This window comes from Glycine soja, chromosome 16 (assembly GCF_004193775.1).
Source record: "Glycine soja cultivar W05 chromosome 16, ASM419377v2, whole genome shotgun sequence".
Taxonomy (NCBI): Eukaryota; Viridiplantae; Streptophyta; class Magnoliopsida; order Fabales; family Fabaceae; genus Glycine; species Glycine soja.
The window spans coordinates 8171899-8316077 of record NC_041017.1 but is presented as its reverse complement, the minus strand read 5'-3'; the positions used below and the strand labels follow the sequence as shown (position 1 = coordinate 8316077).

General features: G+C 32.2%; 5 protein-coding genes, 2 long non-coding RNA genes and 2 pseudogenes across 7 annotated transcripts in view; 4 read left to right on the top strand and 5 right to left on the bottom strand.

The window, feature by feature from the left end:
• The window catches only part of LOC114390513, a 16042-nt gene extending 8787 nt beyond the window's left edge, over positions 1 to 7255 (top strand). The window contains exon 6 of the long non-coding RNA XR_003661934.1: positions 6880 to 7255. This is a non-coding gene — a long non-coding RNA (uncharacterized LOC114390513). The remainder of the gene's footprint in view (positions 1 to 6879) is intronic.
• Positions 7256 to 19633: 12378 nt separating this feature from the next.
• On the top strand, positions 19634 to 20923 carry LOC114389741 (annotated as a pseudogene).
• Positions 20924 to 28507: 7584 nt separating this feature from the next.
• Positions 28508 to 29553, top strand: LOC114389062 (pathogenesis-related genes transcriptional activator PTI6-like). Its single transcript, XM_028349655.1, has one exon. The coding sequence runs from the start codon at positions 28538 to 28540 to the stop codon at positions 29360 to 29362; it is 825 nt and encodes a 274-aa protein (XP_028205456.1). The 5' UTR covers positions 28508 to 28537; the 3' UTR covers positions 29363 to 29553.
• Positions 29554 to 67271: 37718 nt separating this feature from the next.
• Positions 67272 to 68255, bottom strand: LOC114391148. The gene is made up of 6 exons (XM_028352151.1): positions 68172 to 68255; positions 67891 to 68103; positions 67704 to 67796; positions 67531 to 67632; positions 67377 to 67446; positions 67272 to 67300 (listed from the first exon to the last, which is right to left on the bottom strand). Exons 1-6 carry the CDS (start codon positions 68247 to 68249, stop codon positions 67272 to 67274), a joined length of 585 nt encoding a protein of 194 aa, XP_028207952.1. The 5' UTR covers positions 68250 to 68255.
• Positions 68256 to 74672: 6417 nt separating this feature from the next.
• Positions 74673 to 75521, bottom strand: LOC114391147. The gene has a single exon (XM_028352150.1). The coding sequence runs from the start codon at positions 75519 to 75521 to the stop codon at positions 74673 to 74675; it is 849 nt and encodes a 282-aa protein (XP_028207951.1).
• Positions 75522 to 77166: 1645 nt separating this feature from the next.
• Positions 77167 to 77685, bottom strand: LOC114391146 (F-box only protein 13-like). Its single transcript, XM_028352149.1, has one exon. The coding sequence runs from the start codon at positions 77683 to 77685 to the stop codon at positions 77167 to 77169; it is 519 nt and encodes a 172-aa protein (XP_028207950.1).
• A 24962-nt stretch (positions 77686 to 102647) lies between these two features.
• On the top strand, positions 102648 to 106438 carry LOC114389335 (annotated as a pseudogene).
• A 9671-nt stretch (positions 106439 to 116109) lies between these two features.
• Positions 116110 to 119667, bottom strand: LOC114389732 (probably inactive leucine-rich repeat receptor-like protein kinase At5g48380). Its single transcript, XM_028350480.1, has 4 exons — positions 119520 to 119667; positions 119377 to 119434; positions 117790 to 118750; positions 116110 to 117337 (listed from the first exon to the last, which is right to left on the bottom strand). The coding sequence occupies exons 3-4, from the start codon at positions 118624 to 118626 to the stop codon at positions 116330 to 116332; spliced, it is 1845 nt and encodes a 614-aa protein (XP_028206281.1). The 5' UTR covers positions 118627 to 118750; positions 119377 to 119434; positions 119520 to 119667; the 3' UTR covers positions 116110 to 116329.
• A 9443-nt stretch (positions 119668 to 129110) lies between these two features.
• On the bottom strand, positions 129111 to 130215 carry LOC114389735. The gene is made up of 2 exons (XR_003661802.1): positions 129970 to 130215; positions 129111 to 129615 (listed from the first exon to the last, which is right to left on the bottom strand). It is a non-coding gene; the product is annotated as an uncharacterized LOC114389735 (long non-coding RNA).
• Between the last annotated feature and the right edge of the window lie 13964 nt (positions 130216 to 144179).

Here is a 144179-nt window from a genome sequence, read left to right as displayed (position 1 = left end):
TTCAGCTAAAGTTGTGATAAAACAAGACATGAAGGGAAGAGAGCATAAATATGGGTTTAACAACAATGAACGTGAGAAGCCAGAGAAGAAAAGGGTGGTGGATGATGAAACTGGCGACAAACATGAGCTGGATGAAGTCCTAAGGAGGCAAATTGAAACAAAAAACCGATGCCTCAATAAGAGAAAAATGTAGTTGTCACTTACTAGGTTTGGTGACCTCTGTCTCTGCAGAAAATTACATTAGCCGATGTTAATCAATTCTCCTTCATCATGATCATTTCGATTTGCATGAACGTCGTCAGCTTCTTCTTCTCCGACAATGTTACCAGTGATTTGAGCGGTCAAAGGACTAACATAGGTGTCCATGTATGAATCATCATCTTCTACATTAACACCAACTGTTTTGCCCTACAGAACCACGCACCACCTTTCATCACAAGGGTCTTGACGTAAAATACTTGTCTAGCTTGTTCTGCCATGATGAAAGGGTCATTGTGGTAACCAAGTTTCTTTAGATCTACCAGGGTAAATCCTATATCATCGGTGCGCACACCGGTGTTGCTGTCAACCCATTTACATTTGAAAACACATACTGTAAATTTCACATAATTAAGCTCCCAAATTTCATCAATGAACCCAAATTAAGGGATGGAAGCTACACAGGGATTGGCGTCATTGACACTTGCCAAGTGTTGAGATTCAGCCCTTAGGGTGACCCCGCTGTTTTGCATTGTACTTTTGTCATCTTGTGCTTTTGTGTAAAATGAATACCTGTTTATGTCATATCCTTGCCAGGTTATAACATTTCTTTTAGGCCCATCTGCTAGTTTTCTTAATGTTTCTGAAGCATTCTCATCTGCAAAGATTGTATCTTTAAACCAATCACAGAAAGTTTTGTTATGCTTTTTCAACGCCCAATTCTTTGACATTTTCGTATTATTCTGTTTGACTAAAGCTTCATGCTTAACTATGTATGGCAAAACTTCATTACTGTTGTTCAAGACATACAAGTGAGTTGTAACAAATCTTCTACACTTGGAGTAATCACCTGCAGTCCTCTTGAACCCTTACCACCCACTCTGTCATCATGCCGACACTCAGGAAGCCCAACAGCTTTAGCCTTCTCTAAGTATTCTGAACAAAATTCAATGGCTTCTTCTGCAATGTACCTCTCAACAATAGATGCTTCCGGACGATATAGATTCTTTGTATACCCTTTTAAGATCTTCATGTATCGCTCAACCGGGTACATCCACCGTAGATAAACAGGACCACAGCATTTGATTTCTCTGACCAGATGCACAATCAAGTGAATCATGATGTCAAAGAAATCAGGGGGAAAATACATCTCCAACTGGCAGAGTATAATTGCGGCCTCATTTTCCAACTCATCAAACATTACTGGATCAATCACTTTGCTACATATAGCATGGAAGAAAAAGCACAGGCGAGTTATCGTGAACCTGACTTTGTTTGGCAAGATGTCTCGTATAGCCACGGCTAACAATTGTTGCATGAGCACGTGACAATCGTGAGACTTTAACCCTACAAGCTTAAGCTCCTTCAACTGCACAAGGCTCTTAATATTTGAAGAGTATCCTTGTGGAACCTTCACCCGACGAAGACACTGACAAAAACTTATCTTCTCCTTCTTGGACAAAGTATGGCAGGCTGGGGGCAACTAAATTTTCTTCCCATCAGACCTTGGATGCAACTGTGCTCTTATACCCATATCAGCTAGATCTTGACGGGTATTCAAGCCATCCTTCGTCTTGCCTTGAATGTTAAGGAGCGTCCCAATCACACTGTCACAAACATTTTCTCCACATGCATAACATCAGTACAATGTCTAACGTCAAGATCACACCAGTACGGAAGATCAAAGAAAATGGACCTCTTCTTCCATATGCAACTCTGACTTTTATCCTTCTTTTGGGTCTTCCCAAATACAGTGTTCAGGTGTTGAACCCGCTGATATACCTGCTCACCAGTGAACGGTATCGGCGCAATATCATGCTCTTGACTTCCATTAAAAGCTTTTCTCAGTCGTCTATAAGGATGATTGGGTGTTAGAAAGTGGCGATGCCTACTGTAGACTGTTTTTCTCCCATGTTTCAGTTGTGTGTAACTTGTATTTTCTTCACAGATGGGGCATGCATGATGACCCTTAACACTGTAACCGCTGAGATTCCCATATGCTGGGAAGTCATTAATGGTACAAAAAAGCATTGCACACATTTCAAACGTCTCCTTGCGAAACGCATCAAACACTACAACCCCCTCGTCCCACAACTTTCTCGGATCTTCAACCAACGGACTTAGATAAACATCAATGTCATTTGCTGGCTGTCTTGGGCCCGATATCATCATAGACAACATCATGTATTTTCGCTTCATGCACAACCAAGGAGGCAAATTGTAAATTACTAGCAAAACTGGCCATGAACTGTGTTGAGTGCTTAAGGTGCCATATGGATTCATTCCATCACTGGCTAGTCAAAGTCTAAGATTTCTTGGCTCCTTCCCGAAATCCGGATACAAACCATCAATCTTCTTCCACTGGGAGCAATCAGCCGGATGACGGACCATTCCATCAGAAATCCTTCCATTTGCATGCCATGTAAGGTCTTTTGCGTCGTCCTCGTTAGCAAACAGACGCTTAAACCTTGGAATGATTGGAAGATACCACAAAACCTTCGCTGGGGGGCCCTTGTTGGAGTTTTCATCAGAATTGCTTTCCTCTTCATCCTTCACTTTGTACCGTGAAGTCCCACAGATATGGCATTTGGACATTTCTTGGAATTCATGCCTGTAGAGTATGCAATCATTGGGGCAAGCATGAATCTTCTGATACTCCATACCCATGGGACACAATATCTTCTTCGCCTTATAGTAACTTTTAGGCAGCGTGTTGTCCTCTGGAAGCAGATTGTGCACTACCTCAAGCAGTGAGGTGAAACTTTTGTCACTCCACCCATACTTGGCCTTCACATTAACCAGACTTAACACCGCAGACAACAGGGTTAAGGAATTCTTGCACCCTGTATACAAAGGCTTCTTTGAATCACTCTGCAATCCTTCATACACAGGAGCGTGTGCTTGTTGAAAACACTCTTGTCCAAGGTCACGAATCATGTCTTCCAAGCGATCTCCCATTTCTACATCAAACGGTTCAGATTGGGACCCAGTATGCATGTCAGTCACTTCACCATGCCATATCCACGTCGTGTAATTCTTCTTCATCCCATCACACAATAAATGGTCCCGTATGTCGTCAAGTAGTTGTCGTCTTCCATTCAAACAGTTGATGCAAGGACAATAATATTTTCCTTCTTCATTCGGTCGACCTCTTTCTAAAGCAAATTGCAAAAACTGCTCGACGTCATCCTCATATTCTGGGCTCATGCGACTTTGATTGATCCAACTTCGATCCATCTAAGCAAATTCATGCATGCAAATCTCACTTTTTTATTTATAGGTGTGGCCCTATCCCATTTAGGAAGACTGTCTTTTATGTTAGCCTCAAACGTCATGGTTAGCATTATTTTGAACAATTTGAGTAAATTTCGGCAGCATTTTGCATTGGTCTCCAAGTACACGACATGACATCGGTGAAACGAATTTCACGATAATCAAGTATGCACTCAGAGAACAACTTGAAATGCATTCAACCAAAATTTCATCAAATTAATCAAAATAATAATAACCTGACCGAATGAGTCTAACATAAAAATACAAGTCTCCCCAAACTGTCCAAACGGACAATTCAAGACTAAATACAATGACTAATGCAAACTATCCGCAAGAATCATTGCATTCAGTCTCAAACGGGAATCTACGGTTCACTCAGCATGAACAACAGTTATTTATATAGCAAATTACATTCAGCACGTATAACAACATTCATGACATACAAGAACATTCATGACGTACAAGAACATACAAGGACATCAACAGTTCTGTGTGTGTGTGTGTGTGTGTGTGTGTGTGTGTGTGTGTTTTGTGTTTGTCTCTTTATGTGTGTGTGTGTGTGTGTGTGTCTATCTATGTGTGTGAGTGTGTTTGTGTATGTGTGTGTCTGTGACTCAGTGTGTGTGTCTGTGGCTCAGTGTGTTTGTGTGTTTGTCTGTCTCTTTATGTGTGTGTGACTGTGTGTGTGTGTGTGTTTGTCTCTTTATCTGTGTGTGTGTGGGTGTGTGTGTTTGTGGTTGTCTCTTTATCTGTGTGTGTGTGTGTGTGTGTTTGTTTGTCTCTTTATGTGTGTGTGTGTCTGTCCATGTGTGTGAGTGTGTTTGTGTATGTGTGTGTTTATGACTCAGTGTGTGGGTCTCTGTGTGTGTCTGTGGCTCAGTGTGTTTGTGTCTTTGTCTGTGTCTTTATGTGTGCGTGACTCTGTGTGTGTGTGTGTGTGTGTGTGTGTGTGTGTGTGTGTATGTATCTTTATGTGTGTGTGTGTGTGTGTGTTTGTGTTTGTGTCTGCGTGTGTTTGTCTCTATGTGTGTGTGTTTGTGTATCTGTGTGTGTCTCATTGCAGGGTAGCAAAGGATCATTAAATTGTAAACATCATGAGCCACATGATGAGGGAAGCAGTATCAAATTAATGCTTTACAAGCTTTTGGTCAATCTAAGGAGTGGTGTCTTCATGCTGCAAATTGATGGTTTCTGAGTGGAAAATCCTAATTTGGTTAAGCCTGAAATTCTGCAGCATTTGCAAAGCAGATTCAAATTAATTGAAGTTATGTACGAGCACTGTAGCTTTTACAAAAATAAGCATTGCAGCTTATTTAAGGCACAAATTCTGCAGCATATGCAGTATGTGGGTGTGTTTCAGTGTGTGTGTGTGTGTGTGTGGGTGTGTATGTGTGTGTGTGTGTGTGTTTCTGTGTGTGTGTGTGTGTGTGTTTCTCTGTGTGTGTGTGTGTGGTTATGTGTGTGTGTGGCTGTGTATGTGTGTGTGTGTGTGGTTGTGTGGTTGTGTATGTGTGTGTGTGTGTGTGTGTGTGTGTGTGTGTGTGTGTGTGGCTGTGTGGGTGTGTGGCTGTGTATGTGTGTGTGTGTGTGTGTGTGTGTGTGTGTGTGTGTTTGTGTGTGTGTGTGGCTGTGTGTGTTGAAGATGCAGCAAGATCTCAGCTGCAGCAAGGACTTAAAATAAATTATGGGAAGAGCAGCTTTGGGGTGTTGGGCCAATCTGAACAATGGAAATTGCAGGCTGCCAGTTATCTGAATTGCAGAATCATGCCTCTGCCTTTCTCTTATTTGGGAATACCAATCGGGGCTAATCCAGAGGAGGTTCCTATGGGGTGGTGGCCTTGATCAAAAGAAAATTGCATGGGTTAAATGGGACTACTGGCTCATGGAACAGGAACCTTTAAGGGAGAAATATCCCAGATTGTATAACATATCCTGTCAACAGCAGAAGCTTATTCAAGATATGGGATGTCAGTCTGCAAATGTTTGGGAATGGAAGCTTGAATGGAGAAGACACCTTTTTGAATGGAGAAGCCAGTTTCTGTGTGTGTGTGTGTGTGCGGAAGCTTGAATCAAGAATCTGTCTAAGTTTAATGCAGCATCCCTAGGCTGCATTAAATCTCATTACAGGAGCATCACTACATCCAACAGATGGGAAGTCACAAAGACAATGGGTGGGAGTGGAGCTTTATTTGGAGAAGGCCATTGTTTTGACAATGAAATTGATACGGCTGGTGTTTTTCTCAATGAGGTTCAGGATATGGCCATTCAACAACATGGACCTGATGTGTGGGAATGGACTGCTGACCCTACAGGTCAGTATACAGCAAACAATGCATATAAGGTAATAATGGGAGGAGCAATAGCAATAACCCAGGAGGAATGTTTTGTCAAATTATGGAGCATAAAGGTTCCAAGAAAAATAGCAATCTTTGCACGGAGACTAATTAGAAATAGACTTCCGACAAGACAGAGTTTGCAGCGGAGGCAAGTGCAGGTTGCTGACACGTCATGCCAATTTTGCAGGGACAGTGAGGATGATGCAATTTTCATTCTTTGGACCTGGCTTAGGAACTTTGAGAAAGGCTTCACAGAACATTTTAATCACTGGTGCAGTAGTATTAGACAAGCTTTTCTGTACTAGTAGAGGATACAATTTTGGCTACTAGTTTTGTACTTTTCTTAGGTTTCTATAGAGTGGTCCTCTAATCTGGCAGATGCCTTTATGTAATTAGAAAGGGAATGTAGTGGCTGAGACCTCTTCCAAGAGGTGCAACTCACATGTACTTAAGTCAGGGGTTGTAGCTGGTACTTAATTCATCTTGTGTACCAGCTATGTTCAAAATATATTTGTACTCACAGTACCTTTGGTATTCTTTCATCTATCTAATACATATCTATTTTTGCTGAGCAAAAAAAAAATTATCTTTGCTGATAAAAAAAAACAAAAATAAGTACACTGCCCCTAAAATACCAACATTATACTCACTATTGTTTAGCTTGCCATAATTTATATAAAAAAAACAATATAATCCTCATAGAAATACAATCATGCAAGCATATTTCAAAACTTAAAATAGGAATAAACAACTCTGAACAAATTAACTTATGTAGACTTGGCAAATTTGTTTTCACTAATATTAGTAGGTCATCACCACTGCAGTAGAATTTAAGTTAAATTTAGATAAGTACCTTATGAAGAGGCCAGCTACCTTGTCACACCTAATAAGTTACAATTGAAGAAATTTCTGCATGTATAATTGAACAAATTTGTTATCAAACTTCTGTGTGTGTGTGTGTGTGTGTGTGTGTGTTTGTATGATGAGTGTGTGTGTGTGTGTGTCATGAGTGTGTGTGTCTCTGTGTGTTATGTTTCTAATTTAAAGTTCTAAGCTGTTTATTTTGTCTCAGGATGATGATGATAACATTGTTCTCCATATAGCAGCAGAAACAGCAAAAATGATACGTGAAAATCTTGATTAGCTCATTGTATGCTTGGGAATCCTAATGCTGATGTATTAGTCAAAAACTACTGCCAAGTTGCAGCTCTGTGCACTCATTGTCATTAGATTTTGATAATTTATATCACTTGCAAAGCATGACAGCAAGTTTTCTTTTGGATTGAATTTCCTTTAATTTCTATATTAGTAACACTGGAGGTGAAGTAAAAAAAAGTAATCAATTACCAGGACAGAAGAATTTATCAGCCAATTTCTCAAAGGGGGTCCTGTCGTTGTAAATATACCTGCATCATTATCAACACAAGCATAAGATTGTTGTGTGTGTTTTTTTTATCAGCCAAAAATATAATATATTCATTGATAAGTACCAGAGGTACTAAATTGATACATATTTGTATAAGTACGAATCATAGCTGATTCTCTAACAAGCCTTGATATTATACAAGCTGAAAGAAAACTATGGAGCTGGGTAGCAGGAAATTTTTAAAATGAATATTCTGTCTTATAACATTAGAGGGCTTGGTAGAGGTATAAAGTGGGCCTCTATTAGGAGATTGGTTGGGAAACACAAGATAGACCTCCTCTGTTTGCAAGAAACAAAGAGGGACTCTTTGGATAAGGCACTGTGCCAGACTTTGTGGGGTCAATCAGACTTTGAATGAGAATGGGTCCCTGCTGTGAATACTGTTGGGGGTTTATTATGTATCTGGAACAATAATAATTTCCAGGTTGAGGTCAAAACTGCTGAAAGGGGATTCATTATGTTGGAGGGGGTTTGGATGGCAGAAATGCAGAGAGTCGTGGTGGCCAACATTTATGCTCCTTATGAGATAGAAAGCAAAAGACAATTGTGGGAAAAGCTGTACTCAAGGAAGAGCCAGTCCCAGATTCAGTCTTGGTGCCTGGTGGGAGACTTTAATTGCATTAGACACCCAGCAGAAAGATTGGGAAGTAGACACTCCAATTCAGAAGCTAACCTTATAGCTAAATTTAATGATTGGTTGGATGAAATGGAGATAGATGATATCCCCTGTGTGGGGAAGCCTTTCACTTGGGTTAGGCCTAATGGCTCTTGCAAGAGTAAGCTAGATAGAGTGTTAGTTTCTGATGACTGGCTATCTAAGTGGCCTGATAGCTCCCAATTCAATCATGAAAGGAACTATTCAGATCACTGCCCCATCCTAATGAATTCTAAATGCATTGATTGGGGCCCTAAGCCTTTTAGGGTCTTTGATGCTTGGCTGTCTAACAAGGACTACACTAAGGTGGTTAGGGATTGCTGGTCTGCAAATCATAGGCTAAAAATGCAAACTTCAGAACCTCAAACATAAGCTAAAAACCTGGAGCAGAGATAATTGTGGAGACCTAGGCAACAAGGTGAAGCAAACTCAGAAAAAGCTGAATGATCTGGAGGATTCTCTCACATCTCACCCCTCTGAACAGCAAATTCAACAACTTAAAAAAACACAGTCTGACCTTTGGGAGCAATCTTTTCTTCATGAATCAATAGTGAGACAGAAATCTAGAAGTAAGTGGATCAAACAGGGTGATGGCAACACCTCTTACTTCCACAGAATTATTAACTTTAGCAGAAGAAGGAATGCCTTTAGGGGGCTGCATATTGATGGCAATTGGGTAGATAAACCTGTTGTGGTCAAGGCTGCAATTCTCCAGCACTTCCAAGCCAGATTTACTGAACCTTCCTTGAACAGACCCAACCTAGATGGGGTTTCCTTTAATGTTCTGTCCAATAATCAGAGAGAAATGATGGTGGAACCTTTTAAAGAGGAGGAGATTTCTAGTGCTGTGTGGGCTTGTGGGAGTGACAAAAGCCCAGGGCCCGATGGCTTCAATTTCAGGTTCTTAAAGCATTTCTGGAATGAATTGAAGCCTGAATTCCTAAGGTTTTTCTCGGAATTTTATGTGAATGCAGTTTTCCCTAAGGGTCTCAACTCATCATTCATTGCCCTTATCCCTAAGATTAAGGATCCCCAACTTATTAGTGATTTCAGACCTATATCCCTTATTGGCTGTGTTTACAAAATTATTGCGAAAGTCTTATCAAATAGGCTAAGCAAGGTCATGAATCACTTAATAGATGAAAGGCAACTAGCCTTTGTTAAGGGCAGACAATTGCTTCATGGGGTTTTGATTGCAAATGAGGTTGTAGAGGAAAGTCCAGAAGCTATATACGGGTGGTTTAAGTAATCAATTGCTTTATCGGGTGACACCGTACCTCCTGCAGCTAATGAAAGTCCAGAAGCTAATGGAAATTCGAAGAAACCAGATGAAATAGACATCCAAGAGGCAGAGTCTCAATGGGAATTAGCAAAAAGCATAAGAGTTCATAGTGAGTTACAACAGCCAGCAGTCATCAGCAAGATAACGGAGATGGAAATCAGAGATAAGCAGGAGGTTGCAGAGATGGGAAATAGACAAAGTGGAAAAAATATATTGATTCTATGGGATGCACTTAAGCATATAAAACAACAAGACCCAGACTGTATATGGTGCTTTATGGGTGACTTCAACAATATAAGGCATCATTCTGAAAGAGAGGGTATATCACCTAGGGGAGCAGAAGCTAGTATTATCAATGATTTCAACGAATGGATTGCCTTTTCTACTGGGTTAGCTTGGGATTTCTTTTGGAGGGCAACACCAGAGGTGCTTGTATTTCTTTTAATTCAGTACCACTTGTACTGCTTTGATTATCTTAATAATATAATATATTTTATGCCTTCCAAGAAAAAAAGGAAATACCTAATAGGAGAAAGGGAAAAGTCATCTGAGCACATCATATATATTACTACTGATTTCTGCTGTGCAAAAAAAAAAAAACCATACAAGAACAAAAAATGCTATTCAAGAAATTGAGGCAGCTACCAGATTTTTAGAACATACAACAAAGATTCATATTCATCCACATTCAGTACATTGCTGGAAACGGAGAGCAAAACCTAATAGATACACAACAAGGAGTGCAAACCTTTTGATGCAAGGAGAAGCAACTGAGGAAAATAGTGACCAGAACCTAATGGATACACAGCTTTCCAAGCAACACTACCTGCATTTGAAACCCTAGCTAGTAGTAGTAACTATTTAAGAAACTAACTAACAATCTATAAGAAGAAAGACCACAAACACCACGTACGCGAAAGCACAAACTTACAATGAAGACAAGAAGCTTACCTCGAACACAACAGCGACAATGCCGGCGAGATTGTACCTCAGGTGAAATGTACCTCAGCAGACCACAAACACCACGTACTACCAGTCAAAAGTACCTCAGGTGACCACCAATTCGCCAATCCTTGCACCAGAAACCAAAAAAGCTCCTTAGCTTAACCAAGGGTTCATGAAACAGACCTAGCACGAAAGGGAGAACAACAGCCTTCGATAGAACAACACAGGTAGATGAAGCGTACCTGTCACGGTCTTCAGTGCAATGGAGAACAACAGCCTTCGATGTTTACATTGCAATGGAGAAGAGAGCGCGAAAGGGTTCACAGAAAAGAAGAAAGAGAGAGAGGCTAGGGTAAACGGAGAAGAAAGGAGCGCCAGGGAAATAGGTCGTTTCAAATACAATTTAAAATGTAAGTTTAACATCGGTTTTCAATAAAACACCGATGTTAACAAATTGATGTCAATGTTAACATCGGTTTTCTTCAAAAAACCGATGTTAACTGATTATATGTTAACATCGGTTTTCTGAAAACTGATGTTAACGAATCGCCTATAACATCGGTTTTTTTCAAAACCGATGTTAACAAATTGACTCTAACATCGATTTTATGAAAACCGATGTTAACGTCGCTTCGTTAACATCGGTTTTCTTGAAAACTGATGTTAGAGTTACTTCATTAACATCGGTTTTCATAAAACCGATGTTAAGAAATACACATTATTTACAATTATGCCACCGCGTTTACGTTAACATCGGTTTTGTCATCCGCCGATGTTAAATCAGCTTTTTCTAGTAGTGTCTCCCTGCTCAAAAGTGAAAAGATTATTAGCACCATTTTCTATGAAATCTATACAATTAGGACAACACAATTGATGAATATCCATGGAAAATAAGTTAGTTGATTGCATGTTTGGTTCATCTTATTTCAAAGAAATAATCATTTTTTTTGCAATTATTAAGATAATCTTTTTCTTCTTCTTTTAAATGATTATTTTCCTAAAACCAGTAGTACCCAAACATGCACATATAGAATGTGTTGGTTAAATGAATTACAGAATTAGGACTTGTCATACCCTAATTTCGTCCGGGGATTATTACTTGATGATATGCAACCTTTGATTGGCCGCTTCGAAATACTTGGCACCCTTTGTTGCACAATCTGTGAAGTCCCGAGACGTGCTGGAAATCAAAAAGAAGCAGGCTTACGCGATCCGTGAAATTCTGTAATATGACGGAAATCGTAAGGAGGTGTTTTTGCGCAATCCGTGAGTTTCCGTAACTTCTTCGAAAGCTAAAAAAGAGTAAATACATAATCCGTAAGGATTCGTAACCTTGCGGAAGGAAAATAAGTATCGTTACGAAATTCGTAAAGTTTCGTAACGTTACGGAAAAAGAATTACCAAAAAAAGTAAAGGGGGTGCATTTAGTAAAAAGGGGGGGTACAAATAGTAATCAGACCCACTTGGGCCTTCCAGTTTCTTCCTCCAGAAGCAACCTTGCTCGCCTGGGCGAGCTGGGTGGCAAGCTCCTCCCCTATTTTGCTATAAATAGGGGGAGGAATGAAGGGGGAAAGGGTTCAGCCTTCTTGGCACTTCTTATTCTCTCGAAATTGCTGAGGAAAATTATTTCCGTGAAGAAAATCCAAGCCGAGGCGATTCCGTAACGTTTCCGTGAGTAATTACGCGAAGATTTTCAACCGTTCTTCGACATTCATCGTTCGTTCTTCGTTTTCTTCAGTCCTCAACTGGTAAGTACCTCAAACCGAGCTTTTCAATTCATTCTATGTACCCGTGGTGGTCCACATTTTGTTTCATGTATTTTTATTCTCGTTTTCATTTACTTTTCGTACCCCCTTTTGACGTGCTTCAGTCATTTATTTAAGTCATTTATCGCCTAATCAAAAAATAAAATAAATTTCCACCGATCATTTGATTTGTGATATCCGTTAATTTCTATTAATATGAATTCTGACCGTTCGGTCGTACCGTAACCACGTTGGAAATCAAAAAAGAGGTAAAATAATAATATAATAATCAAAAATACCCTTTAGTAAAATGAAGCGAAAAAATCAATCGGATGTTTTCTCTTTGGGATTTCTCATTCTTAATTGAATTGACTAATAACTAAAGTGAAACTAAGGCTAAAACCAACTCGCCTAGTCAAGCTCGTCCACAAAAAGGTCACTAAAAAAGAGTTTGAAAGTTTATCATTTCAGATTTTCCTTACCAAGTAAATGGATCATTTTTAAGGTCCAACGCCTTAAAATGATTACCTTTCAAGTCAAAAGAATCGCTTGATTCACTCTTAAGAAAGAACTACGTAGGTCTGATTTCCTCTTCGATGGAGGGTACGTAGGAGCAAAAGCCCCGCTTTTGTCGACCTCAAAAAATAAAAAGAAATAAAAGTTAAGGTAATACAATTTCCACAATTCTAAAAAATAGGTTGTTGTCCTTCGAGACAAACGTAAGAGGTGCTAATACCTTCCTCAAACGTAAATACAACTCCCGAACTTAGAATTTTCATTTTGACCGGTTTCCTTCGGTTTTTCTGACGTTTTCCACAAATAAACGTTGGTGGTGACTCCGCGCATCTTTCCTCCTTTGGAAAGCGCACCCGTGAGCCTCGCCTTCGCTCGCCCGCAAAAGGGCATGTTGCAACAGGACTTAGAAGAGACAACTGAAGTGAAAGAAGGAACTTAAACTTACTTTGAATATTGGCAAGGCTTTGATCAAAAGTTGAGAATTCATCAGTGGTGGCATAAACTGGGTTTCTGGTAGGGCCATTATGAAAATTGTTATAGAAGTTACATTGGCCCAAGAACAGTCTTCATTGAGGCTAAAACAAAAGGTGAACGAATGGAGACTAAAGCGGGTGTAAATATGAGAACAGGTACAAAGGTACTATAATAGACCTTCTAGGAATGAAGGATAACTTAAAGGGATATTGCGAAGATTTGAGAGTTTTAGAGAAAGAAATGCAGGAAAACATTAGAAAAAGGAAATGTATGGACCTAATGATGTGATACGAACAAACAATACCAGATACTAGTGCTAGAGAAAGAAGGGGGGAATGCCAAGGGGTTTAGCTTATCAAAGTAGAGAAGGTCGAAGGGGTTCAACTTTCTCTGGCACAGCATAGCGGGACTGACTATAACAAGGTCACTGACTATAATTTTCAAATCAAATGACATCAAGCAAACAGGAAATAAAAAAATTAACCTTATAAATGTCAAACCAGTATGTCCGTTTCACAGGGTACATGACTCTCAGCCCTGATAGTATAGGACTGTGGAGAACAACATCCCTTAGACGGGGTAAACGAGGGGCAAGATCCAAAGTACGACTACTTCCAACAGATTGACCATAAAGGATGATGTCTTCCTGCTTAGCACCATAGTTCTCTTCCATATACTTATATACAACTTCAATGTCAGCATATGTATTATGCTCACTTGGCTATGAAAAATATCCATATTAGTTTTCTCATGAGGCTAGCTCACTTAGCTTACATGCAACAGGCTCCAGTACTTTTCCAGGGGAGTGGGCATTCACTAAATCCTACCAATAGCCTGGTAATATTTTCTTCATTGTATTTCACATGTTGTCATTAGGCTTATTGCATTTATAAGTTATCGTTAGCTTGGTTTCACTTTTTCTTTTGTGTGTTTCATTTCAGGTGTTGAAAGTTCTCTCTGCATCTCCTACAACCTTTTTTGCTAACCCAAAATCTAAAGTGACAACTCCTCCATCACTCAATGGAACTTCAATTATACAGGCATGACATTATTTTACCAACCAATTGTGTGTGTGTGTTGTTGTACGTGCCCTAGTTCTTATGCTTTTCAAATATGCAAGCAAGGCTTGATTCTTAATGATTTGGAATAGTATAATTTACAGCAATTATACACAAATGTATTTGTTTTAGAGTATCTGGTGTTACTTTTAAGTCATTAAATATGTATATTCAAATTATAATATGCATATTGTTATTGTCATTCATGAACAAAAAAAAAATATTTAAAAAAAGTTATTGATTCTACATCGGTTATTAGAACAACCGATGTAGAATTACTTTATATTCAACGTCTGTTATACGTAAAACCGATGTAGAATGCTTGTAGAAATATCGCATTCTAAGACGGGTTAGAGACACAACCGATGTTGAATGAGCCTAATTCTACATCGGTTTGAGGGCACAACCGATGTTGAATGGTCAGGATTCTAAGACGGTTGTGCTTCGAGACCCGTCTTCGAACCCAAGCCATTCTAAGGCGGTTCATCAACCGATGTAAAAAGACAACGAAATTTCAACATCGCTGACTACAATGACGCGTGGCAACCGATGTAGAAAGGTGATTTTAACCGATGTAGAATGCGTAATTTGTAGTAGTGATTATAGAGAACAACAATGGTTGGCAATGCAATCAATCATCCAGTATCAATACATCACTATTACCTGCAACTCATGATGGGGAAAATGTTTTCCCTCTATTACAAACTTAACAGTGTAATTTCCAACCACTAACTAACATTTTTCTCGTGTGCGAGTATTATATGATTTGTAGTGACCGCATTTTAGGCCTCTTAATTAGTCATTACATACTATCCAAACCTGCAGTGGAGGCTTCTTAATTAATCTTTTGGTAGGAGGATGCTTAATTATATTGATATGTAATTTGAAGCTTTTCATTGAATGAAAACAAAAAGATCAGAAAGAAATCCTAACTCAATTAAAGCATAATATTTATGTAAGCAATATTCTTCACTAGCTAATTGCATGATACAAAATCTATAAATCAATTGAAGGAAAGCATTTATGTGCTTTAATTTAAGCAGGCTACCTCTTCATCAATTCTCTTCCATGTGTCTCATACATGTCAATTGCTAGATTTTAGCTTAAAACCAATAACACTAATTGAAATTGTCCAACATATATATAAGTTGTATCTGGGGAACTAAGGCAAGTGATCTGAGACTTCCGAACACTCCCCTCTACAGATGTCTGAAAACAAACAAAGCTACTAGATTTTAGCTTAAAACCAATTGACATTAGTAGTGAAGTTGTCAAATAGATATATAAGTTGCACCCTAAAAATTGAGACAAGCAATGTGGAACTTCCTAACACCCCTCCACAGATTCCTCTTAGAACAGGTGAGCTTACTAGAATAGGCGAAAATCAAGATGTCCTATAAGCTTTGATACCATGAAAGATTTCAACTTAAAATCAATTGACATTAAGTGAAGTTGACCAACAAATATATAAGTTGTATCCTGAGAATTAAGACCGACCATGTAGAACTTTCTAACATCAATCAAGCATATGGGACAACGATAATTGAGCCAATGAGATTACTTGTTAAGCATATGTCATGTTTTGAGATCAAAGAATTCTCAAAGATTTAAGATACTCACCTGCCATTTTCTATCATCTCTAAGTAACATTCATTGTGCATTGAGTGACCACATTTCATAAAAGTGTGTCTTTCAATGAATAAAAAATGTACTACACAAACATATTAAAGTCCCATCACTAGCATGTTAATCTATGGTTTATGAATAAATCTTTCTAATATAATCACCAGGTCATATGATGTAAAATATTACTTAATTAATGATAGGAACTTAAAACAAAAATTTCGATATATCAAAAATCCAATGTAACAAAACATTTATGAGAGACTTAAAATAAAAATTAATCATTTATGATGAGCCTAAAATATATTTAAGAAAAAATAAAATAGTTCCATTCATAGAGGACTAGGTTAGGTTTGGAAATCATCCTGGTTGACTAGAACTGAAAATATGATGACCTGTCATGTAGTCATGTAATAGTCAAATCCGAATTGCCAATTCTATTTTTTCAGGAGCTAATAAGTGAATGACTATGTATTATCTTAAAAATAAATTCACCATTTTCAAAGATTTTACCTCCTAACTAATAATTCATTTTTATAATAAACTCATTTATTTTATTGTGATTTTGCTTTACTTTTTTGCATGAAAATACTTGTTAAATAAAAAATTAATAAAAAAATTGTTGAAGTTGAAATTCAATATAAAAAAATCAGGTCATAAATAATTTATTTATATATAAAAAAAGGTTATTGAGGTAAAAAAAAATCCTAACTTTGAAATTTTATCTAATTAATTCAAATTCAAATTTTAAATTTGAGTCATCTGAAAAAGTAAGTCAAATTTAAACAACCTTTTTTGTCTTATGACTTAAATTTCAAGTCATTGGTTGGATTCTCCATATTAATTGGAGATCTTTGAAACGTGATCAAATATTGATCTTCTTTCTTTGGCCTTGAAACTTCCAAGCCATGCATTAAGAAGAATCATCACAATCGATGCAAGCTGGTGAATTATGTTTCATTGTAAAGTTGCTCTGATTGATTTCAGGCACCAACCACAGCGCCACAGACTTGTCCAGCGACCAAGAGAGAGAAGGCACACTTCTTCAGCTCCTTAAAGAAATAAGAATTGTGTGTCTGTGTCTGTGTCTGTGTATGTTCTTGCTCTTGATCTTGAAGCACATAGTTCTTGTCACTTTCACCACTTTCTTTTCTTTAAGGGGCTGAAAGGAGATCCTCTTCTTGTTCTTCTTTTTTGTATGAAGGGTATGTGACTTTGTGATCGGTTACTGAAATAAAAAAGATATATTTGGAAAAAGCTAGTCAACCATTTTTGTAAAAACAGAGTCATCAACAAGTTCAGGAGCCTATGTTTTGCAGGCACCAATTTCTTTTTTTTTCCATTTAATCTTATGAATGTAATTATATTATAGCATAGAAATGTTTCGTACGAGTTTGGGAGCCTACGTTTTTCCGGTACCGATTTTCTTGGCCTTCTCGTTTGAAACCATCACCGGCGAGCTCGTGAATTTTGAGTTCTTTTGTAAAGATGTTCATTCCAGGCACCAACCACAACGCCACACACTCGTCCAACAACCAAGAGGGAGAAGATGCACTTCTTCCGCTACTTAGTCAAGAAAATGGTTAAAGATTGAAATATAAGAATTGTGTTTCTGTTACGTTCTTGTTCTTGATGCACGTAATTCTTTATCGAATTCATCACTTTGTTCACTAGCTGAAAGTAACTCCTTTTCTTCATTTTCTTGGTAGTTAGAAGGATATGTGGCTTTGTGATTGGTTACTGAAATAAAAAGATATGATAAAAGCTAGTCAAATTGTGAAAAGAGAGTCGTCAACTAGTTCCACAGCCTATATTTTTGCAGGTATACCATTTTTTAGATATTTGACTTTTGGAATCATATTATTATGATATCTAGTTGCTGTAAAAATATTTACAGAGTATAAGAAAAATTAAACTTTATTGTTATATTCGTTAGTGTTTATCACATCACATAACACTCTCAACATTCCTTGAGACTCATGTTTCTTCTCTTCCCTTTTTTATATATAATTCATTGTATCAAGTCTCTTGTATCTTCCCTTTCTTTTTATACTTGCTTTGTGTAATCTTTGTTCTGATATTTTATAATCTATATTTACTCTGAAAATTGAAACCATGTTGATGTTGCATTTTGAAAAAATGATATTCTGATCACTTTGTAGGTTGATTCTTTACAAAGTATGTTCGTAGCTTTTGGTGTAGAAATATTGAACTGTTTTTTATAGGTTAAATTACTCATTTAATCTCTATTGTTTTATGATTCTTACCTTTTTAGTCTCTATAGTTTGAAAGTGGCATTTTTAGTCATATAGTTTACATTTTAATTCTCTTTTAGTCCCTCTAAGTTAAAAGTGTTCTTTTTAGTCCTTATAGTTTGTATTTTAATTCTTTTTAGTCCCTATAGTTTGGAAGTGATATTTTTAGTCCCTAAAAAAATATAAAAAAATTAGCTACAAATTAGTTATAATTTATCAATTATTTTTTTATTATAAATTATCTTACGATAAATTAGTTACAAATTACTTACTAATATTTTTGTAGTTAATTGTAATTAATAATATTACTCATATTTTGATGATAAGGAATAAAATGAAATTAAAATATAAAGTATATGAACTAAAAAGACTACTTTCAAACTATAGGAACTAAAAGAGAATTAAAATACAAATTATATGGACAAAAAAACCACTTTCAAAACTATAGGGACTAAAAGAGAATTAAAATATAAACTATGGGAACTAAAAAATCACTTTTAAACTATAGGGACCAAAAGGTAAGAATCGTGAAACTATAGGAAGAAAATCAATAATTTAACCATTTTTATATTATACCTAGTATGTGTAATCTTTGTTCTGATATTTTATAATCTATATTTACTCTGAAAATTGAAACCATTTTCATTTACTGATTGTAGCTTTCTTTGGACTCGTATGAATAGAAATTTATATTAATTTTGTTCCTAAATTCACAAAAGGGTACAACCAGGTGCTTTTTTTATTTCATGTTCTAAATGTAAATGCTATATTTTTTTATATCAAAATTCGTTAGATCTCATGGTTTACATTTGCCATGCCATCTAATGAGATAGTTTTGTTCTAACATTCTCATATCTAGCTCTATCTATGATTCTTCTACTCCTGCTATTCCTTATCGTTCCTTTAATTGTGTGTGTGTGTGTGTGTGTATGTGTGTTTTATTTTTTCTTTCTGCTTTAAGCCTTCAACATTTGAGATGGAGCTTGCAGATGTGAGGTGTGAATTATAAGGATATTTGTATTCTTTTTTTGGTTAATATGTTAGAGGAGCAACATACAAACTTGCATTGGTAAACAATGGTTTTGTCTCCCATTTCTTTAGTTTCAGTTTTCTCCAATGATTGGTGTCAACATATACTTAAGAAACTCTAAATAAAAAGACAAAAAATGTCTTCAAGAAACATATATTTGAATAGATAAATTTTTGTTAGCACAACCATAAGTAGTTTCTTTGTAACGAAACACCTTTGTTACAAGTTTATAGTACTCATGCATCTATAATAATACTATATTTGAACTATGCTCTTCCTGACAGGTCATCGGTATTAGCAGCCAGCACTCTGAATGTTGAACCTTCTTGGTATCTCACTATAGTAGTGCCTAGATGATAATAACAACTTTAAATTATCTAATTGTATATTTAAACCAAGGTACATGACAGATCAACGATTTTATCATACATTCAGCTTAGTATAAGTATTAACTATCAGAAATTTGTTATATAGTAACTAACTTGTAAAGATATACGGTCTATCATTACTCTCCATTATTGGTGATGGTTGAAGCTTGCATTAACAACACAAACTTTTTAATTAGCTCTGAATTTTGTTACTTTTCGATTTGTGGGGTTATTTTTAACAGTTTTGTTATTTTTTTTATTTTTTTGTACTAAATTTAACTCTCTTTTTAATTGGCTCTGGTTGTTCACCGACTCTTGTGATTCATCTTTAGTTTTATTAGACGAAGGTTTTCTTGGAAAGTCATTAGTTTGTATTTTTAAGTGATTTGTTCTGCTTTTGCCTTGTTCACGTGACTTCTATTAGTGTTGAAGTGTTCACAGATTTTGTCATGGAGAATAGTGGAGGTGGTGCCCTTTTGAGGAATAGAAGGTTTGAGAGCTTCTTGAATACAAGCTCTGGCCTAAGTATGGAAGAAACGCCAAAATTTAGTCAAAGATGAATAGGGAGAAAGGCTAAGGAATGATGTCTATACAAAAGATGATGGGTGGGTTTCAATAATCATACTTTGGATTAGAATTGTTACATGTTTTGTGTCTATGATGGTCACAACATTCATATGGGCATTGATCATGGTTGTACTCATACCATGGCCCTACGAGAGGATTAAACAAGGAAACAATTTATGGGCATGTGACAGGTAGAACACTGGTAAGCTACCTTTAGTATATAGTTCAACACTTTTGGAGTGAGTAGTTGTTAGAACTTTTTTTCTTTTAAGACTGATTGTATTTGGGATGATGAGATGAAAAGGATGATTATGCTCAGTATTTTTTTATTTTTTTTTAGTAGCCTAATTACATGTGTTGAAAGTTGAAACTTTTGGGGCAGCTTTACAAGTGGTGATGACTGATATCTCAAACATTGGATGTAGATGTGGATTCTTGGTAATCCTAAAAAGATTGAAGGTGCTGAGTACTCTAATGAGAGGGCCATTTACATTAGTAATCATGCATCTCCAATAGATATATTTCTTATAATGTGGTTGACTCCTATAGACACTATTGGCATTGCTAAGGAGGAGGTGTGTTCTAATGCTCTAATATTAAAAATTATTTTCTTCTTAACTTGAGTGCATCATTATAAAAAATGGTCAAGATAACTAATATAAATCTTACATTGTATTTTGGAAATTTTGTTACCTTATTGGGACTCTTCTTGTCTCTATAGAATAATTGTTATGTGGCCGTGCTCAATTGGGATTGTATTTGTTCTTGACAAAGCTTTGGAAATAGATATTTATGTGCATCTAATATCCATGAATATTGTATTTGCATGCTTGAAATATTTAATGTGTCATTAACTCATTATTATTATATGAATTGATGTAATTAATACACTACGCAACATTGAAAAACCATAATTATTTACATTAAATTTTCTTGGAAAAAAGTGCATTCAAAGCTTCAGAAACTATGCAATAATATGGTATCCTTTGTTTTGGAAACTTTATGTTTTGGCCAACCACCTTCATATAGACCAATCCAACCCAACTGCAGCTATCGAGTTCATGAAAGAGCCAAAGAGGTATATAACCTTTTTCCCTGCATTATCTGCTACCTCAATTTTGTATATGATTGGTTTTGAATTGGTTTAACAATGCAGGGTGGGACTCCTTTAAGCATAGAGACACCACCCAAATCATCTAGAAATACTAATCAAGATTTAATGAAGAAATTGAAAGAGTTTGATGGACTTGCAATGTCAATAGGCAATGACCATGCTGAAAGTGCAGAGCGTGGAGGTGAAAACAGGCTCTCATAGAGGTTTGTTGATCTGTTATGTTTTTTAATGAATACTTTTAATGACATACTTTTTGAGTTTCTAGATATCTCCCTTTCTTGTGTTGGGGGTGGTGGAGAGGGGAAAAAATTTCATTTGAAACTCTTTAGTGAGTTAAACCTACTTTTTCACGTGCTCTGTACATTTTAGCTTTCGAACTTTGATAGCAGTAGCAAGACAACTTGAAACTCAGTGAGTAACCTAGCTTTACAGCTTTATAGTTCTATTTTGCATTGATAGATATAAATCAGTATTCATTGCATGGTTTAGTTAGTAATTTATACTAATTTTCTTACCATTCTCAATTTATCTATCAATTGAAGAGGAGATTGAAAATCTGGTGTTAATATTGCTTATAATAACAAGACTGATACATCATTAGTGTTTCTTTCAAAATGCCTGAAGAACGAAGAATTTGATGCTAAAAAGAAGAATAGAATAATGATTGTGGGCAGGAATAGAATCCCTCAAAGGGTCATATTTATGCCATTTTTTCTATATAAACAATTTTCGGATTGTTGAAGAAGAAATTCCTTTTTGAGTTTGACTTTCCAATTTCTCAAGGGTAAAGCATGTAGATTAGATGTGTCAGTTCTCTAACAAGCTAAAACATCATAGCCAAGTCTGTTTACATATTAACTTTATTATAGTCTCTTGAGCAGGATTTTATGGTGCGTTTGAGTGAGCTTTTGAACATTTTTTTAATGTTTGCAGATGAATTCCTCGCACTTTTCAAGTTAATATCGAGTTATTAGAGGGGATGATGAAGAAAAAGATATGTAAATCCTCTAAGAACAACCCTGGTGAAACTGAAAGGTTAGGGTCTGCATTGTCTCATTCTGAGAAGCAACCAGATGAACAGGTAAGCACTCCATTGTCATAATAGCACATTTGTTGTTTTTGAAATCATTCTATCAAGCTAATGTGACACTAAGACTTGTTCAGACTTGATACCTTCTTAAAAAATCCAGAATCTTGTTGATATGATATCTATTAGGGATGATATTATCTAACAAATACAGGTTTTAAATTCTAATTTGGCTACTGTCCTGTGTGCTAAAGACAAAAGTCCTTACTTAATGGATGAATATAATTAATCATTTAATTACTAGTATGTTAAGATGGTCTTTGCTAGTTTTGCTTCTTTTTTTCTCTCTTTTTTCTGTAATTAAATGTTAAAATATGAGATAAATATGCACAAATATTAGATAAATGTCCAGGTATCAATAATACTACTATTATAATATATATTATAAAATTTCAATTTGTTTGTGCAATGGATGATTGCAGGTAGGGAAATAGCTTACTTTGAAATGCTCGTAGACACTACTACAAAAAAAAAACCCTTCAACATTGATTCAAGAAGACTTTTAACATCACTTTAGAATTGATATTGAATCGACCATCATTAAAGGTCGACAACAACTTTCGATGACGGTTTAAAAATCGATATTGAAAATATCTTTTTACATCGATTGTAGATACAACCGATGTAGAAAGTGTCTTTACCGATGTTGTAAATATACTTTTTACATCGATTGCAGCCATAACCGATGTAGAAATCAAGTGCATTTTTTTAATTTTTTTAATCAAATAGTGAGTGGAACAAAATGAAAAGGAATTGAATGAAGTTACCATTTCATATGGTTGATATTAAAAAGAAGAAAATAGTTGGTTCCTTACCATATCTTTCAACGATGAAGAGGAAGAGAAAGAGAGTATCAGATGAAATGGAATGGAATGCATTCCATCAAGTTCCATTCCATTTCATCCTATTCTATTTCATCTATTTAAAATTATTAATTATCTACGAAAAGAAATTACTATCAGGATAAACCATCTCATTTGGCATGCTAGATAGCGAATTTTATATCAACACTTCAACTATTAAATATTAGAATTTTGGTTTTTAATACCTAGCCTTATTCATATATTTCACTAGTAGATAGTAGCAATGTAGAGCAATTTCTATTATCAAATGATCATACACTACAACAACATCAGAGAAGGCTAGGGAACCATTCATGCCAAAAACTAGTTTTCCATGTATAGATTAACATGATAACTTCGAGGGGTTTGGGTGAAGGAAAGCTTTTGAGATAAGAGAAGGGAACTAATGGATGTCTCAAAAGAGTTAGAACTGGTTATTAGAAATATAAGATTGAAAACCAATGTTAAAGAATCAATCACAACATCAGTTTTTTATAAAACCGATGTTAACCGAGCACTAATAACATCAGTTTTATGATAACCAATGTTAAACTAGTGCTAACAACATCGGTTATGTTTACATAACCAATGTTGAGGACAACATTTCATTTACAAAAATGTCATCGCACATTTTTTTAAAGTCGGTTTCCTTAATGTTAAATGGGCGGATTTAAAAGCATATTTTCTAGTAATGAGAAGCAAAGAACAAGGGATTGCAATTATGGATCAATTTATCATCTAGGGACAAAATGTAACATATGAAGATTTGCTGGGAACTATCATAGAAATCGATTTTCTAAAAAACTCGTCACAAAGCTACATGTAAAAAGGATTTTATTGTAAGAATGCAACATATTCTATGACGATTTTAAAATTGTCTTGGAAAGTAGTCCATATTCTACAACGGTAAATTTCATGACGATTTTTAACTATCATGGAAGGCCTTAAAGAGTCATCATCGAAGACCTTATTTGTAGTAGTGGAGCAAACATTCGGGTTGCAAAAAATGAGTTTAAGGCTCTAAAAAGCATACTCACTTATCCCAATCACATGTGAAGAGCTTCCCATGTTCATAAAATTCACAAACACCGAAACATCCTCATTTCAAACATAATACATACAATCAAAGCATTCAAAACAAAATAAAGCTTCCCTTACTGAAAACAATCCCTAGGGTTCCAAGCTTCTTGTAGAGGGAAAATGCAAGAATGAACCTTGGAGAATCTCTGGGGTCTTTCTCAGCTTGTGATTCAAGATTAGCTAATAAAACCTAGATCAACATCAAAATAGTTTCAAGCTAGATTCTAACAAAAGACCAATTTGAGACCTCATGCAAGGGAGAAATTGAGCTCAAGGAAACCAAAAAGGAGAAAAGGATTGTTACTAAACAAATGAAAATCAACCAATGAAACTAGCTGAATAATTATTTGAAACATTACTTGAATACTATGTTTGACAAAACTAGCTGAAAAACTATCTGGAAGCTAAAAAGTTAGTTGATAGTTGGAAGTTGAAAAACTAACTTATTATATTATTAGCGTTTAGTAAAACTAACTATCGAAGTAGCTAATAAAATCATGATTTATTTAAATTAGATAAATATATTGAGGATAAAAATGAAAGAAAATATAAAAAGCTATAAGCTAGAAATTAGGATTTTCAAAAGCCCTACTTCAAGTAGTGTTTCAAAAAACGCTAAAGACTACTAAAAAAAGCTTGTTTACTAAATAGTTAAATAAGTTTTAGCTAGTAAAAAAGTTAGAAGTTAGCTTAAATGACTTCTCTACATAGCCGAAGTAGAGTTTTTTAAAATGCTAGCTTTTAGCTTTTTATATTTTCTTCCATTTTTATCCTTAATTTATTTATCCAATTTCCTAGTTTTCTTTTTTAAATAAATCACGATTGTATTATTTTTCTATCATTTTACATTTTTTAGCTACTTCAACATTTAGTTTTATCAAATATTATAATTTAATAAGCTAGCTTTTCAGCTTCGAGCTTTCAACCACCAGTTAGTTTTTCTGGCTTTCAGCTTTAAGGTATCAAGTAGTTTTTTGGCTTCCAACTAACTTTTTAGCTACTAATTAGTTTTTCGGCTTCCAGCTTTCAGCTTTGAATTAGCTTTTCGACTTTCAACTAGTTTTTCAGTTAGTTTTGTCTAACATAGTCTATATCTTGAATTTAATAACTATTATATCATTCTATAACTTTCAATTGGATAGTGTTTTCTTAAAATTCATCATTGGATTGAAAGTTCTTTTCGCATAGATCATACATCTAAAATTTGATATTAATCCAAAATTATTTTATACCTCGTTCTTATAAATTAAAATAAATGTAATATAAATATTTCAAAATATACTAATGGATCATTTGATTACCTTCTTATTCTTGTTTAATTTTAACAAAATTTGACACATACAATCTAGGTAATATGTAACTATAATTCATCTGTTGGATCAATAAAAACCACTTTTTATATCAAGTTATAAAATAATGTAATAGTACTCAAAATTACACCAGTATAAATTAATCCCTCCTCTTAAAAAATACTTATTTGACATTAATTGTTAGAAAACTATTTTATATATTTTTTCTTCTCATAATGTTGATAAATGTCGAAACATTCCTTGAATCTTTTGCAATAACAACAACAACAATCATAATATAACTATTAAATTATTATTATTATTATTATTATTATTATTATTATTATTATTATTATTATTTTGACTTAGTTATACAACTAGTCTCTTAATTATAATTAAATATTTAATTTGATCTCTTAATAATAAAAAGTTTAATGAAATCCTCCAATCATTTAAAACTACTAAAGTCGTATCCTTTCTATCAACTTTGATAGTTTAAATGATTATAACATTTTTTAGGCAAAATTATAATTTTGATCCCTTATAATCTCAAATATATGATTTTGGTCTCACTATTTTTAAATTAAGACATTTAGTCTTTTTTCATTTTCAAGAGTAAATAACTTTGATCATTTCATTAATTGACCATTTAAAATCAAATGTTGACTTTGATGTGATGACGATTATGTAAGATTTTGACATAATGCTTATGTCACAAGAACTTAAATAAAATGAAAATAAAAAAATATTGATAAAAGTTAAACTCATGACATTTTATTTAAAGATAACGTAATAAACTACAAAGATACTTATTTTATTTTGTTAACTTTATAAACACGATTTTATACATATTATTAATCAAGAGTTATTATTTTTTTGAATTATAAAATTTTATAAATTAAAAAATATTTTTAATTTTATTTTGTAGTATTTATTTTGAATAGTTTAAATATTTTTATTTTAATAATTTATAATTAAATTTCATAAATTAATATACAAATTATTTCCAGAAATTATTTCATAAATTGATTTTAATGTACATATTATTTTTACTCCAATTATTTAAATCAATATAATTACACCAATTAATATGTAAAATATATAAATTACTTAAATTTATTTTTATTCTAATTATGTAAATTCATGAATTTTAATATTTAATATTTTAGAAAGCGTATATTTTAATAATTTCATTTTAACTATAAAAAATTATTTATTAAATAATTTTTTTAATAAAAGCTATATAGATCACAAAAACTGCATAAATTAATATGTAAATTATTCATATATTAGTTTATAAATATTATGTAAAGTTATTTTTATATATAAATAATACAAATTTTTATTTTAGTTTTTAAAAGTTAAATTTTTTTAATTATTTGAATATGATTTTAAATTTACTTAATTTGGTTAAATTACAAAAGATAATTTTTTAAATAATCTATATATTAGTTTATGTAATTGTTTTAAAATATAATTAAATAAGAGCAATTTTTTAATATAATAATTTACTAATTTATATAAAATTAAATTTTATAATAAAAATGAATGCATTTAATATTAAATTTTAATTAATTTATTTTAATTTATAAATTTTTATAATTTGGAAAAAATTAATAACTCTTGCTTATTGGTACATGTAAAATAGTGTTTGTGAAACTAATTTAACAAAACAATTATTTTAGTGATGTCTTTAAATAAAATATGATGAGTTTAACTTTCATTAAGATTATTTTTATTTTTCATTTTTTAACTCCTTTATCACTTAAATATTACGTTAACTGTCCACATATGTGTCACGTCAATCCTAAGACACATCAAAGTCAACGTTTGATTTTGGATCATCAACGTATCAAAATTACTTATTTAAAAAAATAAAGAAACATGTCTTGATTTAAAAATAGGAGGAATATAATTATAATTTAACCTATTTTTTAAATGATTTGGAGGATTTGATTAAATTTTTTAATAATTGAAAGATTTAATTGTAGTGTTTTTAAACTGTTAAAGAAGTTAATTAAAATTTTTAATAAGTCACAGACTCAATTGAAATATTTTTAAATAATTGAAGGACTTGTTAATTTTTTTAATAATTAAAAAATCTAACTCATTTTTGAATTATAATTAAGACATCGGTTATATAATTAAGCATTTTTTTTATAAAGTAATGGAAGGTTTTATGTCTTGCTTGATCCCCAAGCCAAGCGATCAAGTGTGCAGAATAGTGTGCTCATCTTTGTTCTGGTCCCCAAATTATAAAGCCAAAATAACTTTTTCAGATAGTATTTATTTATTACGACGTTGACCTGTTCAGTCTTCACCGCTTTACGTTATTTAAGGGCAACGTGTTTATTCGAAAACAAAACACATTCGATAGATCAAAACATGAAACATTAATTCATAATAATTGTATAAAGGAATTTTAAATAATTAGGCTTTTTTTACGTAGTTGGGGTAATTCAATTTTAAAATATTTTTACTATTAAACTAAATGTAATATTTAATGAAACGCGTTATGTTTTGTATATAATAAGTATAAATATGTTATATTAATATTTAATTATCAGATTGAATATGTATTATAAAATCTTAGTTATTATATATTTAAACAGTAAATTGAAAGTTAATTAGCCTGATAAACGGCTAAATACCTTTTAAAAACTTAAATCTTAGCCTATTTAATTCAATTATTTTAAAATCCGAATTTAAATTTTTCGTTAAACAAATAAGCCAAAATTAGATTATAAACTCCTAACATTTTTCTTACGTATCTTTATCCATATTGACTATACATAAAAATTTATTTTGTATTGTTTATTTCATGACAACAGCTAGCAGTGAGGATTAGGACTAAATGAGTATTGACTTCAAAACCATTAGTTTTTTTTTGGTAAAAAATCATTAGGCTTAAAAGCAAATAAAAATAATTAATGATGATACGAAAAACCGAGATTTCCTTGGTGGCCAAGCTTAAAATTAAAAATCATAGAATCAATTAAATCGACAACTTTCAATATTAAATGGTATCTCTAATAAATCAAGTTTGGCGTTTTAATTTAGTACACACAAAAAGAACAACACAAAAATTGTTGGGGTAGTCTTAACAGCTTACTAAATAACGGATTCAAGTTTTTTTTTTTTTAAGTCATTAACAAATTTGGCCAAAAGTTTCCTCCAATTTTTTAGGAAATTAAGGTAATGATATTTATGAATATTTAATTCACTGATTTTTTTAAATAAAAAAAAAAAACAAAATCAGAGACAAAACTGGACCTAAAAACAGAACATGCTATAAAACAGAGATTCTGTTCTTTCAAAATTTCTCATCATCTCATGTTCTGTATTTCTTGGCCTTGGTTTTTTTTTTTGCTGCCATGGAGTGTGCGAGAAAAACCATCACCACCAAATTTATGAAATCATCCAAATTCTTCTCCAAAGTGGTTCGCATTTCGGTGACGGATCAAGATGCCACAGACTCCTCCAGTGATGAAGAGGCAGAACGTGTCAAAGTGAAGAAGATAGTGGTTAATGAAATTGTTTGTGTCAACAACAACAAAAAAAGACACAACAATGACAACAGTGGTTGTTGCTATTCAACCAAAGATAATGAAAGTCTCAAACAACAACCACAGCAAAGCCTTGTTCCATTAGGTGAGGAGGGCTACATGGACAGCAAACAAAGTCTCAAACAACACAAGTTTCGCGGTGTGCGGCAGCGGCCTTGGGGCCGGTGGGCCGCCGAGATAAGAGACCCTTTGAGGCGAACGCGGGTTTGGCTTGGCACCTTCGACACTGCTGAGGAGGCTGCTATGGTTTACGACAAAGCCGCTATTAAATTCAGAGGCGCTGAAGCTGTCACCAATTTCATCAAACCGCCACTGAAAGATGATGCCGTGTCTCTTGAAATATGTGAGAGTGTTGTTAGCGGAACGAGTTGTGCATGTGATTCACCCACTTCAGTTCTCGTCTTTCAGCCTTGGATGGAACCACCATTGTTGGAAGAAACCTTCAAAGAAGTTTTTAGTGGGTTAACTGATGGTTATGATGATGGTTTCTTGTTTTCCAATGATGCACTTTGTGATCAACCTCTTCCTACGACGTTTTCTAACGCTGATTGCATTATTCCATTGGATGAAGATTTTGAGTCATGTAAATGGGTTGTGGATAATTATTTCAGTGATGATACTTCATCGCAATGATGAGAAGTGAATTTCTAACAAACTGGGTTGGAAGAGAGTGAGAATTTTGGTGTCTGAGTAAGTGATAATTATTATGATGACTTTAGTTTCTGTGGAAAAATCTTTGTATTTAGTCTATGAAAAAAGATCTCTTTATCTTTGTTTTATGAAGAAATTTGTAAATAAGCAGACAACAGTGTTCTTAACTGTCATCTCCCAAGTTTTGATTTTTATTTTTGTTGTGAGATATTTTTCTTGAGGCATGGTGATACATTTTGCAAGGTTTTGCACCAACCATATTGCACTAAACTTTTAAACTGAATCCCCGTGTCAACTTCAATGGTTGGCCCCCTTAGGCACTTCATGACCACACATACTGCATCTTGGACTCTTGGCTTTTTTGTGTGTTGGATTGGATTGGATGATGGTCAACAAATAGCATTTTCTTTGGCAATTAAAAAAGTCCAATGTTGTGGTGTTATTATTGTTAGCCTAGTTATGCTAATATCACTTTCTAAAGTACCTTGCCATATTTGAAGGACCGCACAGAAGCCTCAATTAGAGGCATGCATTGTCACTTTGATTTTGGTACTTTCGAACATCGCATCTTCAAACAGAGGCATGCTAGTAAGTAGGTTTGATTCAAATGGGTCGAAATCCTTAAAAGTGTAATGACCAACTTAGTTAAAAGCTTCATAAAATTATAAAACTTGTGGAGTAGTTTAATCTTTGTAGTAAACATTTAGAAGCTTAACTGGTTTTAATTGACGAAAATTTTGATTTTCTTTAACTGAAGTTTGTATTCAAGCTCTTAAAATTTCCTCACATGAACAAAGTATTTGGGGTTTCACCCAATAGACATTACTGATAAACGTTCTAATTCTGTGGCTATACTGAAAAGGTGTTTACAAAAAAGGCCAATTACATGCTTCTATCATTAATTTGGTTTTGATATTTTTTATTTGTTTTAGAACACATACCCAGGCATGCAAATTGGTCTGATTTGGATATCATTCAGTTCACATATATGACAGTCATATATATACATGCATCTGACAAAGAAAAAGTTCCCTCTCTGCAATTCTTGCACACCAATCCCTTTTTTTTGCAGAACGTTGACCAAGCTTTGAAACACCACTCTCCCTTTGTCCATAACAAGCAAGTTGTTGCAATTTCATGAAGAAAGCAACATTGCACAATCTTTCAATTTAAAAACAAATAAAGACAACAGCTACCTCTAGACTCTTAGCTCACCCTCTCCAATGTGTTTTTATCTGAAGAAATTAAGATTTTGTGGTTTCTAGAGTCTTGGACAGAACGCACGGATATGTATATTAAAGCAGGTGCAGTAACTATTTAAGGGTCAAGGCACAATTAGTATAATTCTCTCTCTAATGTTTTTCAAATGAAGGACTTTTGCCAAAGGTGATATATAGAGAATCATAGTGTGTTGATACAAATGATTCATTAATATTTCACAAAATTGTTTTGACAAATGTTAATCAGTATCTTGAGAATATTGGTTAAAAAACTTAAAACAAAATTTTTTATTAAAAAAAATTATATCATCCATATTTTTTTACATTCTCCTGTAATTTTTATAATAAATATATTTTTTTAGTTTCTTAACACTAGTTAACAAGACCCAATTCCTTTTTCCTGGCTGGTATGGTTTTCATTCACATAATACACCTTTTGTATCTTCAGTGACTACATTCCATACTTTGTCTTTTGTAAAGACGTACATGCACATGGAATTCTTCAAAAGATAACACGCATAATAGCAAAGCTGATACCTTTATCTTTTTGAAGATCACTCGAAATACGTACATTCTACCATGCGTAGAGGGCTTAGCTCCAAAAGAATTGCTAATGCACACAAGCCACTCAAATACGTTAAGAACCTTGAGAAAAGTGACTTTAACATATCCTCTTCAATAATAACCCATAATTAGAAAATTTGACTATCTGTGGAATTCTAAAGTATCTCAAGAAGTTTTGATGTTTTGGACAGTTTACGAGCTTAACTTTTGATTTGAGATTTAGTTACATTTTAAATTCTACTGCATTTTAACATACTTAAGCTAACAGTAACAGCAAAACATTTTACTTATTTAATTGCCAATGAAAATGCTATTTGTACCATTGCACACTACAAACATTGTACCCGAAAAAGCTAAAAGTCCAACATGCAGTGTATATGTGTGGCTGTGAAGTGCCTAAAGTGGCCAACCTTTGAACTTGAAACGTGGACTCAACTTTAAGCTTAGTACTTGGTTGGTCCAAAATTGCACAACGTATGTCAATGCCTGGTGAAAAATATCCCACAAAAATATCAAAACATGGGAGTTAAAAACACCATAATTTGCTTAGTTACAAATACATTGTGAAGAAGGATATAGAAGCAATTTTTTGAATAAACTATAAATACAATTTTTGTTTTTTCCATATATATAAAGCCATAAATTAACCCACAGTCCTCTCAAGGAGACTGAAATACTCACTCAGAAACATAATATGAATCATTTGATAAACTAGGCAAAAGAATTTCACCCTAGTTAGAACTCAACAGTCCAGCGAGCTCCAATTCCACGTCCCCTGTCAAAAGCCCATCGACGCAAGCGAAGTTGCAAGGCCCATCGACGCCACCATTGGTGGCGGCCTAAGGTCTGATGTCGCGGTCGCTAGTGGATGACCAGCGTCGGGAATCGACGTCGAGGCAACAGAGGGCGGTGGAGGTGAAGGGACGTGAAAGGAGAAATGTGAGAGTGTAAAAACAAAAACGACAATTAATAAACCATTTTTTATTGCTTCTCAAATGGGGTAAAATCAGTTTTGAAAAGATGTAAAAAACCAACTCAAACTCATTTTTGCTGAGCATGTTTCCATTTTGAAATTGTATTTTAAAACAGAAAAAATAGTAACCAACAATCACCCCAAATGAAGCTAAGACGTTGTTTGGGGCTGGTTTTTAATTTCTTTTTCATATTATTTATTTATTTTATATGTATAAGATTATAATTTTATAATTTTTAATTACAAGTTAATAATTAAAATTATACTAAAATATCTAAATATATGTAATAAAATTATAAAATCATAATAAATAGTATTTTTTAATTAATTATAAAAATGTATATTCTTTATTCACTTTACTAAATAGTTATCATAAAAAAATTAGGAAAATAGTTTTCATTTATTTTAATTTTAGAAAAATGAATTTTAATTTTTTGAATTTATTGAAATATATAAAACATAACTTTAGGTATATAGTTATTATTTAACATTTGACTTTACAATCCGATTGTTGTTATTGTCTATATGTAAAATGAGAGCTATTTACCACAGGTTAGTTTTTAAATATTTTAATCAATTGAAAAAAATTAAAATTAAATTTTCTAATGTTCAAATAAATTTAAACTATTTACCTAAAGTGATAAAGATTATAGATTTTATCAATCAATCAATAAATGATACAAAATACAGTTGTTGTGTCTAAAGCATACGTGTCAAGATCTAATAAAAGGATGTCCCGTTTTTTCCTCAAGAGTTTTAAAAAGGAAGCATAATTTTTTTATTTGTCTTCTATTTTGCTTGTCGCTATTACCATGCCAGAATCGCTTCTCCTTTCCCTTTCTCTAGCTACTGAGATGTTTCCGGTTAACTAGGTGTCTCTTGCCTATTATATTCATATATCATTTATATAACTAAAAATGGAAATAAAAATTAAATGTATATTTATGATAATTATATACAAAAAATAAGTCACGAAATTTTAAATTACATTTCAGAGTGAATAGGCAATTTAGTCTCTGTACCCATTTTGCATATTAGTCTCTAACTTAATGTTAAATTCAAAATAGTCTCTATCTTTGCATAAATTTTATAAAATAATCATTCTGTTAAATTTTAAAGTAACATCGTTGGTGAGGTCAATTTTAGTATCACGTGAACTATCCAAACGTGACACTAAAGGATGACGTGACATGACACATGGACGTGCATCCTAAAAGATGCTACGATGATAACAAAACGAGTAAATAAAGGATGACGTCATTTGATGATAACAAAACAATAAATAGGATGCACGTCCACGTGTCATGCCTCATCATCCTTTAGTGTCACGTTGGATAGTCCACGTGACACTAAAATTGATCTCACTAACGACGTTACTTTAAAATTTAACGGAAGGACTATTTTGTAAAACTTATGCAAAGATAGAGATTATTTTGAATTTAACATTAAGTTAGAGACTAATATGCAAAATGGGTACAATCTCAAGGACTAAATTGCCTATTCACTCCTTAAAAAAGTAAAATATGAACAAATTTTTAGTCACTTGCTTGCCGTCTGTCACAATCTGTCTTCTTTTTAATTGTACTTTTGCAACCTTTGATTGGTGACTTAGGTCGTTGCATTTGGTTTGGCTTTGACACAACAAGTATACTCTTTAGTAAAAGTAAGCAACAAGTCTGTAATCTTGTTTACTTAGATTTTTATTTCTTATATTGATCTTGGTTATTGAATTCGTGGTTAGCTGAATCATTGTTATTTCTTTCTCTGAACTGATAGTACACTATGTTCTCTTCTATCTGATGCTTGATGTTGGTCATTTGGAAGTTGGAACTGATAAGATGGTTTTTAGTGCTTTCCAAATAAAGCAAATTGCTTTTTGCGCCCCTTTTAACTTACATTGCATAAATAAATATTAAACTGTAGAGTTTTGTGATCTATAGATCAAAATGAAAAAGGGTATAGAGTCTAGTTCCTTTGATGCAATATTAAAGATCAAACTATTTTGATATGATCCGGTGCTATAAAGTTTTAGTTTGTTTTCGTACTTTGTCTAAGCAAACAAGTTGAGATCAACTTACTTGAGTTTCATATCCACTTGGCAACTTGGCAATGAAATCATGTGCATAGTTGTCACACCATCCTTTGAACCCCCTTCTTTTCAAAACAAGATATCCCTTTTATAGAAGTGGCAAAGAGAATATCAAAACCTCAAACTCCCGTACATCCCAACACCAACCCCTTTGCAAAGCCCATAAACATATGAATAAACAGTTCTTATTGAAGAGATTGCATGTTCTGTTTCTGCTATCCAACCAACAACCCCATAAGACTCAATCATTTTCTCAGCAGGATCCATGACTTATTATAGCTCAAAAAGCGTTTTTGATAGGAAGATTAAAAGAAGTGTCACTAATGCACTTATTATGTACTAGTTGATGACCAGAATACCCATATCTACTTTTGGAGATACATGGCCAAGATTAAAAGAAGTGTGTCACTAATGCACTTATTATGTCACTACTGCATTTCTACCAAAACTTACTATAATTCTTTTGTCTTTAAGCAACTTGGAGTTGATCAAGGAACTGCTACAGGCAAAGCTTGCAAAAGGAATTGTACAACAAAAGACACAGGAGAAAATGTGGATACTTTATTGCCTAATCTGATTTTTATGTAAGCTTTAATAATTTATGAACTAGTTCTAGTATTAGTGTTTTTATTTGCTAATCTTCTTATTAAATCCTAAAAGGATAGAAAAATAAAAATATATAATGTAAATGAGTTAAAGTTGATCAAAATAAGTATTTAAAATCATGGCTTTATTTATTTACATGAATTAAGTTTAAAGTTTCAATTTGACCTTTCTTTAAATGTAAAATTTGAATTTAACTCATTTAACTTATTTATGATTTGATTAACTTTTTTATATATAAAACACAAATATTCTTTATCGGAAGCAATTTTGCTTTATGGACATGATAATTGTGGGTGATAAAGTCCTCTCAAAGAGTATTTATTGTAACCGTATAATGAAAGTTTGTTTGACTGTTTCGTAAATAAATTTTTTTAGTATTTTTAAATATTTTTAAAAATGTTACACTAAGCAGCATTTTTTAAAATGTTAACTTTTAACTTTTAATTTTTTATATTTTATTTCATTTATATCCTTAGAATATTTTTTAAATAAAATTTTTTTATTACTTTTTTTTAAATAAAACAAGGTTGTATTATTTATTTGTTTTTTTTTTTTTGTTATTCGTACATTCGATGTATCACCTTGCTCATCACTCTTTTTTTTTTCTCCAACTTGCTCACTCTCCTTATTTTTTTTCCAAGTAATGTTATTTTTAATTTTTAACCAATTAATTTTTTATTCTTTATTGTATTATTTTTCGTAATTGGTAATGAAACTACCTTATTCTATTATTTTTTGAATAATTTTATATTAGAAGATTTATTTTAGCTATTATGTTAATTAACATAATAAAAGTATAATGTTTATTTATGTGTAGGTCTTTTTACTTTATTTTAAATTTGATTAAAAATATTTTTAAAAAACTAGTATAAGATTAATAGTAGAATACTTAATATAAAAAAAATATAATAATTGAAATTAAAATATGCAATCAAAATAATTTATCTATAAATAAAAAAATTATAAGAATTTAAAATTAAATAAAAAAATTAAACTTATAACTCCTTAAAATATATTTTTATTCATAAAAAATTGAAATTTGTATAAAATTATCATATAAAAATGTCCATTTTTGTCATTTTAAAAATTTTAGCTATTTTAACAAGTAGATTTACCAAACACTGATCATTTAATAAGTTAATTTGATAGTTTTCACCTTCCGACTATCAACTAATTTTGTTGAGCATGGTCTTATTAGCAATTCACTCATATACCTCAACCAACATATCAATAATATATCGATCAATAATAACTTAAATCGGGGTAAATTAAGAAAAAATAAATTATTGGATAAATGACTATTTTGGTCCTTGAATATATAAACTGATGATAATTTAGTCTCTAAAAGAAAAAAAAATTGATTTAGTCTATAAATATGTAAAAAGTGCAACAACAACATCTTGCTATTAATTTTGTGGGACTATTGTATCTTAATATTCAAAAACCAATATGACAATAAGTTGTATTTTTAGGACCAATTTGACATCAAATTGTAAAGTTCAACAACCAACTTGTTATAAAGTTGTACACAAGACATAATTGTCACACCTTTACACATTCAGAAGCTAAATCAAAATTTTTATTCTTTCAAAGACTAAATCATTATCAACTTATACATTGCTAATGACTTGTGTTTCTTAATCAAGTGGTTTAGGGTTGAATGTTGACCTTGGGTATGAAATAAACTATGTTGGAAGGAGAACACGCGACTTGTGTATGCTTATGGTTACTAATGGAGATTACTCGCGACTTTCGATGCTGAATACTTTGTACCAATACCTTGGTAAAAAAAACTTGAGTATTGGTCTAATAAAGTATAGATGGAGTTCATATTTAGAAAATAACATTGATCTAATAAAGACAAGTTAATTGATGAAAGTATTTTTTAATTTAGAAAATAAAATTAAAACCAAAAAATAAAATAATTAAAAGACTAAAGATATTTTAATCTTATCCAAATTTGTAATTATTTTAAACTAAAAAATATATAAATAATGATTGTGAATAAGCATGACAATCAGCCAAGAAAGGAACATGTATATCATTTTCCATTTCCATCCACGGTCAATAAAGTTAAAAGTAAAAAAATAAAATAATTAAAATACTACAAGATATTTTAATCTTATCCAAGTCTTTAGTTATTTAATAAAAAATGTTTAAATAATTATTATGAATAGGCATGACAACAAGACATGGTAGGGATGAACATGTCATTGCCCATCCTCACCCTCATCCTTGTTCTTGATCTTTGTTGGGAATAAAATTTTGTTTCCACCCTCTTTTCCATTGGGGTTTGGTTATCTCTACTACTAATTTAAAATAATATATTTGTAGATATATTTTACCTAATTTTAAATTTAAAACTAATTTTAGATCTGATTTAATTGAAAAGGTCATAAAAATGCAATGATGCATAAAATAAACTCAACCAATTATACTAAAAAAATGTCAAGTCTTAAAAAGATTAAATATATTTTTGAGAAAACATAATTAATTGTTTAAACTTTTCAAAAAATGCAATAAAGGTAGAGTACCCAAACAGAGAAAATATATTTGATTATGGTTGCACCAATATGTTTTGTTATTTCATTTTAAAATTTATAAAATGGCATTGAAAATTGATATTTAAAAATTTAAAAAGGATTGAACGTATGTTTTTTTTGTAATTGTACCTTAAAAAAAGATATAAATTTTATAGTTTATAAACTATAATTAAAATTAATTTAATTTAATTGCTGATATTATTCAGAAAATAATTGAAAACTATTTTTTTTATCAAAAATATATTTGATAAATTATTTTAATATATTTAATATATTTACGAAAAATAATTAACATTATTATATAAATATTAATCGATATTTTGTTAGGTTTAAATATATATTTTTTCTTATAATTTAGTATTTTTTTCATTTTCTCCCTTGCAAATTTATTTTTATTTTAGTCTTTACTAAATGTGCGTTTTGTTTTTGTTCTTAAAGGACTTTAGTTAGCACTTTTTTTTTTTTTACTTTTCAAAACACTTTTTTACCCTTCAAAATGTTATATAAAGTATTTTGAAGATGAAAAACAAAACAGACATGCCATGACTAAAATGAATGCTTTTTTTTTATGCAGGAACAGAAATAAAAAAGCCTTAAACTGTAGAAATAGAAAATGTATTTAAGCATTTTTTTAAATAAAGTTATTAAATTTAGAGTTAAATATTATTTTGTAATAATTATATTAACAAATTATATTTAAATAATTTTTTAGTATAAAAATTTGAGTCTCGTAATATGAATAGTATTCAAGAAAAATATTAATTATTGAAATTATTTTATACAATTTATAAGTAAAAATAATTTTATTAGATTTTAAAGTTCATAAAAAAATATTGTTGAAACTTTGAGAGTTTTGTAGTCTATAATTATCTTGAGTAGGATTATATCCCGTGAATGATATTTGTGGTCTCAATAGTAAAATATATATATATTTTACTATTGAGACCACAAATATATATTTTACTATTGAGACCACAAATATCATTCACGGGATATAATCCTACTCAAGATAATTATAGACTACAAAACTCTCAAAGTTTCAACAATATTTTTTTATGAAACAAAGAAAGGAATGAGAATAGAAGAGACAGGGAGGAGGAAAGAAAAAGAAAGAAATGGAGGTAAAACGTGGGAGCGGTAAAACGAGGGGGTGCGAGAGTGATACTTTGGGTAGAGAGTTATAAATATGGATTATCATCAATTATTAGTATTTGAACTTATGAATTATTTGTTTTAATATTTATTATTATAAAAAAAGACTAAATTTTAATAACATTAGTAAGATTAAACAAGATGTTGTTTAGTTTCACGTTAATATTGGAGTAATATTTATATTTTTAGTATATATGTATATATAAATTGATAGCACACATAATAATTCTTAAATATAAATGTTTATAAAAATATTAATGATTTTTACAAATATGATTTAATACTCTCTATGATTAGGGATACTAGTAACATGAGGAGGTCTTCTATAGTAGTTTTCATCAACATAATCATTATTATCATGGTAGATGAAAATACATTCCTTGTGTGTCTAATGTTTTACCAATATTTTATTTGATGAGTATCAATGCATGTATTTCATAAATATTTGTAAGTATATGAATGATATTGGAGAATATTTCTTCAAATAAAACTTTAAAACAAAATTAAATTAAGAATTTTTATGTTGCAGTGATATTAAGAAAAAATATTCACTTAAATATTATAGTGAGCACTAAGCTTGCAATTTTTTTTTATAGAAAATTATAAGTAAGAACTACATGAATTAATTAATAAATATTTTAATACCATATTAAACAATTTTAATTATTGAAAAAATAATTATTTTTTAATATAATAAATATTTCTATTTGAATTTTTTTCTTTTTATTTATCTAAATAATAATAATAATAATAATAATAATAATAATAATAATAATAATAATAATAATAATAGTAATTTTGATTATAAGTGATATTTTTTTTCAAGTGATATATTTATTTATATAAATTTTATAATTCAAGTGATATTTTTTTGTACAAATTAATATGAGTAAAATTTAATTTATATTAACATAGTTTGAAGGATTTACAGACCCTTGTGTTTTTTCATCTAATATATTTGCATAATTTTAGGAAACTCTTGGTTCAAACTTTAATTTCATCTTATAGATACTTCAAGTTATAATTTCCTCTTGATAGGGAATACATACATGTTGGACATTCTTTCTTCTCAAATTACATACTCCTGATAATCAACTCATAACTGGAAAAAAAAAAGTCAATAAATAATTTTTTTTTTTGCTGAATATAAAGATTTTAACATTAAATTTCATATTAACAGAACGGAAACATTTTTATCAGAAAAGTAATTATTTTTAATTTATACATGAAAAATATATCAAAATTTTTCTGTTTTTAAATTTATTTATAACAAAATTATTCTTTAAAAATATACTAAAATCTTTTTTTTATTTATAAACATATTTTTAATGACCAATAAATGTTTTATAAAAAAACAAAATTAAATGATAAATATATTTTTAAATACAATTTGAATTATAAGGTTCAATGAAATAATTTTTTAATGATAAAAAATATTTTAATCTCAATCAATTTATATTATTTATGAATTAATTATATATTTAATTTTTTTCCATTTATATTAATGATTCTTAAATACTAATACTAATTTGAATTTGAATTTAATTAATTTATAACTGAATCAAATGACATCCAAACTTATTTGTAGATAGATAGATAAATTCAAAACTAAAATTTACCGCTACACATTAAGTCATTGGCTAGATTCTACACATTAATTGGAGATGGAGATCTTTGAACCATGATCTTGCTCTTCTTTCTTTGGCATTCTCTATGTAACAAAAGTGAAGAATCATCACCGGAAAAGAAAAGCAAGCTCGTGAATTATTATTCTGAGTTGTTTCGTAGTAAAGTTGTTGATTGATTTCAGGCACCAACCACAACGGCACACACTCGTCCAGCGACCAAGAGGGAGAAGGCGCACTTCTTCAGCTCCTTAAAGAAACATGAACTGCGTGTCTGTCTGTTCTTGTCGCATTCACCACTTTCTTTTCTTCAAGGGGCTGAAAGGAGATCTTCTTCTTGTTCTTCTTCGTTGTTAGAAGGGTATGTGCCTTAGTGATCCGTTGCTAAAATAAAAAACATAGTCAAATTCAACCATTGTCGTGAAAACAGCTGAATCATCAACAACTAGTTCGGGAACCTATGTTTTGTCGGTACCAATTTTCTTTTCATTTAATTTAACTTTGGTGAATTTAATTATATCATAGGGTAGAAAATCTTCATACTGTTATTTAATCAAAGGTTATCATGTCTGATAAGATATTTGACTTTTAGAATATTTACTTTAAAAATCATATTAGCATGATTTCTATTTGCTGTAAAATTCTTTACATTGAGAGTATATGATAAATTAAATTATATTTTTATATACCTTAGTGTTTATATAATCTGTTTTACAAAATAAATATCTAAATCTATATCCTTAATAGTCTCACAAGAACTTCTTGTTCAACCTTTCTTTAAGCTATTAGCAATCCATTTTTGATGGTTTGGTCGGTGTTTTAATAGTACAATCTTTTATGCGTAGAAAAGTCTAACATGAAAATAAGAAGCTAATAGTTATAGTTTACACATTCCAAAGTAATTATTTACTTTCAACGGAAAAATAAGGCTACAGCCTCATATCTCCTAAAAAATTCTTGATTTTCTAGATAAAATGGAAGATATGAAAACCTTGAGAGTTTTTCTAGGTCTGCTTACTTATGCAAGAAACTTTATTAAAGACCTAGAAAAATATACAGCTCCTCTTCACAATAAAACATCTCTGGACAAAGAAAATTCAATACGGAGGATATAAAATTAGTTTAGAAGATTAAAGAAATGGTTAATAATTTATCATATCTATCTTTACCATTAGATTCTGACTATCTAGTTATAAAATGTGATGGTTGTGAACAAGGATGGGAGTCATCCTAAAGAAAAAGAAAAATAAATATGAAAAAATTTGTAGATATGCTTCAGGAAAATACCATATAAAACCACAAGTATACTTAACATCTACAGACTATGAAGTAAATGCTGTAATAAATGCTCTAGAAGGATTTAAACTCTTCTTAATTAATAAAATCGAAACTACCATAAGAATAGATTGTGAAGCAATATCCTTAATAGTCTCACAAGAACTTCTTGTTCAACCTTTCTCCCAAGCTATTAGCAATCCACTTTTGATGGCTCGGTCGGTGTTTTAATAGTACAATGTTTTATGTGTAGAAAAGCCTAACATGAAAATAAGAAGCTAATAGCTATAGTTTCCACATTCAAAGTAATTATTTACTTTCAACGGATTTTCAAACATGTTAGTAGTTGTTGGTCCAGGTTGAACTAGACTTTTTAAGGCTTGATCCTAACTTGCTTTCCAAGTCAAAGAGCCAAACCTGGCTCATTTACATGATACAGGGCTTGTTTTAAGGACTGACCTAACCTTTTTAAAAACATGGACTGTTTGGAAAACTTGTTGAGTATCAGATGCAGATAATAATAAGCAATAAAAGGTTTCCTGTAAGTGAAAAATAATTAGATGTAGGTAATCTTGTGAATCTTATTGAAAGGATAAAACTCTCTCTCCTTTGTTCCTGTTTAACATTTTAACAACTGTCTACAAAATAGGCAGCAGGGCACAATTAACTTACAGCTTAAAGGCTCTTTTGGCACCCCCCCCCCCCCCCAATTCCTTTCTACCACATTGAATTTTTCTCTACCTTTTCTCTGTCACAATCTGTATTTTAAGTCTTAAGACACAAAAAAGTACAAATTTGAACAAATTTTTAGCCACTTGCTGTTAGAGCACCTCAATAAGTGTTTTTACACATTGATCTTACATGCAAAAACGAATCTTGTTAGGATCTCCTCTTGGAGGGAGGAATTTGATCTTCAGCATGACAAGGTTGCTCTTCTAGAAGAATACTTTAAGATCAACACACTAATTGAAAAAAAGTTGTACAGTGCACAATAAAGAATTGTTTTGTTCTTTATATTGCATCGAACATGATAGACAACACCTTTTTTTTACAAAAAAAAATTGTTACCTTGATTCGGATAATCCAAGTTTAGTTCTGGACAAAAATATAACACATTTAAAGTTTGTAAGAACGAAAAAACGTACCAAAAATTTTACAGGACAAATTTTGAATTTTTTTATATTTATAGGAACTGAAAACATATTTTAGTCATATTTTAATCATTAAAAAAAATTTATTTTTGAATTAATTTTTTCATCATAAAAAATTATATAATTAATTGTTTTAAATTTATTTTAAAATAAATTATAAATAAATATTAAAAAAAGAATTCCTTGTAGGATCTAAAAAAGTGATTTAAGATAAAAAAAAAACTTGATCTTCTATTGAAACGAAAAATTAGAGAGATCTTTAGAATGATACGGGATTAACCAAAAAGTTAATTAAGATCATAAATTTTGATCTTCTATTCAAGATGATCTTAGTCTTTCACTCTTTCCATAGGTTGTCGTCTTCTTTTCAATTGTACTCTTTGCAGCCTTTGTTGGGTGGAAGTAAGCAACAAGTCTATAATCTTCTGTACTTGGATTTTTTATTTATTTTTTAATTGATCTTTGGTTACTGAATTGGTGGTTTGCGGAATCGTTGTAGTTTGTTTCACTGAACTGATAGTAAACTATGATTTCTGCTATCGGATGTTTGATGTTAGTCATTTGAAACTATTGAGATGCTTTTAGTTCTTTCCAAATGAAGGAAATTTCTCTTTTTTACATTACATAAATAAATATTAAACTGTGGGGTTTTCTGACGTAGAGACCAAAATGAGAAAGAGTATTAAGTTATGTCCCTTTGATGCAATATTAAAGATCAAACTGTTTTGATATGATCAGGTGCTATAAAGTTTTAGTTGTTTTCATACTTTGAGCAAACAAGTTTAGATCAACTCACTTGAGTTTCATATCCACTTTTCAACTTGACAATGAAATCAAAACCCCAAACTGCCATACTTCCCAACATCAACCCCTTTGCAAAACCTTGCTTTATTCCAAATTTCATAGTTTTCTTGAAGTGCACTACAAAATTTGTTTAATGTTTGATTCTCCCAACATATGAATAAACAGTTCTTATTGAAGATATTGCATGTTCTGTTTCTGCTATTCAATCAACAACCCCTTAAGACTCAATCATTTTCTTTGCAAGATCCAACATAATCTTCCCAAATAGTGCTGGAACAATGAACATGATTGAGAGTGGTATGGCTGCCAATGCAAGTCTCCATGAAAGTGATGCAAAGATATGGAAGAATAGGAATGTTGATATTTCAAATTCATGTAAAGGTCAGATTCATCGGTTTCCAAAAGGCACTTGTTAAAGAATTAAAAAAGAGAAATTAATAGGGAAGTGCTACAAATGTTAATGCACTCTCACAAGATTTTCATCTAAAGCTTTCTATCTTTTTTATTCTTTGGTGAATCTAAAGCTTTCTATCTATTAATTATTTATCCCAAGGGTTCTTATACGAAGATCCATCACTTATTATAGATCAACAAGCTTTTTTGATAGGAAGATTAAAAGAAATGTTAATGCACTTTTTTTTTGTGAAAACTAATTCACTTGTTATGTACAAGTTTATGACCAAGAGAATTTTTCAAGTAATGCTTTTTAGATACACGGCCTGATGGCCAAGAGATTTTTTCAAGCAGTGATCGCTTTTTACTGTTGCATTTTTTACCAACACTTATTATAATTCTTTTTTCTTTGAACAATTCCATCTCAATTTATTTTCTTTGCTCAAACAGTTTGAATTGATAGTTGGTACTTTTCGATTACAAATTTTATGTGTGATTGCTATTTTGAAGGAACTTATATATTTGTGATGAAAATCTCTTTCAATCAAGAATTTGTTTTATGGAATCAGTTTCAATAAGACTGTACTATATGATGCCTTTATTAAATCATCTTAAAAGCACAGCAGCATTGAGTTTTTTTACTAAACCTTTAAAATTACAATGAGTAAAATCGTGGTCCCTTCTCGCAGTGCCTAATATTAAACCTGATTTGAAACTTCAGTTTGTTTCTTTTCCTAAACAAACAAGCTTGACTGAGCATCTAGAGTAGAGTGTCACTTTAGTTCTTAAAATGGGAATTTAAAGAGTGAAAATTATATGTCTCGACAAGATCAATCTTGAAGACCATCGCATAACAACGTTATTTTGTATGGTGTCACATGCTGAAAACTATATTGAGATTATCCCTATTTACAGCTTCCTAACGTTTCACAAACACAGAAAATCTTAGCCTTTAATTAAAAGTAAGAGAGAGAAAATTTAAATAATAAAAAAGGAAGTCATGGTACAGATTTTCAATGAGAGAATTCAAGTGAAAATCTCACATGACAGTATCCATTCCTAGAAAAAACAGAGGGGTTATGGTCCTTATGAAGTACTTCCAAATTACGATGAAGATGATAAAAAGTACTGTTTTGAATAATTTCGTTTATACCATCTTAAAATAATAAAAAGGAATAACAGTGAGGATTAATTTGAAGAAGAGAAAAAACAAATTAAGCCAGAAGTCAGATCATGTTCTGGATCCTTGGATGCATTATTGCATCATGTACACGAAAAGCAAAAAAAAAGGTTTTGTACGATTTGATATATATCAACAAAAAGAAAAGAAAAAATGTCGAGTCTATAAAACAGCAAAGCAAATAGCTTCCAATAATATAAAATTAATAAGGCCAACTTTGAAGTAATCCTAAATCTGTGACAAAAAGCTTTAGCCAAATCTCATATTTGAGATTGTACGGACAATGCATTTAACTAACTAATACTTGTCCGCGAGAGAATGATATAATAAAGTCTTAATGTGTTAGATATCTATTTTAGGATTAACAACACTAACAAATATTATTCAATATACACAAACTTAAGAATCAAACGCTTAACTTAACCATGGAGAGTGGTGGATCTTATTTTTAAAAAATAATATTTTTTAAGATACATATGAAAAAAATATGTTTTATTCCTGTAAAATTTTTGAAATTTGATTTTAGTCTCTTCTATAAAATTGTCTATTTTTCCCTTAATTTTGAAATGCATCATTTTTTATCCTCAAAGCACTATTTAAACCTTTTCTTATGCCTCTATAAAGCATTATTTTAATTATTTTGAGGGGCAAAAGTGACATTTCAAAATTAGGAGATGAAGAGTGAATCAAGAAAATGACTAAAACTGAATTACAAAATTTGTAGAATAACAAAAACTTATTTTACCTTCTAAAAGAGAGTGAAATGCCCGACCGAATCAATATAAAAGGAAAACTAATCAATAAAAGATAAAAATTGATGAGAACTAAAAAAGTTAAAGACACTGAGTTAAATTATGAAATTAGGGGTACTAAAAACAATAACACTAAATACATCTTCATATTTTTCACAAAGTTAGGGGTGCATATGCACCCCTTGAGTCCTAAGTAGGTCCGTGACTGAGAAGGAAAATGGTTATTTATTAATTATATCACACCCAAAATATCCCCAAGAGTAAAATATTATAATTTCTTAAGATGTTAAAATCTATTTAGGGACTAACATTTTTCAACAAATATTATTTTATATATATAGACTTAGAAGCAAACCCATAATAATATGTTTAAGGGATATAATTATGTGTTAATTATACCACAACATACTAGTATTAACTAACTAATACTAATCATTATTAAAAACTCCCACACTTATATCAAATATAACAAGTGCAAAATTCCAAGAGGGTCATGGCAAGAACATGCCTAAGAACATTGGAAGCTCACTTGATCCATAGGAAGGCACCCATGGCAAACTTTCTCTTGCTCTCAACATCCCCAAAGATTGGTAAACCATACTCTTTGAGCAAGCAGTCAAGCCTCCACTCTGGCATTGCCTCATAGTCAGCTTGGGTGTACCTTGGATAGTGCAGTGGCATCTGAAAGTGCCCACACCACTCCACGCCATGTTTGGAATTTGCAACTCCAACTACGTTTGGGGAAGGCCGAGTAGTCACTGATTCCATTCCTCCACCACTCCGATTTGATTCTCTTTTAGCCTTGCTTTATTTGCTTGGACAAATGGGCGCATAATTTATAGGTGTGGTGGTGTGATGTGTGTTATTGATTTTTACTTCTGAAATTGTTATCTTCCTTTCATTACGGTGCTGGTATGAAGAAGTGGTGGGTCCCATTTCTTTTTTCAGGTCCTCCCATTATTATAATGACAACTGGATTTCTTTTTTAATTTTAAGTAAGATGTACTGTCAAAAGATTTTCACATTTGATTTAATCACATTTTGGTGAAATGTGTTATGTTTTAGGTAACTTTTATATTAACTAGTCACTTAATGGTGTATACGCAAGTGTTGTTTCGTTTCGTTATGTTATTTTTTTTTAGCATTAAATTGTGCTTAGATTAAAAAGTAAAATATTTCAAAAAGTATAAAAATTATTAAGAAAAAATATAAAAAAATTATTTGTATTTTTTTTCCAAACTACTTTTGGTGAATAAAAAGAGTTGGTTCATCTTCATTGCTTTAAAAAAATGGACAGCTCCATTTCAACTTTCCTTCACATAACTTGTGGCACTATAAATCAGAGGCTAAGATCCTTCTCTCACCTAGTGGCTGCTAGCTTATGCGGTATGTCCCCTCTCATATATTTTCTCCTTTTGTTCTCTTTCTCTTTCTCTTTCTCTTTCAAGATTTTACATTCAATTGTAATTGTAATTTTATTTTAAATTTCCCATTTTATCCCTATTTAAGAAATGTGTCAACAATATAGGATCCAATATTGGATCTTTTCCATTACTTTTTAAAAACTGGACATCTCCGTTTTAACTTTTTTTTTTTGGAAAAAAAATATAAATTATATTAAACCCAAAATGATACAATAATAAACGGGGCATACCCCGCAGTTAAAGAAAATCAAAAGTCTCCCTAATACAAGAAGACATATATCAAGATGCTAAAACAAATGCAACAAGTGCGCTTGTCTATACATAAGAAACTTAATCTTGCTAATAACCTCTATGACAGAAAATTGATAATCTTCAAAAATCAGCTTGTTCCTAGACAGCCAAATGCAGTAGATTGTAATTGCTATAGCCAGACAACGTAATTTTCCTTGAACACCTGATGTGGATCTGCCCCTAATTAAAGAGTCAGTAATGCGCTGTAAAGAAGTGAAACGCTTGCGGAAAGGAGCCAAATCACGAATTTGAGCCCAAACTTGGAGAGATTTCCTGCAAGAAAAGAACAAATGAGCATTTGACGCAGGCTCATTTGAACATAAAGGGCAGAGGGAACCCTTGTTCAAAAAAAGCAACTTTGTCAAGAGTAAGCAGCCGATTCCTTTTAGCAAGCCACAAAATGAAAGACATCTTAGGGGGGATTGTTGGGTTCCATATAACAGAACACCAACTAACAGTAGGCTTGACACCTCTAATGTATTCATAGACTTTGTCAACAAGCAATTGTTCATTGGTGGTGCTCCAAGATTGAATCCTCTTTTTGGCCTCTTCCGTACTTAGCTCTTTAGAGATAATAAAGTCCCTTATTTGAATGATTTTCTTTATCAAAACTGAATCTGATGAAGAAGAATTGTAATTCCACACATCGCTCCCTCTGAAATAGTAATGGTGAACCCACCGAACCCATAGAGAATCTTTCTTACAATGAAAGTCCCACAGGATACGGGAAAGAAGCGCAAGGTTCCAGTCCTTGAGATTAAAAAGGCCTAAACCCCCTTCTTTTTTCGGAGAACAAACTACTGACCAAGCAACCAAGGGCTTGTGTTTGCCAATATCCGCTTTGCCCCACAGAAAATTACGGCACGAAGCGTTGATCCGGTCCAGAACAGATTGCGGCAAAGGAAAAATCCTCATCCAGAAATTCACAATTCCTTGAATAACTGCTCTGATCAACTCTAACTTACCTGCATAAGATAAAGACTTTTTGCTCCATCCCTGAATCAAGCCAGTAATCTTGGAAAGCAAGGGAGCATAATGACATACATTTAATCTAGATGATAAAAGGGAAACACCTATGTATCTGAAAGGGAAGTCACCCAAGTTAAATCCAATAAGCTGCTGAATATGAGAAAGCTCATTAACTTTTTCTTCACATAACATGTGACACTACAAATTAAAGACTAAGATTCTTCCCTCACCTACTCGCTACTACACGTACGCAATATGTCCCGTCCCATTTATTTTTTCATGTTGTTCTCTTTCTCTTTTCAATTTTTACATTCACTAGTAATTTTATTTTAAAATTCTCATATGGTCCCTGTTTGAGCGACGTGTTAATAATATAGGATGTTAATAATATAGGATGTTCATTTTTTACTTTTCACCTGCCTATTTTTTTAATAGATGTATATAGATATATGGATTACCCGTACATATGTACGGATCGCTCCGCTTTGATCGGCTATTTTTTTTTTGGTTTAGTACTGAAATTGTGTTACACCCGCCTATCCTTTTAATAGATGTATATAGATTACCTGTGCATACCCTTACCCACTCTGCCTTTTTTTTTTTGTTTTAGTACTAAAATTGTGCTACGCATATATACATGGTACGACCCATCCCATATATTTTCTCTTGTTGTTCTATTTCTCTTTTTAGTGTTTATATTTAATAGTAATTTTAAAAAGAAAATCATTTTACTCCTATTTAAGTGGTGTGTCATAGGATACCCATTTTAAACTTTTCACCCGCCTATTCTTTTAGATGTATATAGATATAGATGAACAATCATTAATAAAATAATTTAGAAATTTCAAATAAAATTTAATCAGCAATTTAGAATGTATTTAACAAATTTAATCAGTAATAATATATATAAACTATAACCAGGTACTTAAGAAACTTAAATTCCCCTTGTTGGATCTAGAACATTAATCTAGCACACATCAAGCAATGGAAACTTGAATCACACACACAAACTCACCAAGAAGCTCACCAAGAAGAATGGAGAAGATGAACAAGAAAGAGATGGAGGAAAAACATAATAACGGAATTGCACACACGTATATTTTCTGAAACGGAAAAGTATTTATCTCATAACAAAAATGCTTCCCCTTATTGTGAAATTACACTTATTCCCCTACTTATATCAGTAAAAGACAGAATTACCCCTTTCTCTAATACTCTCCTTTAATTCTGTATCTATCCTTTAAACTCAACATTACAATAACAGTAGAAGAAAACAACAAATCACAGATACAACACCCTCACAGCACTTAACAGAGATCTTCACTGCACTTCAATCACTCCCAATCTGCTCCTTAACTCTTTGAACTGATCAATCTTCAATGGTTTAGTGAATATGTCTGCTACTTGCATAGTAGTTGGACAATACTTAACACTTAGCTTGCCTTTTGTCACTTGCTCTCTAAGGAAATGAAATCGTGTTTCAATGTGTTTGCTCCTCCCATGAGCAACTGGGTGTTTAGCTAGATTGATGGCAGATTTGTTGTCCACCATCAGTGTAATAGCACCCTCTTCCTTCATCTTCAGTTCACCAAAAATATTATCAAGCCATTGAGCTTGACATGCTGCCATAGCAGCTGCAATGTATTCTGCCTCACATGAGGAGAGAGCCACCACTTGTTCCTTCTTTGAACTCCACGAGATTGGGGCATCACCATAGAAGAACTCATAACCTACTGTGCTCTTCCTATCACTCTTATCTCCACACCAATCAGAATCACTATATCCCAGAACATTACATTTTTTGGCAGCACTGGGAAACAGAATACCATAATCGAGAGTACCTTTCACATACCTCATTATTCTCTTGGCAGCACGGAAGTGAGAAAGTTTAGGATTCTCCATATATCTACTAATTAAGCCAACAACATACAATAAGTCAGGTCTAGTACAGCAAAGATACCTTAGTGAGCCCACCATTTGTCTATACAAAGTTACATCTACTTCTTCTTCATTAGGATCTTTCACCAAGTTCACACCAGTGGTAGTGGGTGTGTCTGCAGAATTGCAGTCAACCATTCTGAACTTCTTCAGTACATCTCTTGCATACCTCCCTTGATGCATGATCACTCCCTCATCAATTCTCTTGAATTCAATTCCAAGAAAATAAGAAATAAGGTCCAAATCAGTCATTTCGAATTCTCTCATCATCTCTCCTTTAAAGTTGGCAATTTCAGTCTCATTATTTCCTGTCACAAGCAAGTCATCTACATATAGGCACACTACAATCAAGTTAGTAGTATTGCTGCCCTTTATATAAACACCATGCTCAGTTGTACATTTGAGGAATCCAAGCTTCATTAGAAAGTCATCAATGCGCCTGTTCCAGGCTCTAGGCGCCTGCTTTAAGCCATACAAAGCCTTGTTCAATCTGTACACCTTCTCTTCACTTCCTTTTATTTCAAACCCAGGTGGTTGACTCACATAAACCTCCTCCTCTAGAGGACCATTCAAGAAGGCTGATTTCACATCCATATGGTGCATATGCCACCCTTTTTGACTTGCTATAGCAGTAATAATTCTCACTGTCTCCATTCTTGCAACATGTGCAAACACCTCCTTAAAATCAATGCCAACCTTTTGCAAGAATCCCTTTGCCACTAGCCTGGCCTTATACTTGGAAATCTCTCCTTTCGGATTCTTTTTTACCTTATAAACCCATTTTACTGCAATAGGTTTTTTCTTAGCAGGCAAAGGCACAAGTTGCCATGTATTATTCTTTTCAATAGCTTTCAGCTCTTCTTTCATAGCATCAGTCCACTTTGTGTCATTCATTGCTTCCTCCAAGCTCACTGATTCAGATTCAGCAAATAGAGCTAAGTGTACTAGCTCACCTTCCTCCCCTATTGCTGAATCATGTATCAATTCATAATCCTGTAACCTGCTAGAGGGTTGTCTAGCTCTTTGTGATTTCCTTACTCCTCCTTGGTCACTGTCATCAATTACTGCAGCAGAAGAATCACTTGGCTCATCAATAGAAGCTTCAATCACAACTTTTGTAGGCTCCTCTACCATCTCTTTATCCCAATTCCAGTCCTTGGATTCATCAACTACCACATCTCTACTCACGAGCACTTCTTTGGTTACTGGATTAAACAATTTGTAACCACCAGTGGCATGATAACCCAGCAGTATCATTATCTCACTTTTGCTATCTAACTTCTTTCTCAACTGATCAGGCACATGTTTATAACAAATAGAGCCAAAAATTTTAAAATGACTAACCACTGGTTTGTGTCCAGACCATGCTTCTTCAGGTGTGATTTTATTGAGCCTTTTTGTTGGGCTTCGATTTAGCACATACACTGCAGTGGAGACAGCCTCTGCCCAAATAAATTTTGGTAGCTTCTTTCCATTAAGCATGCATCTGACCATATTCATCACTGTTCGATTTCTTCTTTTTGCTGCACCGTTATGTTGGGGAGTGTAGGGAGGTGTCACATCATGCACAATACCTTCCAGTTCACAGAATTCATCAAATTCATTGCTAGTATACTCTCCTCCTCCATCAGTGACTATAGTTTTTATCAAGAAATCAGTTTGTCTCTCCACCATTTTCTTGAACTTCTTGAATACTCCTAGCACTTCACTCTTTCTCTTCAAGATATACACCCACATCTTCCTAGTGAAATCATCTAGGAATGATACAAAGTATCTACTCTCACCAAGAGATTCACACTGCATTGGGCCACACACATCAGAGTATATCACTTCAAGCTTTTCTCTTGCCTTAGTTTCAACAAATTTCTTAAAAGACTCTCTGTGCTGTTTAGACTCAACACAATTTTTACATAATTCTTTTGGTACATTTATCAATGGCAGCCCCCTAACCATGTTGTGAGTATTCAAGTCATGCAAGTCTCTAAAATTCAAGTGACCATATATGTGATGCCACACCCAATCATCTTCACTCACTACTGCAACTAGGCATTTATGGCAAAGTGCTTCCAGATTGGCTCTAAATGTCCTGTTTCTAGACATAGAAACATCAAATATCAAACTGTTTTTACCACCTGAATCAAACAATTTAAGTTTTTTATCTTCCATAATCACCTTATGGCCTTTCTCCACTAATTGTCCTAGACTGAGCAAATTGCTCTCTAGTCCAGGTACATAGAATACACCTGATATGCAGTACTGTGTACCATTCGGCATCTTAATCATCACATTTCCAACTCCTTCTGCTAGCATAGCTCTACCATCAGCAAACTTGATTCTATTTTTCTTGCTTGCATCAAAGTTGACAAGCCATTCTTTATGACCAGTCATATGTGTAGAACATCCTGTGTCAAGGTACCATTCATCAATGGTGCACATTTCATTTGCAGTAGTCACCATGAGCATCACTAGCTCATTTTCTTCATCATCACCTTTGGCAAGATTTGCCTCATCACCTTGGGAATCCTTCTTTGCATAACACTCATCTGCAAAGTGTCCCCACCTATCACAATTATAACATTGGATGTTCTGTTTATCAAACCTTTTCCTACCACCTCTTCCTCTACCATTGCTACCACCTCGATAGTAGCCTTTGCCCCTGCCTCTCTGCGACTGATCAGGTTTATTTTCAACATTATTATGGCCTCTTCCACTACTAGAAACATAGCCATTTCTTCCTTTATTGTTCCTACCACGACCTCTTCCTCTAAAACCACTTCTTCCTTTGTTACTGTCGCCAGAATTCTTGTTACTAGATTGAGCCAATAAGGCTTGTTCAGCAATTTTCTTCTTATTTCTCTCTAGCAATCTAAGTTCTCTAGATTCTAGTGAACTTTGCAATTCTTCTAAACTCATTTCACTTACTTCCTTGGATTCCTCAATTGCACATACTATATAATCATATTTTTCCAACAGAGATCAAGTAATTTTCTCACAAATTTTTCCATCAGTTAGAGTCTCACCTTGTGTGGCCATCTGATTGGTGACTACCTTTACTCGTGCAAAGAAGTCAGCGATCTTCTCATTCTCTTCCATCGTCATTGAGTCAAACTGTCGCTGCAACACTTGAAGTTTCACCTTCTTGATTCGATCTCCACCAGCATAACATTTCTCAAGTTTATCCCAGGCCTGCTTCGCTGAGGTCGCCTTCAAGATCAGATTGAAATTCGCATCATCTACACTCTGATGCAGAAAGAATATTGCCTTCGCATCCTTCTTCTTGCTATCCTTGTATGCATTCCTCACTGCCTCAGTAGCGGGTTCTGAAGGTTCCGCCGCTATGCCATTCTTCACTACCTCCATCACGTCTTGAAATTCAAACAACGCCTTCATTTGAATATGCCACCGCTCCCAATTTTTTCCGTCAAGAACCAGCAATTGCGCAGGGACGTTTCCTCCATTTGTGCTCAACTTCATTTTCACTCAATTCATGTTCAATTCACTGAATCGATGAAGAACACTCACTCACACTCGTGTTTCCCAAATTGCAAATTGAAACCTCACTGATTTCACTCGTGTTTCCCGATCCCAGGCTCGATTAGGCTCTGGATACCAAAATGTTGGATCTAGAACATTAATCTAGCACACATCAAGCAATGGAAACTTGAATCACACACACAAACTCACCAAGAAGAATGGAGAAGATGAACAAGAAAGAGATGGAGGAAAAACAGAATAACGGAATTGCACACACGTATATTTTCTGAAACGGAAAAGTATTTATCTCATAACAAAAATGCTTCCCCTTATTGTGAAATTACACTTATTCTCCTACTTATATCAGTAAAAGACAGAATTACCCCTTTCTCTAATACCCCTTATACTCAAACTTATATAGATTTGTAATGTATTTAACAATATTTTTTTATGATCATTTTAGACATAAAATCATAAATAAAGTTAACATTTTATTTTAAAATGAATCGACATGATAAGAAATTTAAATATCTCTTGATTATACCAGAATGTATTTTACAAATTTATTATATATGTTAAGTAATAAGTTTTTAAAAAGAATTTCAATGTAATATTGTGTTGAATTTTATAAATGTAAAACTGCTAGTTAAGACTTTTTTGGGTAGGAATTAGCAATATGAAATTGGGAATGTTCAAATTTCCTCCCTTAAAAAATTTTAGTACATTTTTCATTCTCACAAAATTGAATTGTGTCAAATTTTGGTCTAGAACTAGGTTCGGGTAAATCTAAACCAACATGAGAATTTTTGGAGGTTAAAAATAGTTGCAAATTACAAAATATGTTTGTGATACCTAATAAATACTTGACTTTGTATTTATTCCATGGTAAATGTTAAATTTATTGGATTTTTATATATATTTTGTGACGTTTATTTGACATTGTAGTTAACTTTAAGTATTATTTTGAATCAAGTTAGTTTTAAATTCAGTTTTTACTTTGTCTTAGGTAAAATTTTATATTTTAGTTATTTTCATTGATTTTTTTTTATAGTTTTTCAGCAAAAATAGGTCATTTTGGTCAGAGCTCCAGAGACCCAAAGTTAACAGAAAGTTCTAGAAGAAGAAATTGCGAAAATTGAAGATAAAAGTTAAGAAAATCAAGAGTAAGATTTTTTTCAAGGATAAATTAGACGAAGAAGATAATTGAATTAATTAGAGATATTATTTGTTTGTAATTTCTTGTAATTATCTCCTTAATTAAATCTAGCTACAATTCTATAAATAGGAGACTAGGTATTCATTGTAACGATGTAGAAGTCTCGAACAGTTCTTAGAATTATATTTTAGACTTCCACCTACTAGACGTCTCCATTATTTCATTAGACACTCTAGGTTTCATTGTATTATTTTTTAGTGCAATTCCTTCCACCTAGGAGAGGAAAAGATGAACCTTGTTTTGTTTTAATTCTATCAATTCAATACTTCATCTTGAGTTCTTTATTTGCTTCCATACTTAATGTTTTTATTTGATTGACCATCTAATAAATGAATTTAAGAATTGATTTGCGCTTTAGTGAGCCTTAATTGACATTATCTCTAGGGATAAAATAATTTTGGTTAAGCCTCTCTAATTCCCGACTATTAATGTTGATCGGTATGTTCAAGGGATTGGGTATCAGACAAGTAGTTTAGAATCTATGACCATACAGGAACTGGGATAGAATACATTAATGAATTGAGGATGAGCAAGAGAGATGAGTAGGGAATTGTGAAGTTATAGTCGATCAAGAAAATTTTAAGTCCAAACTCCAAACCTAAACATTCATTCATCCAGATGGATGTCACCATCCAAGTCTAATATTTTTATCTCTGCTTAATTATTTTATCATCATTTAATTTTTATTGCAATTTATTTTATGTTATTTATTTCATGACAATCACAAAAAATAAAAAACTTAGTTAAATAATTATGTGAAATTTCTCTATTATTCCTTTGGGAGATGACCTCGATGATAGTTTAATTATTACATCATGATTGTGTTACACTTGACCTATAAGTTGAATCTAACGTAAAATAAAATCATATCACTTCTTAATAATTTTTCTGCTCCCTGGTAAAACAAAAATTTTATTTTTTGTCCTTGACACTTTTTTTAGTCCCTGATAAATTAGAAAATTTTGTATTTGCTCCCTAATAAAAAATTTCATTTGTTATTTGTCCCTTTGAAAAGGACCACTCACAAATGAAAAAAAAATTATCAAGGAGCAAAAACAAAATTCATTAATTTATCAAGAACTAAAAAATGTGTCAATGAGAAAAAAAAACTTGTTGTTTTAATAGGGACCCAATGCAAAAAAAAAATTTATTAGGGAACAAACACAAAATTTGGATATTTATTAGAAATAAAAAATATATTTTAACCAATAAAAAAAGGTAATTTGTGGCATAGTTTTTCGCAATTTGTGTCGATTTTTCTTCAATTTGTAACAATTTTTTTAATTTGTGATAATTTTAAATCCCAAAAAATTTAACCGCATATTGCACACAAAAAATCACAAATTACTAAATGTAGATTTAGATGTATGAACCTTGCCCTGGGCGAAATTTATTACATGAATTATTGTGAGGATGAAAGATGTACTAAAAATTTTGCTAGAATTAAACTCAAATATTTCTAATTTTATGAGTATAAATAACATATTTTAGTCTAAAAAAATATGAAGAATGAATAATACATGTATTAACAATATAAAATATATTCATATTATTTTTTAATCATAAATTGTTATGTATATAACAAGTTTGTTAATTTTATAATAATTATCTTAAATTCTATATAATAATAATATCTAATTACAATTATTTGATATGATAAAAACTTATATATTTATAGTATATTAAACTCTAATTATAATTACTTGACATGATAACATTTTTTACTTTGTAACAAATATTTTTTAAATTATATATAAAATAATTAATTTGTAATTTGATGACGATAGTGTAAAAATATTTACACAAACAGTAAATTAAATTAAATTTTAAATAAACCGCATAAAAATATCAAATATAATATTTTGTTTGAATAAGGTTATGTTTGAATTTCACCTGATAAATGTTTAATAATATAGTTATTCTAGAACTCAGTGGAGCCAAATAATGTTATATATTTAAGCTTTTAAAAAAAATTGTCACAAATTGTCACAACTCATGAACATAGCTTCAACATTTTCTTCTATAGATTATCTCTAATACTATTTTAATTTTACAAATACAATATTTTTTATAAAAAAATGTTGGACCATGAGAGTTTTTGCAATTTTATAAATCTACTACTTAAATTTGGATTTTCAAAAAGAGTGTAGAGTAAGCATATGAGAGATCAGAGGCACAAATGATTTAAAAATTAAGGATAAAAAATGTTTTGAGTTTATGGTAAATTAAGAAATTTTATCTCTAGTCTCTAATAAAGATTTTCTTTGTGTTGAATTCCTAATAAATTAAAATATTTATTTATAGTCTTTGATATTTTGTTTTAATTTATGATAAATTAATAAATTTTATTTTAGGTTTCTATTATTTGTCCTCTTGAAAAATATTTTAAAGAAAATAATATCAAATTATCTACATAGGGGCAAAAAGGAAAAAATAAATATATTAAAGGACTAAAAAAACAAAAATCATTTTTTTGTTTTATATTATAAACTTAATGCTAAAGGAAAATTTATTAAGAATTTAAAATAAAATTCATTAATTTATGAGGAATCTAAAATATATTTAATCCTAAAATTAAAGTAGTAGATTGTCGAAATTTCTCATAACTGTAATATTATCTAGGAATTTGCACTCTACAAAAATTTTGTGTTGTTATTTTTATTCATTCAATTTGTTTTTTTATGGTTTTCTTTTTTTTTTTAAACTATTGTACCCTAAACTAATTGAAATTAAACTTTAATTTTTTTAATTGGTCATTGAATTTCTGTATTTTTTTAAATAAGTGCTTTGATCTAACTGTCAGATGAAAAAAATTAACCAAAGGAACTTAATAAGTCCTAAATTCAACATTGTCACTTTTGTCAATTTACATTGAGGATTATCATAAATCATTCTGATTCAAAATGTAGTATTCTCGATCAAATTCTTCAACTAATATATTTCTTCTTTATAGATCCACTCATTCTGTTATAAACCTCTTCAAGTTTCACCCTACAATAGACTCAAACAAGTTATTTAAGTAGTTAATTTTTCATAACAACAGTTACACAAAAAGATCCAATTAAAAAATAAATACAAATTTAAGGACCTAATTAAATATTATCAAATAATTCAAACAAATTAGTTCTTTATATTTATACATTAACAACGTTGGCCAAAATCTCACTTCGTATCCAATGTTTGTTATTAACGTGTGTACGTGTTCGTTAACTCCCTATTTTTGCCCTTGAGGGTTATGGGTTATGTTTACCCATCTTAAAATGGTAATATAGGGTTCATGGTGAAAATGGAGCCACATTCTCTGTAAAGGTTTCTTCTCAAATGAGACGTTCTTCAACGAGGATGGGTTGTATAGACTAGAGATATTTTTTACTACAGAAAATCATACTTGATCTAGATATATAGGATTATTACTCACTCTATGAGTATTTAACATATGTATGTTAAAGATTCAGACTTCTAATTGATTTATGCACTTCATTCTTTAACATCGAAGATGACACAAACTTTCTAATGTAATCTTTATTAATTATCATCATTAACTTTCTTATTAATTATGTAAAATATTTAAGATTTAAGTAGACATAAATGCATACTTAAAATTATGATGATTAATATTCTGTTAAATTAACTTTTAAATGATAGATAAACAAAAACAATTTTTTTCTTATAAAAGCAAATATATATTAAAAACAAAACAGAAAAATAGTATAACGTTGTCTTTTTTTCTTTTTAAGAGAGAACAGTGACCCGGTTCCGACTGACTGTCTTTAGAAAACGTCTACTTGCAATGGCAGTAGATAATTTCTAATAGTCTAGAGAGAAAAAAAACAGATTAATTTTGTTTTATTATGTGTGTAAAATGATATGTGACCCACGTTACTATCATTATGCCAAATATTTAGTTGGCATAATAATTCTCGATTGAAAGATATTGTATCTATTTTTTTTCATATGTCGATTTTAGCTGATGATAGTTCTTTCCGGCGACCACGATAATAATAATAATAATAATAATAATAATAATAATAATAATAATAATAATAAAATTATTTATATGAAATTATATTTAATTTTGTAGTACAACCTTCAATATTAGTTTATGAATAATTAATATATGTACTAACAGATTTATTTAATTCTATAATCTATTTATAAATTAACATTTAAGTAACATCGTAAAAGTTATAACTAAGATGATTTTTAATTGATTAATAATATAAAAAAATTATACTAATAGATTCCTATTAAAAAAAATTTATTATAAATATAAACATATTTGAAATTAAATAGAAATGAAAACATAATTAAAAAGATAATACCTAATGTTGTCTTAAATTTTAAAATAAATAGATAATTAAATTGTTAGGACTTAAACACGTGAGAAGAGCTCAATATAAATGACTAATTCATTAGGTAAGTGAATTTATAATTTAAGTACCATTCAAATAGTTTGTTCAATGTAAAACGTCTAACGTTGTTACTTCCTTTAAGAACCGATGTCAATAACTTTTAATGAAAACACCAATTTTTAGGATTAAAACACGAGAAGATAAAATATTAGTTCATTAGATTGGAGGTCTTATGACTTAAGTATTATTGCAAACCAAATTTTCTTAAAAAACGAACGGATCAAATATAAAAAAATAAGGCAATCTAAAACTCATACACCAACTGATAATAGATCCATATTAAATATTAAATTTTAAAAGAAAACAAATAATAATTTTCAGGTTTTGGTTGTGAAATTAGTATTTTTCTCCGTCTGATTGTAATTATTACCTTAAGTTATTTTACATTAACTAAGAAAAAATTAATAAATGAATAGAAGAGAATAACAAATTTACATAATTAATCTTATCATCATTAATTCATTTATAATTTTTGTAGCCCATATCATTAATATTATAAGGAATATAAGTGAAAAAAGTAATTAATGTTACAAACTAAAATGACAATTATTTTGGAACAAATTATTTCTTCTTACATGATGATTATTATGAGACGAAGAGAGTACTATATATGATTTTTTTTTATCACCTGGTGTGAACTATCTATAGACTTTGTTGATAACTAATCTCTCTTGGGAAACCTAACTAACCCCTTTTAGTAAAATTTCCTCTTTTAATCAAGTGAATAGGTAATTTAGTCTTTGAGATTGTACCAATTTTGCATATTAGTCCCTAACTTAATATTAAATTCAAAATAGTCTCTATCTTTGCATAAGTGTTGCAAAATAGTCCTTCCGTTAAATTTTAAAGTAATGCTGTTAGTGAAGTCAATTTTAGTGCCACGTAGACTATCCAACGTGGCACTAAAGGATGACGTGGCATGGCACATGGACGTGTCTCCTAAAAGATGTCACGTCATTTGATGATAACAAAATGAGTAAATAGACAATTTAGTCCCTGACTTTGTACCCCTGTTGCATATTAGTTCCTAACTTAATGAAAAATTCAAAATAGTCCATATCTTTTGCATAAGTGTTGCAAAATAGTCCCTAACTTAAAATATGCCAGAAATCGTGCTTAAAGTGTCCATGCATTGCGAAGGTTGTGCCTTGCACGATTTCTGGCGGCGCAAATTCCTCCTTGGATTTCTTGTCATGTTTTGATTCCTTTGGTTTTTTGTCTTCTTCTTTCTTTTCTTCTTCCTTTGCTTTTTTCTCCTCCACTTTGTTTTCCTCTGATTTTTTCTCTTCTTATTCAGAACACAAAAAAAAAAAAAATCAGAACCTGGAATGATACATTGATGGTAATTGAAGAAAAAAAAAAGAGGAAAAGAGAATGGTTATGCAGACCTCGCCCATTAGTGTTGACGGCTACAAAAATAAAGTTGTTACTGTGGATTTTTGGTTCTTTTTATTTGTGCAAGTGTGTGTAGGTTCTTTTTCGTATATATGCCTCAATTGGTTCAGAACCATCAGATTTGAAGAAGTCACTCATTCTATCATCATCAAATGATGTGATACTAAAATTGACCTCATTAACAGCGTTACTTTAAAATTTAACGGAAGGACTATTTTGCAACACTTATGCAAAAGATAAGGACTATTTTGAATTTTTCATTAAGTTAAAGACCAATATGCAACAAGGATACAAAGTCAGGGACTAAATTGCCTATGTACTCGTTTTGTTATCATCAAATGACGTGACATCTTTTAAGAGGCACGTCCACGTGCTATGCCACGCCATCCTTTAGTGCCACGTTGGATAGTCCATGTGGCACTAAAATTGACCTTACTAACAGTGTTACTTTAAAATTTAACGAAATGACTAATTTGCAACACTTATGTAAAGATAGAGACTATTTTGAATTTAATTAACATTAAGTTAGGGACCAATATGCAAAATGGGTACAATCTCAGGGACTAAATTGCCTATTCACTCTCTTTTAATCACATTTTATCTATTCACGAAACTGAAATTCAAAATCTTATTTAAGGAAATATGAGCCTAATACTACTTAGTCAATGATATGTTAATTGGTATATATAAGTTTATTTATTTTTATAATGTTTTTTATAAGTTATATCTTTTATAATTTTTTATTGGTTGACATTGTAAAATTTATAATTCAATGTTTTATAGAAAAGTGTAACATATGACACTAATACATCTCTACACTACTACATATGTAATCTTTAATAATATTTTTTGTCTAACATTTAGTAAAAATGTATCTAAAAACTTTTGACAATATTTAGAAACTATCTCTAAATACAAATAAGTTACTAATATATTTTTAAAATATTTTATCAAATATTGTGTATAATTCATGTCGCTAAAACCTTTAACGACATGAATTATACACAATATTTGATAAATTATCATGAAAATATATTAATAATATTTATTGTTATTTGATGATATTTTTTAAATGTTATCCAAAGTTTTTAATTATATTTTTATTAAGTGTTAGAAAAAATATTATTAAATGTCACATGTGTGCCATTATGATTTTAAATTAAAAAATCTTTATGACCGTATCTAACAAAACCTTTTTACTGTCTATAGCGAATCCTTACCTTGAAGCATCCAAATCTGAAAAATAGAATGTATATTTTAAGTTCATGTCTCTTACTATTCACCAACGTCGTGTTGGGTAACCAGCAGACCAAGATGCCAATACATTAAACTGAGAAAGAAATAATTCCGACCCTCTAGTTCAATTATTCAGACAAAGGTCAGGTTGACGGTTTTATCTCAAGTCCACTAGATTTTGTCTATTTAATGCAGCTACATTTGTGAACACACAAATTTAGTTCCTCACCACTATTTTACTCCTTGGAAAGAACATGGATGCTTGAAAGCAATTTATCTTTCAAATAAGAGAGCATCAATTATGTACATCAAACTGTTCATGCTGGCCCGCATCCACTGTAAAAACACAATTCAAATTAACTAGTGATGAAGAATTGTGTAGCTAGTACAGCAACCACCTACAAAGTAATCTAGACCACATATGATGGCTTGACATCGTGTGCCCATTGGACCAATGGGTGGAGGCCCCTCTAGAAAGAGAGGTTCACTGACTTAGCTGAAGTTAAGGGTGTCAAAATGTGTGTATCTACCAATGAAAATTAAGTCAAAGCAGAAAGGACTAATTTCATATAATATGGTGAACTAAGAATTTGAGTGCACGCTAAAAGGGGTGGTTATTTAGTGTTTGAGTGTCTTAAACAAGATTACTTTCAAAGAAGAGAATACTTATGAAAAAATATATACATGTATCTTAGACCGACTCAATTAACTTAATATAAAATGTATACTATTATTAATATTATTGATTTTTTTTTCCTGGATTAGAGCAGTGGCAGAATTTGGCCATACTTTTTTTGGGGCCAATATAGTAAGAAATATGTATATACTCAAATTTCAAAATAACATAATTATATATTCCTTCTATCTTAAAATTAACGTATTTTTAAGTTATTTTACACAAATCACGTAAAGCTAATAAATTAATGAAAGAGCATAATAATTTTATAAAACTAATTTTATTATCAATATTACATTAAAAAGGTAAAGTGGTATTTATTAGGGTTATTAGTGAAAATAAAAAGCAATTCATTTTACATTAAAAAAGTAACATGAAACTTATTTTAATACAAATAATTTTTTTTTAAAAAATATGACACTTGTTTTGAAACGAAAATAATAATTATTTTGTTTTGGGTGAAATCATAGTTATAGGAAAAAAATATGATTTTATTTCCTATATATATTTTTTGTTAAACTTGATTTTAGTCTTTGTAATTTTAAATGAACTAATTTAGTCCTTCAACTTTTAAAAATATATGAATTTAATCCATTTTCATGTTTAAACTTAAATGACGATTTTTTTACCCCAACAAGATTGGATGAGAGACTAAATTTACATTTTTTTTAATTTGAAAACTAAATTTATCAATTTAAAAATATAAAGACCAAAACTAAATTTGGTGACCCAAAATACAAGGACTATAAACACATTTTCCCTCATAATTATATAACTCAAAATACAAAACAATAATAAAGTAATGAAAAAGATCAACACATTTTAAATTGATCTAACAAATAAAAGATATTTCAACTAATTAGTATAGAATTTAATTATTTATTTAGTCTTTATAGTGGTATGAATTTTACTTTTTAGTTCTTATGTTTAAAAATCATTTCTTTAATTAGTTTTTATACATAATATTTTTTTTATCTCTTTTGGTCCCTGAATTTAAACGACAGAGACTAGAAATTAAGAATAAAAATGATATGTATAGGAACTAAAAAAATCAAAGATTAAAAATAGTATGTGTGGATGGACTAAAATAGATTATTCTTAAGTATACAAATTAAAAGATACAATTTATGTAACTCTAAAATTTAAACGACTAATTAAACATTAATATAATATCAAGATAAAAAAAAAACTTATTATAATATAATATAAAAAATTCTGTTACCTTTGCATAAATATGACATGTTATTTTTTTGTGTAAAGGAAATTAAATAATTTTTACACTATTGACATATCAATCTGTAACAAGCCTAAAATCCCTACAGGAGGATTATTCCTACATCCTTACACTGTTACTCTCACTTTTGAATCTGCCGCATGCATCCTATAAAAAGTTTTGTTTATTTTTGTTTCTTTCAACCATTCGTTAATGTTAAAAACAAATACAGTATATCTTATTGATGGGACTGCCAATATCTAATATATGTTCCAAAAAATTTTGGGAGCCATGGCTCACCCCTCTCCTGTATAGCTGCCTTGTTAGGTTACATATTATGAGTCACTATAACAAATCTGTTAAATAATGAAAGTTATTTTTTCGTTTAGTGGAGGTTTTTACCCTCCACAAAATAAATTACGGAGGTTTTCAAAAACCTCCGCAGTTATATTCGCCACAAGCAATTAGCGGCGGTTTTTGAAAACCTCTGGTATCGAAAATATTTTGCAGAAGTTTTTTTGTAGAGGTTTGAAACCTACGCTAACTGTGGAGGTTTTTTAAAGGAGGTTTTAAACCTATGCTAACTATGGAGATTTATTGAAAGAGGTTTTTATACCTACACTAAATATGGAGGTTTTTTGTAGGAGGTTTTAAACCTATGCTAAATGCGGAGGTTTATTAAAAGAGGTTTTAAAACTATACTATGGAGGAGTTTTTTTTTTAAATCATGCTAGCAATAGATGTTTTACAATTGATTTTCTAATTCTCCTTATATTCTTGTATATAATGATTTTGTATACTCATTTTAGTTTCATAATCTACATGTATTATAATTTTTCATTTTCTTATGATATCGATAAAAAAAAATATAATAAAAAACTCATAATGAGAACGTAGAAATTATATTTCAATAACCAAAATAATAGCATATAGTTTAAAGATTTATAATTCAAATTTCTATTGTAAATCAAAGTATGACATAAAATCCATAACAAAGTAATATTAGTTTTGTACTAAACTTTAAATCCAAAATACATTATAAGCAAACTAAGGGTTGCTAGCACCAGAAGATCCTCTTGCATCCAAAGGTGTATTAGGAACACTTGAAGCATCATTTGGCTGAAATAAGAAAAGAAAAAACACTTAGTCACATATACTATATACAAGGGTGTATCACACATACTAAATCATAATGACCATCAATAAAAATAATCAATTCTAAACAATTGTTTTAATATTCTAAACTTATGCATGATTATTACCTTGGTCATGTATGTTTACTTAAAGACCTTGTTGGATCGAGTGGCCTCAGAATAATTAAGAAGAGGGGGTTGAATTAATTATTTCTAAATCTTTACCAATTAAAAAATTACTCTTCTAAGGCTTTTACTAAATTGTTAAGAGAATGAGGAGTATAAGAGACACTTAACAGAAAGTAAAAGCGGAAATTAAATGCACAACGGAAAGTAAAAGAGTAGGGAAGAAGAAAACAAACACACAAGAGTTTTCATACTGGTTCGGCAACAACCCGTGCCTACATCCAGTCCCCAAGCGACCTGCGGTCCTTGAGATTTCTTTCAATCTTGTAAAAATCCTTTTACAAGCAAAGATCCACAAGGGATGTACCCTCCCTTGTTCTCTTTGAACCTAGTGGATGTACCCTCCACTAGAATTGATCCACAAGAGATGTACCCTCTCTTGTTCTCAGTCAAACCCAAGTAGATGTACCCTCTACTTGTACCACAAAGGATGTACCCTCCAATGTGTTAAGACAAAGATCTCAGGCTGCTAAACCTTTGATACTTTGTGAATGGGGATACAAAAGAATTCTCAGGCGGTTAGTCCTTTGAACACTTTTGTATTAGGGAAAGGGAATAATCAAAAGAATTCTCAGACTGTGTCATTTTGAATTCTTTGACAAGGGAGAAAGGAGACACAAAAGAATTCAGGCGGTTAGTCCTTTGTTCTTTTGGAAAAGGGATAAGAGAGACACAAAAAGAATTCAAGCGGTTAGTTCTTGGCGAATTCTTTTTGGCAAAGGGAGAAGGGAATGAAAAAGATGAATAACACAAGTTTTTGAACAAAGAACTTTTCTTGGAAGAGAAAGTTTTGAACAAAAACTTTTAGAAAGATGAAGAGAAGATGAAACAGAACAACTGTTGAAAGAGATGAAAGAAAATATTGAAAGATGATTGAAAGAAATGATTGAGATGAATTGATAGAAAGATTTCTTAGAAAGATTGATTGAAAATACAAAACAAAGCCTTTCTTTTATAGACTCTTCATGTCTGGTCAAGAGAACCATTTTGAAGAGTTATAACTTTTAGAAAAACTTAAAACCAATTTGAAAAAGTCAAAAACCATTTGAAGAGTTACATCTTTTGATTTATTCAGAAACAACCACTGGTAATCGATTACCAAATCAGCGTAATCGATTACTCAAAGCTTTTAGTGAAAGGATGTGACTCTTCACATTTGAATTTGAATTTCAACGTTCAAAGGCACTGGTAATCGATTACCAAAACATTGTAATCGATTACAACTTTTTTGAAATCAATTGGAACGTTGTAAATTCATTTGAAAACTTTTTCAAATCCATTTTGCTACTGGTAATCGATTACAACAATCTGGTAATCGATTACCAGAGAGTAAAAACTCTTTGGTAAACATGTTTTGAGAAAAATCCATGTGCTACTCAGTTTTTGAAAAAACCTTTTCATACTTATCTTGATTAAGTTTTCTCTTGATTCTTGAATCTTGAGTCTTGAATCTTGTTCTTGATTATTCTTGATTCTTGAAAACTTGAAACTTGAAACTTCTCTTGAATCTTTCTCTTGATTCTTGAATTCTTTGACATCATCAAAATAACCTTTGAAGGCGCTCCACAGACCTAACTTGAGATAAATAATATTAAGAGCTAGCCAAAATGAATAAAATTCTACCTTAATATTGTTGATTAACTATAAAATCTACCTACAAAACTGTAAATTAATTAGCTTAATAAACACACGTACCAATTACAAAATATATTTCCTTACTAATATGTGTGAATAAATTAATAAACTATAGACATATGTAAAACAGTTTTAAGAGTACATTGTGTATCATACTAACAAGTTTTAGGATACCTCACATATACATAATGATGTATGCATATTAATTACTTACATGTGTTTGATCAGGAGTGAAATAACTAGCGAATTCTTCAGGGATCCTTCCTTCCTTCATTATCATGTAGGCCTTAAAAGTTGATTCAAAATTGTTGTATTTCTCTTGCCGTTGGTTTGAAGATGGAAAGGCAACACCAAATGAAGAAGAGCTCAGACTAGAAGCTTGAAGTCTTGTGTTCCTGAATGTATTAGAAGGAACAACTCCTAATCCCATGCATTGCACTTTCTCAGAGTGCTCTAACCCTAACACTCTACCAACAGCATCAAGAGGAGAAACTTCATATTCATCAACTATGCTTTGAGTCAATCCTACTTCAATTTGTTCCTGCAAACATGTAATAAAATGAAATATAAAAGTTTTAAGATTAAGCACAATCCTTGAAAACAATGTTACTAAAGAAAAACATACCGCTACAGTCTTTGTTGCTTCATTTACAAATGACCGATCTTTCCTTTTATGAGTTTCAATATATAATTGTCCACGACTTGGTAGCTTCCCAGTTTCTAACAACTAAGATAAATAAAGAGTAAGTAAACATTGAACTTCTTTAATTAGTAAAAGTTAACATTTAGTTTCATTACCAACTCATTTCTTCTTCTAGGATTAGCTTTGGATCCACCAGTGTGTGGAATAACTTGCTTGCTTCGAATTTCTTTATTTCTCCTACAAAGTTCCTATATGCAAAGCAATTTCAAGTTTACAACTTGTAATAGTAATCATATAATTAGTTATAAAAACAATTCAATAATTAAAACAATGTAATTGTACCAATGTTGATGGTTTATGACGATAATGAACAAAACGAGCCCATTGATCTTTATCTATGCCTATCGGCACATTTTTTATGATTTCATCTCTTGTTTTGGTTGGATCGTTGAATTCATTCCATAAGCTTTGCCTATTTGCAGCCCATTTTCTTCCCATACTCAATTTGCAATACCGTTTTGCACTAGCTTCATTAATCTTAAAATAAAATCGAGGCTAAAAATAGTAAAGATAGGGTTTCTAAGTGGTGTAGATATAAAAAGTTATATAACTAATTGACATACCTTTAAAATTGTTTCAAAGCAATCATCAAAATAAGCTTTAGGTACGCCTGAAGGTCCAGACCATCTATCATAATCCATAGGAAATAATTTCCAATCAACTGCTAGTGTTCCAAGAAATCCTATAAGCAAGGCTTGTGCTTCACCAATTGCTTGGCCTTGGTCATCAAAATTCACAATGATGCATAACTCCCTAGGTAAGCTATTGACTCCCCTAACTTTCACCTTAATCTTCTTGATCGTTTCTTCAGAGTCTTTAACAATAAAAGAATTTCTCAATAAGAAAATGTAATATACTTCATATGATGATAATTACAAAAATAAAAATAAAATACAATACTTGTATACCTATTGCCTCAACAGTCCAACAGTGTGTAGACTCACGCCCAACATGACATCTAGTTGTTTCATCTTCTTGTGGAACTTCAGAGTTGATACATGAGAAATAGGGACATTACCAGTTGGGACTTCGGGAGCTTGTGTGGAATCACTTGGTGGGGAAGAAATTTCAGGATTCATTGCTGGAACTTCAGATGTTGATACATGAGAAAGAGGGACATTACCAGTTGGAACTTCAGGAGCTTGTGTGGAATCACTTGGTGAGGGACATTGTGGTTGAGGTGCTGATTTTTGTGGATTTCTAAAACGCTTCACCTTTGGCATGACTACATATTCATGACAACAATATTAAGAGAAAAATAAATAAAGAATAATAAAATTTAAGATGACATACTATCAAAATTAAAACAAGATTAAAATAATTAATAAATGAAATAATAACAACATTTATAAGTCAATCAACTATATCATATTTAGACAAGTGTGAATTTATTACTATTTTAGGAGTTACAATTCAATCAACTATATCATCATTTAGATGGTTTGTAGCCAATTGTACATATTGATCATCAAGCCTAGAAAATTGTTCAAGTTGTTGCTCTTGGTATGGCTCATTTTCATATGCATTTTCTTCTACTTCTTCTCCCATGTCATATAAATCTCTGGGCTTTATGTGTACAACAACACTTCATCCTTCATTGACTACATCATCTACATAATACACCATTTGTGCTTGAGATGATTCAATGTATGGTTCATGTTCTTCACGATCACCAATATGAATCAATCTATCAAAGTTAACACAATTAAAATCCCAACAATCCTTTTTATACCCTCTATCTCGTGTAGTATCAGCCCATTTACATTTAAAAAGAATAACAGAGAATCGACCATAGTAGTTAATCTCAATGATATCTTCCAACTTCCCATAATAAGGTAAATCTGCTTGCCTTAAGTTGCCACCAACGCTACTTGAAACACATGATGTGTTAGATGTTTAGAAAACACCATTTTTTTGTGTTTTTAATCCTTCTTCTCGAGCCAAGGTTCAAAATTTGAACCCATTAATATTATATGCAGTAAATCTTGTTGCATTGTCCAAGGGTCCTCGTGCTAAAAACTTTAGATCAGTAGACATTTCATTCATTGTATCTGGATTCATAATCTAAAAAAAATGGAAGTTAGAGTTTGAAACAAAGACGGTAAAAAAATCCTTATCCACTAAATGACTACTCACCCGCTTTCTAAACCAATCAACAAACTCTTTATTGACTTTTTTCTCTATCTCTGTAGACGAAGGTCTTCTTCCTCTTGAACTCCTTTTTATGAATTCTCTAAATTCACTACATAAATTAATTATTATAATCAATACACATGACTATTATTTATAAGTAGTATAACAATAAAAGTTTATGTCACTTTACTTACTCCACAAATGATATGAACCCTCATGGCACAAGGGCTGACTTAGGATCGTCTAGGATTAAACCTTGATGGAAAATGCGGAAATTGATTAAGGAAAGGATGGAAAATAAGGTGGTTAATTTCATGGGTCTTAATAAGGTGGTTCTTGGCATAAAATGGATTATTGGGATGGTAAAACGTAAGTTAAGTGGTGGCTGGACAGAAATATAGTAATGACAATAACTCAAGCTACAGGGCTCCAAATGAGGTGATTCCAAAACAAGGTGAAAGGTCTCGTTTTGAAATTCAATTTAGGCTCAAGAATCATTTAATTTGATTGCGTAAAATGGAATTTATGGCCACGAGATAATTCTGGGCAGAAGTGGATTTTCTGGAATTGTGGTTTGAAAGAACAAGGTTGAAGATGAAAGGAAGGAAAAAATCAATCTTTCTAGCGAGGGTAACACACAAAGGTTGTGAAAGTCCTTTGATACAGCCAGGGTTTTCTTGAATCACTCAAGAATTTAGGAGAATCACTCTCACTAAGATAAAAGAGATAAACTCTAATTTTCTGAATAAAACTCAACTTGTGTTTATTGATAAAATGGTTTAGCTTATATAGAAGCTTTACATCAGATTTTAGTAATGACCCATTAACCTAGAATTAAAATAACTTAATGTCATTAACCTAGGGAATTAAAAGAACTTAATGGCTGAGTGTAACTGAAATTGTGGAAACCAAAAGTCACCCCCAACAGCCAACAAGTCAGCCATCATTTGGTCTCTCAAAAGGCTGATGCCTAGGTTGCCAATTGGGCCCTTATTACAACTTGAACTACACCTAACTAAAGCCCTTTTAGTTGATTAACCCAAAACATATTTTTGGTCAGCCAACTTTACAAGGATTAGACCATTATTTAGACAAACTAAACACTCTAAATTTGAGACAAAGTGGTGTCATTTAGTCCTCCTCCATTTGGGCCATGATACAACTCACAACCTTGGACTTTTCTCCTTGAAACTTGGGCTTGTATTCAAATAGTATGGACAACACTTGTTGAAGAGCTTCCTTGGCTTTCCTTGCTCTAGCCCTTGTCATAGGTCCTCCAAGTCCTTCAAGTGGATCCTTGCCCTTGCTCTTGGTCATGTCTTCATCATTCTCTCCCTCTTGAGAAGGATTTGTCCTCAAATCGGATTCTCCATCTGCATCAAAAAGAGATAAGTCAGAGACATTAAAGGTGGAACTAACATTATACTCACCGGGCAGCTCAACTTTGTAAGCATTGTCATTGATTCTTTCAAGCACTTGAAATGGTCCATCTCCCCTTGGTTGAAGCTTTGATTTCCTTTGTTCCGGAAACCTTTCTTTTCTCATGTGCACGCAAACCCAATTTCCAGGTTCGAAGACAACCTTCTTTCTCCCTTTGTTGGCTTGTTTAGCATAGCTTTTATTTTTCCTCTCAATTTGATCTTTGACTCTCTCATGAAGCTTCTTCACATAGTCCGCCTTTACTTGACCTTCTTTATGCTTAAAAACAGAAACATTAGGCATAGGCAAAAGATCAAGAGGAGTTAGTGGGTTAAAACCATAAACAACTTCAAAAGGAGAACAATTAGTGGTGCTATGAACAACTCTATTGTAAGCAAATTCAACATGGGGTAAACAAGCTTCCCAAGTTTTTAAGTTCTTCCTCAAAACTGTCCTAAGCAAAGTTCCCAAAGTCCTATTAACAACTTCCGTTTGCCCATCGGTTTGTGGGTGACAAGTGGTTGAAAATAACAATTTAGTGCCCAACTTGCTCCACAAAGTCCTCCAAAAATGGCTTAGGAACTTAGAGTCCCTATAACTAACAATGCTCCTTGGCAAACCATGGAGTCTCACAATCTCCTTAAAAAACAAATCAGCCACATGGGAAGCATCATCAACTTTTTTACATGGAATAAAATGAGCAATTTTAGAAAACCTATCAACAACCACAAAAATGGAATCTCTACCATTGCTTGTTTTTGGCAGCCCCAAAACAAAATCCATGGATAAATCAATCCAAGGATACTCCGGAATTGGCAATGGAGTATACAATCCATGAGGCTTTACCTTAGACTTTGCCTTTTTACATACAATGCAATGTTCACAAAATTTCTGCACATCCTTTTTCATATGAGGCCAATAAAAATGTTCTTGTAATGTTTCTAGAGTCTTTTGGACCCCAAAATGCTCCATTAAACCTCCTTCATGTGCTTCACAAACAAGCAAATTTCTAGTAGAACATTTAGGCACACACAATTTGTTTTCTTTGAAAAGAAAGCCTTCATGTCTAAAGAAACCATTTTCTGAAAAAATTTCACAATTTTTAAAAATTTCTCCAAAAGGTTCATCATTTTCATACATGCTTTTCAAACATTCACGACCAATCAATTTTGTTTCAAGCATAGAAAGTAAGGCATGACGCCGAGAAAGAGCATCGACTACAATATTACCTTTTCCCTTTTTATGTTTGATAACATAAGGGAATTGCTCTAGGAATTCCACCCACTTCGCATGCCTTTTGTTAAGCTTGCCTTGCCCCTTGATATATTTGAGGGACTCATGGTCACTATGAATGACAAATTCCTTGGGATAAAGGTAGTGTTGCCATGTTTTCAAAGCCCGTACTAAGGCACATACAACTCCTTATCATAAGTTGAATAGTTAAGGGTAGGACCACTTAACTTTTCACTAAAATAAGCAATTGGATGGCCTTCTTGCATCAACACAGCCCCAATCCCAACATTTGAAGCATCACACTCAATTTCAAAAGATTTTTGAAAGTTTGGCAACGCAAGTATGAGTGCATTAGTTAGCTTTTGCTTTAGAACATTGAAAGCTTCTTCTTGTTTCTCTCCCCATTTGAAACCAACATTTTTCTTGAGCACTTCAATGAGAGGTGCTGCCAATGTGCTAAAATCCTTCACAAATCGTCTATAAAAACTTGTTAAGCCATGAAAACTCCTCACCTCGGTCACGGACTTAGGTGTAGGCCATTCTTGAATAGCCCTAACCTTCTCCTCATCAACTTGCACTCCTTTTGAACTCACAAAAAAACAAAGAAACACAACATGGTTAGTACAAAAGATGCAGTTTTCAAGATTGGCATACAATTGTTCTTCTCTATGCACAGTCAAGACAGATTTTAAATGATCAATATGCAAATCAAGTGAAGTGCTATAGATAAGAATATCATCAAAGTACACCACAACAAACTTTCCTATGAACTCTCTCAAGATATGGTTCATTAATCTCATGAAAGTGCTAGGAGCGTTGGTTAGGCCAAAAGGCATAACCAACCATTCATACAAACCATATTTTGTTTTAAAAGCAGTTTTCCATTCATCCCCTTCTCTAATCCTAATTTGATTGTATCCACTTTTTAAATCAATTTTAGAGAAGTAACATGCACCATGCAATTCATCAAGCAAATCATCAAGCCTAGGTATAAGATGCCTATATTTAATGGTGATGTTATTAAGGGCTCTACAATCGGAACACATGGGCCATGTCCCATCCTTTTTAGGGACCAAAATCACTGGGACAGCACAAGGACTCATACTATCTCTTACCCAACCTTTGCTAATGAGTTCATCCACTTGTCTTTGAATCTCTTTGGTTTCTTGTGGATTACTTCTATAGGCTGGCCTATTGGGCAAAGAAGCTCCCGGAATGAGATCAATTTGATGCTCAATTCCCCTCAAAGGTGGTAGTCCACTTGGCACATTTGATGCAAACATGTCTTGAAAATCCTGCAAAAGAGTTTTAACACTAGAAGGCACTTCAAAATCATCAAAAGTGTTAGTGGTCAAAATCTGATTTTTGCAAAACAAGATGTATAGTGACGGTTTAGCATGAAACAACCTCTTAACCTCACTTTTTGTCGCTAAATAGCTCTCCCTCACTTCTAGTGTTTCACTATTCTTTTGTTCACTCTTTTTCCTCTCAAGTGTTTCCCTCTTTTTCTCACTCTCAAGTGTTTTGCTCACTTTTTCTTTTTCTCTTTTCTCTTGAAGAAGTTTTTCTCTCATTTTCTTTTGATCCTGACACACTTCTTGTGGACTCAATGGCTTGAGCACAATCTTTTTGTCTTGGTGCATGAAAGAGATCTTGTTGGTGTAACATTCATGATTGGCTCTTTTATCAAATTGCCATGGTCTCCCCAAAAGTAAGTGACTGGCCTCCATAGGAACAACATCACAAAGTACCTTATCATTGTATTTTCCAATGGAAACGTCCACTTCAACTTGTTGCCTCACTTGCACCTCCCCATCCTTACTAAGCCATTGAAGTTTGTATGGCCTAGGATGTGGTTTAGTAGCTAAATTTAGCTTTGACACTAATCTAGCACTAGCCATATTGGTGCAACTACCTCCATCAATGATCACCATGCACACCTTGCCATTGATTAAACATCTAGTGTGAAAGATGTTTTCTCTTTGGCTCTCCTCCTCATGCTTCAATTGACCACCAAGTAACCGCCTAATCATCAACAAATCTTCCTCTGGAGTCTCCTCTTCCTCTACGTACTCACTCTCCTCTTCCTCTAAGAAAACTGACCAGATGCTATAGGTAGAACTCAAAGTCCTAGCAGGATTAAAACCATCAGTAGCAAGGCCTAAGTGAACATTTCAAGGATCTGAAGAAAACTCAGGATGGATTAAATCAAATGTCTTCCATGCCTCTCCATCTCTTGGATGCCTTAACAACCCATCTTTATTGTCTTCCAAAACATGTCATCTCATATCTTTTGCAGTCTTACGACATGTGAACAATCTTTGCAATCTTGGTTTCAATGGAAAGTAACGTAAAACCTTTGCAGCTATTTTCTTCTTCTTGTTGGGTTTCCATCTAGATGTACCACAATGCTTACAAGCATCCAAACTTTTTTCATCATCTCCCAAATACAACATGCAGTGTTTTGGACAAGCATCTATCTTTTTATAATTAAGACCAAGCTTGTTAATAATTTTCTTTGCCTTATAAATAGAAGGAGGAAACTTTGCTTTTTCAAATGCGTCATTTAACAAATCCAATATCATAGTCATTGCCTTGTCGCTTAATCCACACAAAACTTTTATATGATATAATTTGATTATAAATTCTAGTTTTGTGTACTTGCTTCCTTCATACAATGTTTGGCTCCCATCGTTTAGAAGCTCATAAAAGCCATTATGATCTTCTCTTGGTTCATCATTTACTATTCCATCTTCATTTAATGGTTGTGATGCACCTACATTAGGGTCATGTTGCCTATATTGTTCAAATGCGTCATTGATCATCATTTCCATTGGGTTTTGAGGTTGAACACCACTATCTTGGAAAACATCTTCCACTTGAGAAGATTCTAATGCTTGCTTTTCACCATGAAGATCCCATATAACATAGTTTTGAGGAAATGGTTTATATAGCAAGTGATCTTCAACTATGTCTCTAGTTTGCCATTTCATAAACCCACATTTTGGACATGGACATCGAATCGTTTCTCCTACAGCTCCATTCTTAATAGCAAAATCTAAGAATTTACTCAAACCAATGGAGCAATCAATTGAGTTTCGGGCCTTTGAAATCCATGACTTATCCATTACAAAAGATACCTAAACAAAATTATAATATAAATTAAGAAGAAAAACTATAATAATTATTCTAACTAAAAAGAATAATTGGTGGGGGAAGAAGCATAACCTAAGATTCAATACCAATTTTTATGTTACAGCTACTACCATATATGTTATAAAATAAGAATAGGTATTTAGAATAAAAACCAATGGAACCAACATAAAAAATGAATTACAAAAAATTATAAAAAATTGCACTTGTTAGCTAACTAGTAGAGGTCGTAACATAAAAATACTATCATGAAAATGTAATGTACGTTGTAAACACATAAAAATAAAGATTACAATGTTTAATCAAAATAAGAGAGAGATGAAGTACCTTTGAACTTCCATTGGCATATTAGAAATTAATATAAATATAATTTCAATTATATGACAATTCAAAATTAGATGAATATTGTAATTCTTTTACACTATTGACATATTCTAATTTAAAAAAATCTTTTTCTCTACTTCTAATTCTTGAAGTTCTATGTTAAAATGAACTTGCCTCAATATATATTATTTGAAAAACTTGCTTTTCTCTCTCAACCTATGTTCAATGACTGAATCATTAAAAAATTAAGCATATACTGTATTTTTTAACACATGAAAAGAGATGGGGGAGTCTGACACGGTGTCAACTATGGAAAACAGAGCCATCCAAAATCTGCAACAAACTCGCCCTTGTTTCCAAAGAGGAGAAATCCAATTATGTAGCATCTATTTGAAGGTAAAAGTGGAGCCCATTGAAGAATTTCATCATACACCGAGTACAATAGGGAGAAAGGGGCAAAGTGTAAAATATCCAAAATGAAAAAAAGAAAAAAAATTATTAATAAATCATTTATCTGAATCATATCAATTTACTTAAATTAAATTTTAAATTTAACCCTTGTAAATGAAAAAAAATAGTATCTACATTTCCACATCTCTTTTATAAAAGGAATCTATGGCTACCTTGGTGAATGTTGTGCTTTGGCCCTCCAACAAATTGCTTTTGCTTTAGTCAAGTCTCCACTGCACTACACCATAAGTTTTTCAGTGTCTCTCATTTGGCCTTACTGGTTATAATTAAGCAGATACCTCTCCCTCCCCCACCCCCCACTGCTAATATAATTAACCTAAATTTGGCTGCCATTATAGAATTTATTTAGTACATATATGCCAACTCAATGGAAATATATACGATCACACTTTGATCAGAGTAAGCCTCAATTGTTTTTTTTTTAAATAAGATCAGAGGCAAATGTTAGTGATCAGAGTATCAGAGGGATACATATCATAGGCACAGGCCAAGTAAAGCAACAAATCTCAAGAGGTTGCATATTGATTAATAAAAAATACAGAGAAGGTATATGATGCTCTTCTTTATACTATCTATTAAGCACTAACAAGTAACCGCCAACTTCATTCACTCACATATGCTTCAAATCAGAGGTAAAGCCAAGAGAAATGAAAAGAATCATCAACATGGCAATGCTGTTAAGACATCACTGAAAACAATATACACCTAAATAATCAATGAAAATAAATATCTCAGTTAGCAATAAATATACAACCGATAGGAAAATTTGTCCTAAGGGAACAGAAAAGGGATGGTAATATCATCAAAGTCAAGGCCATTTTGTTGTCACACTGAAGCCTTTATCCGAGGCTCAAATGAAAAGGCAGACATAAAGTCTATGACTTGTCCATTTATGCAACAATTTGGAAATTCAACCCATTTGTTGGTCTCCAAATCACACATAACATAAGTGCATAGCTCAGTGGAGTTCAAGCATATGAAGATTTGGTTACCAGCACCAACACAGTTAATATCTGCTTTCTTCCCATACCACTCATGAGAATTTGTTGCAGGCATTGTTGCAATCTGATGCCACCCTCTATTAGCCTCATCATATTTCCACACCCTAAGGGTTGCGGTTTCCAAGAATTCTGATAGCAAAACAACTAGCATCTCCCCATTGCACTCCACAACATCAATGGAATACTCATTGTAAACAGGCAACACCCTGGGATACTCAGAGAAGCACTTGCATGTCAAATTGCAAGCTACTACATTCCCTGTGGAGCTAAGAAAATACACAATCTCTTGATCATTTTTATTATTAATAATAGATGAAAATTGCTTGGAGGGGCTTCTCTGCATGTTGCTTGCCACAACAATAAAAAAATACAGAGAAGGTATATGGTGCTCTTCTCAAGGGATTGGTTTGTGTAGGGAGGTTATAGCTTGTTTACGTGTTGGGTGGGTATTTTATATGTATCCCTAAATTAGAGAGGTCAAGTAACAGTTTTAATTTAGATATTCACATGGCTAGATCTTCCACCCAGAGAGTTGTTTCAATAAGCAGAGGTTCATCAGGTAGACACTCCCAGTCACAGCTTTTCTCTTTCTCATCAAAGTGGGGTACATGAATTTGGAGAAAGAGCTGGCGGGGATGTTGAATAGGAATTACAGAAGAGGTTCATAGGTTCCAACAAGGATGAATTATCCCAAAATCTATCTATCTATATTCGCGAGTTTTCATTCAACAATGGTGAATCATAATGCAAAGGAATTACAGAAGATTCTCAAAAGCAGTTTGTTTTTAAAAAAAAATCTTAATTCTCAGTTTTCACTCTCAACAACTAGGTAAGTAAACTGAACCTGATAACTAATTAAACGAAGGTTAAAGCAATACCTGGCCTTATTTTCTCTTTGAATCCTTCGAATCTCTTCGTCTTGTTGTATACCCTACAAGCAAAACACATGCTTGTATCAAGTGTGTATTGATTTTGTCCAAATATATACATAAAAAAACAGAAAAAAGAAAACGAAGATGATGATTCGATTAATTAAAACAAAAATAAGAAAAGAGCAAGGGACCTTTGAACAAACAGAGGAAGCACCTTTGAAAAGAGGGGTTTTAGGAAGCGAGAGAAGAAAAGAAAAATCAAAGCTTGGAACGAGAAACCGAGAGAAATTTTAGGGGTAATATGAAGAGAGGGGTTTTGGGAATCTTTAATGAAGAGAAATAGGAAGTTGTGACTGAAAGAAGGGTTTTGTGATTTTTTTGAGAGAGGATTTTTTTTAGGGGTTTTGTGATTTTTTTGAGAGGGAATTTTTTTTTGCCGGGAAAAAACATGATTTATTTTATTTTAAAGAGAAAAGAGTGGAAAAATAATATTTAATTAGCAGAGGTTATAAACCTCCGCAAATTAAGCACAAAAAATTGTAGTTTTTAATAAATTAAGGAGGTTTCTAAAACCTCCGCAAAATAACCTCCATTATCTAACATTTTTTTTTTTGTAGTGAGTGCTTTTCAACCCATTGAATTAGAAATTAATCTTGTTTGCAGCATAAATTTCTCGTTGACCTAATGAAATATTATACACGTGGGTGAATATAGATTCTTTGGTTGAATAAATCATTCTCACACATGTGAACATATCAAAATCTTACACCATTACATCAGTCCTCTGGGGTTATATCATTGATTGTTTTTGCACAATTTATCTAATGTAAAGAGTTTAAAACTGAACAATATATTGTTTGTGTAAAATATGTTTTAGGCTTCCCACGTTGCTTTGTTTTATCAACATTTTTTGCATATAATTAGTGAGAATGTCACTTGTGATATCATGGTTTTCTTAATTGCATGATAAAATATTTGATTAAATATGAAAGAGAAATTAAACTTAAATCATGTTATTTAATGAACTCATAAATAAATCCCACTATTTTGTTTATGTGTTGTTGTTTGTTTTTAGTGAGTCTCATGTATTTTAGGTCATGTAAGTGAGTGATTTTATGGGTGTAGGGAAAGAGAGAGAGAGAGAGAGAGAGAAAGGGATGTAGATAGTTAGAAGAAGAAAGAGACAAATAGTTCCCATTCAATTTTTTCCCCAAAGTATTAGTTGTAGGGAGTTTTTCCACTTCTCTTATTTTCTTCAATTTTCCTTCCTTTCTAAGCTTCTTCCTCTTCTCTTCTAAAGAGTTTAAGTCTTGTTGAAATTCATTCAAGGAAGACTTGGTGTTCTTAATTCCTAGAGCTTTTTTAGTTGGTTACAAGTTGGTAAAGCTCATCTCTTTGCTATACTAGATCTCTTGGTTCTTTTCTCATCTCCAATCTAGAAGCTCTCAAAATGAGTTTTGGTTAAATTTTGATGGAAGAGATGAAACCTTGATGGAAACCTATTTTATTGTTGCTTTATGTTCCATCTAGCTAATTCTATAGCATAATTGGAGGAAGGATCACTCAAAAGCTAAAACTTCTTCCCTTTAGTTTCTTCTAGAAGGTTTTGGGGTTAATTCATAGGATAAGGGAAGTTTTAATTTGATTGAATGCGTTGTTTGAGTATTTGATGTTTGAAATTGTTTTTTTATAGAATGACATTTATTTGATATGTATGGAATGCAATTTGAATTGTGATTGATTTAGAAGCCATTTGAAGTCTTTTCCAAGAGATTTGAAGTTTTCACTACTACAAATAAGACTTATGATGACGGTTTTGTAGGGCCTTCTATGACGGTTGAATTCTATGATGGTTTTTAACCGGCATGAAATTCACCGTTGTTAAATATGGATTGTTTTTCATGATGGTTTTATAATTATCATAGAATATGTTATGTTTTTACAACAAAAATCTTTTTACGTGTGGTTTCATGACGGATTTTTTGAAAAATCATCATAAAAAGATCAACATCAATGATGATTTTTTACAAAATTGTCATAGAAGATGAATTTTCTATGACGATTTTTTTTTAAATAGTCATAAAAATTTTATGATAGTTCCTAAAAACTGTCATTGATGTTGAGCTTTCTATGATGATTTTCTAGGAACTGTCATAGTTTTTAATTTTTTTAAATATTTATTTTGTTTTAATTTGTAAATATTTTGAGTAGAAAATGAGAATCAAGGGTTCTAGATAGAAAAAAAATTGACTAAGACGCTAAAATTTTTAAGGGACTTAATTGGCTCGGAGGAAAAAAAAACTTGGAGGACAAAAGTTAAACACAAACCAAATTAGAGGAACCATAAATGTAATTAAGCCAAAAAAATCTACTTACAAATTGATTTCCTTTTTTCTAGACATTTATGAATTCATAGAAAATATGCTAGGATTCATATTATTATGATAAAACACTAAAATTACCAAGTTGTCCCAACTAAGCCAGGACAACCTTGTCTAAACATATATTCAATTTCTCAGCAAACTTGCCCCTATTTCCCATGACCTTAAATAAAATAATTATATTGAAACTAAAGATACTTAAGAAGCAACAATAATGAATATTAAATGTCGTACAACAAAATCTTGAATAGGCAAAAATCTTTTCAAATATTAAGAAGATTTGTGGGCACTTTAATGACCAGCATCTGAAACATTTTTAAGAACTTTTTCTCCTGCAATGATATATATGATCATCAAGAACTCATAATAACAAATTATAACAGTAATGACAACTCAACACTTGAATTAAAAAACAAACTAACTAACCATCAAGGAATCACTTCTCTTAGATTTAAAAGTACCTTACTATATGCTACCACAACATCCAATTTTAAAATATTATGATATCAGCAAGTAGCTCAATAATAAAAAGAGAGAAAGAAGGAAGCTAATTAGAAGAATTACTAATTTATTAGTATCCTACTCATACTACCAAAACCACTAATTTATTATCATATGAAATATTGGAATCTTAATTTATTTTTCTAATGTCCTAACATGTATCAGTCTCTTATATAATGTCAATCAAAGATTCAAATGGTAAAACAAATAATGCATAGAAAATTAGAAGGAGAATTCAACAAATCATCAACTTCAGTTTTACATGAAAAAGACTAAAAGGATAGACTAAATTTCAAAACTAAAATGAGTTCTTCTAATGCAATCTGCAAATTATCAATGCTTTATTAGTTAATAAAAAAAATATAATGCAAAAGAGGAATTCCTTTAAATTGAACTTTGCAAGGGAGTCCTGGAGAAGTATAAAGTGAGTGTTAGATAGCACTAAACAAGTAAATAGCTAAATTTTTTTTCTCAAAGCTACACAACATATGTCCATTGTTCAGTCCTGTTAAGTGCCTTAGATGTATGAACTAATCTATAAACTAATAAAGAACTAGAGCAATCATGATACTAGTTAGAGCATTTCCCTCTTAAAATTGGAACAAAACCATTCTCACACTACAAATCCAAAAAAAGAAACCAAAAAACAAGAATACAATTGTAGATTGCAGATTATACAATTATATTACTTGGCTCAATCAATCCCCTTGTCTTTGGGATCTAAGTTAATGAATAGATGTTCAACTAACATGGCAAAGTCATCCTCATCCTCTAATAACAATCAGAGAGTACTTCCATCCAAGACTGATATAATAAAAGGATTATCTACAAAAAAACAAATGTAAAACAATATTAATTTTGCCGTCAAAATTCCAAGAACCAAAGCATAACATAATATTCAATGAAGATCCCTTGAAATATATAGGAATTTGAGAAAATTATGTGCAATGTATTCAAATAAGCGTGTTGCACAAAGGTCAAGTGACTATGAATTAGAACAATTTCTTGAAGCATGAAATCAATGTTAGCCTACATAAAATAAATAGAATCCATAAGACCACAACACGACTACTAATAAAACATAACAAGAAACACAATGTTCAAACAATAAACCATAACTTCATTTCCCTCTCTCTCTCTCTCTCTCTCACACACACACACAAACTTATATATCTGGAAAATCAATTTCCTCATTTTTAAGATGAAGTATTCAATAAAAAAAATTTGGCTCCATATATTCAAGAGATGTTTCCCTTCAAGCATACCAAAACATGTGAAAGTAAACAAAATGAGGCAGAAACATTATAGCATAAAAAATAACATAATATTCAAACTCTTCATAAAACATTAAAACATTTCAAATCAAGCATAGTTCAAAAACAAGAACTAGATTGAAAGATAGCTGACCAAATTTGATGGATGCATCAACATGAGCGATGTTCCTGGCCATGGCTGCAAGGAGCATGATTTTGTGCTCGACAGTGATGACAGTGTTAGCGGTGGGTGCATTGACGACCAAGCAACCATGCTTAGTGGCATCGGCCAGATCCACATTATTGATTCCAACACTAGCTCTTCCAACAACTTTCAACCTCGCGCGACCAGATCCACATTATCGATTCCGAAGTAGAGGACTCAAAGACCTCGCGTGAGACCTTGGTGCCACTGTGCATGATGAGGGTGTCGTAGAGCAAGATCTTGTGAATGTATATCATGTAGGCTTTGAGGATGCCAAAAGTTTACTTGATGAGCACGAATTGAATCAAGTCAAAGAACAAGATCAAGAAAATCTAAGATGAGGACTTAGTAAATTTGTTAAAAGAATTTCAATTTGATTGCTATAGTTTGACCTCAAAATCTTTATTGTCAAAATTCCTTTATTAAAGTTAAATCAGTTTAGAAATCTCTTTTTGATTTGGTAATCGATTACCAGGTTCATGTAATTGATTAGCAGAGAGTTTATGAAAAGACATATTGAAAATTTTGAACTGAGGAACCAACGACACAAAATTATTTTGAATTTTGATCTATGTAATCGATTACAAGAGTCATGTAATTGATTATCAATGAAGGGATCTTAGAAAAAATATTGAAAAGTCACAACCCTTCAAAGATATGACTGTGTAATCGATTACAAGTGTCATATAATTGATTACCAGTGAAAAAGTTTCAGAAAATCTTTTGAAAAGACACATCTCTTTAAACTGTTTTGAACAGGCATAATGGGCCTACATATATATGCATGTCCTTACTTAAAAAATAAGAGAATTCTTAGAGAAATTAACTTTCAAAACCTCTCTAAACATCTTTGGTCAAACTCTTGCAAATTATTGAGAATTCTTCTAGGAACTTTAAGTTGTATCATTTGCTCTAAAAGAGAGAAATAATTTTGTTCATTCTATCTGGGTTATTGTTGACAGATTGACCAAGTCTGCTCACTTTATTCCCATTAATATCATATTTTCCTTGGAAAAGTTGACCTCCCTATATATTAGTGAGATTGTTAGATTACATGGTATGCAATCTAGCATAGTGTTTGATAGAGATCCTAGGTTTACCTCTAGATTTTGGGAGAGCCTAAACAGAGCATTGGGAACCAAGTTAGACTAAGTTTAGCCTACCACTCTCAGACTAATGGCCAAACTGAATGGACCATTCAGTCATTGGAGGACCTTTTGAGGGCGTGTGTCTTAGAGCAAAAAGGGAGTTGGGAGAGTTTTCTGCCGTTGATAGAGTTCACTTATAAAAATAGTTTTCACTCTACCATTGACATGACTCCCTATGAAACTTTGTATGGCTAAAGGTGTAGGACACCCCTATGTTGGCTGGAGCTTGGACAAGACCCCACCTTAGGACCAGAAGTGGTACGATAAACCACTGAGAATGTCAAGTTGATCCTAGAGAGGATGAGAACTGCTCAGAGTAGGCAGAAAAGTTATCAGGACAAAAGGAAGAAAGACCTAGAATTTGAGGTTGGCTATCATGTATTCTTGAGAATCACTCAATGGATTGGGGTTGGTCGAGCATTGAAATCCCGGAAACTCACACCTCGCTTTATTGGTCCTTTCCAAATTCTTAAAAGAGTCAATCCCATGGCATACCAAATTGCATTACCCTTATCTTTTTCTAATCTTCACAATGTCTTTCATGTGTCTCAACTCCGTAAGTATCTCCATGATCCATCTCATGTGATTGAATTGGATAACATACAAGTGAAGGAGAACTTGACAAATGAAACATTGCCTTTGAGGATTGAGGATAGATGAACAAAACACCTAAGAGGGAAGGAGATTCTGTTGGTCAAGGTGATATGGGGAGGTGCATCAGGAGAAAATGCCACATGGGAATTAGAGAGTTAGATGCAAGTAGCCTATCCATCCTTGTTTGAGTCAGGTAAATTTCGGGGGCAAAATTTATAAAAGGGTGGGAGAGTTGTAACACCCTGAAATATTACTAATTATAAATCAATGTTTAATTGTATTTATCGTGTTATTTGACTATATGGTTGACTTGAATGAGTTGAGATATGACTTGAATTAGTCATGTGTGAATTTCTTGATGTGGATGTTGAGTTATGTGAAGTTTTGTTGAGTTAAGTTGAAATTATGAGATTTTAAATTTTACCTAAACCTATTTCAATAAAATTGCGATCCCATATTTGTTAACCGTTGGATCGTCTTTAAATTTTGACTGGAGGTTCCTAAGACACTTCCCAGAGTCTGACTGTTGGGATTTTGAAAATAAAATTTTAGATGTCTTGTTAAGCATGAAGGGCGCGCTAAGCGCAATTCCAACCTGAGAGAGAATTGCATTGAGTGAGAATTAGCGCACTGAGCAAGACTTAGTGCAGAAGGAGTTGCGCTAAGCGCGAATTATCGCGCTAAGCGCGATAAGTGGACTCCTTCTTAGTGAGACGAGCTCGCTAAGTGAGATCTGCAGATTATAAATACGTTCTTCAGTGTGAAAAACACGATTTTCACCCTCTCCTCCTCTCCAAACGGCACCCATACCCTAACATCTCCTTCTCCACCACCCACGACCATCGGTGGCGACCACGAGCCATCGTTGCTTGCCGCCAAACCCCCACACCAAGAGGAACATTTTAATCGGAGCGGAATCCTCAGAACCTACCTCAAGGATTCGGTGGAGAAAACTTCCTCAATCCTTCTTTTTGTAGCTTCTTCGAGGAAATCTAGACTTCTAAGCCTTTCTCCTAGTTAGTTTGAGTTTCTCTTAGTGTCTCTTGTGTTTTGGGTACTGTAATAGGGTGTTTTTACACTTTTTTTGAAAAACCCTTGAGAATGACACATTGTAAAAGTTATCTTTTTATAACATTGATGTTATTTTTGTGACCTTCACTGAACCCCGATCACATTGGCGTGATTGGAATTTTAAAATGATGTCTCCTTTTAGTAGAATCCGAAACACCTTGCAGCCCTTTATATTTTGATAGGGGTATTTGACTCCGAATATTGTTATTAACCTTATTTTTGAAATCTATACTAAATTTCCTTAAATTTGGTATATAGAACCTTGCATTTGGACTGACGAGTGTGAATGAAAGAGACCTCTGAGTGACGCAAAGAGGAACTGACGGAGAGTCACGATAGGTGAGAGGAGTTTATTATCATTTATAGTTTTTAATACCATAGTTGGGGTTAGGGAACCTAACTATGAGGATGTATGTCTGTCCCTGTTGCATGCTGGTTTTCAAGAAAACAATATTTTGACTAATGGGATGCGATATATCTATCATTGATGAATAAGATTATTGTTTCTATTATACTTGTATGGTCTGAAGACCTGGGGAGTGTGAATCTCAGGCATGAACTATACTTGTATTTATATGCGGAATGCGACTTACTAATGATACTATTATTGAGGATATTAATTGATGCGAGATGATGTTGTGATTGATGATTATGTTTATATGAGTTGATGTTGTTATTGAAAATTATGTTAATATGATATGATGATGTTGTTGTTGTTGATAATGTCATTGAAATGATATGAGGCAATGTTGATGCAGATAATGATATTGAGATGAGATGTTGATGATGTTGAAAATGTCATTATAATGATGTATGTTGTGTACGTACATGGAGGGTTGTAGTTACCTTGTTGGATATCCCTGGTGGGGGAAATAGAGTGGTTAAAGAGTTTTAAACATCTCCGGAGGGGGATGGCTTAGAATCTTTAATTATCTACAGTCAATGAATTGATGGTGCCCATGTTTTATATGTTGTATGTTGTGTATGTACATGGGAGGTGCAGTGACCTTGTTGGATATCCTTGGTGGGGGAAATAGAGTGGTTAAAGAGTTTTAAGCATCTCCGGAGGGGTATGGCTTAGAATCTTTAATTATCCACGGTCAATACATTGATGGCGCCCATGTTTCATACGTTGTATGTTGTGTATGTACATGGGGGGTGCAATGACCTTGTTGGATATCTCTGGTGGGGGAAATAGAGTGGTTAAAGAGTTTTAAGAATCTTTGGAGGGGGATGACTTAAAATCTTTAATTATCCACGGTCAGTGCATTGATGGTGTCCGTGTTTCATACTTCATATGATATGGAAATAGTATAAACTTTGTCAGTAAGTACTTGTAGTTTCTCATGAGGAGGAATACTTGTACTTGGGGGCATGTCACTCGATTTGGAACTCCTTTGAGACTTAGGCTGATCACCATAGGGGCGGGGGGAGTTTCCTGTGCACGACATGGTAACCTCGACACTTACTACCTAGTTTTCCTAAGTGAGAGTGTCATGTGGACATGCTTAGGCTATTTCCTTGGGGATGATACCACATTGCATTTGAGAGTTGAGTTCAGGTGCATGCATCATACTGAACATGATTGATTGGAACTATGGGCAGATGATGACTATTTGTTGAGTGTGTGTTGGACTAATGAATGCTTATGCAAGCTTATGATATTTGTTAATGTTTTCTTACTAATTGTGGTTATTTTATTTTTGTATTAATTTCTTTTATAATAAAATCATCCCTCGCAATTTTTGTACCGTGTGGTTGGTACCTGTGATGATCACGAATCTTTGTTCGTGGGAGCAGAATGACAGCAGTAGAGTACGAGAAGTGAGATTCTTTTGTGGAGCCGTCGAGCTGACTTGATGACGTTGAGATTATTTTGGGAGAGTCGTGTTTTGTTAATCAACTCCTCCATAGTTGGTTCCATAACTCTTTTTGTTGAATTGAGGATGTAAATCACAAATTTAATTATATGTATGAACAAATTTACTTTTTATTATGCGAATGATATGTACTGAGTTACTATATATATATGTGTGTGTGTGTGTGTGTGTGTGTGTGTGTATGTATTCACTTAAGTAATGGTGCGTTGTTTGGTGAATGTATATCGAGAAAAAAATTAGTTTCATTTTTCATAAGCAAATTAACGGAGTTTTCATTTAAAAATTGAAATTTTCACGGTTTAGAGTGGTAATATCATAGAGACGAGGCGGGTCGTTACTCATGTCAAAAGGGAAAACAAATAAGAGTTTCTTTCAAATTAAAGAATGTTGTTTCAACCACTCGACCCTTACAGCTTTTGCAAATGGATCTCTTTGGTTCTTCTAGAACTATGAGCCTTGGTGGAAATTATTATGCTCTTGTCATTGTAGATGATTATTCTAGATTTACATGGACTCTATTTCTTGCTCACAAAAGAGAGTCATTTCATGCCTTTAAGAAACTTGCCAAAATCATTCAAAATAAGAAAAATCTCAACATTGCATCCATTAGAAGTGATCATGAAAGGGAATTTGAGAATAAAGACTTTGAATTATTTTGTGATGAAAATGGAATAGAACATAATTTTTCTGCACCTAGAACCCCTCAACAAAACGGAGTAGTTGAAAGGAAAAATAGATCATTAGAAGAATTAGCAAGAACCATGCTTAATGATACAAATATTCCTAAATACTTTTGGGTCGAGACTGTTAATATTGCATGCTACATAATGAATAAAACATTAATTAGACTTATTTTAAAGAAAACACCATATGAACTATATAAAGGGAGAAAACCAAATATTTCTCATCTTCATATTTTTGGATGTAAATGCTTTGTGTTAAATAATGGAAAAGACAACTTGGGCAAGTTTGATGCAAAGTCGGATGAAGGTATATTTCTTGGTTCTTCTTTGAATAGTAAAACTTTTAGAATATATAATAAAAGAACTATGACTACAGAAGAAGCAATTCATGTTGCTTTTGATGAGACTAACTCTAGTAGCCCAAGAAAGGATATACTTGATCATATTACAAATACTTTAGAAGATACACATATTCATGAAGAAGTCCACAAAGACATAGAAGATGGAAATAGTAGAGATTCTCAATCCAAAGAAAATCAAATAAATGTCAATCTTCCAAGGGAGTGGAGAACTTCAAGGTATCACCTTCTTGATAATATCATAGGTGACATCTCAAAAAGGGTAACAACTCAACACTCTCTTAAAGATGCATGCAATAACATGGCTTTTGTCACTTTAATGGAACCTAAAAACATAAATGAAGCCATAATCGCTGAACATTGGATTATTGCTGTACAAGAAGAATTAAATCAATTTGAAAGAAATCAAGTATGTGAATTAGTTGATAGACCTAATGATCATCCAATTATTGGAACTAAATGGGTATTTAGAAATAAATTGGATGAACATGGAATAGTTATTAGAAATAAGGCTAGATTAGTGGCTAAAGGATATAACCAAGAGGAAGGAATAGATTATGAAGAAACTTATGCTCTTGTAATTAGACTAGAAGCTATTAGAATGTTACTTTCCTTTGCATCAATAATGGATTTCAAATTTTATCAAAATGGATGTTAAAAATGTATTTTTAAATGAATTTATTCAAGAATAAGTGTATGTTGATCAACCTATTGGATTTGAAAAATTCAGATTTGCTTAATCATGTTTTTAAATTGAAGAAGACTCTATATGGTTTAAAACAAGCCCCTAGGGATTGGTATGAACAATTGAGCAAATTTCTTTTAGAAAAGGGATTTACAAGAGGAAAGGTTGATACCACACTTTTCATTAAAAGAAAAATGCATGATATTTCAAATATATGTAGATGATATAATCTTTGGAGCTACTAATGATTCCTCATGCAAAAAATTCTCTAATGATATGCAAAATGAATTTGAAATGTACATGATGGGCTAGTTGAATTTCTTTCTTGGACTACAAATAAAACAAACCAAAAATGGAATCTTTATTAGTCAAGCAAAATATTGCAAAGAATTGCTTAAGAGGTTTGTGTCATGCCCTAATTTCATCCGAGGACCATTGTTTGATGGCATGCAACCTTCGCTTGACCACTTCGAGGAACTTGACACCCATCGTTAAGCAATCTGTGAAGTTCCGCGACATGTCGGGAGTCAAAAGGAAACATTATTGCGCAATCCATAAAGTTTCGTAACATTCCAGAAGCCGAAGAGGGGATGGTTGTGTAATCCGTAAAGTTTCGTGACATTACGGAAAGAAAACAAGTATCGTTACGTAATTCGTTAGGTTCTGTAACGTTACAGAAAAAGAATCAGCAAAAAAGGGGGCAAAGGGGGTGTATTTAGTAAAATGGGGGTGCAAATAGCATTTTTCAAATATGGCCCTTCTAGAGGTTTATGGGCATTTTCTTGCTTAAGGTGGAAGCAACCTAGCTCGCCTGGGCAAGCTGGACGGCAACCACCTCCCCCGTTTTGTTAAAAAATGGCTTCCGGAGCTTCCGGGACACCCATAATGCTTCCGTAAAATTACCATAACCCTAAATAAGCATATTTCACTTAATATGGGTGAGAAGGAAGAGAAAAAAAGAAGAAAATCAATTCCTATAGGCTTCCATAAGGCTTCCGTAACTTTTCCGTAAATTACGAAAGAAGGGGTAAACTTATCAAAATAGGGGGTGCAAATAGCAATTTTGAAATTTTGAATTTGGGTTTTCCAGAGTATTTTCGAAGTAGTATTGCTTCTGGAGGAAGCAACCCAGCTTGCCTGGGCGAGTTGGGCGGCAACCTCCTCCCCATTTTTCCTAAAAATAGGCAGAAGGGGGCTGTTCTAAGGGTGCCGGATCCCCCTGGCTATGCATTTAAGCTGTTTTGGGTGAAAAAATTGTTTGCATGAATAAAGTCCAAGCCGAGGTGCTTCCGTAACGCTTCGGAGATGTTTCCGTAAGCAAATCTGTGAAGTTTTTCCTCTGTTCTTCACTGTTCTTCATCCGTTCTTCGTTCTTCAACGGGTAAGTTTCCAAATCTGAGACTTTCAATTCATTTCTTGTTTTTTTGGCTTTCATCTTTATTTCGTTCACTTTTGGTTTCTTTTCTTCCGTTTTTAATGAGCTTTGACCGATCATTTAAGTCGTTTTCTCGCCTAATAAATGATAAAATGAATTTCAACCGATCATTTGCATTGTAATCTCGTTTAATCACTGTTAAAACAAAATCTAACCGATCGTTCACGCAACCTCGGTTAAACCAAAAAAGGCAAAATAATAATAAAATAATCAAAACCAGAAAGATTTCTCTCCTTTAGAGTGGATGATACAAATTAAAGTTCCTAGAGGAATTTCTCTCTTTTAGAGATAATACAATTTGAAGTTCCTGGATGAATTCTCAATAGATTTGCAAGTGTTTGCCCAAGAGTTGTTGAGAGGGCATTTGGAAATTAATTTATCTTAGAATATATCTTTCTCACTTTTCGAAGTCAGACACACACATATATATATATAGGTCATTCGTGCCTTTTCAAAATGATTTGAAGAGATGAGTCTTTTAAAAAAACTTTTTCTGAAATTCTTCACTGGTAATCGATTACAGTCTGGTAGTCGATTATATGATTCAAAACTCAAATTCAAAATCCTTTTTAAACCCTTTGTTTCAAAATTGTCTTCTGATAATCGATTACATTGCCTAGTAATCGATTACCAGAGCCTTGGATGTTGGAAACAATGTGTTTTAAGGCAAAAGCTTGATCAACCAATGAGATTGTTTGAGGCCTTATCTTTTTCTTGATTTTGTTTGATTTGACCTTGAATTATTCTTGAAGCAATGCTTAACCTTTGAATGTTTGTTGAAGCAACTTTATATTAATCTTAAAGCAATGCTTAACCTTTGAATGCTTGTTGAAACAACCTTATTGTTTGATTCTACTTTGACATCATCAAAATCATGTATTTATACATTCACATTTTTCTCTTTTTTGATGACGACAATCACTATCAAGCAAACTCTTTTGAGTATATTCAAAACCTGCATGACTCACATTCTCCCCTTTTTTTATGATAACAATCAGTGTCAAGTGAATTCTTTTCGGCATCATCAAAACTTGAAATCAGCATGATTAGCATAAACTACATATTTAAAAAAATAAAAATTGTGCAAGCGAGAAATTGATGTAGGGGAACCGATTTCTTATCTTGCACAATATTTTTATCATCCATGTAAACAACTCACTGGATGTATTATTTAGGTAAATATTTATTTATTTTGTTATTATATAGGTAAAAAAAAAAGTCATTAACAAACACATCTATCCACATAAGTATATGGATGATTCAGGTCATTTTGTTACACAGGCAGCGTTGTAAGAAAAATGAAAAACGAAAGCATTAAGCGGATTGCTAGTTACATTCTCCATGCATAATGGAGATTCAAAGCAACAATTATGTTTTAGTTGAAAAAACCTTAAATATTGATGGAACTTAATATAATTGAAATCCTTGCACACAACAGCAAAAATAAACTAAGGCAGAACAAATGGTTTGCACACATAGCCAGATCTAGGACAAATTTTGCTTATTCTAAGGCTTGTTGTGAAAACAAGCAATACAGTTGGGAGGCCAAATATTATGAATATAACCTTCATTTGAGGAGGTCTCTAGAATGGATTATAAGAAAATAGCCATCCCTCCATAAATGAAATATATAGGATACATTAAGAGTTTTGTGGATGCATGGAAGCATAAGTCTACTTGCACGAAATATATGAAGAAATTTCTCTTTGCTTGTTTGGATAAGTGAAATAGAGAGTGAAAAGAAATATATAAATTCTATAAAAATATTTTTATACTGTATTAATTAAAAATTGAATTTTTTTTAATTCATTATTTTTTCTTAAGATAAAACCTATTTATTATTTTTAAAAATATTTTTCTTTGTTAAAAAAATATTTTAAGAAATTAAAGCAAAAATTGAAAAAGAGGGAAACCATTTCCTGCCTATAATATATAACACATTATAAAGAGAATTTAGTTGCAGCAATATCATAGCGCAATATTGCAAAACATTGAAGCAACAAACTATAGATTATTTTGGATATATTTTTTCAATAATTTTTTATATGAAAATAGAATATAAAATAAAATAAAATAAAATAATATTTCAAATAATTCAAAACTAACTTTTTAATTTATAGAAAAATTAATTTGTTTTATTTCTAATTGCTTTTTTCAGTGAATGTTTATTCAAAAATTATTCAAACTACATCTATTTATCAGGGTGGTTATGAAACTCATCTTGACTCCCAATTTGTGTATAGTCACATATTTGATTGCATCATTACACATGTATTTTTAGCCTGATGCTTGCTTAAAAAATTTAAATTATTTTGATGATATTTTAAAAATGTCACTAAATATAAAGAAATGTTATTAATATATTTTTTGATATTCTATCGAATATTATATATAATTTATGTTAAAATATTTAATGATATAAATTATATGATAAAATATTACAAAAGATACTAATAATATTTATTCATATTTTATGATATTTTAATGTTATAAAAAAATTAGTAATATTTTTGCGAAGTATTAAAAAAATAATGTTAAAGGATAATGTGCAGTAGTATTGGAGAGAAAAGGACTTATCCTAGCTTGACTGGCTATTTGCAAAGTCACATATTTGATTGCACCATGTCGGAGGGAACAAGACTTATCTTGAGTTGACTCACAATTTGCATAGACACGTATTTGACTGCACCATTTCGGAGGGAACAGGACTTATCTTTACTTGACTAACAATTTGGGAAGGCACGTATTTGATTGCACCATTTTGGGGAGGGACAAAAATTGTGGGTGTCCATGGAAGTTGCTACAATCATCTCAACCTTTTTAAGGTTTATAGAGAGTTATGCAATTTTAAAAGAGTTTTCATCCTTTATTTTTTAAATATTTAAAATTTTAAAAGAAAAAAATTAATTTTGAAACTTTAAAAATTTATTATCCCGTATAGGCTTATTAATAGTTATGTAACTTTTAAATTATTATATTATGTATACATAACTAATAAGGTCCGAACATTAATTAGATTCAATAATTTTCTTATTGATAAATTTAATGAGACATATTTCATGTTTTGAGTCATTCAAACAAAGTTTAAAATTGTATCCCAAATTTGAAAGCAACTATTATGCCGTGTAAATTAATTTATAATGTTCTTTTCTGTGTAACTGACATGCATGATTTATTTTATGTATTGCGAAAAGAGTATAAATAGAGTTGTCAAAATGGGTTTCGGCTCGTGGGTCAGCTCGGCCCATTGTGGGCTAGAGGTGGGCCGGACTCAATTTAAAAAACAATCGGTACCGACAACTTTTCAACCCGGTCCACTTAGCCTGTGGGTTAGGTGGACTCAACCCGTGGGTTGGTGGGCCAGCCTGTTAACCCACCAAATTTAAATAATATATTATTTTATTTTATTTTATTTTATTATTATAAATTTATAATTGTTAAAAAATTAAATTTTTATTTTGTAACTAGCAACCCAATTGACAATTCACATTTAGTAATAGAGCAAGCCCAAACAATAACAAAACCCAATTGAATTAGCAAGTGTTAATTTGCTAATGATTCATATAATCTTAGTCTTTTCTTTTGTTTAATCATGTTTTATGATTCAATTTATTTAATTTAATTTTTCTCTTATATTGTCATAGGAATATATCAATTATGTGAGTCAAAATGTTAATGTCAATAACAAGTCTGAATTAGATCTCTATTTGGCTAAGACACCGCTTGAGCCAAAGTTTTTTCCTAAGTTGGATATTTTGAGTTATTGGAAGGACCGCCAAGAACGTTATCCAAATCTTTGTATATTGGCATGTGAGGTGTTAAGCATTCTTATAACAACTATTGCTAGTGAATCGACATTTAGCATTGGTGCTCGTGTGCTAAACAAGTATCGCGCTAGTCTTCTTCCTTCCAATGTTCAAGCACTAATTTTAACCCAAAATTGGATAAATGATTTTGAAGATATTGGTAATTTACATTTCTTTTTCCATAATTTTTAGTTTGTTATTGGTGTGTTGTTTCATTTATTTGACTTATTAATGATATTGTTTATTTTTTTTTTTGTCTTTATAGATGAAATTAATGGTGATCTTGAGAAAGAAGAGGAAGTTGTTCTGAATTTCACAGTCCATGACTCTAATGTTTAATTTCAATAGTTTAGAAGTTTATTTTTGATGACATTTAAATTTCAATTATCTTAATGTTGAATGTTTATTTTGAAGACTTCAATCACTTTAATATTGAATGTTTGGATTTGATTTAATTTGGTTTTTATATTGGATTTTATTTTAAGTTGTTTGAAATAATTTTATTTTTTTACAAAAAAAGGCAAAAAAGTGGGCCAGCCCGCATAACCCACCAACCCGTGGTGGACCGGGTCAGGCTGGCATTTTATTAGCCCACACAAAAGTGAGCCGAGCTGGACTAACCACTTTTAGCTCAACCCGTTGCGGGTCAGCCCATGTAGGCCGGGCTGACCCATTTTGATAGCTCTAAGTATAAGGATATTGTGAAACACATGAAACGGAGATAAGTACCGTTCATGATTGAGGAATAATGTTAAATATAGATCAAAGAAAAATTTATTTTTTATACAGTATAATAATTACGCAAATTTAGTAATTAAACTATAGATTGTATTAAAAAAAAAAAACACGCTTTGGCTGAAGTTAGGGCTGGACTTCGAAAGTTCTTTTAATAGACTTTGTTCAAAGTTTCAAGAACTTTGAAGTTGAAAACTTGAAAATTAATGGATACTTCATTTCTATGTAGTTAAGGTAAAGCTTCGTTGTTTAATTATTTTTTATTAATGTCATTTTTGGTCCATTTTATTTTATAATTATTTTATTTTAATACATTAAAATTTAAAAGTTTTATTGTAGTTTTTTTTATGTTTTTAAAATATATCATTTTGATCATTTTTTAATTTTCCGTTAGAAATATTAGTGTTCTATTAACTTTTAAATTTTAAAATGGTTTAATATTATTTTTTATGTATTATGTTTTACATTTATTTCACTTTATTACATTATATTTTAAAATTTTCATTCTAATTTTTCATGTTTTCAAAATATATAGTTTTGATAATTTTTTAATTTTTTGTTACAAACTTAGTGTGTGTCACACTTTAAAAATTTAGAATAATTAAGATAGTGGCGGTTTTTTTAAGAATTACTAATTAAATGAAGAAAAGATGAATCTAAAATCACGAACAATAACTTTCATTCTCATATTATTATTAGTATTATTTTTTTCATTCAATTTAATCATTTAATAATGATAATAGTTTTATTCACCTATTATTCTCAATTACAGTGGATAATGGTCTTTTCTCCTTTAACCGCTTTGCCTCTCGCCATCGGCATAAAAAGTTCTGACTGGTTGGGTCGATCAGAATCATTATCCAATGAAAAGCACTGTTCAACTCCTCGTTGTGTTGCTCATCTTCGCCCGGATCAATTGTAGATGTGTGATGGAAAATTATGTACTTGCTTAGTCTAATCCTGAGCAACAATGGAGGTCTTGCTTGTCAACCTCACAAAGAGCCACACTGATGCAATCCTACCCCCCAAGGGCATTGGATAGAAGACTCCAAGAAGATTGGGTCAAAGATGCAAGAGAAGACCCTAGGGTTCTCATGAGCCTTAGGGTAGATTTCGGGCCCATGGGCTAAGTATGAGCCTACTTATCTTTGTACATATTAGATTAAGGTTTCATTATTTTTGGGCCTTGTATTTAGGGCTCCATAATGTAGGTAGGGTACCCTAGAAATATAGGATTTTTCAGTCCTTGTATTTTAGGGCACCTAGACTAGTTTTTGTATTAGTGGTAGTTTTGTAATTTCACATGCACTAAGTGAATATTTTATGTGTGTAGTTGGAAATAAATTTAATTGAATTTGTTGAAGCCCAATCCAATTAAATTTTATAAGGGGAGGTGAGCATTTGCTTACTACACTCCATTGTCACATCATATAGTCACACTTTGTGCATGTCCTTCATGCTTTACATGCCTCATGACACCTAAGCACACTTAGTGGAGAATCTTGGAATTGATCTTGGATTAGTGGGCTGAACCATAACTAAAATTCACTAATCATAATTAGTGAAATTTTGGCTCCACAAATTCAATTTCAAATTCAAGTGAAATTTGAATTGAAAATCAAATTTCCCTTCAATTTTGTGTGACACTTAGGCTATAAATAGAGGTCATGTGTGTGCATTTTTTTCAACTTTGATCATTTGAATATTAAACTTTAGATTTCAGAACTCTTTTAGAGCACAAAATTTTGTGCTCCTCTCTTCCTCTCCTTTCATTCATCTCTTTTTTCCTCCAAGCTCTTATCCATGGCCTCCTATGGTGGTGAGCTTCTTCTAGACTCATCTTCTCCTTGAAGTGGCGTCTCCTCTCTCTCTTCCTTCTCCATTCTGCTGCCATTTCTCTTCCTCTCTTATCCTTTTTATTTTGTTGATTGAATTCTAGATACATTTGTTCATGTATTCTTGTAATTCGTAGCCTATCTTTTGAATTTTGAGTCTAATTCATGCATGTTATTTAGTTCATAACATGTTCTAAATCAATTCCTAGAAGTAGTCTTGTTCTTGAACTTTTTTTTGTTTTCTAAGTTTCCTACATGATTGCTATGATGAAGTTGAGTTGTGGTGCTGAGTTGTGGCTGGATTTGTGAATCAAAATAAGTCTTAAGCTCTCTTGAATTGTGTTATTCAAGATAATTGAGCATAAGCAAACACAAATTGTAACTATCCAAGCCTTAAGCAACATAAACACTACTTTTCATTTCTAGGTTGAAATCGTTGGTGCTGGCAGCTTGAACATACGAACTTGTATAAATTACTTGGAATTTGTCACTACGTTTTTTGAGCTGAAAGTTTTAATGAATTTTCTAGACATCTGGACCAAAATTATAAAAAAAGAACCAAGCGATTTGGATTAAAGGAAAAAATAAGAAAAATCGCACAAGTTGGCAGAAAAATCAGTGTCCAGGAAAAAAAAAAGTGAAAGGAAAGTGTGCTTGTTGTTTTGGCTCAAAATTTGCTCTATAATTGGTGCCTATTTTATACCAATCCTAGTTCTGAAATTTCAATTGAAAATTATTGTGAAAACAAGTGCCAAAACTAGAGGTTTCTTAAGTCTTTTTTTTGTTTAGTTTTTCTACTATACTCTAGAGCCATTCTAGGTTTCTCTTTGAGTCCTAGCTTGCTTTTTTTTTGTGCTTTTCATTGCTTTAATTGTTGAATAATCCTTGGAAATTTGTCTTGTTAAAACTCTATTGGTTTAGCTTTCATTTCTTTTTTTTTTCTTTGGTTATTGTTTGTCTCTTTGTTTTCTTGCTTGTGAGTTGCCATATAGGGAATTGGAAAGGAGTATTGGTGCCATATCTTGAAGAATTTGAGTAAAGAAGCAAGGGGCCAACCACCTTAAGAGCTATTGGAATAAGAAGCACTCCAAATTGAGTGAAACACTAAAGAGAGAATAGCCACCACAATTGAGGACTTTTTTTTTGTAACTTTGTAATTGGCAATTTGTTTTGCTTTCAAATTTTGTAACAAAAAGGTCTTTCATTGGAAGTAAGTTGGGAGCCTCCAATAGGTCACCCTACTTCCAGTTGCGTGTAATAATTTTAGGCAATTTTCCCTTAGGATAGTGAGTGTTTTGTTGGGAACCTTAAATGAGGTCATCCAAACACTCTTAGGATCCGCCTAGTTTGCATTTCTTGCATTTTAATTTCTTGCTTACTTTCATAGCTTATTTCCTTTACCCTCCATTGTCAAATCGCCTAGATAGCTTGCCTTTTACCAATTAGTTTTTACCTTATCTTTCACACCTCTTTTAGTGTTTATTTTGGCTAGTTTCAACCATAGTTTCTTTTATCTTTTTTTCTAACCCCCAACAAGAAAGAACCATAACTTAGGAGCCAACATGAGTCTTCATTCTTCATCTAGTGTTAATGGTGAGGGTTCTACTCTTAAGGACCCCTTGTATAAGATATTAGATGAGTTGAGATCCCTTAAGTTGTGGAAAGAAAAACAAGAGAGAAAAGAAAAAGGTAAAAAAAGAGTGGAAGAAATAAGTCAAGATGAAAGAGAGAAAATAAGAGAGGAAGAAAGAAGAAAAATAATGAAAGAAATGAAAAGAGAAAAACATGCCTCCTATAGTAGTCATGACTCTTGCAAGAGTTTAAGTGAATAACTTAGCGACTATTATAGAGGGCGTCATAGTTCACATACTAAACATCACTCCCAAAGAAGAGAAAAGGATAGAAGGCCTCAAGAGGTTAATATTAGCCTCCCATATTTCCATGGAAAAGATAATGTTGAGGCCTACTTAGATTGGGAAATGAAGGTTGAACAACTCTTTGATTGCCATCATATTAGCGAAGAGAGAAAAGTTCTATTGGCTACCCTTAGCTTTCAAGGGTATGCCCTCTATTGGTTGACTTCCCTTGTTAGGGAACGAAGGATTCATGGGGATCCTCCAGTAGAGTATTGAAATGATCTTAAGAGTGCCCTTAGGAAGAGGCACATTCCCTTCTACTATGAAAGGGAGCTTATGGACAAGCTCCAAAGGCTTAGACAAGGGAGTATGAGTGTTGAAGAATATAGACAAAAAATGGAACTACTCATTTTAAAAGATGGACTTAGGGAGGAGGAAAGAACAAACATAGCTAGGTTCCTTAGTGGGCTTAATATGGAAGTGAGGGACAAGGTTGAACTCTTTCCATATAGGGACCTAGATGAGCTAGTCCAACTTTGTATAAGAGTGGAACAACAACTTAAAAGAAAGCCTTCTTCAAAATCTTATGGCTCTCACTCTTATCCAAGGAAGGACCAAGCCCATGGAATTTTAGGGGCTGCACCTTCAAAACCCAAGGAAGATAAGGGTAAGACCATAGAGAAATACACCCCTAAGACTAGTTCCCAAGAAAGGACTAGTAACATTAAATGCTTCAAATGTCTTGGGAGAGGTTACATTGCTTCTCAATTCCCCACAAAGAAAACCATGATCATGAGGGGTCAAGACATTTATAGTAGTCAAGAGGAGACTACTTCTTGCCCTTCCTCTAGTGGAAGTGAAGATGAAGTAAGGGGTGAAGAGTCTAGTGAGGAAGTCTACCCCCATGAAGAAGGTGACATTTTAATGGTTAGAAGGCTCCTTGGAGGTCAATCTTGCAATCTATCTCAATCCCAAAGAGAGAATATCTTTCATACAAGATGCAAAATTTTAGATAAAACTTGTTCTCTCACTGTGGACAGTGGATCTTGTTGCAATTGTTGTAGCACAAGATTAGTTTCCAAGTTGAACCTCACTATCATTCCCCACCCAAAACCTTATAAACTTCAATGGCTCAATGAGCAAGGGGAAATGATAGTTAACCAACAAGTGAAGGTACCTTTCTCCATTGGGACATATAAGGATGAAGTTAATTGTGATATAGTTCCCATGGAGGCAGGACATATTCTTTTAGGAAGGCCATGGCAATTTGATAGGAAGATCATTTACAATGGCCTAACTAATGAAATTACCCTCACCCATCTTAGCAATAAATTTGTGGTGCATCCTCAAACACCTTCACAGGTGGCCAAAGATCAACTAACTATGAAAGATAAGAGGGATGAGGAAGAAAAACTAGAAAAACAAAAGAAAAAGAAGGATAATAAGGCCTTGTCTTCAAAGGCCAAGGGGAAGGAAAAGGAGGAAAATGATTCCTCCAAGAAGATTGTTAACAAGGAAAATCATTTTGCAACAAAATGTGATATTAAAATAGCACTCCTTCTTAAACAATCTTTCTACCTTCTCCTATCAAGGGAAACATCCCTTAGCACCGTCATACCTCTTGAGCTTGAGGTTATTGCTCAAGTAAAGAAGTTGTTGGATGAGGGTTTGGTTTGCAAGAGCTTAAATTCTTGTGCTTTATTGGTGCCTAAAATAGGTATTACTAGGCACCAAATCCCTATGATAGGTGGTATGATGACTGTGTTGAGTAGTGCAACACTCTTTTGTAAAATCACTCATGCACCCAACATCTTCATGATTTGTGTACATAGGGACTCATTAGATAGGTTTGTTCTTATTTTTTGTTTCAATGCAAACCTAGGTGCTCATGTGGGACACCTTAGGTTTGTCGTAATTTTTTGTAGGAATAATCAACATGAAAATAGAGAAAAATGTATGTTTTATTCCATTATTGTCCCTAACTTTTTAAGTAGTGATCAAGGGCTTCCCATGGACCCTAAGAGAATAAAGGTCATTCCTGAGTGGCCTACTCCACCAAGTATAAGGGAAATTGGAGGCTTTAATATCTTAACAAACTTTTACAAAAGGTTTGTCCCATATTTTTCTATACTTGTAGCACCACTCATTGAGTTGGTGAGGAACTATATTCTCTCATGGGAAGATGGCCAGGAAAGGGGTTTTCCGTCCTTACCGTACTCTAACATACCCAACATCACTAATACATATGTTTTTATTCTTTTTACAGGTGTTGAGGAAAGAATTCATGAGTTTCAAGAACCTCTGGATTTGAGGTCAAATCCTTTTCAAGGGGGAGGGAATGATGCAATCCTACCCCCCAAGGGCATTGGATAGAAGACTCCAAGAAGATTGGGCCAAAGATGCAAGAGAAGGCCCTAGGGTTCTTATGAGCCTTAGGGTAGATTTCGGGCCCATGGGCTAAGTATGAGCCTACTTATCTTTGTACATATTTGATTAATGTTTCATTATTTTTGGGCCTTGTATTTAGGGCTCCATAATGTAGATAGGGTACCTTAGAAATATAGGATTTTTCAGCCCTTGTATTTTAGGACACCTAGACTAGTTTTTGTATTAGGGGTAGTTTTGTAATTTCACATGCACTAAGTGAATATTTTATGTGTGTAGTTGGAAATAAATTTAATTGAATTGGTTGAAGCCCAATCTAATTAAATTTTAGAGGGGGAGGTGAGCATTTGCTTACTACACTCCATTGTCATATCATATAGTCACACTTTGTGCATGTCCTTCATGCTTTACATGCCTCATGACACCTAAGCACACTTAGTGGAGAATCTTGGAATTGATCTTGGATTAGTGGGCTGAACCATAACTAAAATTCACTAATCATAATTAGTGAAATTTTGGCTCCACAAATTCAATTTCAACTTCAAGTGAAATTTGAATTGAAATTCAAATTTCCCTCCAATTTTGTGTGACACTTAGGCTATAAATAGAGGTCATGCGTGTGCATTTTTTTCAACTTTGATCATTTGAATATTAACTTCAGATTTCAGAGCCCTTTTAGAGCATAAAATTTCGTGCTCTTCTCTCCCTCTCCCTTCATTCATCTCCTTCTTCCTCCAAACTCTTATCCATGGCCTCCTATGGTGGTGAGCTTCTTCTAGACTCATCTTCTCCTTGAAGTGGCGTCTCCTCTCTCTCTCCCTTCTCCATTCCGCTGCCATTTATCTTCCAAGAAGCAAAGGAATCCATTGATGAAGAAGATCCTAGGCCTACAAGCTCCAATGGATCTTACATCACACACTGTGACTTCCTTGATCAGATCTAAATTACTTGGTGAGTGAGTTAGGATCATGCTTTTATCTTTATTCAAAGACAACTCTTGCTGTGATTCCCCGCTTATGTTTTTAATAGTATAGTTGTAGAAAAAGGTTTTGATTTTTCAATGAGGAGTATAAGAATTCTAGATGGTTCCAATAAGATTATGTGTCGACTTCGTTTGTTCTGTGTGATGTTATATTTTTTTTTTATCTTTTTAGATGTGAAAGAAGTTGGAAAAGATGATAATTTTTTTAAAATAAAATAAAGATAGTGACGACTACAAGTCGTTGTTATGTAAAGTTAATTATTTTAAAATACTTAATGTCACTTTTGATCCATTATATTTCGTAATTAGTTGGCTTTTGATACATTAAGGTTTAAAAGCTTTATTATGGTCTTTTATGTTTTTGAAATTATCATTTTAATTATTTTTAAAAATTTAAAAATTAACATAATACTAAGTTTGTAAGGGAATATTAAAAAAATGATAAAAATGTTACATTTTAAAAATATAAAAAAATTATAATAAAATTTTTAAAACTTAATATATTAAAATGAAATAAATTGCAAAATATAATTAATTAAAAATAACATTATTACCAGCTTCCTTGTTTGATATTTTGGTGTTAGTTTGCTTTTGTTTGAATTGTATAAAAAAAAAAAAGTGAGTTTGTTCTCTTTTGCGTTGCTTTTAGATTCATATACAAGAGCTTTCAGAGGTGAAGTGATTCAATCAAAGGACTCATGGCAGAAGCGATGGTTGCTGGGGCATTTCTCTCAGCCTCCCTTCAAGTGACTTTTGACAGGCTGGCTTCAAGTGACATCAAAGATTACTTCCATGGAAGGAAACTCAAGGATGAGATGCTCAAAAAGCTAGATATTGTGCTGAATTCTATCAACCAAGTGTTGGAGGATGCAGAGGAAAGGCAGTACAGAAGCCCTAATGTGATGAAGTGGCTTGATGAGCTTAAAGAGGCTATATATGAAGCAGAGTTGCTGTTAGACGAGGTTGCTACGGAGGCGTCACGACAGAAGCTGGAAGCTGAATTTCAGCCTGCTACTAGCAAGGTGCGAGGCTTCTTCATGGCTTTTATTAATCCCTTTGACAAAGAAATTGAATCTAGGGTCAAAGAATTACTAGAGAACATAGAATTTCTGGCTAAGCAAATGGATTTTTTAGGGTTGAGAAAGGGAATTTGTGCTGGCAATGAAGTTGGAATCAGTTGGAAACTCCCCAACAGATTGCCAACTACATCCTTGGTGGATGAATCTAGCATATGTGGTAGAGAGGGTGATAAAGAGGAAATAATGAAAATTTTACTTTCAGATAGTGTCACATGCAATCAGGTGCCAGTAGTTAGTATAGTGGGTATGGGAGGGATGGGTAAGACCACCCTTTCTCAGCTTGTATATAATGACCCGAGGGTTCTGGATCAATTTGACCTTAAAGCTTGGGTCTATGTTTCACAAGATTTTGATGTTGTTGCTCTTACAAAAGCGATTCTTAAGGCACTTCGGTCCTTAGCAGCAGAAGAAAAAGACTTGAATCTGCTCCAACTTGAATTGAAGCAAAGACTGATGGGAAAGAAATTTTTGCTTGTTTTAGATGATGTTTGGAACGAAAACTATTGGAGTTGGGAGGCACTACAAATTCCCTTCATTTATGGATCTTCAGGAAGTAGGATTCTTATTACCACTCGTAGTGAGAAGGTAGCATCGGTCATGAACTCCTCCCAAATACTTCATTTAAAGCCACTGGAGAAAGAAGATTGTTGGAAGCTATTTGCGAATCTTGCATTTCATGACAAGGATGCCTCCAAATATCCAAATCTTGTATCAGTTGGCAGTAAAATTGTTAACAAGTGTGGAGGATTGCCTTTAGCTATAAGAACAGTGGGAAATATCTTGCGAGCGAAATTCTCCCAGCATGAATGGGTTAAGATATTGGAAAGTGATATGTGGAACTTATCAGACAATGATAGCAGCATTAACCCCGCTCTGAGATTGAGTTACCATAATCTTCCTTCCTATCTGAAGCGTTGTTTTGCTTATTGCTCCTTATTTCCCAAAGGTTATGAGTTTTACAAGGATCAGTTAATCCAGTTGTGGATGGCAGAAGGTTTGTTGAATTTCTGCCAGATAAATAAGAGTGAAGAAGAGTTAGGTACTGAGTTCTTCAATGATCTAGTGGCAAGGTCTTTCTTCCAACAATCAAGACGCCATGGTTCTTGCTTCACTATGCATGATCTTCTTAATGACTTAGCAAAATCTGTCTCAGGAGATTTTTGTTTACAAATAGACAGCAGTTTTGACAAAGAGATAACAAAGAGAACTCGTCACATTTCATGCTCTCATAAATTTAACCTTGATGATAAATTTTTGGAGCATATTTCTAAGTGTAACAGACTGCATTGTCTTATGGCACTAACATGGGAAATTGGCAGAGGAGTTTTGATGAACAGCAATGACCAACGTGCTTTGTTTTCCAGAATAAAATATTTGCGCGTATTATCATTCAATAATTGTCTTCTCACAGAGTTAGTTGATGATATAAGCAATTTAAAGCTTTTACGTTATCTAGACCTTTCCTACACCAAGGTTAAAAGATTGCCTGACTCCATTTGTGTGCTGCATAATTTGCAGACACTATTATTAGCATGGTGCTATCATTTGACAGAGCTCCCCTTAGATTTCCACAAACTTGTCAACTTGCGTAACCTTGATGTTCGTATGAGCGGAATAAATATGATGCCAAACCACATAGGAAACCTGAAACATCTTCAGACCCTGACTAGTTTTTTCATCAGGAAGCATAGTGGGTTTGATGTTAAGGAGTTGGGGAATCTCAACAATCTCCAAGGAACACTTTCAATTTTCAAGTTAGAAAATGTTACTGATCCTGCAGATGCCATGGAAGCTAATATGAAACAGAAAAAGCATTTAGAAGGATTAGTGTTGGATTGGGGTGACAAATTTGGAAGGCGCAATGAAAATGAGGACTCAATAATAGAAAGGAATGTGTTGGAGGCTCTTCAACCAAATGGTAACATGAAAAGGCTTACTGTTTTGCGTTATGATGGAACTAGCTTTCCAAGTTGGTTTGGAGGTACTCATTTACCCAATTTAGTATCTATTACCCTGACTGAAAGTAAATTCTGTTTTATCTTGCCACCGTTTGGGCAGCTCCCCTCTCTGAAGGAGCTTTACATATCATCCTTTTATGGGATAGAGGTCATTGGTCCTGAGTTTTGTGGTAATGATTCCTCAAATCTTCCATTCAGATCTCTTGAAGTTTTGAAATTTGAGGAAATGAGTGCATGGAAAGAATGGTGCAGTTTTGAAGGTGAAGGTTTGTCTTGTCTTAAAGATCTTTCTATAAAACGCTGTCCTTGGTTGAGAAGGACCCTGCCTCAACACCTTCCTTCTCTGAATAAATTGGTAATTTCTGATTGCCAACACTTAGAGGATTCAGTTCCCAAGGCTGCTAGCATTCATGAACTAGAGTTGCGTGGATGTGAAAAAATTTTGCTGAAAGATTTGCCATCCAGCTAGAAAAAGGCCAGAATTCATGGAACTCGCCTCATTGAGTCCTGCCTCGAGCAAATTCTGTTCAACAATGCCTTTCTGGAAGAACTGAAAATGCATGACTTCCGTGGTCCAAATCTAAAATGGTCCTCTTTGGATTTACAAACACATGATTCTCTTGGCACTCTATCTATAACAAGCTGGTATTCCTCCTCGTTCCCTTTTGCACTAGACTTGTTTGCCAATCTTCATTCTCTACATTTCTATGATTGTCCATGGCTTGAGTCATTTCCCAAAGGGGGTCTTCCTTCAACCCTGCAGAAACTCGAAATTGAGGGTTGCCCCAAGCTGGTTGCTTCTAGGGAGGACTGGGGATTCTTCAAACTCCATTCTCTCAAAGAGTTCAGAGTTAGTGATGAGCTTGCCAACGTGGTGTCTTTCCCAGAGTATCTGTTGCTACCATCCTCTCTCAGTGTGCTCGAGTTAATTGGATGTTCAAAGCTAACAACAACAAACTATATGGGTTTTCTCCACCTCAAATCTCTGAAGTCCTTCCATATTTCTGGTTGCCCTCGTCTCCAGTGCTTGCCAGAAGAGAGTCTCCCTAACTCTCTTTCTGTTCTGTGGATTCATGATTGCCCTTTACTTAAGCAGCGGTACCAAAAGAATGGAGAACATTGGCATAAAATTCACCACATCCCTTCAGTGATGATTACTTAGCAGATGAAACATGCAGCACATTCATCCGTATGTTCATATCCAGTGTTTTATGTCAAATATTTGTGTTTTATCTTTTGGTGGAATTGAAAAAAGATATTATCCCACCATAAATCATAATGAAATCTTTCAAACCCAACCTAGAAGAATCAAGCCTAACGTGGTTCATTTGATTAAACGTATATAGGGAGAATCTATTATCTATTTATCTATGATAATATCATTTTCAGTCTACCTCTGCAAAGACCTGCTTACATGTCATTTTAAGTCTTTTAAGTATCTTTTTATCTTCCTAATTTAAATTTCTCTTTTTAAGCATTCAATACGCATTACTCACATATAATTACATTATTAGTAGAACTCTAAATTCTCGGTTTATAGTCTTCTCACTACCGTAAGTGATTTTTTTTTTGTTTTGAAATAACACTACCCTAAGTGATGCATCTCTCTCCTAAATTGTTTACATAATTTACTTTTAGTCCTTTATTGAAGCTATATATCATTATCTATTTACATCACAAAGCTAAAGTTCTAGGAATGCTGTTCAAGGTATTATGTCTTTTAGTTGGCTAGCCCAAGTCGAGATAGTTGACTAGGTAAGAAGAATATGACACCTTGGTCTTTCTGGAATGCTTGGAGAATTTTTTTCTCATTAATTTAATTTGAAGTGTAATGTGATCTTAAACTACGAAAATTTAAGGATAAACCATACTACTTTTAATTAAGGAGCATTCTCATATTGGGCTAGTTTGTTTAAATCTAAAATAAATAATTTTAAAATAAGTATTTTTTTTAAAAATGCTTATTTAATAACCAGAAGAATTTTTTTCCTCAAAATAAACATAAAATTACTTTTTTTTAAACAAAAACAGTTTAAACAAACCACACTAAAAAAAACTAAAAAGTTACTTATTTTATCAAGCATCTAAAAAAAATTAATTTTAAAACAAACATTTTTTAACAAATAAATTTAAATAAATTAATTTATTGTATAACTTATTAAGGAACATAATGAACATTCTCTTATTGCCGAATCAGAGTTCAAAGAGGAGCTCATATATGTATAGGCAGAATATAGATTAAAACTATCTATTACAAGAAAAATAGAGAAAAACACAATAAAAAATAGAAGAGAAGAGAACTAATTGAAAGTTGGTTGTGTTGTGAAAATCAATGTCTTGAAAGTAAAATTTGGTTAGACCTGGATATAATCCAAATTGTAATCACTCCCCAAAGTTAACACAACTAGCCTATGAACACATGCTCTGGTGACCCAACAATTGCCCGGATAATTGAGTTGTGAAAATAGAAAAAATGAATAGAAAAGCATAACAAAAGAGAATGATTTTTCTGTACACCTCATTCGAAGCAGTGTGAAGCCTTTTTAAATAGAATATCAGTGTAAAAACGGTTCCCTTTATTTTCCTATAACAACTCCGTTACTTCCTCAGTATTAGCCTCACCACTAATAGCACTTTGACTCGTTCAAAAAATGCTAATAAAGTGGATGTTACAAAAATCTGATTTGATAACCAATAAAGAAACATTTAAATGAAATATTTTTTAAAATCTCTACTGTGGGACGACTAAAGGTAGCAACAACATATGGTTCTGTCTTCCATTGTCTAACATCTATATCTAATGATTATCTCTAATACTCCCCTCAAGGTGGAAAATAGATATTTAAGATTCCTGACTTACGAATAAAGGTAGAAAAGAGGGGAAGTAACAACGCTTTAGTGAAGAGATCATCCTATTGATGTTGGCTTTTGACATGAATGAATTTCATGCTGTTTGAATTAACCAATTCACAGACGAAATGATAACTGTGATATCCTTTATCCCAATACAAATATCTATCTTTTCCATTAATTAGTTTATTTTCCATTAATTAGTTTATCTCTTGATTGACTATATCAAAGGTCTCTCAATCTGAATATATCAATTTTCATTAAAATTAATCTGAAATCTCTTTTCTGATTTCCTCTCATTACCGAAAGTAATCCAAAAACAACTTTGTATTCTCTGCCAAATTAGCTGAAATATCACTCTCATTCTCATTTATATTCTATGTGGCTCTCTCTTCGCGCAAAATTTTCCTTCCTTTATTCTCATTTGATTAAGTACGCTTATTGATTTTTTTTTTCTCAATGTTTATTGTTTTGCTTTTGATTTGTGGCTTGGCTTGGCTTTGATGCTCATGTTCTGATTCACACTTAAGGTATTACACATGTTATTTTAATAATTATTTTATCCATTTGGCTAAATCATTTGAATCCTTTATGCTCTTTTTCGCTTTTTGAAATACAATTGTAATTTTTATAATTTTTTTATAATTCAGTTCTAGTATTATTTTTGTATAAACTATTGAAATTCTAAAATATTTTTGTTTTACATTTATTAGTTTCAGAGTTCAGAGAGAATTACCGTGAAATATCTTAACTCAAAGAAGTATATAAAACCGTCTATTTGCAAGTTAACAATCAGGTTTTATTGTTATAACATTTTTTTTTCATAATCTTGATTTATAATTTTTATTTATTTTTTATACATTAGTTGCTTTATTTCAAAATGTCAACTCGAAAATTTGAATCTCGTTATTCAAAAATTTAAAAAAAAAAGAAAAAAAAGAGTTAATGCTTTCATTGAATCACAAAAAGGGGCTCTAGATTGATTTATCAAAATAGATAAAAAAAAATAAATATAAAAATATAGGTAATTGTCGAAAGCTCTCGAGAAATTCAAATGGTCATGGTTTTTCACTCGGTGTCCGATTCGGGGACATATTATATCTAGACGCTCGAAATTAAACAACGAAAGCTCTCGAGAAATTCAAATGGTCATAACTTTTCACTCGGATGTCCGATTCAGGGATATATTATATCAAGACGCTCAAAATTGTACAACGGAAGCTCTCGAGAAATTCAAATGATCATAACTTTTCACTCGGATGTCCGATTCGGGGACATATTATATCTAGACGTTCAAAATTAAACAACGAAAGCTCTCATGAAATTCAAATGGTCATGACTTTTCACTCGGATGTCCGATTCTTGGACATATTATATCAAGACGCTCGAAATTAAACAACGAAAGCTCTCGAGAAATTCAAATGGTAATAACTTTTCACTCGGATGTCCGATTCGAGGACATATTATATCTAGACGCTTGAAATTAAACAACGGAAGCTGTCGAGAAATTCAAATGGTCATAACTTTTCACTCGGATGTCCGATTCGGGGACATATTATATCTAGACGCTCGAAATTAAACAACGAAAGCTCTCAAGAAATTCAAATGGTAATAAATTTTCTTTCGGATGTCCAATTCGGGGATATATTATATCAAGATGCTCAAAATTGTACAACGGAAGCTCTCGCGAAATTCAAATAATCATAAGTTTTCACTCGGATGTCCGATTCGGGGACATATTATATGAAGACGCCCGAATTGAACAATGGAAGGTCTCGAGAAAATCCAATGGTCATAACTTTTCACTTGGATGTCCGATTCGGGGACATATTATATGAAGACGCCCGAATTGAACAATAGAAGGTCTCGAGAAAATCAAATGGTTATAACTTTTCACTTAAATGTCCGATTCGAGGACATATTATATCTAGATGCTCGAAATTAAACAACGGAAGCTGTCGAGAAATTCAAATGGTCATAACTTTTCACTCGGATGTCCGATTCGGGGACATATTATATCTAGACGCTTGAAATTAAACAACGAAAGCTCTTGAGAAATTCAAATGGTCATAACTTTTCACTCGGATGTCTGATTCGGGGATATATTATATCAAGACGCTTAAAATTGTACAACGGAAGCTCTCGAGAAATTCAAATGATCATAACTTTTTACTCGGATGTCCGATTCAGGGACATATTATATCTAGACGTTCAAAATTAAACAATGAAAGCTCTCATGAAATTCAAATGGTCATGACTTTTCACTCGGATGTCCGATTCTTTGACATATTATATCAAGACGCTCGAAATTAAACAACAAAAGCTCTCGAGAAATTCAAATGGTAATAACTTTTCACTCGGATGTCCGATTCGAGGACATATTATATCTAGACGCTTGAAATTAAACAACGGAAGTTGTCGAGAAATTCAAATGGTCATAACTTTTCACTCGGATGTCCGATTCGGGGACATATTATATCTAGACGCTCGAAATTAAACAACGAAAGCTCTCGAGAAATTCAAATGGTAATAAATTTTCTTTCGGATGTCCAATTCGGGAATATATTATATCAAGATGCTCGAAATTGTACAACGGAAGCTCTCGAAAAAATCAAATGGTCATGACTTTACACTCGGAAGTTCGATTCTTAGACATATTATATCTAGTCGCTCGAAATTAAACAACGGTTGTGTGTTTGGTTTTTCATTGGGAGGTCCCCAAATGACTATTGAATCAAAGGCTCTAAATTCTTACTTCTCACAAAATGTGCATAGGAATGTGTGCATGGTCAACCTAACGTTAAACCTAGCATCCTTAGCTTTGAAGTAATAAAAACACACCTTTGGCTTTGAAGTAAATATTCAAAAGACTATGACTAGTTACACCACAACATTTACTTTAACTATTATTGAAATTTGTTTCGAAGCTGGACAATAAACATTGAAATTATAATAGAAAGAAATGTTGAGTGTGGAATCAAGTAGAGGTGGGGCAAAGTTTCTTGAGGGTGATAGAGGTGTGTTTGGCCTGACTCAATTGTTGATTGAGTCCATCATCAAAGCCTCAGTCACCGCCTCTTTCAACTTCGCTATCCCCTGCGTGCATCGTCATCATCACCTTCGCCCTCGACGAAGGCAAACACCACCGCGTGGCTTATTCCCAATCCCAATTTCATGGATTTTTCTGAGTGTCGCCATGACAGTGTCAAGGACGAAGGGTGGGAGGTGCACTAGGGGTTTAAGATTGTGGTGGGGTGTCTTGTGAGTGAGTAAAAGATATAAAGAGAGTATGTTTGTCCATGCAAGTTATCTAAATAGGACCTAAATAGTAAATTGAAAATGTGGACCTAGATATTGGAGCAAGGAGCACATCATTTCACTATCCTCGCTTTGATGTTTAGTTAAGATATCATCTTTTCAATTTTTAATGCAATGAATTATATAAGAGCAACTTTATCGTTGAGTTGCTTAATGATTATCTTAGTGAATTTTAATGATTCCATATAGTATTAGAGTACCTAAAGTTACTATCACACACACACATATTTGTGTTAAAAATTTAAAAAAGTTACTATCTTTGATTAAATCATTATTTAATCCCCCTTTTAGTGTCATTGTTCTTATTTCATAAAAAAAAACTCCATATAAAGATTCTCTAATAATTTTGATGAGTTTAATTTTTATATATTATAAATATTATTTTTTTAAAACTAACACTTAAATAGAAATTACTCTAAAAAAAATTAGAATAATCATAATAAAATGAATAATTTTATTGTGTATAACAATTTATTATTAAATAAAAACATAAAATTATTTTAGACTGTGATTTCATTCTAACTAAATTTAATTTTTTATAATATTTTATTTTATCTCTTCCTTGCATAAATTAGTTTATCACACATTCTCTCTTTTTTCTCTTATCTTTCATCTTACTTTGTTATTTAAATTTTTTGTAAAAAAATTATGTAAATTAAAAATTTTCTTGTTAACTCCCTTCTATTCTCACCATCTAGCTAGTAAAGGATTAAAAAAAAGAAGTTTTTGTATAGATCTTTTTTTTAAGCCAATTATGATTGATCCTGAAAAACGCTGTCACACTTCTTAATATGTCTAAATGCTTGACATATTTCCTTTTTTTATCTCTTAGAATGCGTTTGGATAGAGAATTTTAACTAAAAAAAGTAATTTATCACATACTTTAAATTTCTTTAATCTAAAATTCATTGTTTGGATGTTTTTTTATGATGAATTTAAATTTTTGGAATTTTAAAATAGAATTTTAAACAACTAAAAATGCAGAATTTAAATTTCTTTCCAAAAAGTGAGAAATTGAAATTCTCTTCTTGCTAGAAGAACCTTCCAAAACGTTTGTATATTTCCTTTATAACTTTCATCTTTTCTTCCTCCTGAAAGTTTCCGAAATCTCGTTCTCGAACTCAGAACTCTTCCCTCACGCCGATGATCCTTAGAATTTAAAATTTTTCAAAATTTAAAATATCTTCATCCAAATACATTCTTCTCTTAGGGTTTTTTTACTATGAAATAGAAGGAGAAAATAAGGCATTTGATATTATTCTCCCAAACACACCTTATATTTATTTTTATGAAATATGTTAGACGTCTAAACAAACCCAAAGACAAAAATAAAACCATTGAAAATGAGCAATGTTATTTATAACGAGACTTTTTCCCTAACTAAAAAGCTAAAATTGCTTTAGCAGGTGTTGTAACAAATCATTTTTTAGGAAAAAAAAAACAAATAAACTATCAATTATCAAGTATGTTGATTGATAAGGTTGAAAAGTATTTTCCCACAATAAATAAATGCCAAGGTGGAAGCTGCAAAATTGTTTCATTATAAATGTTGGAACTGAATTGGACAACGAGACAACGAGACGTACTTGTAATTTATGTTTGACGCTCATTGTTTGTTTGGTGGAACTGGATAACGTTATGAAAATAACCCACATCCACATAAAACGATAAAGAATATATAAGAAATATGAAAAATAATAATTATGTACATATTCATTAAATTTGTTGAGTTTTTAATAAATTTTACCTCATTCAAAATAGTCTACTCCCGTCAGTTATCAAGCGTCAGGTGTTCAGTTGAAAAGAGTGACTTTATGTTAAAATTTAAAATAATCTATAATGGGATAACCTTATAATAATTTAGATAATATATTTTTTTACTATTTAAAGTGTTAATATTTAAGGTACTTTAAGAATTTAAAATAAAAAAAAATAATTTTGTAAGAACAAAAAAGAAAAAAACATTAAATTACAAAAATAAAAATATATTTAAATCAATTTAAAAACATACTATCCATAGCTATATTCCAAATGGTAGGCAATATTTTAAAGGGTTTTTTTATGAGTAAATAATTTATATATTGACGATATAAAAAAATTATATTATTAACAAGTTTTTATTTTAAAAGACATTATTAACAAGTTAGAAATCACCATATATCTTAAGTTCATTAAATTCTATAAATAATTACATCAAAAGTTATACATAACATAACATAACATGATTTCTAATTATTTGACTATATAAAAAATTTCCATAAAAAATAAACTTTTTAATTATGTAAAATATAAGTAAGGCCATTTCTTAAAAATTGTTCAATAAGAGATGATATAAGTTATAATAAATGGTTACTCATAAGGTGAACTATCTAGTGGGTAGTTTACATGTAAACAACCTTCTTATACTTGGATGGTCAGATTGGTATATCGGGGTTACCTGTTGCTTTTGTTTTTTTTATGATAATTGCAATGTAGTCCTAAATATTAGCAAAAATATAAAATATAATTGTTGAAGCCAGAAAAGGTTGATTCTTTAACCCAGAAACAAGTTCATCAGAGGTTCGGTTAATTTGTGATAATAATTACCCGAAAGATGCCGCCAACTCTCGGAGTCAAACCAGATCCAGAACTCTGCTACCACGGAGTGAGCCATTTTAATATTCAATCATTCTTTTAGCTCCTCAATTTTTGGGTCGCGGAAATGGGTGCAAACTATTACGGTCTTTATAAATGGCTTTTCAATTTTTATGAGAGGGAGAATGAGAGAAATCCCATGATTCGATTCTAAGAATACGTTTGAAAGTAGGAAGAAAGAAAATTAAGAGGAAAAGAATACACATAAGGATGTCTTTTCCTTTGTTTAGTTGAAGAGAAAGTAAAAGGCTTTGTTACACCATTAAACTTTTTGACAAAATGTTACAAAGAAACATGAATTGGTGGTTGCCATTGAAGAGATTGATAATGGATTGGACTTCTTGTTTAAGCACCTGATTCATTTTTTGCAAATCTGCACTCTTTTGGTTATTTATCTTGTCTACGGATTCATGGGATGGGATATTGAAGACTATAGATTGCGTTCTCATTCTTTATAATGTCTCAAGTTTATAAAACGTTTTAGCAATGTTGAAGTTCTTTGTATCAGATGTTTGCTGTTATAATTTGTTTCAAGAACAAAATCTGCAGATGCTTAGTGAGTTGATCAACGGAAATTACGAAATTAGTGTGGTGTATGAGGATTAATACCAACAAAATATAGGGACAAAACAAATAAATAAAAAATTGTTACAAACAGATCAAAATTACCTACTATTACATGTCATTTTAAGCTGTTCATCATAAACCACCCACAAGCTAATTCATCCTAGCCGGAACCCAAATAAATTTTTTTAACAAATTTTTGGCAGAAAAAGACAAGTTTATTCTTAGAAATTTCACAAATAAAGTTTCTCTTTACACATCATCTAGACAACGTTTTTGTGCGGCACACAAATACAAGAATCAGTGTGGCCTGCGCCTGAGTGTTTGGAATTGTCGTTTTGTTGCTACTGAGCACAACTTGCCAAATGCCAAAAGGAGAGATACATTGGTATACACTAAAATACTCACACAAGAGTTCCAATAACTCAGAAAATTAGTAACACATTGCGAAAATTCAATACGGAAAGAAAAATAAAACTAGTTTTTTCAGTAGTGTTTGATTGGAAAAGAGGGGAGAAGAGAGTGAAAGGGAGGAGAAATTTTTTATAATTTTCTCTTGTATGATTTAGAAATTTGGAAAGAAAGGGTAAAATAAAAGTTTAATTGGAACCATAAAGTGACAAAAATAATTATTCATTATAAAGTACTTCCACGGAACAAACTCAAGCACTTTCACAAGAGAAACTCAAGAAGTCAATCTTCTCTAGAACCTAAAATCTAGATATTATTGCACTATCAAATCATATTAAGAAATGATTACATAGGATATGGAATTTAATATTCCCGGACTCACCATTATGACAAAGAAACAACAAGGAAATTATATAGGTGACTTCAAATTCGTGCATCTGGCACAACTATTTCACCAAAAATATTCATGAGACATTATGCATCTTGTAACAACTATAATACATTTCTTATAAATTATAATCCAGGTTGGATGAACTTCTCAAAAAATACTTACAAGAAAAGAAAGTAAGTAAAATGAAACATACTTCTCCCATAAGTAAAAGTGAAGGTGCATAAGTTGATTTTAGCCTATAAGAAAAAATTTCAATGTCATGTTGGTTATCATGTAGAGATTAGAGAACAAAACATTTTCAATGTACTGTGTGTTAAATTTACATGAGTCCCGGGATTTAACATGAATATTTTGTTTCTTAGTAACCATTGTGTCCCCATTATTATGGAACATACTTCAAGTGAGGACCTCTATGAATGATTAATTTCATTTCTTAATCTTTTACCACACAATATAAATCTACTCACTAAATGGAAAGGAAATTGTTACAAACTCACACTCCTATAGGGTATAAGAGGGATTTATAGGTATAACAAACATGCCTGCATACATAGCAACAAGTGTGGGAAACATTGTTGTAATTTTAGAGGCTGCATGTTTTCTACATTTTCCTGCATGTTCTCTACTGTAATCCGAGTTCTGTGCTCTGAATTTTCTTTATATTTCATTTAGTGGATGAGTTCCTAACAGAGCACCGTCCACACTTGAAGCACAGATGGCTGATATGTGAGGGGGTGTGCTAGATTACAAGATATAAAAAAAAACTATTCATAAGTCTTCACCTCACAGCTTAAGCTTTTGGAATAATTGGTCAATGAAAACTACTGACACAGTTTCTATTGGTTATAAACATTAGCATGCAAGAGGGAGAAGAGAACAAAGAAATCAGATCAAAATAAGGATTAGAAAGAAGTAACTCAACTATATCTACTCCTTGATTGATGATCTTATATTGATGTTTCAATATCAATAGCACACAACTGGATCTAGATCCTCAAAACTACATTTACCACTAACATTTATTTTAGGACACCAAAGTAAGATATATAATTACACATTAAAATTTAATACCAATTACATAAATTATATTTATACCCTATATATCTAACATACCTTTCAATAACTTCCTTCTTGGGCTACAATAAGTTCCTGCATGTTATCAGTATTACCAATATCAGTAGGTACCAATATATCATCCTCAGTTGTGAAATTGTATCTACCCCCAATAGCTCTTAAAAGCTGATACACTTCAAACATGGTGGGCCTCTCCTTTGGAGTTGGTGAGACACAGTTGCATGCAACCTTTAGAAATTGGAAAAGCTCACTATCAACATCCTTTCTGACTAGTGATTCATCAATGGCATCATGGAGTTTTGCATTGCTTGTGAGCTCCGTAATCCATTCTACCAGATTTCCTTTAAAAGTTTCCGGAGCTTTAGACACATTGGTAGGTCTTTCACCTGTCACCAACTCAAGAAGAACAGTTCCAAAGCTGTAAATATCCCCTTTAGGTGTAGCAACCAAAGTTCTTGTGTACTCAGGAGCAACATAACCTAAATCTCCAAACTCCCCATTTACAAAAGTACTCAAATGAGTATCAATTGGATTCATCAGTCTAGCAAGGCCGAAATCAGAAATTTTTGGCTCAAAATCTGCATCCAACAAGATGCACTTCGAGCTTATGTTTCGGTGGATGATACGGGGATTGCAGCTATGATGAAGCCATGCTAACCCTTTGGCTGCTCCAATTGCAATTTTGAGCCTTGTAGTCCAGTCAAGGGTGCTCACACCATCAGCGGGATGGAGTTGGTCATGGAGGTTGCCATTTGGCATGTTTTTATAGACCAAAAGCCTCTCCCTTTTGGTCATACAAAAACCTAAAAGAGGAACCAGATTGCGATGTTTGACAGTACCTAGCGTACCCATCTCAGACATAAATTCTTTTTCAGTGTACTGAGATTCCTGTAATCTCTTAACCATAAGAGTTGTGCCATCGTCAAGGACAGCTTTGTAAACAGTTCCTGTTCTTCCTGTCCCAATGATATTGGTATTACTGAAGTTGTTAGTAGCCTTCATGAGATCACTCAATTTCATTTTTGAAATTGATTTCTCAAACATAGAAACCTGATGTCCAATTCAGTATAGTTAGACTTAGGTATAATATTCTCATAAGAGTTCAATAGTATGTAAATCATATGAACTAAGGCTCTTTAAATATTACAGAAATTAATTTTCAGAAAGTGTATTCTACGTTTTTTTAATTTTGACAGAAAATGTATATTTTACCAGCTCAATTTAGAAATATTTTATTTTCCTATGTTTAGCGCAGCAATATGAAAAACATGTTTTGCCAATTAATATTAATATACACAACAAAGTCAAGGAAATATTTAATAAGAAAATATTTCACTTGAAACTTGAGAGATTCTTTTTTTTTTTTTAAAAAGGACATTTTCTAACAAACTAGTTCCTATTGAAAACAATTATCTAATGCTACAAAACTCAAATGTATCTACAATAAAAATGAATAACTGTGTAATCATATATTTTCTGTGCAATGCACCGATATAGCTTGCCTTAATTCGTTTAGTTCCTTTTAGACTTCTTGCCCATTTGTTTCCTTCAGGATCCTCTTCCTTCTTCTTGAAAGAAACACGTCGCACAAAGAAGAACATTCCAATACCCAATCCTAATGCCGCAAGAGTCACCCCGCCAGCAGCAGCTCCAGCAATAACAGCCATGTTACTCTTGGAAGGCGTGGCTTGGCAAGGCGCCAATGTATTTCCTCCACATAGGCCTTGATTATTTGCATAATGTAACTCAACCCCATCCCTAAAGATTGGAACTTGCCCCGTCAAAAGATTGTTGGATACAGAAAATACCTTAATTCGTGAGAGAACACCAAATTGTGGAGGAATTTGGCCAGTGAGTCGATTCTGATCAAGTTTAAGGGTATTAAGAAAGGTACAATTCGCAAGACTCACGGGAATTGCCCCAGAAAACTCATTTGTAGATAGATCAATAGACGTCGCAAATGGTATAAGAGTGGATATGTCTCCCGGAATGGTTCCAGAGAGTTTGTTAATTGAAAGGTCTAATCCAGTTAAGCTCGAGCAATTTTGAATGCCGCGAGGAAACTGGCCCTTGAGTCCCATATTCGACAGTTTGAGATTCAAGACCCTGTTCTCGTCAGGGTGCCAACACTCAACCCCATTAAACCTGCAGATATACCCTTCAGTTTTGTTGTTGAAATCCCAAGAGAACTTCAAATAATTATAGGGGTCTTCAAGGGATTCTTTGATACTTTTCAAGCAGAAGATATCAGTGTCAGTCCCGTAGGTTATGCCACAACCAAGCAGCAGCAAGAAATTAACAAGAATATGAGAGCTGGAAATCCAGCTATGCAGAACCATCTTTACCAAGATTATAAAAACAAGCCAAGAGGAAGTAATCCAGACACCTCACTCAAATGGCTATCCAATCCAAGCAACAACACAAACAAACTCCATAGCACTACAACCATTCCAAGAGCACACCCTGAAAAAACATTGAAAAGAAAACGGAAGAGCAGAAAACACAGTTCAGCACCTCACACAAACCGAGTCAACCATACAATTCTTTGCATGATTTTGGCATTTTTCTCCAATCAAAATTGGAGTTTCACCTCAGTAGTCCGCGTAATAAAGTTTTGCATTAAAGGTCGACATAGATTATTAACGTAAAACTCCAATTATGATTGGAGAACAGTATCAAAAGTTTTGTATCTAAGTTCTGTCCTAATAAGACAAGGGCAAAAAATCCATACTTCATACCAAAACTAACACTACAAGCCAGTTAGATTCCTATCCAATCCAAGTCACAGCACCACATATAAACTTCATAGCACTACAACCCTCCCAATAACACATCATGAGAAACAATTGAAAACAAAACAAAACAGCATAAAACACAGTTCATCACCTCATACAAAACCAAGTCAACAGCATAAAAAGACAAAAAGAATCTATACTTCAGACCAAAACTCATACTGCAACAAAGCAAGAACAATTGACAAAAGAAGAAGAAAACATCAAAACCCAGAGAAACCCAGTAGTAAAGTTTATTCCAAAACATGAAATGGAAGAAAAAAAAATGAAATTTTGCAAAAGTGCTGAAATACCCACCTGGGTTTTTTGACAGCCAAATTCAGGAAACCCCATGAAGCTTTCAGGTAATTCGGCTCTGCCCAAGAAAACACACTCACTAAGTAAACAGCAGAAAATGAAAAGCAGCAAAATTTGTAGTTAGAAGTGAGCAAAGAACTTACCTTTGAGAGCGTTTTAGATGACAGTGTGGATGTGAATGTGAAGAAATATAAAAGAAAGTGGAACGGGTCAAAGAAGTTAAAGCCAAAAATTTCCAAGCAATAGAGGAAAGACTTGGACCATAGAAACGCGAAGACTTGTGAAAAGTGCTTCCCTGAGTTGCTGTGACTTGCCATTGTGGAAAATTAAGGGTCTTATTATTATTGGACAAAAGAAAGACAAAAAAAAAATGCAGACACAAAAAGAGCAGTTTCTTATTCATTATTTAATAGATAAATAGTTTTTTTATTTTAGGAGATGAGAAATTGATAGAGACAAAAATGTTACAAAAATATCATCTCTCACATGTTTGTTCAATAAATTAAAATGTGAATAATTTTTTATTGGATCAAAATATTAATAATTTTTTATTTGATCAAAATATCAATAATTTTTTAGACCAAAATGTTATTACATTTTCATATCAAAATATGAGTATTTTTTCATTTGATTAAAATGTCAATAGTTTTTTTTATGAAAATATCAATACGTTTCCACTAAACTAAATTCTCAGATCTCAAATTTTATTTCATTTAAGGATAAAATATAATTTAATATTTATTTTTTTCCTTTTTTTATTATTACAAATATAACACTATAATAAACACTTAAAAAAATAGGAAAACAAACCTAAGTTAAAACAAACAAATAATAAGCACCATTACTTTAACAAACATTCTAACTCAAATGCAACCACAACAACACTACTAATAAATTTTTTAAATTTTGATTAATTAATTTTATTGTTTGCTTACAAGTTATTTATGTTAGATGTTACATATTTGTAGGATGAAATTATCTGCTCTCAATCTACTCCATAAGTTGAAGAACCTTTAACTATTATGTTTGTTCTAATTTATATTTGATTCCCTATTTTTTTAGGTGTTCATTAATTTGGGATATGACAAATTATTCCAATGGAAACACATTGACATTTTGCTTAAAAATAAATTACTGACATCTCGATCCAATGCTAACTTAAATAACATTTTGGTCAATTGGAAACATATTAATATTTTGGTCCAAATAAAACCATTGATGTTTTAATTTAATGAAAAATTACTGACATTTTGATCCAAGGGTAACTTACTTACATTTTTATCAAATTTATTCAACAATTATGTTGACAATAATTTTTTGTGATATTTTTGTTCATCTGTGTGATATAAGCTCTTTCATTAATGATAACGGACAAAAGGTAACACATGAATAAATTTGTCACATTTTTTTTACTTTCGGGAACTAAAATCTTAATTTCCATCTTGGAGAACAAATTTCTCAGCACTCTATATATTCAAGGATGAAAATAGATATTTAGCCTTTATTTTAATATATTTCAATTCAAAAAATTATAAAATCTAACGGTTTCGTTTCGTGACTTTCATCGCCCTCTTGGATACTCATCATTTTTTTTCTTAATACACCGATGAAAAAAATAATTATTCGTAACTTGACTTAGAATTTTTTTTTGTATATAATTGGATGTAATTTATTTTAAAAGATATAATTATTTTTAAAAAACTAAAATAAACTACTGTAATGATTTACAATAGTTGAAGATAAAAATATCAAAAGAAAAATTATATCAAATAAAAAGATAAAAATATCCAAAAGAAAATGATATCAAAAAAAAAAATATGGTAAGGTATTTAAGCGGCAATCAAAATGACAAAAGTTTTATGTAATAAATCAGACGAACATTGCGGCCACCAAAAACACATAAAAATTAGAGGAGCATTTTTTTTTATACATAAATTAGAGGAACATTGATGGCAACTGCTTATAAAAAAATCATTTAATTTATATACATGATCAATTTTTACAAAATATCTTATAAGATGTAATCATTTTCCAATGTTTATTTATTAATATGATGGGACAACAAAGTAATTGTTATTAAACATCTATACAAGAATATTTTACGATAATAAATATATATTGAACTCATAAATATTCCATAAATAAATAATTTATTTGTAAAAAATATTTTTAATTATTTAATAAATTTAAGAAAGAGACCATAAGTGGCTTAAAATATTTGATTGGTTACAAAATAAAAATTAAAAAAGTTTTAAAAATGTATATGAAATATCGATGTATCTTTATTGTAAATTGGAATAAAAATAGTTTTTTATGTACTAATAAAAAAATTTACTTGCATTTGTTTTACTGAACTTATACTTGCATTTAGCACATATTTTTTTAGAGGTTTTAATGTAAAACGATAATGTATTTGGCAGGTGAGAATTTTAATATTAGTGGTTAAAGAAATAACGGTTGATGTAGGGATGACCCTTTATTAGTAGTTATATAACCAATTTCCTACCAAAGTATGAAATTAATTAAAACTATATTTTAATACTTTTGTTTGTGGGTTTCAAGTAAACTATTAACTTTGTCAAAAAGAAAAACTAAACGGTTGACAAAATGTCAAAAAAATTAATTAATTATTAAAATTTCATTTTCCTTGTATTTTGACACAGAAATTATAATAAATTATCTTTATAAAATTATTTAAATAAATAAATTGACAATTCGTTATTTATAAATGTATAAAAAATGTATTAATTTGTAGGATTTTATATTTGAGGAAAGATCGATGAATAACAATTAGACTTAATTATATTTTTTATTTCATCATTTATTCATTTTGTTGAATTTCATTTTACTGTTAATTAAAGGTTGAATCAGATCTCATTATTTTTAAAAAAGTCTCAATGTATTTTTTTTGCACAATTTTGTTATTAGTGTTTACAACTAACAATAATTTAAACCGGTCGCTAAAAGGACTAGAAAAGACTACATTGGTCTCCAATACTGAACTTTCGACATTTTGACCTAATGAGGTTAGTTTTACAAACTAATTTCCAAGATAGGTCTGTTTCAAACCTATTTTCAAGCTGGGTCTGTTTTCTACGTAGTCATGCAAGTGTATCGCCATCATGAATGGTGAGATACACAAACCCTTGACACGTGGCTGGATACCGCCAATGGAGCTGGCGAGTTTGGGGTTGCAAGTTCTCACCACTCTCACTAGCGACTTGGCCTGAGCAGCGTGCAGGGCAGGGCAGGGACGGGACAGGTTAGGCAGACTATGCTTGTAGAGTAGCAGCCAGGCTATGGTCTTTCGCAAGTAGTGTTGGCAAGACAAGGAGCATATACCGCCAACACCATTGGCGATATAGGTGTGCATATATAGCAACATTCTCGGTTTCGCTTTAAAAATTTCTGAGAACGCTTTGGCTTTAAAATTTCTGAGGGTTGAGTGTTTAAGTATTTTTAAAGTTCGTCTCTGAATCAACCAGTAATATTTCTCTTCTCTGGTATTGTTTTTTTGAATCAATAAGTTGATTTTTTTTAACATTATTTGTTCATAAAATAAAATAAAAATTAACTACATTTATAAAAACTTAATTAATTATATATACAAATTAAATTATGTAACACAATATGTAACAAAAATTAATATGTAAAGAATAAATTAAAATTTATATACTACAAATAAAAATATATTTTTCACTAATAAATATTTTTCAATTAAAAATATATACTACAAATTAAAAATTAACACAATAAATATATACTACAAATAAAAAATTAACACAATAAATATTTTCACTAATAAAATATATACTACAAATATCAAACTTTAAATATATTATACAAATAAATTAAAATACATATAAACACAACTTAAAATAAATAACAAATTATATATTTTTCAATTCATATATTTCAATAAAAAAATTATACAAATAAAAAAATTTAAATATTTTTAACAAATAAATTAAATTACATGCAAACACAAATTTAAATAAATAACAAAATATATATTTTTGTCACCAAAAATTAAAACAATACATATAAAAAATTAATACAAACTAAACTAACGTATCAATATTAACTTACAATACCTAAAACTAAAACTAAAACTAATTTAACATACAAAACTAACAACTTAAAATACCTAAAACTAAAACTAACAACTTAAAATACCTACAACTAAAACTAACCGTAATATACAAAACTAAAATTAAAACTAATATACAAAACTAAAAACTTAGGATACATACAACTAAAACTGACAACTTAAAATACCTAAAACTAAAACTTACGTAATATACAAAACTAAAAACTTAGGATACCTACAACTAAAACTAACAACTTGAAATACCTAAAACTAAAACTAACGTAATATACAAAACTAAAAACTTAGGATACCTCAAACTAAAAATAACGTAATATACAAAACTAAAATTAAAACCAACATACAAAACTAAAAAATTAGGATACCCCAAACTAAAACTAAGTACCATAAAAAATTATAACTAAAACTAACCTACAACTAAAACTAACAAATAATATTAACATAAAAAGTAAAACTAATTTACCATACAAACTTATAATACCTAAAACAAATAATATTGATATCTAAAATAATTACTAAATAAATAAAATATAAAAAATATTAACTAACTTACCTAGTTTGACACAATGAAAGAATAGAAGATGTAGAGCAATAGCAAGCAAAGTTTCTTGCCAGCAGCACAAGCCCAACACGAAGGTGTGATGAAGGTGTGGCTTGTTTGGCTTAGGGAAGCGTTTTATAATGGAGGAGTACTGCACGAAGCTTATCTCGCTAGGTGCAATGGTGAGACACTGCGCTGCACGAAGAAAAAGCTGCACCTCCTGCACCATAGCTAGCTAGCCTGCTCCTCTACACTGGACAGCCTGCCACCTCAGCTGTCTCGCCATTGGCACTGGCGAGACAGTGTCCATGTCAGCCTATGTCTCACTGCTATGACTGGCAGCACCCATGTGCACTTATCTTGCCATTCATCCTGGCGGCATCATCCACGTGTCTTCACGCCACTCATACCGCCATGCATGCTGGCGGGATAGGCTGGGGTTATGTCCAAAAATAGACCCAGCTTGGAAATAGTTTTGGAACAGACCTATTTTGGGAATTAGTTTGTAAAACTAACCCCATTAGGTCAAAATGCCCCGAACTTCCCCATCTTTCTTCGCTTTTGTATCGATATCGCAACTCACTCAACGGAAAGTATATTTATCCCAAATAAATCCCATCACCATGTTATCCATCTCATTACAAATACCTTCAAGGAATCCAACAATTCTTCATAACATAAGTAGGTATAGATGATAAAACAGATTTAGCAAGAGTAGTACGGCCAATTTAATTTAAAAGCTTACTCTTCCAACCAGCCAATCTTCCTTTCATTTTATCCAAAATGAAAGCAAAGCCAGAGTTCTTAAATCTCCCAGTAAAAATAGGAAAATCCAGGTACTTATCAATTTTTTGGGTTTGGGTGAATCCCATAATAGACTCAAATCCTTCAACCCGAGCATGATTTAAATTTCTAGAAGCAAGAAATCTAGATTTGTCAGCATTAATCTTGAAGTCTTCCGCCGTACAAAAAGAGTCTAAAACTTTCTTGCCAAGCCTCACCGGAGATGTTGTTGCCTTGATGAATAGGAGACAATCATCAGCAAAGATTACCATAATCTGCAAGGGAAATCCAAGTTGCCTGAAAGTGAAATCCTCTATTTTTTTCTAGTTCTGGCCTTCATACAATTTAGAAGCAAGGGGTTATGATATGAATTATAAGTAGGTAACATCATCTCAACAAGAGTATGAGGAAAAGACAAACACCTATAAGGATTGGAGAAGTATCTATCCATTTTTTTATGAACATGACCTCCATTTTAAATATTTTTCCTCCAAGTGAAACTTCCTCCTTTAATATCTAAATCTAGCATGCTACACGAATCTATCATTTGAGCCAAATGATCAGTTGATCTAGATAACCTCCATACTAATTACCTTATGTTGCCCTACCCGCCACTTCGCACTTTCAACCACCAACTCCATTTTGAAGAAACCATGTATTCTCCCTTTTTGTCTTAATCTAACTCTATCCTACCAGGTTATTACATTAGAGACACCAAAAGAAGAGTAACAACATGAATGAACTAACCTAGCTTCTGTATGGCTGAGGTTCAATGTGTTGGGGAGATCCGAGGGATACACCTGTGGACCACGAGCCACCACATAAGGAGACCTAACACCACACTTTAACCCAAAACCTTAAGGCTCAAGTTTATGGGTCTTCTCCTCACTTATATGGTGTTCAACCTTTCCACTTCTACCCGATGTGGGACTTCACCTCACACTTGTAACCCAACACAATGTTTGAAGAAGCTCAACTTCCTTTCAATAATTTGAACTCCAAGTTCTTCAAAACTTACCTTTTTTTTTAAGACAAATTCATTACTAATCTTTCTCAAGAGGATATTACTAACAATTTTAGTTAGAAAAATTTGTAGGAAGTAGGTTTTACAAATATTTCTCAAAGAAAAAAAAAATGTATATCAAAGTTAAGAATTTAGCTTTTATAAATAAACTAGTCTGTAACCCGTGTATACGCACGGGTCGTTTGATTTTTTATTCAATTAGCATTGGTATTTTTGATTGCATGATAGGAATAAAAGGAACATTGTATCCCAGAAAAAGAGAACTGAATGTTTATAATAATATTGTGCTTAAACCTCGTCAGCTATGCATACTCACAGATTTTTTTTATTTAGCAACTTTAGAATGTTTTTATTGAATGGTGGAAAGAAAAGAAATATAGGAATGAAGACAACTGCTACTATAACATGTAGTATGTCCAGAAAGAAACAACCGAAGAATTACAATAATATTGGAGTATAAGTTTTAACATGAGAAAAGCATAGCAAACTTTGTTTGTAAATTAAAGGAACAATAACCAAATGTAAAGCAAGGGTGTTTTTTTGTTTTAATTTTTTTGCTGTTTAATTTTTCAAAAATAGTAGGAACACACAAAAGGTAGAATAAATAAATGGATAAAATTTGAAAATAATAGAAAACAAAATGAATATGGGAGAGAGAGTTGAGAAAAATATAGATTAAAATGAAATATATATTGGAGAGTTTATGACATTGAATCTTTATGTATCTTCTTTAAATAATTAAATCTCGTAAAATTGAAGAAGTAGACCTCACTTTAGTTACCGTGTATAAAGTTACAACAGAACAAAAATAACTTAAGCTCATAAACTTGGATGTCATTTACATCAGTCACAATGCATCATTATATTTACCGTGTCAGGTTTTTGAATTTGCATAAGAGTGACATCTAGGAATTGGTTTAAAAACATCTTCGGAAGAGAAAAACATTTTCCTTCATCAAGAATAATCTAAGATTCACGCCACATGTATCATTATTTTTTCATAAATATATGTATATTTACATACGATAAAATTATTATATACGGTAAAATTCTTTCTCTAAATATTTAATATGATTATATATTTAAGATTTAAATTTAAAGACATGTAGTTAAATTAAAATTACTTTATCTAACTTAATCAACATGTTTGATAGTATATGAAGAAAGCGTGTATTAAATGAATAAAAATTAGCAACTTAAAAAATGGGTATAAAAGAACCTTATCATTATAGAAAGAGACAAAATTACATAGGCACAAAATACATCTACAAAAAGAAGAAAACATACTAATTTAAAATTATAAATTTGTTTACAACATTATCCCAAATTAAATGTTTGACATTGTGAATTAATCATAATGATGAGTTGTGTTTCTAATAGAAAATATCTTATGGATTTTGTCCTTGTAGTGAATGGAGTGGTTGTCAATGGTTTTGCCAAGAGGTACATGATTTAGTCACTTTTTTAATTTTATTTTGATTTATGCGTTTGATTTTTGAGGTTGAAAGCTTCTTTCTCTAGCTTAATCTAAAGGGGTTTGAAATTATAATTATTTTGAAAGGTTTGCTGCATAGGTGCGTTTATACCTATGAATATGATAATTGGTAATGTGTGTTTTGTTATTATTATTATTATTATTATTATTATTATTATTATTATTATTATTATTATTATATTTTTTATTTTTTATTTTTTGGGTAACTTGGAATCGTTTGCCGCTTGAAGCCGAGAAAATATTTTCTGGGATCTCTCTTTCGTAGCAAATAAAGTGGTTGTCAATGGTCTTGCATGTATGTGGTTTAGTCAATTTTTAAAATTTAAAGCCATGTAGTTAAATTAAAATAACTTTAGCTAACTTAATCAACATGTTTGATATTATACGAGGAAAATGTGTATTAAATGAATAAAAATTTGCAACTTAAAAAATGGGCTAATTTAAAATTATAATCCTAAATTTAAAATTATAAATTTATTTACAACATTATCCTAAATTAAGTGTCTAACATTATTTTGAAAGGTTTGTTGCATATGTGCGTTTATACCTATGAATATGATAATTGGTAATATGCGTTTTGTTATTATTATTATTTGGATAACTTGGAATCTTTTGCAGTTTGAAGCCGAGAAAATATTTTTAGGTTCTCTCTTTTTGTGAAAAAAAATATATTGAAGTAAATATTTGTTAGTAATTGGTTACTATGAAATATAAAAGTATGGTCTCTGTACAAAATGCTAACATTATTTGTTGGCAGGCAACATAAAATGAATTAGACATTTGTTTTCTGCACTTTCATTATTGCATCCTCCATCTCCAAAATAAAAATTTGCATTTCAGAATAAATTTTCTGGAATAAAGATGCAATGGTAGAAATGCAAGATGCAATAGCCCTTCTTGGCACATAAAATTAAATAAAAAAAATTAATACATTCAAGTCTTAGTATCGTTTCTAAAAAAATGTTAACTAATATGGTAGCACGCACGCACGCACCCACGCACACACACACACACACACACACACACACCCACACCCCCACACACACACACGCACACACACACACACACACACACACACACACACACACACACACACACACACACACACACATATATATATATATATATATATATATATATATATATATATATATATATATATATAAGTAAGTTAATCATCAGCTTTGAGCTTTCTTTAATTTGTTGCAGATGTCCTGACCTTTCTTTAATTTGTTGTATTTCAGGTAATGATTCATTAATCATCAGCTTTGAGCCCTGCCATGTGTTAGTTATTGTAATTGGGCAAAGTACTGTGAATTTAATAAGAGAAAATAAGTTAACTTATGTCATATGAAAGACTAATCAAAAGTGAAAAACTTTGTGCCTCTTTGATGCGAGTGAATACACAATGGCAAATGAGATACGCATGAAGAATGGTATGTTTAGTAAACATACAAGAGCTTACTTGTACCTCTATCTTCTATTTTTTCACATATTGGCAAATGAGTTGATTCTGTGCTTGTTTCTACTTGTATCAAATATGGTTTCAACTTTCAAACACACAAATCTTCATGCATTGCTTTCATTCCTTACGAAAAGGAAAAAAAAACTTTTTGTAATAACATTTTCGCACTTTACTTTCATTTATTACATTTTTCTAGATTATTTTTGGTTTCAAATGTGCAATCACATAATGGCCATTGTACTTACTTAAAAAGAAAAATATTAAATCGCAACTGGTTTTGGTTTATGCAATGGAGGATATGTAAAATACCACAACATATTGTTCAATCGAAGATATATTGGTATCTTTTACCAAAATAAAATTTATGACAACAATCCATCTATCCCACCTTTAGAACTTACAAAAATAATATACAACCTCAATCATATACTTTCAAATCCTAAGCTACCTTAGAGCTCAAATGGTTCTATGCAGGGTAATTCCTTCTTTCTTTACACTACAATTGTTCACCACTCCCCCACATAATAGCAGGGGACTAAGAAGAAATTGTGAGGGACTCAAACAACGAGTGGTAGCAGTGTGCTACCACACTGCTCCCTTCAATTGTGAAGCAAACCTCTTTTGGTTTTGCATGCTGATACTCTCATAAGCAATTGTGGAGTGAGGAGAGGAAGTGCTCGCTGTTGCCGAAGATGATGGTCAACATATTTGAGCCGCGAACCTTCCATTTTCCCTCCAAAGCAATCTTCTTCGAAGTTCAAACATCAAACGATAAAACCACTATCTCCATCTGCTGTTGGTACTGCCTGTACCTTTGCTCCACCTTCAAGAAAGAAAAATAAAATCACATCAATAAACTATCCATTAATTCAACTATCACAAATATTTTATTAACTTCAATCAACCACAACCATGCAATTTAAGACCATTAGCCATTCATAATCTTTCTAAATTTATATTCATTAATCATTATATAAGATGAAGCTATATAATATATGCTCCAACACATGTAGTAGCAAGCCAAAAACAATACTACTACAATAATAGTATGTTTGAAAACTCGAGGAGAAGTAAGAAATTACTTCCAAAATGTGAAAGTTATAACTATTAGCTTCCGAGTAGAAAACATATGAGAAGTGGAACCACACGCACTACAATTAAAGTGAACAACACATACCTCATCAAGCATACCAATTAGTTTGGCTTTCTTCATCTGAATTTCTTGTCTTTCTGCAGTTGATAGCTCTAAAAACCCGTTCTCAGTTTGGATTTTATCATAAACCATGCTAAGTTCTATCATATTTCTTGGAGCACAACCTTTATTTTTTCCTTGGAGGGATTTTGATTTTAGCAAGATGAACCATCTGAAAGTTTTTCTTTCCCTCTATTATTTTGGATGCTAGCTTTGTATGTTAGATACCTTCAAGGCCATATAACTATTTCAATTGGCCATCAATCTGTTTCCTTACAAATTGTAAGATGCGAAAAGTCATTAGTAGCTTTTAAAATGAGTTATCTAAATATATTTTCTTATAATTCTGTAAACCATTTGCTTAAAACAATAGTTAAAATTAGATAAAAGCTCCATGCTAGTACCAAATTTGCTATCGAACATCAGGTTATCAGGCCAAAAAAAAAATTAAAAGGACAAATTCTGATTGAAATTTTTTCATTAACATTGAAGAACTCAACTACAAAGCAGAGAATAAAATAGTTCAAAACTATAAAGATGAGTGTGTGACTTTAATCGAAGAATCTACATGAAATTAAACAAATGAGTTAAAGAGTTGATTTAAGGTGAATCCTTCAACTTCACCCTCAAGGAAATTTGCACTTTTGCATCATATAAGGTTGTCACAATTTTAAATCATATGTGACTCATAGTACTATATTGAAAACATGGTAAATCATGGGTACTGGAATATAGCAATAAACCTTAGGAAAAAAACTTCTGAACATGACTTTGAATCTGAACAACAATCTTTGTACCAACATGTTCTGTGGTGAAAATAAAAGGATCCAAGAACTTAGACCATACTTCTTGATTCACTAATTTATATATGTGTGTGTGTGTGTGTTGCTAGAATCTTTATGGCATAATTTGCCTAAGATATGAAATTTCTAAATTAATTATACCTTCAATTCGTCGCCAGGCCCTGCCATATAGCTTTAAGGCTTCAAGGATCTTCTTATGTTCTTTATCTGTCCTCCTCTTTCTTTGTTTTGTGATAGTATATGGTTTCCTTACCTGTTAATGTAGATATAAAACTGATTAAAATAAAGGTGACACTGTCACAGATGTGAAAAATCAAATTTATAATGCCACAAACACACAACAATTCAGGGCAGAACCTTCAAGGCATAGTCATTTGCACAAGAAAACTGATCATGTAGTGGAATATCTGCAACAAGATGCACACCAGAATTCAAAACTTTTCATATCAATGCGTACGATATTTTTCCAGCCATTAATGTATGTGAGACAAAAACTTTAACTTACAGTTTTCACTTGCAGAAATCATTTAAATAATTAAGTCAATAGCATCTAAAATATTTAAAATAAAATGCATCGAAAATTACCAGGAGTTATATGACTGAAGTTTCGGACAAATCCACATCCGTCAGAACGAAATACAATCTGTTAAACATAATAAAAAAAAAAGTTGTAAGACAGAAAATGAAAGCTTAGAGTTGGGAGAGAAGAATGACGTTTTTTCTTACCTCAGAGGAAGAGAGATTTTTTTTACCTTTCCTACCTCAGAGAGTCTCTAATAGGGATAACTTACAGAGCTATTGTTATTCTCATTTTTTAATTTGTTTGCATCTTGGATAGTGAAAACATAACCCAGTTGAGAGAAAAAACATAAAAGAGAGTGTAAAATATTTATAAAAATGCCTTCTAACAACAAAACCAACAAAATAACGAAGAAAATAACATTAAATAAAGAAAGAATACCATATCAGGCAACCAAGATCAATGCCACAACCGAAAAAAATTACTATTAGTTAGGAAGAAAACATGCATAACAACAAACAAAATTAAAACCTTGCAAATAGAGACAAATAGTAACGAAACAAACATGCATAACAGCAAAGGGGAAAAAACCTTGCCAGCTGGATGCTTCTTCGCGGTGACATTACATAACCACCAAGCTGAAGAAAACTAAGGAAGGAGGAGCTAAACAATGAGACACCATCAACCAAAAGATCATCAAAACAAAAAATGAAATGCCCTAGGTGACACACGTGCTACAATAGACGGGACAAAGGATCGTGATCCCACAAGGGTGAGCTAACTCCAAAAACTCATCCTCAGTTTGGATTGTAGGCTGCAACTCGCTTGCATGAAGCCATAATTGCTAGTAATCGCCTACATGAAGGAAGAAACAAAAAAAAATAAAAGGAAAAGAGGAGAAGATTGAGGAAGAGAAAGATGGAGAAAGAGAAGATTGAGGCGGGGGGAGAGTAACATAGTCAAGAAAACATGTAGGAAAGAAAGGAAAGTTTTTATTATTAAGTGGAATTAAATGGGGAGTTGAAATCTGCCAATTAGGGAGCGATACGTGGCGGAGACAACAAAAAAATGGTGCAAAAAAAGGGAGGGAAAAAATGACCAAAAAACCTGAAAAAGTGTCACGTGTCAAACTCTCCGTCATGGACATTATAGAGATTTCATTGACATTCTCATTTATAAGTCTTTATATAGATAAAAGAAAAGAAAACATTGCAAGATAAAGTGGTTAATTAAATATTATAGACTATTTTATATAGATGATTGGATATATATGTGGTGACAGAAGAATATTAGTTAATTATTAATTTTGGTAGCTATCATCCCTTAATATTATACGTTGTTCATTAGTTATATGTACGCATAAAAGTATTATACAAATTTAGTGTATAAATAACACAAATATAATTATATTTATACGTGCATCACTTTAAATTTTTATTTTTTAATATATATATATATATATATATATATATATATATATATATATATATACACGTAAGATAATAAGATTTTGCTCTAACCATTTTTTAATAATAAATAATGTGGAGGATTTCTTTCTTCTTTTTCTCCCTTTATATCTTGTCATTAATTAATTAGTCACAGAAATTGTTCAACAAAGTAAGTAGGAATGCGTATTTTCATAGGTAGCAAAATCTAAAGATCTAGTTTTTTTTTTACGGGAAGGGACTTAACCCAATCCGGAAGAAAACACTAAAAACCACGAAGGAATCTAGTAGAAGATACATCAGCTAGTACCTTCAAAGGAGCAAAAGGAGGCACCCAATCAATACAAAAAGATCCTCTAAGCCAAAGCCATGCTTGGCAAAACAGTCCTCACTTGATTGGCTTCCCTTGGGAGTGTGATTTCAGGAACTAATATCTGAAGAGGTCGCCATCTCCAAGATAGATTCAACAAGTTGAGCATATTCATGCGTTGTTGCACAACTTTTGGATCATACTGATGGCCAATTTAGGATCAGATTCAACTATGAAATCAAACATAGCCCCTGGAAGTTGCTAGCTTGATACCAAAGACAATTGCCCATAGCTCCGCAAGATTAATAGATGAATTGCCAATCCGAACAAAGAAGGTGAAAATGGTTCCACCACAATGGTCCCTAAGAGCTCTGCCACAAGTTGTTTTACCATTATAACTCATAGCTGCATTGTAGTTCGGTTTGAACTTATCCATAGGAGAGCAATCTATTAGAATTAATGTCTCATGTGAGAGACATGTGACTTTTGTAGAAACTAAAAAATAAATAATTAATAATTAAAGACTAAATTCTAATTGAGTTAAATAGGAAAAATTTATAAAGATAACTATTATTTGATGAGAGTAATGGTTATAAAACGGTTAATACCTACTAACGTGAAATGAGGTCCCCTTCCAGACAAAAAAGTATTTTCTCAACCCCTAACTATCTATCTATCACGAATGTAGAGAGACACAAAGAATAGTCAAGGAAGCAAAATATTATTTTTCTCTTCTTCCAAGGAATCAAAGTGCACCGGAAAAAAGTCTCGCTATGGAGAAAGGTAGGCATTATTTATCTATTATTTGTAAGAATCATATATTTTAAGATCCTATTGGTTTCCTATAATTGTTAATCTAAAGAACCCTTGAGATTTACATGTGGTATCAGAGCATAGATTATGAAATTTATAATTATCCAAGAATGATTTATTTTTTTCCAATTATACATGAACCCTAATTATAAAATTTAGAGATTTTATTTTATTTATTTATTTCCGCTACACGTATGAAATTTTATTATTGTTGAAATTGTTTTTTTCGAAACATTTTGCACCGTATGGAGAAAGAAAGAAACACAAATCCTCTCTTTATGTGTGTGCTAATTGGAACATGTTTTCATTCTTTTAATTAATTTAATTATGGAGAAAGTGGGTAGCGAAAGACCTTGCCATGTAAGTTTGTTTCTCCTTGCAATGAAGGGATTGAAAAGTGAAAGTCCTTTGTCAGCATGTACGTTTCTTTCTCCTTTCTAATTGAAAGGAATTCTTTGAAATTGTTATTTTCAATCCATTTGTTGCTATTCTTAATCTTACGTGCCTTTTTTTTCAATATTATTATTAAACATAATTAAAGGATTTAAATTTTATGCCCTGTAATTAAATTAATGTGAATGTTTAAAATTTTCGATAGCAATAAATATGTATATGCTATATATTTGCTTGAATGTGATTGAATTTTATTATTTTATTGGTTATAATGTGAATGTATGGTATTCATTTGGCTTGGAGTGAAATTAATAAAATAGCTATGAATTGTTAATAACAATAAGTATCTGTAGGTCATATATTTGATTGAAATTAAGTGTATGATAAATTTGTTAGTCACCAAAGTGACCAAATTTATAATGTTATTTAATTCCAAATTAATAATTATTTCAATTACTCATATTATAATGGCGGCTAAATTATATGATTATTGGTTTATGGGTACATTAAAATTCATTGTTATAAGGCATTTATGGATCACCCAAAGGTTGATTAATTGTTCTTATAATTAATGAATATAATTGTAGGCGATTTGTATGTATCATTAGTTTCATTTATATACCCAAAGGAAATATGTACTACTAATTGGTGCATGTTTAACTGCCAAATAATGTTAAGAGTTTTCTTAGTATCATCATGTTTGTATGTTGTGTGTCAGTGTATCACCCAAAGGAGAACATCAATATACATTGATTGTTATCTGGGTGAATTATATGTATGACATGTGTTTTATGTCTCAAAACGCTTATGTGAATTTTACTATGCTATACATGTTCCCAATTCATTGAACTCTCATGTATCATCTATGCCAATTTTTAATGGGCTTAACTTCTCTAACTGGAATGAGCAAGTCCAATTTCATCTCGGTGTTTTGGATCTTGATCTTGCTATATTGTAAGAGAAGCTTGCTACTATTATTGATGGTAGCAATGAAGAGAAAACCCATTACAAATCCTGAGAAAGATCTAACAAACTCAGCCTAATGTTCATGAGAATGACTGTTGCATACGGTATTAAGACAACTCTCCCTAAGACTGATAATGCTAAAGAATTTATGGGGTTAGTGGGAGAGTACTCTCAAATAGTTGATATGTCTCTTGCTGGGACATTAATGAGTACATTGACCACCATGAAGTTTGATGGTTCACACATTATGCATGAATATATCATTGAGATAACAAACATTGCAGCAAGACTTACGACCTTGGGAATGACTATGAATGAGAACGTCCTTGTTCAATTTATTTTGAACTCATTACTATCTGAGTATGGCCCGTTCCAAATGAGCTATATTACCATGAAAGATAAATGGAATGTGCATGAATTACACAGTTTGTTAGGTCAGGAAGAAACGAGGCTTAAGAATTAAGGAAGTCACTCAGTCCATTATGCAAGCCACCAAGGGAATCAAGGAGCTGGAAAGAAATGTGTGAAGAAGCATGATAAAAGCAAAGGGTCATTAAAGATCAATGACACTCTTGTGCAAATCCAAAAGAAGGCATCAAAGAGAAATAATTGTCATTTCTGTGGGAAATATGGACACTTCCAAGCCCAAAGCGCAAGTCTTGGTTCGAAAAGAAAGGTGAGCTTAATGCCCATGTATGTTTTGAATCAAACTTAACTGAAGTTCCCCATAATACATGGTGGATCGATTCTGGATGTAAGTCTCATGTTTATAATACTATGCAGGGATTCCTTATGATCCAAACCATAATCTCAAATGAGAAATTCATCTTCATGGGGAATAGAGTGAAAGCTCCAATGGAAGCAGTCTGGACTTATCATTTAAAACTCGATATTGGACATCATTTAGATTTACTAGATACTCTTTATGTACCTAGTTTATCTAGGAATTTAGTTTCATTATCTACACTTGATGTTACTAGATACTCTTTTAATTTTGGTAATGGATGTTTTAGTTTATTTAAGCATAATCATCTCATTGGTACTAGTGTTCTATGTGATGGTTTATATAAATTGAAATTAGATGGTTTGTATGCTGAAACCATTTTAACTTTGCATCATAATGTTGGCACTAAACATAGTTTAGCAAATGAACAATCTACTTTCTTGTGGCATAAACGTTTAGGTCACGTTTCTAGAGAAAGGATGAAAAGATTAATAAAGAATGAAATTCTTCCTGATCTAGATTTTATGGATCTAAATATTTGTATGGATTGTATTAAGGGAAAACAAACAAAACATACAAAGAAATGAGCTACTAGAAGCACTCAGCTTCTTGAAATTGTGCATATTGTTATTTGTGGGCCTTTTAATGTTAATTCTTTCGAAAAGGAAATATATTTTATCACCTTTATTGATGACTATTCATGTTACAGTTATGTCTACTTACTGCATGAGAAATCTCAGGTAATGGATGCCTTAGAAATTTACTTGAATGAAGTAGAAAGGCAATTAGACAGAAAGGTGAAAGTTGTTAGGTCTGATAGAGGTGATGAGTTTTACAGAAGATACGATGAAACTGGACAACACTCAAGTCTATTTTTTAAACTCCTCCAGAAACGTGGCATTTATGCACAATACACAATGCCTGGTACGCCACAACAAAATGGTGTATCAAAAAGGTGTAATAGAACTTTAATGGATATGATTAGGAATGTTAAGCAATTCAACTTTACCCGTATCTTTGTGGCCTTGAAAACTGCCATGTATTTGCTTAATATGGTTCCTAGTAAGGCAGTTCCAAAGACACCTTTTGAATTGTGGATGAATAGGACACCTAGTATAAGGCACCTGCATGTTTGGGATTGCTAGGCAGAAATAAAGATTTATAATCCGCAAGAAAGAAAATTGGATGCAAGTACAATTAGTGGATATTTAATTGGTTATCCAGAAAAGTCAAAGAGGTATATGTTTTATTGTCTTAATCATAGTATGAGAATTGTCGAAACTAGAAATGCAAGGTTCATTAAAAATGGTGAAATCGGTGGGAGTATAGTTCCTCAAGATGTGGAAATTAAAGAAGTTAGAGTGCAAGTCCCTTTAGCTTATTCCTCTAGCAGTAAGGTGATTGCTCCTGTAGTTGTTGTTCCAAACAATAATGAAGAAGAGAAACACAATAATAAACCCATGATACATAATGAACATATTATGGAAGAACCACAAGAAGTGGCATTAAGGAGGTCACAAAGAGAAAGGAGACTAGTTATTTCAAATGATTATGTGGTATACCTACATGAAACAGAAACAGACTTAAGCATTAATGACAATGATCCAATTTCATTTTCACAAGCTGTAAGTTGTGATAATTTTGAGAAACGATTAAATTCCATGAAAAAAGAGATAAATTCCATGGAACATAATGGTGTTTGGGACCTTATAGAATTTTCGAAGGGTTGTAAAAGAGTTGGTTGTAAGTAGGTATCTAAGACTAAACGTGACTCTTATGGAAACCTTGAACATTACAAGGATAGACTTGTTGCTAAGGGATTTACTCAAAAAGATGGCATTGATTATAAAGAGACGTTTTCACCGGTCTCACGAAAAGATTCTTTCAGGATTATCATGGCATTAGTAGCCCATTATGACTTGGTGCTACATCAGATGGATGTGAAAACTGGCTTCCTTAATGGAGATTTAAAGGAGAATGTTTATATGGACCAACCAATGGGGTTCTCAGTTGAAGGAAGGGAACACATGATGTGCAAATTAAAGATATCAATATACGGTCTTAAGCAAGCTTCTGGCCAATGGTATTTGAAGTTTAATAATATCATTGTTTCCTTTGGATTTAAGGAAAATATTGTTGATCGGTGTATATATTTGAAGGTCAGTGGGAGTAAGGTTATTTTTCTAATTCTACATGTTGATGATATCTTGCTTGCAACTAATGATCTTGGTCTACTTCATGAGACTAAGAAGTTTCTCTCTAGCAACTTTAAAATGCAAGATATGGGTGAGGCAAGTTATGTGATAGGGATAAAAATATTCAGAAATAGATCACAAGGATTGTTAGGGTTGTCTCAGAAATCATATATCAATAAAGTACTAGAGAGATTCAGGATGGAAAAGTGCTCAACATCACCCGTTCCAATTCAGAAAGGAGACAAATTTAGTCTCGCACAATGTCTTAGAAATGAATTGGAATGAAAAAAATGGAAGCAATTCCATATGCATAAGTTGTTGGGAGTGTTATGTATGCTTAGATCTATACTCGACCAAACATAAGCTTTGCAACTGAAATGTTAGGAAGATATTAAAGTAATCCGGGAATGGAACATTGGAAAGCTATAAAGAAAGTTCTGAGATACATAGAGGGAACGAAAGATCACATGCTTACATATAGGAGGTCTAATCACCTTAATGTGATTGGGTATTCAGACTCAAACTTTGTTGGATGTGTGGATACGAGAAAATCCATTCTTGGCTATGTATTTCTCTTAGCTGAAAGAGCAGTATTGTGGAAGAGTGCAAAGCAATCAATTGTTGCAAATACCAGGGTGATCGAGGCCGTACCCGAATAAAATAAACATTAAAATGCAGTAACTAGGAAGTGATCCTAGGTCGTTTCCCAACGAACAATGATAAACCAAATGTTCATAACAGAGAGTAGGAAAATAGAAACGAATTGGGGGGGATTGTTTGCTTTTGTAAATTAAAAAGCGAATAAATGTGAATTCAAAAATAGCAGAATTAAAACACGTTGTTTCCCCTTGATTCACAAGCAAGTCTCTTATCCTAGGTTACGAGAGTTTATCCTTTATCAGTTCAACCACTTAATCCAACCCTAAATTAAATTACTAAGCGAAATTTAACATAAGGCATTCATTATGTTATTAAGCAACACATACACCAATTAATCATAAATGATCATTAAGCATGAACGTAAATTGAGCGCAGAGACAATTAATCAAGCACTAAGCATGCATGAATTAATAGCAACAAATTCAAAGTAATTAGTGAAGAGGAAAAACTGAACAGAATTTAATAGTAATAATAGAACCTCAAAGAGAACTGTGCTTGATCCTCAAGAGAAAACAGCGCTGGACACTTAGCCTTCCATTAATCAATAGAGAACAAAATTATAGATTGAAGAACGAAATTTTATTGTTGAAACGAAAAGTAAAAACTGGAATTGCAAAACGAAAAAGTGTCTAAGAGAAGAAAAGCCTAAAACTAAAAACGAAAACAGGAGAGAGAGGAGAGAAAGAAGAGAGCCTAAACTAGAACCTTGGTGCTATTATATAGTTTTTCCAGCCCCAAAGCTTACAAATCTGTTTTAAATCCAAGCTCATAAATAAAATCAAATCAAATCTAGATAAGATAAGATAAGATCTAGATGAAATAATATCTAGATGAGATCAAATCTAAATAATATCTAGATAAGATAAAGTCTAGATAAGATAAAATTTTGTAGAATAAAATAGTTTGTCCTCTTCAAGTCCAAACCCAATTCTGGATTCAAGTCCAATGCTTCATTAATTCCTGAAATTAGATTAAAAACATAAAATTAGTCCAATAGGCCCAAATGATAAAACTGCATAATTAATTTGACAATTAAGACTAATTAGTAATTAAAATGGTGCAAAAAGGGTTTAGAAATAGGAGAAAATAATGGCACATCATAGGGAAGTTGAATTTGTAGCATGTTTTGAGGCTACAATTCAGGCTAATTGGTTGCGAAACTTTATTTCAGGGCTTGGAATTCTTGACAGCATTGTTAGGCTGCTGAAAATGTATTGTGATAACTCCGCGACAATATTTTTCACTAAGAATGAAAAATACTCTAAGGGTGCTAAGCATATGGAATTAAAGTACATTGTCGTGATGAGAGAAATTCAGAAACAAAGAGTATCAATAGAACATATTAGCACAAACCTTATGATAGTTGACCCTTTGACAAAAGGATTGTCACCCAATACATTTATAAAACATGTTGAAAGTATGGACATTATTGTTATTGATGATCATTAAGTGTATTTTAACTTTTGCATTTTACTCACACTTTGAGCTCATTTATGATATGTTTTTTATTACTTGTTCTCTTTGTTTGCATGCATATTTGTATTAGAATAATGTTAACAAGTTTTGTCTTGAATAAAGACATTATATTGGACCAATTATGTACTCCTAACTAATGGTCATATTAAAGAGAAGACTAATTTGTAGTACATGGAAGGGACCATGTCGATTAAGTGATGTACAACCACCATGACTCGAATTGGTTCTTATTCTTAATCATGAAATTATGATGTACCCAATGTATAGAATGATTTAGTCATTTTAATGTGCATCATGCTAGTTTAATCTATTTATTTTGTCCATAATGTTTAGTAGTGTCACATGACCCAAGTGGGAGAATGTTAGAATTAATGTCTCATGTAAGAGACATGTGACTTATGTAGGAACTAATAAATAAATAATAGATAATTAAAGACAAAATTGTAATTGGGTTAAATAGGAGAAGTTTCTTGAGATAACTATTACTTGATGAAAGTAGTGGTTATAAAAGGGTTAATACCTACTAATGTCAAATGAGGTCCCCTTCCTGACAGAAAAGTGTTCTCTCTAACCCCTAGCCATCACGAACATAGAAAGACAAAAAGAATAGTCAAGGAAGCAAAATCTTGTTTCTCTCATATTCCAAGAATCAAAGTGCACCGGAGAAAAGCCTCACTATGGAGAAAGGTATGCACTACTTATCTATTATTTGTAAGAATCATATATTTCAAGATCCTATTGGTTTCCTATAATTGTTAATCTAGGGAACCCTTAATATTTACACAATCCAGGCAATAGAGAGATTTGAATTTGCCTGTAACATGAGGGGAAAAGACTTGAGATAGCTTTACTGGAAACACCAATGCCAAATGCTTTCAAAACTATTCACAACACTTTTGATTGGCTAGCCGAATTGGAGAAGATGTGGTCGTTGTGGTGCCTCTAGATTAGGGAACAAGAAACAAAGAAAATAGTACTCCAATAGCCTAATACCTAAGAAGATGAACCATCTAAATTCTTCGAAATCCAATCATGCACATCCAGATCAAAGAACCCCTCAAAGGGTTGGTTATTAACCAATGACAATTGCACCTACTTCACACTAATAGTCCCATAAGCAATGCAAAGTGGTCTTGGCCATGGAGTTGTACAGAACTCAAAGATCAGTATCAACCAAGTTCCTCCAAATAAGCTTTAAAATCGAATCAGACTGAACCATATCCCTGAAGGCCACTTGATAAGCTGAGGATAAAGATAAATCTCCATCTGCATTAAACTTCCAAGCAAGGACATTCTCAAAGTTAGTAATCACAGGAGGAACCAAGGTTAAGATAATATCATAAATATGGGAGGGAACATAATGAAACTTGGGAAGATCACAACTGCCCACAGGCCGAATAAAACTTATGACTTTGGCTTCCAAATAAGATGGATTAAGGCTTTATCCTTAAGAACCCTCTGAGAAGTGACCCAATTTTCCTCCTAAAAAGGAGTAGAAGTGCCACTACCAACACACCAAACAATGCCCTCATTCAAGTTATCCCAACACTAGATATTTGAATTTTAACGTGTAATCGATTACCATTGATGTGCAATTGATTACTAGCAACAGAACTCTTAAAGTTCAATTTGAAAAGACATGACCCTTCAAAATATAACTGTGTAATCGATTACTAGTGAAGAATTTCAGAAAAAGCTTTTTGAAAAGACACATCTCTTCAAACCATTTTGAAAAGGCACGAAGGGCCTATATATATGTGTGTCTGACTTTGAAAAACAAGAGAGAGATATTCCAAGGAAACTTAATTGTCAAATGCTCTCTCAACAACTCTTGGGCAAACACTTGCAAATCCATTGAGAATTCATCCAAGAAATTCAAATTGTATTATCATCTCTAAAAGAGAGAAATTCCTCTAGGAACTTCAATTTGTATCATCCACTCTAAAGGAGAGAAATCTTTCTTTTCATCTCAGAAAGTTAATTGTAATGAAGAGACAGGTTGTCTCTTGGAGAATCTTGAACACAAGGGTGTGGGATCCCGATGTGTGTTCAATGTCTGTAAAGGATTTACAGAAGATAGTGGAAAATCTCAAGTGGGTTGCTTGAGGACTGGACATAGGCACGGGAAGTGACCAAACCAATATAAATTGAGTTTGTATTTCTCTCTTCCCTTATCTCAATTATTTTACTGCACTTTACTTTGTCTTGCACATTTAAAAGAACATTATTAAATTGATTGTTTCTTCTTCTTCTTTTGCATTCTGAGCCTATCTTTTAAAAGTGGATTAAAAGTTTGTTAGTGGGAAATTTTGTAATACTTAATTCACCCATCTCTCTTAAGTTATTGAGGCCACTTGTCCAACATATTTTGTTTCTATTTCTTTTTCTTTTATGTTGCGATCTTATGCTTCTCTTGACTCCGATTTTAACTTTTTCTTTTTTTACTTTATACTGATGACTATACTTTCAATAATATTATTACATGTTAATTTCTTCCAATTGTCCTTATTAATATTTACCTTCCATTTCTAGATCTGGAATTAATTAATTAACATGTTTAATTCCCACTTAATTAGAAAAGTTTTCTGAATTTAACAAAAGGTAAAGGGTACTATGTTTTCTTTTTGTTCTCTCTTTTACAAATTAGAATAGTATCCTTGGTCAATACTCCAACTCACGTAAATAAAGCTTCTGATTGTAATTAACCTATGACCACCCTATTAATAGCTTTTGTTAAGTATATATGCAAGTATAGAGATAGCAATATATTGCAACTAACATGGAAAACTAATTAAAATATATCACAATGCATAACATATATGAATATGTGCAAGATTAATCTATTCCTCACAGTACCTCACACTTAAACTACCCAAAAGTAACACTACATGCTAATAGATAAATATATATAATAAAAAAGAAGCAAAAGAAACCCCTAATTATGTAAAGGGAATTGAACAAACTAAGGATTTAAAGTTGTTTTAACTTCAAATTAACCAAGTGTGAGGACAAAATTTAGGTGTGTACTATTCAAATTGGAGCAATCAATCTACTATGAATGTATGTATACATGATTTTGATGATGTCAAAGAAGAATCTAACAAGGTTGCTTCAAATGATAAGCATTTGCTTCAAGAATAATTCAAGATTGCTTCAACAAACAAAGCCTTGTTTCAAGATTCACTAAAGACCAAGCCTTGCCTTAAAACAAAGTGCTTTCAAGACATGCAAGGCTCTGGTAATCGATTACCAAGAAGTGTAATCGATTACCAGAAGACAGGGTTGAGAAATAGCTGTTGAAAATTTAAATTCAAAACCTTTTTCATAGTCTTTCATCATGATACCCAGACTTATGATTTTCTTCTTTGAATCACTTAAATAGCTGTTGAAAAAGGTTTTGAATTTAAATTTTCAACAGCTATTTCTTAACCCTGTCTTCTGGTAATCGATTACACTTCCTAGTAATCGATTACCAGAGCCTTGCATGTCTTGAAAGCACTTTGTTTTAAGGCAAGGCTTGGTCTTTAGTGAATCTTGAAACAAGGCTTTGTTTGTTGAAGCAATCTTGAATTATTCTTGAAGCAAATGCTTATCATTTGAAGCAGCCTTGTTAGATTCTTCTTTGACATCATCAAAATCATGTATACATATATTCACATTCTCCCCCTTTTTGATGATGACAAACATGTGATTTCTTCTCGACACCATCAAAGCTTGCATGATTTACATCTCCCCCTTTCTCAAGCAAATTCTTCTTGATATCATCAAAATCTTCATGATTTACATTCTCCCCCTTTTTGATGATGACAACCACCTGTAGGTTAGGAGCAACAACAAAGAAAATATCTATTTGCATATAGTTTACTCCCCCTTGGTTTTACATTGATTAC

Excerpts from the sequence above, each read along its gene's own strand:
- LOC114391148 (XM_028352151.1), bottom strand. The coding sequence starts at position 68,249 with ATGGATTATGATAGATGGTCTGGACCTTCAGGCGTACCTAAAGCTTAT. Across the intron at positions 67,797-67,890 it reads GTCATAAACCATCAACATTG|GAACTTTGTAGGAGAAATAA; the intron begins GTACAATTACAT and ends CTTTGCATATAG. Across the intron at positions 67,301-67,376 it reads TTCTCCTCTTGATGCTGTTG|GAACACAAGACTTCAAGCTT; the intron begins GTAGAGTGTTAG and ends TAATACATTCAG.
- LOC114389062 (XM_028349655.1), top strand. The coding sequence starts at position 28,538 with ATGGAGTGTGCGAGAAAAACCATCACCACCAAATTTATGAAATCATCC.
- LOC114389732 (XM_028350480.1), bottom strand. The coding sequence starts at position 118,626 with ATGGTTCTGCATAGCTGGATTTCCAGCTCTCATATTCTTGTTAATTTC. Across the intron at positions 117,338-117,789 it reads AAGGAACTAAACGAATTAAG|GTTTCTATGTTTGAGAAATC; the intron begins GCAAGCTATATC and ends ATTGGACATCAG.
- LOC114391147 (XM_028352150.1), bottom strand. The coding sequence starts at position 75,521 with ATGGATAAGTCATGGATTTCAAAGGCCCGAAACTCAATTGATTGCTCC.
- LOC114391146 (XM_028352149.1), bottom strand. The coding sequence starts at position 77,685 with ATGCAGAGAAGCCCCTCCAAGCAATTTTCATCTATTATTAATAATAAA.